At 37.5% G+C, this 131137-nt stretch overlaps 5 protein-coding genes and 1 long non-coding RNA gene across 17 annotated transcripts in view; 3 read left to right on the forward strand and 3 right to left on the reverse strand.

Annotated features, from left to right (window-relative positions):
• Positions 1-7231: 7231 nt before the first annotated feature.
• Positions 7232-29504, reverse strand: LOC113110003 (ubiquitin carboxyl-terminal hydrolase 25-like). 6 transcript variants are annotated; one of them, XM_026273972.1, is made up of 26 exons: positions 29252-29504; positions 27015-27092; positions 26708-26852; positions 25560-25683; positions 25253-25415; positions 24065-24151; positions 23101-23238; positions 22239-22312; positions 21867-21940; positions 20791-20942; positions 20014-20141; positions 19455-19550; positions 19077-19241; positions 18697-18935; positions 18522-18592; positions 18212-18440; positions 17589-17810; positions 17369-17511; positions 15618-15791; positions 15052-15147; positions 13174-13352; positions 11851-11929; positions 11409-11488; positions 10998-11121; positions 9915-10110; positions 7232-8449 (listed from the first exon to the last, which is right to left on the reverse strand). In XM_026273972.1, exons 1-26 carry the CDS (start codon positions 29291-29293, stop codon positions 8271-8273), a joined length of 3477 nt encoding a protein of 1158 aa, XP_026129757.1. In that variant the 5' UTR covers positions 29294-29504; the 3' UTR covers positions 7232-8270. The 6 variants fall into 6 exon arrangements, with proteins under 6 accessions (XP_026129757.1, XP_026129756.1, XP_026129755.1 ...); XM_026273971.1 differs by having other exon boundaries at positions 17369-17508; positions 22239-22315; XM_026273970.1 differs by having other exon boundaries at positions 22239-22315.
• A 5355-nt stretch (positions 29505-34859) lies between these two features.
• On the reverse strand, positions 34860-63989 carry LOC113110006 (nuclear receptor-interacting protein 1-like). 3 transcript variants are annotated; one of them, XM_026273978.1, is made up of 3 exons: positions 41122-45279; positions 40827-41036; positions 34860-40162 (listed from the first exon to the last, which is right to left on the reverse strand). In XM_026273978.1, exon 3 carries the CDS (start codon positions 39786-39788, stop codon positions 36639-36641), a length of 3150 nt encoding a protein of 1049 aa, XP_026129763.1. In that variant the 5' UTR covers positions 39789-40162; positions 40827-41036; positions 41122-45279; the 3' UTR covers positions 34860-36638. The 3 variants fall into 3 exon arrangements, with proteins under 3 accessions (XP_026129763.1, XP_026129761.1, XP_026129762.1); XM_026273976.1 differs by lacking the exons at positions 40827-41036; positions 41122-45279 and adding an exon at positions 63763-63989; XM_026273977.1 differs by having other exon boundaries at positions 40827-45279.
• A 28889-nt stretch (positions 63990-92878) lies between these two features.
• LOC113110472 (uncharacterized) lies at positions 92879-94497 on the forward strand. Its single transcript, XR_003293153.1, has 3 exons — positions 92879-93013; positions 93985-94122; positions 94431-94497. It is a non-coding gene; the product is annotated as an uncharacterized LOC113110472 (long non-coding RNA).
• A 397-nt stretch (positions 94498-94894) lies between these two features.
• On the forward strand, positions 94895-105089 carry LOC113110008 (SAM domain-containing protein SAMSN-1-like). Of its 2 annotated transcripts, XM_026273979.1 has the most exons (13): positions 94895-95003; positions 95445-95525; positions 95840-95934; positions 96120-96182; positions 97213-97336; positions 97429-97823; positions 98920-98994; positions 99087-99212; positions 100385-100505; positions 100704-100855; positions 100934-101140; positions 101279-101429; positions 103388-105089. In XM_026273979.1, the coding sequence occupies exons 1-13, from the start codon at positions 94910-94912 to the stop codon at positions 103567-103569; spliced, it is 1866 nt and encodes a 621-aa protein (XP_026129764.1). In that variant the 5' UTR covers positions 94895-94909; the 3' UTR covers positions 103570-105089. The 2 variants fall into 2 exon arrangements, with proteins under 2 accessions (XP_026129764.1, XP_026129765.1); XM_026273980.1 differs by lacking the exons at positions 94895-95003; positions 95445-95525; positions 95840-95934; ... (1 more) ...; positions 97213-97336; positions 97429-97823 and adding an exon at positions 98496-98689.
• A 462-nt stretch (positions 105090-105551) lies between these two features.
• On the reverse strand, positions 105552-125311 carry LOC113110009 (glycerophosphodiester phosphodiesterase domain-containing protein 5-like). Of its 4 annotated transcripts, none has more exons than XM_026273982.1 (17): positions 124944-125311; positions 117219-117383; positions 113508-113611; positions 112445-112538; positions 112075-112134; positions 111901-112014; positions 111715-111808; positions 111050-111195; positions 110734-110816; positions 109957-110107; positions 109656-109877; positions 108828-108985; positions 108351-108498; positions 107690-107772; positions 107364-107378; positions 106991-107103; positions 105552-106554 (listed from the first exon to the last, which is right to left on the reverse strand). In XM_026273982.1, exons 2-17 carry the CDS (start codon positions 117333-117335, stop codon positions 106439-106441), a joined length of 1818 nt encoding a protein of 605 aa, XP_026129767.1. In that variant the 5' UTR covers positions 117336-117383; positions 124944-125311; the 3' UTR covers positions 105552-106438. The 4 variants fall into 4 exon arrangements, with proteins under 4 accessions (XP_026129767.1, XP_026129768.1, XP_026129769.1 ...); XM_026273983.1 differs by having other exon boundaries at positions 111901-111999; positions 124944-125310; XM_026273984.1 differs by lacking the exon at positions 107364-107378 and having other exon boundaries at positions 124944-125310.
• A 5232-nt stretch (positions 125312-130543) lies between these two features.
• LOC113110010 (serpin H1-like) overlaps positions 130544-131137 on the forward strand; it is a 4809-nt gene continuing 4215 nt past the window's right edge. The window contains exon 1 of the mRNA XM_026273987.1: positions 130544-130698. The gene's annotated coding sequence lies outside the window, so the exon portion shown is untranslated. The remainder of the gene's footprint in view (positions 130699-131137) is intronic.

Raw genomic sequence — 131137 nt, forward strand, 5'->3', positions numbered from 1 at the left:
CATTATGAAGTAAGATGGGCTGCCATTTCAGGTTTACCATGTAAATAACAGAACTAGTAAAAATATAACAGTGTAGGAAATGTGTTCAGTGGTTTTTTGCCACCTTCTCCGGAGGCTGTTAAACCCCAGATATCAGCTGCTGTGCTGGCTGGGTCACTTGAGGAGAGGCGAGTGGAGAATGTGGAGAATTCATATCATGTTTAATGAGGCTGTGGGTATTTTCAATCACATCACCATTTCAACTGCCTGCAGCTAAAAAAAAAAAAAAAAAAAATCGGATTAATTCTTATATAGCAAAAAAATAAAACTGATATTTGAACTAATTTTAAACATTTGGAGAAACCTAAAAGAGCGATATAAATAAAGTTGTTTTTTTTAATACCAAATATCATATTCTAAATATTCTAAATTACTTTAAACTTTTACCTACACATGGTCAGCTTGGAGACAATTACATTTCTTATGGATGCAAATAAAGGTCTGAATCAACACAATCTGAAGCCAACAAACAAATCAGACTCCTTAAACCACAGCATTGTTTTTAAATACAAAACCATATGTACCAGAATTAACATAAAACATATAAACTATATTAAAGAACCAACTCTGAGAAGTATCTTGTATATATTTTCAAGTAACATTTGTCTAAATTACAATACTAGATACATTCATTTTATACCATCTGTAGAATATTAAGAGCCAGATTTACTTTCAGCTTAATTTGTTGGAGGAATAAAAACATGGCTTATTCATACAGCAGTCTCCAGGGCAGCACGAACTGACACAAGTACAGCTGTGGTCACTGACATGTTATCCAAACACTTCAAAGTGTTTAAAATAATAATACAAATAATAAAATACCCAAAGCCAAATGTGATACTACACAAGTGAGAGAGAAAAAAAAACTTGTTCATTCAACTAATCCAACCAGAACTAACATTCTGATTGAACTTGAACGCAAATAACTTTCTTTCACCAGATTTTGTTTAAACATTTTAAATTGTGACAGAGAATAACTCCTTTATCCTTTGTCAAACACCTTCATACCAGTTTCTACACTAAAATGACATTCAGTCAAACCATAAGTTTTGTCAAGATCCCATGACAAATTTGATTGATTTTAATTGAAGAGCTTAAGCAAGATTCAAGCAAAGATTTATTTACAAACTAGGCCATTTGGTAGTGGTCAACCAATGACAAATGCTGAATATTTAAAGAGCAGTGTGTCTGATATAACAATATTTACTCTAGGAAGTACTTAAATAAATTGCATATCATTCACAAATAAGATGAAAATTTTGAAACCAGCTCAAGGGGAAACTACCACTTCTGTTAAGCTGTCAAACAGGATTGGATATCAGTGATGACAATATTCTCAAAATGGACAAATATACCTAAAAGTGTGTCTCTAAATTCACTATAGTGTCATTTGGTAAGGATAGACTGCCATTTGAAAAAGAGAGGGATACAGAGAAAGAAAGAGAGATTGACGGCACGTCATTGGTAAGTGAAACTCTGGAACCTGTCCAGGGTTGAAATGACCTAAGAGCTATTCATCCATCTCATGGCATATTTCCGGTAATCAGAGAATTATGGTGATTGAAAATGATTGGTCAGGGTCAGCACTAATGCACAATAAAACCAAATGCAGAGCTGGGAAACATGGGGACCGATCAAAAGGCCCCAACCGTGCAATCCCGTAACCTGGACAAAGATAGTGAAGAGAGATGGGCATCCATCAGCAATGCCGCTCCGACTCCTGAGGCAGAATCACTCATTTGGAAAGCCAATCGGCCTCAGAAAAAAAGCTTTACGATGAGTCTAATTCATTATTGTATGATGTCACAAGGCTGCTCACCTGTGATTGGTCGCAGAAAAGGACCATTTGTCGAAATGGGCCACTGGGGGGATGTGATTGGCTGTCAGCTCCTGGTAACAGTGCGGCCCGTGCTGAGACAGAGCCCAGCTCGTCTCTTATTCGTCGATGGTTGGGAATCTTGTTCAGGCAGCTGCGTTTCCATGGAAGAGGCACCTTGAGAGGGTCCCAAAACCACCCCATGCCCCACTAACTCTCTCAACCTGCCTGCCCCCATCTCGACCCATCTCGCTATAACCGCGCACCCCGCTGAGCTGCAGTGTTTGTGATAAAATCATGGTCTCTGACACCCAGACGCCAGCAACGTGGAGAGAGCATCATTAAACACGAAGGAACGGATGGCTGGCAATTCCACCTCATTTCGCTGTCTCTCTCTTACTCGTTCATGATTTTATTATTTATTTATTTTTGTCTGGAGGTGGCGTGATTTCCCCCCCCCGAGCTTTAGCACACTAAAGAGGCGACCGTTGATTGATATTCAGTTCAAGAAGGAGAAAAAAAAATCTCTCGAACAAAAAATATCCCCATTGAATAGCTTTGAACAGAATGTCCTCTCTTGCTGGGTTCTCAGAGAACAGCCTCTGGCTGCCTCAAGGGACCGAGGATATTTTAGCAGCCGGTTACGCTCTGTATCCAGTCCTGATCCTGATTTTGTCACACAAGATCATTCCAGACAGTCTGAAATAAAATAATACTGTAACAGAACATATACGGTAAATCAAACAGTGTGCTGTGCCCAACCGGCCAATCACACGGGACTCAACGCAGCAAAAAAGACAATAGAGCGGCCATATTTGTTCAGTTCTCATTTTAACTGCTGATTCAGAGTCAGATCATTCAGCAAATCTTAAGGATTCTACCTAAGCAGAATTTTTCATGAAAAAACACCAGATTTGCAGAAATGCTGCAAAATAAGACAATTGGGGTTTGTGTTGCACCTATTGCACTTCTCAAAAAACAGCATGCTGAGAAAGACTGAGTTGATTAAATTTAAATTAAAGATGAAAACCAAGATCAATTGTTTAATCATTAATAAACAGAAGACAGGAATGATTCCAAATACTGGAACCGAGTTAGAACTTCCAGTTCCATTCTCTCAAATTCAGTGAAATTTTTAATTGATTTTTTATTAAATGCATGCAAAAAGGTCTTTGGTTGACACAAGCTTAAGATATCGTCACACTTTATGACATAAAATAAATCAATAATACCCCACTAACAAAAGGCTTAATTTTGGCTACAGAGGCTGTCACAAAAATTAAACTTCATCACACCAAACAGAAAAAGTATTCTACTTAGTAGTTCACATTTAAAGCTTTGTTGTGTTCACACTCATGCTTTTACAAAGTATTCCAACTCAAACTTTCCAACTTCTGGACATTCCGCCTTATATCTCAGTGTGATCAAAAAAACAAACAAACAAAACAAAATAAACCTAAATAAAGTTAAATGCAGATCAGGTTGGTCCGCAATGAGATTAAATATTACTTTAATCTTGTAATAGATTGTAATAGATCTAACCAGAGCTGCAGCACAGAGGAAGATTTTCAGTGAATAAAGACTTGATGTTAATCTGTTCATCATACAAAGCTATAACATGACTTTAGAAAAAAATTGTGTGAAAGACATGTACACCATAAACGAAATTAGTATAGAAATGAACATGCATGTCAGGTACAGTTAACTATAACTAAATCGTATCTCAGAATAAGTCCATTAAAAATATATTTTGGTTTAATAAATTGAAATGAAGCTAAAATTATCTAAAATATAAATATTAAATGAAAAACTTAAACTTAAAATCTCACACTGTAAAAAGTGAGTGTAATTTTAACTGTAAAATATTAATAAATTAACATTAATTTCCTGTACCATAGACAGGGAAAAACTGTAATAGATCTAACCAGACATTTTATGTGATTTTACAGGAAATGCTGTTAATTTTACACTTTATACAAGTAAAAAAAGAACAAATCAATGTATAATTTACAGTCAGAAAAATCTAAACTGACATTCCCAGAAATTACCGCATGTCACTCCATATTTGAAAATATTTTGTCTAAATATCATGTTTCTCTTTTTTCGTTTTTGTTATCAGTATAAAATGAAAATGTTAAAATAGTGTAAAAATTGGCATTGTTGCCTTGGTTGAAGAACTAAAATTACTAAACTAAACAAAAACGTTAAAGCTATATAGAAACATTAAACCAAAATCTAAAGAAAGCTTTAAAAGCACATAACAAAATTACTGAAACTAAATATAACATCATGACAGTGTGTAAACAATGGCAGCTTTCATTTTGAGCAAACCTTTAACATTTAAACAAAGTTATTCAAGCTTATAGTAATTTCTATTCAAATAGGTATATAAAAGAACATCCCATGCAGGGTTGGGAATTAAAAATCAATTCCAATTCCAGAATTGGTTACTCAAGGTCAGGGATCGGATAATTGTAGTAAAATTAAAATTTCAATTCCACCAATCAATTCCTGTGTGCGCATTTTTTTTTCTTTTTAGGTGGCGAAAAGGAGCTGTTTAAAATGTATTTGCCTATGATTCATTCAAAAATACTGATTCATCCAGTAATGAAATGCAAGTAGGCTAAATCTTAAATGACTCATTGAATCATTCCATTCATAAATTCCATGAGATTTTGTTTTGTTGTTTTTTTCTCCATTGTGAGAGAACTACAACCTCCATTAGTGCAGCTCTAGATTTTTCACATAAACAGCTGTTAATCAAGTACAGTTTTTATGGTTGGTATTCAGCACCAATTAAACATTTAGCAAGAAGAGACAAAGAATAAAAATTTTTTTTAACCACACTGGAGTTGAAACTGGGAACTGATAAGCAGAATTAGAATTAATAAAATTCAAACAATGCCCAACCGTACATGCCATTTAGTAAAATAATGACAAATGGCCTAACATTATTAAAAGAAGCAGTGATTTAAACAGACTCCTGCATTTTGCGATGTATTTGCTAATGTCTCTGTGGACGCACAGCAGATGAAGAGGGCAGCTGAGCCTTCGATTTTTGACTCGCACGGCCAACCGCGACCCCCGGGCCTGACGTGTCAGGTGTCACTGGGCGTCTAGACAGTCAGACAATGAAATATCTCCATGGAAACGAGCAGGCTGTTATCAGTGGAGTGTGACAGTCAACAGTTAGGACAGGTCATGTTTTACAGATACACCGCCTGACCTTTTGAAGACAAACTAATAAAAAGAGCCCCTGAAGGCATCAGAAAGCAATGATTCATTGAAGTGAAGAAGAAAGACGAGGACAAAAACTCAATTACAAGGTACGCAACAGATCCGGTTGTCTGGACATGGTTAGATAATGAGACAGAAGCAGATAAATCCCTTCACAGATTATGATGGTCCCAGTAAAGCAGCTCTGCATGAAATTCATATTGAGGAGTAATCCAAGGCTGAATGCACATATTCAGGATAAGGAGGGAACAAATGTGATAATTGAAGGTTTAAATATTGCACCCATATTGGTCGACCAGTACAGATGCCCTGGGTTAATATATTCCTAAAAAGGCAAGAAGCAAAACTGCAAGACTTACAAAGTGGGAAAACATAAATTCATGAATTATTGTATGGTTGTCATTCAGAAAAAAAAAGAATCTTATTAAGAAACATTACTACATTATATAATGCTTCAGATTATCTTATTTATTGTACATTCATATAGTCATGTCTTATTAAACTTAATCTTTAAAAGTTTACGTCTTCCTCTTCTAAATGTGAGGAAGATTTCTCTGTTTGTTTGTTTTTTTTATATACAAATTTATATAAAATTAAACTATTAAATTCTATCAAATTCTGTTACCAGTTACAAAAAGGAAAATTCTAAAATATTTAAATAGGTTAACCTTACTTTAATAAATAAACATTTGGCCCGAGCTAACCAGCCTCCTCTGAGTGTCATATAAATTTTTTCCAGATTCTTCAAGTGTCATCAGCATCCAAACTTGAGATGATAACATTATTTGTGATATATTTTTATTTTCTGTGAATGTTATGATTGAGGTCGGTATTTCAGCTGTCAGTTAGGATGTTTAGTTTGAGCTGAAGTAAACAAACAAAAGTCACTCACCTTCTGAAAAATCTTTATGGAGCCTACGAGTCAGGGTAGAAATGTCCCTCAGTTGGCCTAAATATTATCCAGAGAAGATAAATCACCACTTTTTGTTTCAAAAAAATTAACAAATGTCGCTAAAATTCGATAAGGTAACACTGCTGCGAACTTGAGAATTCAGCGTCGTCAAAGAACTCTGCGCGCGGATTATTACACTGCTTCGTGCCAAATTGACGTCATGAACAACGTCTATCACTTAAATCTTTACGAAGCTCACAGTTTTTAATGTATATTTTTTTATTGTGATTGATTGTAGTTTTTACCTGAATAAAGCATGGTAAAATACTAACTACAAAAAAAGAAGAAGAAAAAATAATTTAACAATCTCAACACATTTAATCTTACCTTTGGTTAATGCACACGCACAGTAATGAGGTTTTTAGGCTAGATCTAGGTAATAGATTAATGTATGCAGTTAATCCGCACATTAGAATAAATTGTATTACTGCCTTCAGTCATTACTCTCGGTTTAGAAAACAAGTCTTTGGTTAATCTCGTGATAAAGTGACTGCTCTGGATCTCGCCATCAATGACCTTATTTCCCTCTAAAGTGGGTCATTGGGTGCACGGCTCTGTCAGAAATCTAATACAATAAAACTGTTCCTAGAAAGCCTATGCCTGCTTGCAGTTTTTAAAGATGGCTTCTACGAATTGCTCAAACGTATTGCACCATGATAACCAGAAGACCTACGTAAGGAAAAACGGCATCAAACAGGAATTTACAACAGTGTAATAACAGAATAAAAAAATATATAAAAAAAATTTAACAGACTGGGCGTGGCCACGGTCATACACCCCCTCCCACAGGTCCCTCAGTTGTGGAGCATAGCATTAAATCAGAGAGAATCATGCATTTAGAGTGGGTTTTGGTTTGTTTATTTGTGTCAGCTTTGTTTAATAGCCTTTAAAGTAATATATGTGCTGAACAAGCTGCTTTGATCAAAAAAAAAAAAAAAAAAAAAAAAATTCACACTTTTTGACAAAAACAAGGGTGTATGTACAATGTTAACGCGGAGTACGTCCATTCAGGAATTTTCCACCAGTGTGAATGCTAAACTTTTAGTTCTTGTTGATGCTTGGCATCAAATCCCCCTTGAAGCTAACAATTCAACAATGCAAGTTTACGCTGCACACTGTACTATGAATACACAACGATGGACTGTGAAGGACAGATTCAGTATAGTACTGTGTTTTTATCAGTTTTCTTTGGGAAAGTAGTAGTGTATGTGCCTTTTTACTCAATACTTGGCATTTTCTGTATCTACGAAACTTCTTTTGGAAAAACATACTCAGGAAGAGTCTCAAAAGGATTCAGATGCAGTCAAATCTATCCGAGTCCATGGGGAAAACATACTCTGTTCTCTTTGAGATACCCAAAGAAGCACAGCACAGTTTCATTCAATGCGAAGTTCAATAAAGATTAGGAACATTTAAAAAAATATGTATCTGGCCTAAAAGAGCCATAAATAAAACTTTATTCTCTCAATGTATTAACAAGCCACAGTATGTCCCATGGCTGCCAACCACAGCACTTAAAACTTGTGTTAAAGTCCCAGTCGTCAGGTCTGCAGACCAATCCAAGAGCCTCCAGATTTTTGACTCACCGTCCTTAGAAAAAACTAAACAAAACAATGCAGTAACACTGTAACTGAGGGTGGCGCAGCAGGTTGACCTGCTTCTTATGTGAAAGGGTAAATGAGGGAAAATAAAACTAAAATAAACCTAAATATTGAAATGAATCCTCAACCTTGTTTCACAAAGCTAAAGCTGCATGCGCCAATGTATAAAGCACTATCATGATACCATTCTTTGCTTTGAAGGGATAGTTCACTTGAAAATGAAAATTCAGCCTAATTTCTATACCCTTAAGTAGTTTAGAGCCCATATAACTTTCTTCTTTCCATCCACAGCTGTCTCTGGTCCCAGCAGCTTGAACATTCTGCTAGACATCTCCCTTTCATATGGGTTTGGAACAACATGAGGTAAACAAATGATGACTAGACTTTTATCTTTGCGTGAACTATCCGTCTAATGCTTCTTCTTAGTCTCTGCTCAGTTTCACACCATTCTTGCTGTTGCAATAGCTTTAAAATATAACAGAATCCTCAAAATAATATTAATAATACCGATAAGGATAAGGTAAAATCTCTAGCAGCAAAAGAGAAAGGAAAGGTTGGTAGGTTTGGGAAAGCCCTGCTTTAAGGAAGGCATGTGTTAGTTGAGGGGAGATGAAGTCTGCGCAGCTCATCTGCCATCTGCGGGGGTTCGACTCAGGGTGAGTGATGTCATGACCCGGCCGTAACGCTCGCACAGCTCCAGCGTGGAGTATGAAGGTAGTTTGGGATGGTCATGAAAGCTTTTGATCTCGGTTGAGCAGTCGAGCAGCTTGGGCAGGAAGTCGGTCAGTTTCTCCTGGAGATTAGCTGGAGAAGAAAAAGACAAGTTTGAGATGGAACAATTATCTATTAACTGGAAAGTGGTTGACAGAGAAGATGGGAGTCAAATGCTAGAGTAGTGCAGCATCCGGAAAGTTCAGTGAATACACTGTAGTCTCTGAGAAAATGACAAAGAAAATAGTTCCAAATAATGCCACATCAGAACAGATGCACCAGAGAACAGTATTTCATTCCCAAATAAATCTGTAAAGGATTTGTTTGAGTGATTCAATGATTTATTCATAAAGATAGTGGCTGCATCCGAAATGACATACTCTCTCAGTAGGTAGTTCTTCTTTTGAATAAGTAATTTCTTTAAAACAAAGTGCTATATAGTATGAATGCACTACATTCTTCATGTTGTCAAGGTCATGTGACCTACTAGAGTCAGTTGCTGCTACACTGTTATTCACAAAATCCTCTCCCATGTCCTCATGGGATAGTAAAGTGTGCACTGAATGTGCACTATTGAATCTCGGTGGAAGTGGTAAGTAATCAGGGTAGGTGGGTTGCCTGCTCTTCTATGAATACTGTGAATTCTGACTTCTCTTTCATATTCAGTTTTTTTGCCTACTATATAATAATGAAGTTTGCGATTTCAGATGCAGCCAGTTACTTGCTTGAGCTACATTCACGTCATGTCGTAATTATCATTATGACATACCAGCTTGTAAAAAGCGTACACGTCCTCATAGAACTCGTAATTACAACTTGAGTACTGGGAATTTTCTAAGAGCTACAACTTGTACCACCTGACCACGTCAGACTCATTAGGCATATGTTTAGGCATTGATAGTGCCACAGTTATGAGTCCTAGGGTGAACATCTTCAAGCAGAACATCATGTTGTCATCTTGAAATTATAGTAATTTTGACATGGCGTAAATTTGTTTCTTAATGAATCTGCTGTTTTGAATGAATAGTTTGAATTAACTATTCAATGGCTTATTAATACTTGCCACCACCTACTGTCAATTTTAGTTAAACATTTACATAATTTTTTTTAATCATTCCATTTAAAAAATACAAATAAAAAATAATAAAAGAAAGTAAAACAGTTTTTAAAACAATCTTATGGTATTATTTATGCCAAGTGCAGTGTAAATGCATTCATCCCACCTTTGAGGTGTATTTAAGTCTGTGCAAATAAATCTAAACGCCACTTCAGATGCATTTTCTGTGTCAAATATGGTTTAATTTGACTGGTAACAGCCCTATAGTCTCTTATAACTCTAATTGTGTTTACTGATTAAATATAAGAATTTGACATGCCGTAACATGACACATACATATAAGGTTAGATGTGAAACTCACATTGAAAACTATCATCCAGAAAACTTTCAGAATTTTTATTTTTGTACAAAGCTTTAATACTGAATTTGATTTCAAAATTGAGAACTGAGCTGACAGTGACCCTGTGAATAAAAAAAGACTCTAAGACCCCTAAGACTTACGCTCCATTTCCTGGCCCAGGTATGAGCACCATCGGTTCCTCATGTCTTCGACAGCCACCATGTCTTTCTCCTCCATCTCATCCACCAGCAGCAGTGGAATACAGGCCACCACCAGCTCGTTCATGATGCTCAGACCAGTGTTCACTTTAGTCTCCTCGCCTGTTTCAAAGAGGGCAGCCGCGTGTTCATTCACCTTCTGCGAAACACACACACACACACAAAAAAAAAAAGCGTCCACAAAAATCAATACATAGAAACATCCTCCACATCCAAGAACGTTTTTATTGACGCAAAAAGTGATGTTCTTTGCTACGCAATTAAACACTCTCAAACTTTGAATGCGGCAGGTAAACTCTCTAACCCCTTTCGCCACTCAACTGGAACAAGCAACTAGCTAGAATGCGAAAAAGAGAAAAACATCGCAGCACATTAGCTATGTCAATGTTAGCAGTATTTTCAATTAAAGTGAGCAGAGGGTAAACAGCACAGCTTGAGATGAAGTCAAGTCCTCTGCAGTGCTGGCAAAAGGTGAAACAAGGACAACGACGTGCTTCCCTCTAATGTGTTTATGCACTGAGTCCAGTACGCTTCCTACTCCAGGACTGATGATGATTATATTAGAAGCACAATGGCCGTGTGGGGGTCACCGGGTACATAGATGGGGAGAACGGCAGTGGATTGCAAAGTCAAAGCAAATGTTTATTACAATTGATTTACTACAGCAACAAATAGAAGTTTCAACTTTCAGCTTTTAAATCTAAGTGAATCCAAATGCCACAAAGAATGAAAAACGCTCTACCCCCAAGTGGAACTTTGACAGGAAATGAAAAAGGCATTTCGGACTTGACAGATAAAATGTTTATTCAAATTGTATTTGCAAAACCACATATATGCAAACTATCGCCCCTAATGCACTCTGTACTGAAATGCTAACCAGATTTGTTCCAGTCATTAGTGTTAGAAACAATGTTAACAGGAAAGTGTGTGCATTGGCACAAAAAAAATACTGATCTGAGAGCTGTTAGGAGCACAGTTTGAGCTGGTCGTAGATCCCTGTTAAGAGGAGGTGGTCGATTCACTTACTAGCAGGCATTCTCTGCGGTAATGTGCGATCATCTCCTCATCGTGGCCTCTGTATGGCCCTTTTGCCAGGAGCTCTTTGTTGTATTGATAGGCGTAGATCAGGTACATCAATGAATCCACGTAACTGGAATAAAATAAATGTAAAGAACATATTAATATGGATTTTATATTTGCAATCCTAATAAAGCATAAAGAAAGTAGTAAAACGCTACAAGATAATGTTTCTTGACTGTGGAAACATTTAGTTTTTAGTTCTGCTTTGAGTTGATAAAGCAGAATATGCTGCCATCTAGTGGTGATATTACAGAAAAGGATTCTGGTAAGGGCCGTTTCCCCCATTTCACCTGTTTCGATTGACAATGTCCATCTAAAATTAAAAGAAAATTCAAGAATTAAAGATAAGAGCTTCACCTTTTCTTTAAGAATAATTCCAGGCCGATCAACAGGAACACTGTTGTGTCACGGAATTTCCTGTAATCCTGATGCCACATCTGTGAAGTACCATAAGATTATTTTTTTAAATGACGAAGTACAATTAAACAATTACAACACTGCGTGATTATAGTATACATTTTAAACAAAATATGTATTTACATGTATATATTTATATTAATACAGTATAGATTACATATAAATGTTAACTTATTTTTATTATAAAACATAACTTATTTTTCTTAAATAAATACATGCATGTGTGTGAATGCATTTGTATAACAAAATAACATGTATTGTCCACACACTGATATAACCTATAACATAGGAAATATTTATTGGACTCTAGAAGTGAAGGCCCGCCAGGGGCTAGCCTCCCTGCTTCACCGGGTAAGTGAGGAAACGATTATACTTCACTAACCTCGTATTCCTCCATGTTCACCTCGTCAGGCTTAATGAGCTCCAGTTTAGCACGTGCCACCTTCATGATGCTCTTACACCTGCAGGGAAGAACAGGGCTGCCACATTAGAGCTCAGGCGTGACTCATGAGATGCTCTCAGGAATGAGCTGCATCCTCTGGCTATGAATCATACTTTATTACCCAAAACAAAATGGAAAGAGAGCATGTCATCTGGGGCCGCGCGCACATCAATCTAATTAACTCGCTCAAAATAGAGGAGAAAGAAATCAATTTGCTTATGAATATGGATCACGTTCTTCACCGGAGCGTGCAGTCTGCTCTGGAGGCACTCGAGGCTGTGTAGCGAGACAAAAGCTTTTCGGGTACGCAGACAGGAAGCTGTTCGGTAACACAATGATCAGAAATAGCAGTGACTGCTGTGACGAGCTGATAATCACTGTCTGTGTCAGTCTGGGAGGCTCGAGACAAAACTGGCCTTAGGAAGAGGGTTCACTTCAATCAGTTATCAGTGAAGTGGTCCTCTCAAGCTACAGCATTGTGTGTGGCTAATGCTTGTCTTTTATATTAGTAAACTTGAGGCTCAACTAACTGTATAATAGAATCGCCATTCATAAGTGAAGTTAAAGTTCATTTCAGAGCCAAATGTGTAAGAAAGCTTGTTAAAAATACAGTGGCCCCAAGTATTTGGATCCTTAAAAAAAGAAGAAGATATTTTTACCAAAAATATTAATTAATAATAAATAATTTAAAATAAATAATTATAATAAACAAAAAAAAAATCAAAGTTCCCACAGCTTTCAACCACTGAATTTCATAATTTCTGGAGATGTTTTACTCTATTTTTTAAATACATTTTATAAAGACTGAAGAGCAATGGAGTGGAGCAGAATTAAATCCATGATTTATCTTTCCGTCTGATTGATGGCCGTCAGCGGTTGGGTAGAAGACCCATCATTCCATGCTCCTCCTCAGCGTCATCAAACCATGCGATTGTTATTGTTTTGGTAGTGCTAATGTCCTACAACCTGTACCTTTAATGATAATGTATTCATTTCCATTAATTTTACAGGGCTAGAAATCTATGAAGGGAATACTTTAAAAGGAATGCATCGGAGCATAATATTATATAATGACATTCATACAAGTGTCTTCAAATAATTAAAAATTATTATAAAACTTTTTTTAGTTTGGTGCTGTGTGTATGGAATCATTATGATCTGATGTAGAATCAAGTAAAAACTCAATGGAATGAAATTAATTAATTTAATATTAATAGAATAAATAAAAAGCAGTCATTTTATTAAGACTCTTATGACTCCTACCTCTCATCAAAGCCAAGGTTTCTGTCGGCAAACTGCATGAGCAGAGTTCTCTCCACAATCTTTTTGGGCGCCTGGTTGTGAATGAAGTAAACAATGACATGCAGCAATCGGTAGTCCCTCTCGGGGGGCGTGTCCTCTTGAGCAAACCTCAGTAAACGAGTGTACTCTACTTTCATGGCCTGTTAGAGACAGAGAGAAGTCGAGAGACAATGGGAAAGAATTAAAAAGAGTCAGAGATATGCAGAGATGGATGTGTTAATTTAGAAATGCACATGAACAAGAAAATAATTGTATCTTTCCATCTACACAAGATGTAGTATAATGATTGATTTGGTGCATGTGGTTTTAATGTATGTGACTCAAAACATCTTTAGCTGTAGAAATAACATACTGCGTGCAAAGTGAAAATACACAGCTGGAAAACAAGTGAAAGCACAAATCAGAGGCCTATTGAGAGAAGTTTAGAAATTATTTGTTTACAGGGGCAATGTACATTAAAGGTGGGGTATGTATTTTTTCATAAAAGGTTTAGAGTCAGACAGAGTTCCAAAACTTGTAGCCAATCAGCTGTAAGGGGCGTGTCTACTCATGATGCGGAGGAGCAAGTGCTCAGTGCACAGAACAGACATTAGCCTAATGAGCCTAATGACGACAGAAAGATAGAGATGGCAGATAAAAAAACAAAAGAGGGAAATGTCTGCGGAACTAAAGAAGGCTTACGATAAGGCAAGAAGTACGACCTGTGTATATCAGATCAGCTTTCCAGCGCTGTAGAGAACACAAGGAGCAGAAAGGACTGCGATCGGACACCGAGGTTGCTTTGTTTCTTCTTGATAGGGGAGTAACATTGGTTTTGCTTTGTTTCACTGAACTAATATATGCTGGCTTTTGCTTGAATATGTTCGTGTGTTATAATCGTTGCCTGGGTTGTGTACGTATGTGTGGGGCGGAGCTATCAAAATAGGGGTAAAGCTATCAAAATTGGTGCGAAACACTTTTGGGGTAGGGGCGTGTTTGTTTTGGTGGTTTGAAATATCATTGGCTACCAGAAATCACTTACCCCACCTTTAATTAATATGACTGTAAAGTGCCACAATTAGCCAAATTAGCCTATTTTTCAGTCTGTAGACCCTTGATAAAATCTAAAAGTCACTCTCTGACCAATAGACAACAAACAATTCTCACTTACTGTCTTAAATCGAGTCATCTTTAAAGTATTTATTAGCACTCAACTTCGTTTGCTATGTTGTGTAAAGTACACAATACTGAATAGCCAAAGATATCCAAACCAATGCTAGATTAAAACAACCTTTTATAACACAGCAGCAATTACATTCAGCTGACAGCAGATGGAGACAAAGTAAACCAATACTAAAAAACTACTGCGGTACCTCAAGATCTTAATTTTTGAACGGTTTCAATACCTGAACTGAACAGCAACGTGGGAATTATATATAGAAAACATTACATCAATTATTTAATTTAATTACCTACACATACAAATTATTTTACAAATTAATATCAAGTTTTTTTTTTTCCACTATAAGCAGAACTAAATGCCTATCACCTACAATAAATAAGAATAACTGACACTGAATTTTATATTGACGGCAGTAATTTCATTTAATCACTATTAATACCAAAGAAATGAAGGCTGATACTGATCCAATCTTAGGTGTGAGCAAAACCAGCACATAGTAGATAATGAAAAATTATAATAAATAAAGAACCCTATCAGCATAACAGAATGCAGAGGGTTTTTCCATAGCCTGCAGTGTAAAAAGTGAGCTCACAGAGATAATGAGATGCTCAGAGAGGGGGTGTGGTCAACTAACTAATGAGATGCACAGGGGGTGTGGCATGCAGCAGGTCATGTACCTTGAAGAACGCTGCTTCAGGCCCACACTTGTCATAAACACTCCTGGATTTGCCAATGGCCATTATGATACCCTGCATGTTTGGGGTCATCATCGCCTGCCCAAGGAGGGAAGGATATTACTACACCAGCCACGCCTCCAAAACTCTCATTGGCCAGTCTGCATGCCAATCACACCACAGCTCAGCCACCAGCGAACGAACTCAAGCCAAACCATTGAAGATGATTAAACATTCATAACAGGATTGTCATGCAGCTTAATGTGTGTTCTGCTAAGTAAGGAACACCATAGTGAGCTGTGTAGATGGTAAATTAATGTGAAAATAAATAACACAATGATCTGAAGCCTGCGCTACATGCTTCATAAAGGAAAAGAAAAAAAAGACAGGTAGGTTTTCTCTTTTTTAACGTTTTACCGGGGGCAATGTTAGTAGTTTGGGAGTCCACTGGGAGTAACTTGCATATAATGTTAATCTGAAATGGGTTTGGCATGTAAGAGCAGGTTGTGAAAAGGATGCTGGGAGTTTTAGGGCTGCACGCTCATGACCAGTCTTTTTTTGGACTCTACCTCATCATCATAACCTCCCTCCTTCGACTGAATGACGAAGGTTCCTACATTAGGAATGGCCACCTCCACCACCCGCTGAGGTGCGGGCGGAGAGGAGGCGGAGTCGTCCTGCTCAGGGTCAAGGGGAGGACAGGGGTCAGAGGTCACCTCGCTGTCGGGATGTGATGACTGAGACTAAGAGAGACAGAAAGAGAGAGAGAGAAAAAAACCTCTCCGAAAGAGAAAGTGGGCCAAAAGTACTGAGAGAGAGCATCTAATCCAGTTCTTATACATTTTCTTTTTTATTTAATATTTTTACCACCATTATAAATCTCACTGAGACACAAGCTGTCCTGTTTTTTTAATAAACGAGATTTGGAACCTTAGAGCTAAAGTGTGTTAAGTGTTATCTGCCACTAACATCACCGATTTCAATTGGGATAATGTTTCTGATTGGCTGAACAACCAAATAACTCCGCCCCAAACCTTTTTGCTTTTTCAGGGAAATCAAACTATTGCTACTTTCATTTGAACTTTTCTGAAATAAGACAAGCTCGATGACTGAAAACAAATGCAACCTCCGAGACAGCTTATGAATGACTTCGACATAGATGTATTTTCATAGTTTCTCCTATCCCAGTTTAATATGTAATATATATTAATTATAGATTATGAACTTCAAATGAATTGCCGAAAACAAGACATAAAATTACTGTTTTCTCTACCTAAAACTTAATGTTTCACCTAAAGAAAACAATTACAAATATTTTAATTATAATATTATAAAACATTTTGGTAAATTACAACTTAACTGTCAAACCCAACACATACAAGTTACTGTACAACATATTATTTTGCTTTCTTAAACAGAACTCAATCTGTTTCACCAAATAACACTATTAAATATATTTAATTAAAATGTTAATGAACATGTTATTATAATTACTGATTAATTCCAAATTAGTTGCAGAACTCTACAAATACAAATTGTTTTACAATTACGATTTTGTTTTCTCTTCTTAAACATTCCAAATCCAAACCAATAAATCTCTTTACCAATTAAATGTCACCTACAAGAATATAAATGTTTACATTTAATTATTGATGAATTACAAATTAATTGCTGAAAACAACACATAAATTAAATGAAAAATAAAACTTTAAAAACTAAATGTATATGACCTACAAAAATATAATTACAAATGATTAACATTGAATTATACATACTGACACTTCATCAGTATCAGCACTGAAATATCTTAATCGTCACCAAAACCCACAGAACCTCATCAGCTAAAGCTACATGAACTTCTCTATCTAGTACATAAAGAGTAATATAATGAAGTAAGAACCTTAATTGCATAATAAGAAAATGACTGCATACTTATTTTTTTTAAATTGCACATTATTCTAATGGATGAAGCAAAGCACAAATGCAACACAACATGGATAAAGAGATTTTTTCATTCTATTTTTGATATTTGAGTGATTAGAACCAAATACCCAAAGTCCAGTGTGTTTATAAGACAGATGGAAAAAAAAATGAACATGAGATGAAAACTAGCACAAATTTCACATCCTACAAAAGAAATACACACAATTTAAACCTACTGGCATTTCTTCTAATTTGTGGGCCACAAATACATTTAGCCATCCAACTACAACTTCAGAACAGCAGAACCTTCTAAACGCATTATTTAAGTAGTGTTTTGGTCTCCAGAACCGTCTGAAGGACTCCGACATTGTACATCATGTGTTAATGCATGTCTTACTGTGTTGAGCAGGGCTTCTGGACTCTTCTCATCATGCTCAGCTGCGGCTTTGCTGATGGCCCTCTCCGTGTCCTCCTGCAGGTGTTTGGAGTCTCCGGTGGGCGACTGCTGCTCCATGTACTCTGGGTCATGCTGAGGGGCTGCTGAGGGAGCAGAGATTGAGTTCAGGACAGTTGTTTCAGATGGTATGGCCACCGATTAAGACATGTGAAAGGCTCACCTGTGTTGTCTGGAGGGCAGGGTTCAGTGCTCATGGGCTGGGCAGCCACACTGGCGGCGGCCAGAGCCAGTTTCTCCTGTTGGAGTTTACGAGCTTGTAGAGCATCCCACTCCTCCATCTCCCTCTCAAAGAGCTTGTTATCTGCCTCTACATACTCCTTCAGATCAGGAGGGAGCTTGTCCAAGCCGCTGAGCATCTGCCCTGTCTCTTTATCAAACTCCTCTGAGATATACAGAAGCATGGAGTCAGCATCCCAAATATGATTTTAACAGACCAATTCCTACAACTAAAAAAACGCTTTCATTTTAACACTTAAAAAATAATGCTTCTTTGAAAACACCCTCATTGGGACAATTTGTACCCAAAATACAAATAAATAGACTATTGAAGACTTGGAGTGTCATTAAAAATAAGGAAAAAATTTATCAATAAAAAAAATATATATATATATTTAGCAATTTGAAAAGTTATTTACATTTTTATTTTTAAAATGATCACCAGTTCCAATTGATCCTTGAATAGAAAGTTGAAGCCTTTAGATTTCACTACTCAGCTCATTAGCTGTGCTGATAATTCATAAGACACTACTTAATGAGTTAATTTGCATATGCAGATTAGATTACCTTCAATGAGGAAGGGTTTTTTATCATCAATGTACATGAGGCAATATGCGCTTGCATTGCGATATCCACCAAACGAGTCTCGCACCAGCTCCTCCCAGGATGACTTTGTCACCGAAATATCATTGTATTTCATCCATCGCTGTTGATGTGGGTCGAAGATGTACGCCCAGTAGTGACCTGCGTTAGCCTGACCCTCGTGGACCAAAACAGCATGCAGCCGGTACGGCGCCTGAAACGCATCATCATGAACAAGATGAACTTGTTTTGGGAATATTTCTGAAACAATCTGAAAAATCGAAAAGCTTCTCACCTGCATCATGGACTTGTCAGAATACATAAGCTCAATGGTTCTGTGGATTCTAGATATACTGGCCTGCAGATCTGACACACACCAGAAAGAAACATGTAAATGTACGAAGCCCAAAGCAACAGGAAAGAGAAATAGGGCTGTATAAGTTTATGTTTGCATGCATGCGTGTTTGTACCCCTGGTGTCATTCTCCACCTCGCTCCTCCAGCGGTGCAGACAGCCCTCCAGCACCCGCAGCTCCTCCTCTGAGATGTGTCGGGGGGCTGGGTGCATGGGTAGATCTGGCGGCACACGAGACTGAGTGAACGGTTTATGGATCGAAACTCTTTGCTGTTGTTGTTGTTGCTGCTGTTGGGCCTGTGGACCAGAGCCGGAGCACTCGGGTGGAACAGATGCATCTGGCTGCTCTCCTGTGCTGTAGTCCATGCACAAAAACACTTAATATCTCATAAATGCATTGCATTAGCAAAAAAAAAAAAAAAAAAAACAAAAAAAAAAAAAAAAAGAGCTATTCTAAATAAATGTTCAGTTTTGAAACGAGTGGAAAAAAACTTGCCTTGCTGGAGGTGGCAGCTGTGCAGTCGTGGCACCAGGTGGTGCTGTTGTTTCAATGTCCTCCACAGGCGATGTACACACAGGCTTGCTGGACGCAAACTCCATGGCATACTGGAGAACATCGGCCAGAGGAAACCGCTTGGGCCCTGAGCCATAGCTCAGATACCTGTCACAGAGAGAATTTAGGAAAAATGGATCACAAATGTGCAAAAGGTTTAGTTTTCTATGAACTGACAGCAGAAAAATATTAAACATTTAGTCAGCCTGTATCATGTTACTCATGAAAAATACAGTCACAACTTAGCATGTGACTTTCATATTTTCTTAATCCAGCAAGTTATCTCTAGATCAGGGCAGAGGCTAAATAGAGTTAACAAACCTCTCCAGTCGCTGTTGAAGAACGGTCAGGTGCTCCTTTAGTCTTCTGATCTCCTCTCGTTTTATCCGTGTGATGTCTCTGTTCTTGTCCATGTACCTGGAATCAATTGCAGATATAAGTATTTTGCATTGGGTATACAGAATCCTTAAGGAATCAAGAAACAAGTTGAAACAAACCAAAACAAAAAACGTTCAAGTCCACTTTACAGCAAAGGTACAAGCAAATACTTTTTACTCTGTTCACAGAAAATGAGATGGAGCTCTTAATTCTGGACTCTCTAAGTGCACCAGACTACCAGAAAAATAAAATAATGCAAGAAAGAAAAGGCCAATCAAAATACAACATGCTAATTAAATGGAAGAAAAAAAAAACAATTATGCAAATATTACAATGACACCACTGATGTTGGTTGGATTACCACTGGGAAATGATTCAAGACAATGTGAGATTTTACAAAATATTCAAAATCACAGACAACAATAATAAAAAAAAAAACATTTACATATCAAAAAACTATAAACTGTAGTATAAAATTATTAAAAAAAGAGATAGCACTAACCTGTCCATGTACAGCATGGAAGGAAACTCTAGCTTGTTGTGAATCTTCTCAGGTCGGCCTAAGGTTTGATTAAACTCGAACCTTGACAGTTCAAAGGTCAAAACTGGCGGGAGTTCTGTGAACCAGTGCTGGACGAAGAAAAACACACACACACGTCAAACATTTGTATATAAGAACACTACATTTAAATGTCTTTTCTGCCCATATATGACATCAATGAACGTGAGAAAATGACTTTCAAGTATTTAAATAATTTTTACTAATTTTATTTAAAAAAAAAAAATCTCACTCCCATTTTCTCTGAATATAGTATTTTCTTGCCATTTCTTAAAACTATTGACTTTCCAGAAATCTGTTTAGCAGTATTTTAACTCCAGCATGCTCCAAGAAAAGCTCATCCATGTGACCCATCCCAGCTCCGCCTAACATGCTGACAGCTGAAATGAACACCGGTGACCTGATCACATTCTGAGCCCTGAGAGAGACACAGTGTGCTGGGCTTCCATTAACATCCCAGCCCATTGATGCCCAGAATAATGTACACCAGAGAATCTCCTTCTTTCTTTGCACTCAGCTGAAGTAATTAGCAGGAAGCAGCTGCAAAGGGATCTGCCCAGGGCAGCACTGATGACTGAAAAGCCATTATGTAACATCTTGGTCAGAGGTCACATGTTTTCTTTTTCTTCACCTCAGAGATTGATTGGGCAGCAGACAGAAGGGATATATTTAAAAAAGGAAGGGATAGAAAAAAAAGAGACAACCGCGGAATCTACAAACCTCTTGGCCTGATTTGGCGGAGTTCTCGGCAGAATGCAAAGACTCAATCTCTCCCTCTATCATGGCTGCCTCTAAACACTCGTGCAGATCTTTGAAGCCGTTCACCTGGAGAGGGTACTGCCCAAACATCTCCGTGTTCTCAAATTTCTTTCCTGTAAAAACACATAAGATCACATCATAGTCTTTAAATATGCTCTGCAACGTGCTCTGCATAATGATAATCTTACGAGTGCAATCTCTTTATTTAGCGGCCACCATGGATACAGCACTGTGAAAGTGTCATACCCAAGAAAAAAATAGCCAAACAAACATGCCAGTTTGTTTTGGTTTTGGCAAGAAATGCTTTATGCAGTACACAAACGTAAATGAGAGAGAACTAAATGCTCCCTTCATGCACACTTTACTTGAATTACACTACATTTGTTATTATTTGGGTACATTATTCAAAGCTGCAATTTTCAGCAGCAATTACTCCAGTCTTCATTGTCACATGATCTCTCAGAAACCATACAGATATGCTTATTTGGTGCTTAAAACATTTCTTAATATGGTCATCAGTGCTGCAGTTGTGCAGATTGATATTTTTGTGGACAGACTGGACACCATGATTTTTATTTATTTAGAAACAGAAATATTTTGTAACATTACAAATGTCACTGCTTGATCATTTTAATGCATCTATGCTGACTACAATTACTACTAACTGACCCTACACTTACTTAATGTATGAATGTTATTGTGTTTATTGTCTACTTTTGCATTTTGTAAAGAAATTTTGTGAGGTTTTACTAGATTTACAGGAATATTTTGATAAATGTAATACTCAAGTGAACAAGACAAGTACACATGCAAGAAATCTTAAGATTCTAACATCTTGCCAATGTAAAATATTCACCGACTAAACTGTCTGTATGTAACCAGCTATGATCAGTGCTGCCATGTTTAATAAGCCCAACGTCACTCACACATCAACAACCATTACTTCGTTTTAGAACTTGGGTTCTCCACATAACATTAACGCAAGGTCACTTATAATTAGCTAGGAGAGAAGACTCATACAGCTGATGAATATTCACCTTCCAGGACACCCACAGCCAGGAAACGTCCATAAAAAAGGTCAACCATCGGGTTCTTCGGCTTCTCTCCCTCTCTGTGTAGAACAAGAGCAAACATGGAGTCACATGGTGCTGGAAATGTTCTGAACTAGAGGAGTCGGTGTCCTTTGGCTGCAGGAGTCACATGAGGACTGTCTTCAGTGGGTATTTAACGGTGCTAATTGAAGTCAAACAGGTTAATGTAGCACATTAATCATCATTAATGTCTGTTCCAGCTGAATTTGTGGTGCAGTCGTACATCATTCTGACTGATATGACACAGGAACACAGAGATATAGTGGAAAGCTTGTGAAAGGGTGATCAGATATTCTGTTGAGATGTATATGGACTTACCTGTCCTCCTCTGCCTTTATCTGAAACGCGTCTTCTAGCCAGTCCAAGAGTTTATGGGTGAACTCACTCACATCCTGCTGTACAAACAAAAACACCAATCCAAATCCTGAATGAATGTATTCTTGTTTCAACTGGATTCAATTGGTCCTAGAAATTTTATTTTTTTTGCCCTCGTCTTTGCTCTCACTAAGTGCAAATGTGGCACTAAAATGTGATGTACCATATTAATCAAAAGTGTATAAAACAGACCCATGGCACAATTATTGAGAGCTCAATAAGTGTAATGATTTTTGCAGCATTTTTGTTTTTCCCTAAAGCCCACTTATGAGTCTACTTTTTAAATTGCATCAAAAGTGTCATTATTTCATTTTACATCAAAATGTTACCCATTCAGTGATCTTTGGAATGAAACACTGTTTTTGTTCTATTGTAAGCCCTCTAAGACTTTAAGGTGTACTGTACATTTAAAGCTGCATGTAGATTTTTGACTATTTTTAACACATTTGTTTATCTGAAAAACAATACTTCAGTCAGTTATTCTCCTTTGAAAATGTGCGCTCCAGGCCAGAATGTCGGTCTCTGTTTTGGTTTGTGAAACTCGCCCACTGCCAGTTTACCCAATTGTATTTCGGTACACTGGGTTGCCAGTTGGTGGGAAACACAGTGTATTTCATTTCAGTCATGGAAGATGGCAAACAAAAGGTGTGAGAGTGTCAATCCGGCGACATGTGTGTGCATCAAGTTTGAGGAAAAGGGACCGGCCGAAAAGAACCCTCTCCAATATTTTGAATTTGGACTGCAATACCTAGTTCACCAGCACCTTTAAGACTATATACTGTATGTAAATGTATATAAAACTTACCTGCTGCGATTCACTGGACTTAAAGGCATCCTTGAGGATCTCCACGGCCCTGGACGGGTCCACATACTTTCTCTTGGAACCCACCAACAAAGAGAAAAGGCACCTCAGCTCCTGCATGAAAGGAAGGTTCCTGTGCTCCTATGGAAAAGCAAATGGAGAACAAATTAAAACCTTCATAACACATGAAGTGTTCCTGCAGCTAAAACAATAGAGCATAGCACAAGCAACATCAAGGTCATGGGTTTGATTCCCAAGGAATACATAACTGACATAAAATGCCAGCCAAATGTATAAAAATGTAATATTTATCACTGGTTTTGGGGAGTTGTATGTTAACTTAACATTGATATAGGATATGATAGCAAAAAGTTGAGTAGCACTGGATGATTAAGAATTGATGAGTTAGGTCTGTCAGCTCTCAAGGAAGGATATCGATGCCTTACAAAAATTTTAAAGTCATACAGGAGACAGAAACCTACACCAGATCACATCATCCTGATTTTCTTCTTCAAAGGACACTTTTAATTCATAAGCTGTTTAAAGTCTATAAAATTAGAGCTTCTCCACCGACCCAGCAGATGAAAAGAAGGAGCAATAAAGAGAGAGAAAAGGATGAATCCAGGGCTCTGTGGTCTTCTATCAGTAGCTGAGGTTAAGCTCAGATTAGCGGCCATGTCTGCTGACCCTCGGGGCCCTAGAGGAACATACTGAGGAAAGAAATCACACGGACAGCAGCTAACCTGCTGCGCCAAACACAGAAGCTGATCTGACACTTAACAGCTAGCATACAGAGACCTTGAAAAAGCACTTCCTCTGCTTCAGGCGAAAATCAGGGCCTGCAACAGTACGATAATGTCACAGCATGTAACTGAGACTTTCCAACCAGGTCAAGCAAGGTCACAGTTACAGGAGAGAAGTGGAAGCTCTTATGGCATGCGAGCTGGCTATCGGACAGAAATCTCACCTTTTGATTGCGGGGCAAGTCTTGCACCCGTGCAGGGGGGGAATAATGCAACACCAGCCTCTGGAACTCCAGCAGGTTAAAAAGAGACTGAAATACATAGGTAAAAAGATAATCATCAGTATTTGAGAACAGTCTGCAACAGAAAACCATGTCAACATAACCTTGTGATGATATGTTGGTTTGACTAAATAAAAAGACCGCATGTGTTTCCCACAAACACATTTTTCTCAAGCTTAGTTGAAGTGTCACTGCAGTTTCGTTGTGTGAATAACTGATGGATTGTTTTTGGTGACAGATTAACACATTTAGTGTCTCCTCATCCAGATCTATAAATCCATAGAGCTGTGAGCGCCAGAGCGGCTGGGCTTCTTACATGAGCGGGGGCTTCTTCGGGCGTCAGGTTACACACAGGAGGTAAACAGCATGTGACAGCACTCAACGATCATTACTCAGCTATCAACATGGTTCATGTTCTGACACCGTATAACAGACACAAACAATCAGGCCTTAGCAGGACTTGCAGTTGTTTTAAAAAGCAGATATACAAACACAAAAGATTGTGTTATATTAATGTGCTAAGATGCTTGTTAATAGTAAATAACATACAATTCGGCTAATAAGCAATACTGTATACACAGTTTAAACGTTTGAGGTCAGTAAGATTCTTTTGTTTTTTAGAAGTCTTTTTTTATTTGATGAACAGGAAGTTCAAGTTGAAACTGATTTATTTTTTTGTAAATGTAATGTCATAAATGTCTTAATAGTCACTTTTGATCAATTAAATGTATCCTTGCTAAATCAAAGTTTGAATTGTATTTATTTATTTTAACTGACCCCAAACATATGAGTGTTGTTTATTATATAGTTTCTACCCCAGTGCTCTAAACTTGACCCAGTACCATCTAGATGCACATATATAATTTTATCTTCTCCTAATTAAATATACTGATGCAATTAACAGCACTGATACAGCAATATCTCTGCACTGATAACTGCAATACAAGGCCACTCGACTTGATACAGACTGAAACACATGTGGGACTACCATAATCAAATTGTCTGGATTATTATGCAAGCAATAAGACACAATTAGAATTAATTCATTAAGCTGTCATTTGTTGTTTTTCAGGTCATTAAATAAGCAAATGTGTTTCTAACTTTAAAGCAATCACAGTGGCTGACACTGACCTGTATAACTGCACTGAACCAGCACGTGTTCCCCACGTTCTTCAGTCCTACGGGACAGTTCTCCTGCCTCTTCCTGTCGTGAGGGTTGGGTGAATCGCTCCATACTTCTGTGTGCGTGCGCTTCAGGCTCGCCTTGTTTTCAGCAATGCTGGCCTCCAAGACTCTGAAGCACAAAGACACCAAACTTTACTCCTGTCTGGTTATTCCACATATAAAGCAGTAATGAACATATTTTTTTTTTGCTAAAATCTACAATAATACAAAATGTTCAGCAGGCTATAAGGTAAAAGCACAATTAAAACCCCACCTGCTGATAGCCTGCTCTTCATCAGTGATGCCCGTCTCCCTGAAGGCCCTGTTCGACTCCTCCAGACTGAGAGCGATGGCCCTCTGAAGGTCATCTTTATCATCTCCAGTGAGATCTATTACATCTGAAGCAATCACAGGAACATTGAAAGTGAACAAAAATGATAACTAGGAAAAGATGAATGTGTGTTTTTATATTTATCTACTTATCTAATTTGCATACAAATATATGATATTAAAATATACAAATATTTTAAATTATAGTATATAATAAGATTTAATAATGGTTAAACTTAATGTTGAATTTAAAAACACATGCAAAAGCATCCACACAGATTTTTTTCTGTTTATTACAGTGAAGTTGCATTGAAACAATCTTTTTTGTATTAAGTGCTATAGGCCTACAAATAAATTTGATTTGAAAAATAGTTTGCTCCACATATAATTCACTCAGAAGGATTTCAAAAATATTAAAATAAGGGTGATCACTGGATTTTGAACACTTTAATCGAGAACATCGAAAATTTTAAACATCACTCAAATAATCGGCTGGTCAAGAGGTTCTAACACACTAGTAATAATGATGGAGAAAATCCTGAATATGGTTTAAGTGCATGTCGAGAGCTCAGATAAAAACATGATGCAGTATGCCAAACTAACATTCCCTCTGTCAGCATTTTCTCAGCAGCAGGACTAGAGATTATTTCATCATCATTTGAAGCAAGCTGGGAGGAGTGGCAAACTGGCTTTTTAAAGGTCTGACTCTCTGAGAAGATGTGCTTGTATTTATAAGAGGGCTGCCAGAACTCCCACTGTTATGGGTTACATTGATGTCTCATTTCAGTATCTCTTTCCTTTCAGCAGGGTGTGTGGAATACATATTAATTCTCTGTTTCGACCCAGCAGTGCTAATTCACTCCTGCAGTTTTTAAGTGAATTAATCATTCCTAAAATCCCACTATTTAAGTACAGGCACAGATTGAAATCTATAGCAGATAAATATTTTTTGCTGTCAGGAACAGAGCATTTACAGCTGGTTCTTCACTCAACTTTCATTTGCGTCATGGCATTTGATTGCACTGCATCACAGAGCAGTGCAACCTTCCCCTGGATTCTGGCCAATCATTGTTCTGAGATTTAAATACGTACTTGTGTCAGCTTGGCTGCCCACACTGATGTATCTATCATTGTTGATTTGAGCCGTCTGGTAATAGGTGGCTTCATCTTGCTGCGGGACCTTGGCATTCTTCTCAGTGAGAAAGGCCACCGCCTCAGCTAGGTCACCGTTACTGGCCTGGACACAAATACAGATGTTCAAACACATGTCATTACATGCACTATAAATCTACTAGTCTTTGAGCAAATAATATCAAATTTGTATCTACCAAATCTGTTGAAAATAAAGGATATGAGCGATACCATACTAGCTACTGAGTTTATGAAACCGATATTTTACCTGCAGTGCCTGCTGTAACAGCTGAACATCTGTAGTTCCAGTAACTTCCCTCAGCTGGTTCAGTAATGTCTGCTGGTGCTGTAAGAAAAACACAGGAGAAACTCAAATTGAATCTTTGCAATGACGGTTCATCCCATCTATACTGCTCCATATTGAAGGATATTTTATACATACTAATTTACTTTTTTACATTCAGTAATTTAATGCTTACTTAAAGTTAATCATCAATAACACAAAAAAATGTGTGACTAGTTATTAATAAACTAATAATAAATCTCTTAAGGAAAATATACATTTTCACACTGTACAGTAAAATGTTGTGATGTTAAAATGTAATTTTTATTGCTTTTTACTTATTTATTTAGCAGTGAAATAAATAAATATGATATCCATGAGCACAACTGATTATTCTCAAAACTACCCACTCTTAAAAGAAAATAAAAAAAAGAAGCAAACCGTATTAGTCATATATTACATGTTTTTTTCCTGTCTAAGTGGGTGTTTTTGGCAGAATGTTTCCAAATGGATCAAATATTAAAAGTTCGGCTCTGCAAGGGCAGAATCCAACTGGTTGCTGTCACCAACACCACTCAGGAGCGCTCAGAACAACATCTCACACCTCTGGCTGGGAGTACTGGCCCTTTATCTCAGTCCTGGCTGCGTTCAGGAACAGCATGAGTCAAACACAGACTGTGCTAGGCAAAAGAGGGAGGAACGGCACTCCTCCCTAGACCGGAATACAATATGACTGATGTTTCTACTCATCTAACCATTACTTTGGGCTCTACCGAATAATATTTTACAAACTATCTTCTGTTTGCCTCATGAGTCTGAGTTAGTGACATCATTACATCAACTAATAGCTGGCGGCTAACAGATGCTGCACTGACCTTTTAATGCACTGCATGCTTTACGTTCAAGATATGACATGAAATGTTGTATGTGCGGAGCATGCACTTTCCAAGGTGGCACACCCCTCCCTGAGATGGGCTATGTAACATGCATTACACAACAGTAAGATGATAGAGCAACACAAGCTTGTAGCCAAATCAGGGGTGCTGAAACTTACAGCCTGTTGTTCACTTTCAGTTTATATGAAACACATAGTTTTATATTCCCCCACCACCTGCTGTAACTCATTCAGTTTCATGAAGATCACTTCTTCAGTTACTGCATAATACTCTGATAAATGATCTGCCTACTTAACTAAATAGATCATAATACTATTAAAAACCAAAACAACCTCAGTGAGCACTTAAGGTGTATTATGTTAAAGAACTACTACAAAAAAACAGACGTGTTTACAAACAGATTTGACTTTAATCTACAAAAACAATAAAACAAACTAACAAGAAAAGCCGTTTTTTAAGTAAATAAACTAATAAAACAAAAATAAGATACATCAAGAGTCTATTTACAAACATATGATATTTAAATGTAATCTTTAAGGATTAAATTTAAATCGAATTAAAACAAGAAAGCCCTTATGCTTACAAACAAATGAAACAACCATACAAATCAGAAGAATAATGTTTATGAACTGATGAAACTGAAGAAGAAATAAACTAATTACACATCTACTCAACAGTCTGTTTACAAACAGACGAAACTGAAATCAACATAGCACAAACCAACAAGATAAGATGTAAAGTTTTAAAACCGATTCGATAAACAGACAACACGAATATATGGCTCAAATCAACAAGAAACGCCTAATGTTTACAAACAAAAGGGCAAAAGTGTGAATTTGTTTCATGAAGCAGCAGTGTAGGTGTCAGAACATAAACAAACCCGCAATACCAAACACAAACTCAACACGATGTATCCTAACACTTCTGGACAGTCACACATAGACGTTGCGGGGTATTTATTGAGAGTTTTGATGGGGAAGTAACGTTATAGTAGCTTTAGCACTGTTAGCACACACGCGCCTGATTATGGTTTAGTTTAGCGGGGTTGCGCTGTTCTATGGAAAGTTGTTTCTTTTTTTAATTGTTTAAGTGATTTAAAACTCATACGTGTGTACGTATAAATAGTCCAGCAAATACAAACAAACACAGAAACGTGAAGCGCGGCTAATGTGAAGCTAACACTAGGCCTCAGCAATCAAAATGAACCACTGGAACTTTCAACGCGGCCATAAACCTCCTTATTACACAAACGAACAGAGCCGAGACTAACCGAACTGGGCCGAACCGGACCGAACCGGGTTTGTGTGTTAGGACAGGGAGCGTTACCTTCTGAGAGTGCTGCTGCAGGACATTCTGCTCCACGGTCATGGCCGGTTCAGTTCTAGACGAAATGGACTCAGGTTCGAGGGTAAAAACGGAGCATACAGGAATTAGAGGAGTGTAATATGGAAGAATTTAAAAAAGAAAAAACCCTGTAGTCATCCCCGCTGCAACGGCTCCATGACGAAGTCGAAGAGTACAAACACATCTGACATCACTGACATCCATTAGCTGGGTCTGAATCACACGCGCCCGCGCCTACGTCACAGCAATGGAGTAAACACACCCATACACGCACACATCGAAACGAGTATAAACAAAACCAAACACTATATACATAAAGCAATAACACATGCAATCAGTAAAAATGTGACTAATAAAAAACGACGTTATTTCCCAAAAATAAAATACGATGGTCTGTACAAGGAAATATATACTGCCACACTGTGTGGGGTTAGTTGTCACAATGGAAACCATACAATTATTGGTTGTTTTGTAAAACGATTTTGAAATACAAAATAATTCACAAAACTGTTTAAACAGTTAATATATAAAACAAACAAACAAAAACACTGCATTTGGCCAGCAAACATTAAGCTATAAAAAATGTTAGTGAATTGTAATGCTTTTTAAACATTAACCACATGTGACAATTTGCTCCAGGTAAACACTGCTTCATAAAAACAGACCAAAGTCAGCTGACTGTGAGTTCTGTAACAGTCATGAAACGAAACTGAAAGTTCTCACACAGGAGAAACTGTGTTTCTGTTTAGGGAAAATGTAAGTATGGCCCTTCACTGACTATTTAAGCAATTAATTAAATAAGGTCGAATAGAACATCTAAAACTCCTTTAAATTCAAATTAAATGTTTTAATGATAATTGTTTGTGATGTGTTTAATATTTTTTTTAATACTGTTGCTCACAAAAGGAGAAAAGTGTAACACGTTATATACAATACATTCTACCAATTTTATTTATTAGTATTTATAATTTTTTAAGGTGAAAATATGGCCCTTCATAAACTGAATATTAAAGCAATTAGTTAAATAGTAAAATTAGTTTGATGCATCTTAATATTAATTTATATTGGACAGTTTATGAATATATAGCCATGCATTCATCAGTTTTTCTTCTGCAATCACAAAAAGAGAGAGTGTAATATATATATAGGTCCTTTTTTATAAATATTAAATATCCATGTGATTATTAATAAAGTGTTGAAATGAGATATAGACTCCGTATAGATAGAAATAGATAGATTCCGTGTCCTGCCAGCAGGTGGCGTTAATGTAACATGTTTTCAGTCAATGTAAGGTTGCATAAGCTTTGACGCAGCCAGGCAACAGAGTAAAGGCCAAGAGCACTCAAGAAGTCATTAATGGGAGGCTGGGATGTTTGTGCTTTTTAGACCTTGTTTGATAAAAGCTATGCACTTATCTTTAAGAGCGAGAGAAGCACAAAGCACTGAATCTGTCACATAAATGAGAACAAGACCTTAACAGAAGTTTCTGCATCACCAGTGTTTTACTTCAAGTGTCATTTTGTAGCCCTGTCCCAGATCCTGTAGAAACTGTTCCTGTTCCTTTTTTTTTTTTTTTTATGAATTCCTTTGTATATGGAGTTTGGTCTCTCATGATCCTTAAAGTGTGGGATATTTCACAGCATGTATATACAGTAATAATCTGAAGAATATCAAAACTGTTTACTGTACTGTAATTAGGCACAGCTCTCTGGTTACAAAAGATTTTTATTTACAGGTCAGAAGTCACAAAAAAATTATCATTATGCAAGTATGTGAGCAATGTGAGTTCATGTTAAAGCTGTAATCTGTACATTTAAATTAAAAATAGCATTCATAGTAACTTGGCTTGATACTTACAAAGAATTCACAGTGAAGATTTCATGTTTTTAATCAAACTAAATCAGATAAATCTCACCTTCACCTCTGTTTCAACTCTGAGCTCTCTTAACATTTATATGGAGCCTAATTCAAGGATTTGCAGGTCAGTCTGGAGAATTTCCTCAAAGTTGAAAGTGGAAAAGAATCTTTGGGAATATTCTGTAGATATGCGTTGGTTATGGCAGTCACTCGCTGACCTTTGCACTCAGAACCAATAGTTCTAATCTCAGTCTGGCCTCAGTGAGATTGTTTGACACTAAGCACCCTTTCACATTTAAAAGTGATTTGTAGAAATGTTTGGACTGAAAGTCCATGACCCATGAAGTTGAATTTTAGTTGGTCATACATAGAATATCTGTAAAAAATAAAAATAAATAAATAAAATTCTTAAAAATCTGGAAACATACATAAATTTATTACAAAAGGGAATCTAGAATGTTATATTATTATATATTTACATTGTATATTTTCATAAGTTTTTAAATTGTGCTTTGTTAAAATTATACAAAGTGGGGTTATATAATAATATATAATAAAAAAAGAATATTTTTCAGAATGTTGCAATTTTATTTCTATTTAAATATATAAAAATTAAAATAAAAGCTTTCTTCAATATCTGCAGTCACAATAAGAGAAAATGTAATATATAAAATATATTCTATATATCTTTACTAATTATTTTATTCAAGTTTTAATTGTTATAATTCAAATGAAAAACATAATATTTGCATTTTATTAATATTATACAAAGTAGGGTCAAAAAAAATGAGACCACTATACTGTATAATAATATATAAAACAAATTTACATAAAATAATATTTAATAAATCATACTTCCTTTTTTTTAATTTCAGTTTTAATTAGTATAATTTGAATATACTGTATAAGAACCACTTTCACCTTAATAATTAATTTCCAATCTGCTCTCAGACGTAATCATTGTTCTATTTATTAAAGTAAATTGTAAGATCTTCATTGAAAAGATAACTTAAAATCGTTTGACTGAGTTTGCATATTCAAGGTTTTCTCATATCATGAACAACGTCTTACTTTATCAGAGGTCACAAGACCACATCTGTTCCAGCACTGAACTAGAAGTACCAGTCCATTTATTGTGCCATTAAGCCATGAAATGTTAACTCCAACATAAGTTAAGTGTGAATCAATTTTAAGCTCTTTTATGCTCCGTGGCACGAGGTCAACACACCACCAGTTGCCCGCGATCAACAACAGGGCTCAGTGAGCGCTCTTAATGAAAGAAGAAGTTCTTCTGCCAGCTGTCACATTTCTGGTGGCCTTTGAAGAGGGGGCTGCTGGGAAATGGGAGGGAGGGAGGAAGGGGGTCACAGCTGCAGGGCAACTGCAGATCAACCACAGTGAGTGAGCTGAAGATGTCAGCGAGAGAGACAAAGGTCACAACCCGTGAGGCTCTGGCACAGACTTCAAGAAGCTCACCTTCACCAGCATCCAGCACAGGGGAGAGAGTGAAACAATGGAAACACACAACACTGATTAAAGAAAGTGTGTTAGAGGGATTTGACCACAGTTAATGGCTGTTTGTGTCCATACGGAAAAATGCCTTCAGATTGAAAAAAAAAAAAAAAAAAAAAAAACAACCTTAGATGGAGAAAAACTGCTACAATGCACAGCCTCTAGTGGCTTATTGCTCATATAAAAGAAAGTTGATTTCATTTACAAAGGCTTTTCACAATGTACCTTGTTTCAAGCAGCTTCTTGTAAAAAGAAAAGAAAAAGAACATAATCGCAACAAACACGGGTTGTGCTGCACTCAGAAATCAAGTGAAAATGATTTTTATATTAAAATTAATATCTTACATTTGAACTGATACAGAATTATAAGGAAGCAGAATTAAAATCAATTGAATTTAAACGGCCCCACATTCAAGTAACTAACTATAAAAGCAAAGTTTGTTGAGACAAAATTGGCTTTGGAAATTTAGCTTGTTTTCAATTTTTGTGGGGTTGTTAATAAGCCTTGAATTTGAATTTCAAAGGATTTTAGATTTTACAGACAAAGAAAATATAGATGGATATATAGAAGGCTAGTGAACTACTAAACGATAGATTGATACTGAACAACTGAATGAATGAACAGATAGATAGATAGACAGACAGAAAGATAGATAGACAGATAGATAGATAGATAGATAGATAGATAGATAGATAGATAGATAGATAGATAAAGCTTTGTCCCTTAAGTGTAAAATTAACGTTACACAATTATTTCCTTGTCAAAGACCAATTTTGTGAGGAAGGCATGAGAATCGGTGCAGCAGATGTAATTAAGCACCTGTGAATGAGTGTTTTCTCAACCAGCAGCTGTGGATTGCGATGGATTTGGGTTAAACATTGACCCACGAGGCCGTGCTTCAATGCAGGAAATCCACACAGCGGTTCCAAACCTCCATCTCAACCTGCTGAACCTTGCTGACCCGAGTACTTTGTCTTCCTGGAGGACCAAACCATTTCCTTTGTGTAGTGGGCTGGAGTTAAATTGTAAGTAGATTTCTGGGCCGCCTCCAAACTCCCCGTCCACCGGCACAGTCCAGGATATCAGAGGATGTGAGACAGACAAACGGCCGTTTGTGGGCTCTTAACGCTGACCTCGACTCGAGACGTGACTTGTGCCTTTGCCCTCTCCTCTGTTTTGAAGCCAGAAGGAAACCGGGGGTTACTGGCAGTTCAAGCATGATAAGCATCTCTGGATGGAGAAGTTCACATGGAGGAAAGGTTACGTGAAGTTGAAGAAAAGAAACCTCATTAGAGGATTAAGGAAGGGGAAAGAAGGCAGACAAAAGCCTCTCCTTCAAAAAGAGCCTGGAAGTGGAAACATGCAGTGAAATGTAAAATCACTTTACAGCAGACCCTTAATAAGTCTGACATTTTCATCACACTTAAAAATGGTAACAAAATATCAAAAGTTCCCTTTTCGGAGTCAATTTTGCATATATTATTCATTTCTATTGTTTTATATGGTGTAATTTAAAACCTAACAAAGTAACCCTGTGAAATATTTTTCATAGAATTTGTGCTTGTGTAATTTTTCTTTAAAATAAATGCCTCTAGGCTTAATATATAGTTGATTTGTTTTTCTTACAAATGCATGTATAGGACAATAGGCAAATGTAATAATCCTTATGCATGCAATGCCCCAATTTTGGCTTGAAATGTTTATTCTGACGTTTGTTTTAAGTGGCCGAAAGGAAGTGCAAAATTGGGATCAATGCATTTCTCTCACAATGGTTGGACAAGGCACTTTATAAAATAGAAGCCAACTACCTGTTTTCCCATAACTACGAAACAATGTTTTCCAAATCCTCCTTACCATCTCTTTCCTGCTATTGTTGAGAACTGGCAGTCATGCAAATACCAGTTTGGAAAGCCTTTTTATATATTGCACTCACTTGATTGTCACGATGAATGCTGGTGGTTCAAAAGTTAAGTGTTGGTTAACCTGATTCTCACACTTAGTTGCCTGGAGATACTCTGTGTACATCTGAGCAGTAAAAAAACAACAACCTCATAATAGAAAGCTTGTTTTTGATTGGTTCACTCATATTCATCTGTAAAACCAACAACTGTCAAGGGTTAAAATTTGACCTCTGGCCTCATTGTAAGGTTCTTTATTAAAAATTGCTGTAACCTTGCATATGTAAATATAGGCAAAAGATGACAAACTTTCATTCAGGTCTGTGCATTTCAATTTTTTATTACGCTATCAGTGCAAATAAACACCAAAGACAGAACATAAGAAAACCAAAAGGCTCCAGTAATCACAGGATTATATGAAAACAAGGTTTTTTTTAGTTATTCACAATGCAGAGCCACAACATTGCAGATTGTCTCTAAATTAAACAAAGCAATGTTGTTTTTAGTTTTTTTCTTTCTTTCTTTCTTTTTTTTTTTAACCGGGAACAAACAAAACCATTCAGGAAAAAATATGCACATATTTCCGCAGGTTTAAACAGTCAAGGACTGCATTTACAGACAATTATGGTTTAAGTACCCATCTCTCCATGATAAAAACATCTATTTTAAGACTTGACATTTCCCCATAACAGAGGGACTCCCCATGCGTGTGCATGCTACAGGCAGCAAAGAGCCTCGGACAGAGCAGTAGATGTGAACAAAGATTATCGTTAGCACAACATAGACATGCAGAAAAGTGTCATCCTCCAGTACCCATATTTACATTATTACAGTTTTCTTATGTACAACGCAAGACGTTAAAAACTATTTTTTCTTTCTCTTGAACAATACAAAATAGTTATCTTGAAAGCAATATTTACATAAATGTATCTAATCATTGTCAAAACATATGAATCATACAGAAAATGTGGAATAAAATCTGTAATTGTTTTTTTTTTGTTGTTGTTGTTGGATAATGTTTAAGACTCAAGTGATGGTCCTGTAAAAAAAAAAAAAAAAAAAAAAAAAGATGCAAATAAAGTGGACATAAAAAATAAAAAGAATCAGACTGAATTCAAATCCCTTCTCACAGTAGAGTGTCTGATTTAAACAGTATCCATAAATATCATATTTACCCCTCATGGCTTTGGTGGACAAACTGTATCATCTCTTTCAATATTCAAATTCTTGTCAACACCGTAAATGTGTGAATGCTACATATAGGATTTTTAGATAAGATACAAAACAACATATTATACGAAATTGTAAAAAGATACATTTCACTGGCTAAAAATATGACACTCAGGTTTTTTTTTTTTTTTACGTCATGCCATTATCACCACATAACAGCTATAGTTTCATTCCTGATGAAAAATAAAGCATTCTAAATCTAACTAAGCTACGATTATAGAACATTCCAGTAAATGTTGTTGCCTTGTTATAACGTGAAAACCCTCTTGACCTCAGCTAGCTTTACAAGAAAGATACCTGATAGATTGCACTGACATTCCTTTAAATTCTGCTGTATGAAAATATACTTTATAACTGGACTTTTCAATGCACAAATCTAATATTGTGCTCAGACAGTACAATTTTCTTTGCCCTCAATAAAACGAAAAAAGGGTCCTGATTTGGCTGTAGATAAATATAGTGTGAAATTAGCAGTAACATTTCTGGATTCATCAATAATACACATAATAGGATGTTCTTCAGTTGTGGAAAAAGGAAAAGCTTTTTGTGGTGGACATTTTACATTGTGCTGGACAAAGCAGTTAGCTTAGCATATACTAAAGAAAAAAAACCCATTCCAATATGTGTATACAAAATAATTATATCATGGAGAATCACCTTCAATAAAAAAAAATAACACATCAAACAAATGGACAATACGCCAAAGTTTTAAACTGAATTACCATGTTCCATGGTTACATTTATTCAGGTTCTGTTTTTAAATGAAGATAAAAAAAACAGATATTATAGTCAAATGACCATACGCACAGTTCTTCAGCTTCTCTCAATCTTTGATAGTTCATGTCTACCAATTTTCCATAGTCTCTTCTCTCTAGCTCGGAGTCTGTCTGTGGACAGGAGAGTTTATTCTGTGCTCATAGTCAATACACGACTCTACTTTGTCACCCATGACACAGTGGGCCGGCTCCACCTGATCCCGGATCTCAGGTCTGAGCTGACCGTTTCCCCGCTGAAGCATGTAGTAAAGAATCGGATTAGACCTGGTTAAAGGGGGCGAGTCTGTACTGGATCTCCCCTCCCTGCTAAAAATTTCTCCAGGAGACCCCTCAGGTTCTTTTTTAACAGGTTTAGGACTGGCTTTAGGAGATCCCTTAGCCCAAACTAGCGACCCCCCAGTGGTATCAACAGGTGCAGGTGCTGTTTTGGAATTTGTACTGCTAGAACAGGGGTACCACGGTAAGTACGATGACTCCTGAGGGAAACAAGACTGGGTTAAGTTCCCATTGGCTGTACAGTTTGCCTGAGGGATGAAGGGACTTGGGGTCCCTCTGGGTTGGGATAGCTCTTTCAGACAGTTTTCTGACAGGAGGAGTTGCTTAAGAACATTGAAGCCTTGGCTTTCTCTGGAGAGAGGGGTTTTGCTCCTAGGAATCCCTAGTAACTCTTCTTCTTTTGGTTTTGCCAGACCTCTAACATTAAATTCAGGTTTTCCAGACACCAGATTGTCACTAGTGGTATTTCGAGATGGCTGACAGAGTTCATTACTTAGGTGCTCTGCTAGCTCAATGCACAGTTTTCTCTTCTTGGGAACGGGGCTATGAAAATCCACTGGTTCCTCTTTTACAGAGTTCCCGAGGAGCCTGGTATGTGGGTTTGAATGGTAGGTAGCATTCTGCTGTTTCAAAAGATGGCTGAGAAGTCCAAATTTAGCAGCTGTTTCTGTAGGAAATAGCTCAGATTTGATTGTACCCTGTGCTTCAGCAATAGGTGAGCGTTGTGATGATCGTCTCTGATTGTGCACCCCATCATCAGAGCTATCTGATGAGAGATTATCCTCTACTAGCTCAGTTTTGATCTTAAGTTGTGGAGAAGGTCCGTTTGAGCTGTCACAGTTGACAGAGCCCCTGTGAGGTTTCTCCAGTCCCCCTGAGGTTACTTCCAAGACTCTGTGCCCACTGGTTCTTTCCTTCTGGGAAGTTGTTCCCAAGAGAAGCTGCAGTACAGTGCGTTTCTCAAGAAGGTTTTCTATCTGTGTTGAGGCAGAGGGTGATTGCTCACATTTAGGAGCTGGGAGAGCAGAAGGGGAACCTCCATCTAGCATGGAGGCTCTGTTCCGCTTGTGTGGAAAGACAAGTTGATCCAAAAGTGCCTGAGGCTTGTCAAGCTCAAGTTCTGGGCTTTGCCTTCTGCTTGTCGGCTTGTGAAGGGGAGAGGGTGACAAGTTGTTTTTACCACTCTGGGCCAGATTTTGTAGTAGCTTGCTGGCACTGAAAGGAGGCTCCAGTGTCTTTTCACTTACGTGAGCTTTAGACTTACACAGATCTAAGGGACTGGACTGGGCATGGGGTGAGGGTAAGGAGTATGAAGGGGAGATCGAGCTGAAGGTAGCTGTTTGCCGGTTCAGAGGACTCTGCGTTCTGCTGTCCTCAGTTGTGCCAATCCTTTTACGTGGGCCTGCAGTCGAGCTGCTGATTATTGTGTCAGATCGCAAACTAGGATTATCTGAACTTTTGTTTACCTTCTCGTTATTTTTGCGGTCCAGCAGTAACTGCATTAGAGTGACCTTATCATGGGATTTCACGTCTGGGCTGGTATCCAGATCTGTGGCCTCATGGACCTTTGGCACAGAAGGTTCCGGCTTCCACTTGTTTATGAGAGACTCTGTGAGCTTATCCACAGAGGGGGTTAAGGAAGAGCAGGCTTTGGATTTTTGGCTAGGTGCTCTGCTTTTCATGGAAAGGTCGATGGGGGAACAGCTGGAGAGGCTCTCAGCATCACTGCTGTCTTTGGTCAGGCTGTTATCCTGGCTGGAGTATTCGCTGTCAGAATGCAGGGAGGAGGCCCCACTCGGGAGGATGCCATAGTCATCCTCCAGGTGTCCATTCCTGGTGAGCTGCTGCTGGGAGTTGTGATTGTTCAGAAGTAGAAGCAACAGGCTGCTGCAGTTTTGTGGTGGTCGACCATGTCTCTCTTTGGGGGGTCTCATGGAGGGTGAGGAAAGGGAAGGGATATTTTTGCTGGAGTTTACAGCTGGTGGGCGGAGTGTTCCGTTTTGAACATTTAAGGAGCTTAGCATGTCTGGGGCAGTTGTTGGCTGCCCCATGCTGGGAGGCCTTTTATCCTGCGTTTGTTGAGTAGCCATGGCTGCTAGCCTCTCGCTGGCTGATCTACTGGTTAATTGTGCTTTTATGGCCTGCTCTCTGGAGTACTGCTGTAGATGAGCCTCACTGGACAGCAACAAGGCCAGCTGACTGCAGGCGACACTGGGCTTGGGTGAAGGGGCTGGACTGGACCTAGTGCGTACCATGCTGACAACAGCCTTGAGTCGCTCAGTGCAGGACATGGATTCAGAGCTTGTGGGCTGTGCAGAGCTTTGAGAAGAATGAGGAGAATCTGAGCTTCGGTTCTGGTTGCTCTGCCGACAGTAAGGCACTGTGTTATGGTTCTGTTGCTTGCTTTTCCTCATGAGGCTTTTTAGGCGGCCTGATGCCGTGCCGTAACTCTGGTAGGTTTCCTTATCAGCAGAAGCACTTACACTACTGTCCCCGTCGAGCAGTTTGTGGCTTTGAGAAATGTGCTGTGACAAGGCGACACTCTGCAGCCGAGAGCTGAAGGACTGCAGCAGAGAAGCCAGCAAGGTGCTCTCCCCCTGCTCCGAGCCATCCAGGCCTCCTTTGTAGTGCTCCTTTCTCTGTCCGTTCACTTCTGCTACAGTGCCTGTTCGTTTCTGGCTGTCATCTTCACTCCATGCTCCTGAGCGAAGCAGCCTGGCTTTTTTAAGGTGCTGTGAGGCTGCACTAGGTGGGCTACTCTTGTCTTGTGAGGTGGGGCCATGGTTAGGGAGCTGAAACACCCTAGTCACTCTGTTGACATTCTCTTCATTGTTTTGGACAGGTTCTGACCTCTGTGTAACAGTGGCAGCAGGTCCAGTGGTGACCGGATGCATTAGCAAACCTTCCAGATATGTTAAAGCAGCAGAATCCTGGTGAGTTTCAGGGCCAGACTCCACCCCATGAGTCATGTTCAATAGTAGGATGCCCTGATGTGATGTTTTACAAGTAATGAAAATGTGTTAGTAAGATCTGTGCCATAAATGATGAGAGCAGAGAACTCCAACCGTGCTTTGAAATTTGGTCCTTTTCAGTCAAAGAGTTTTACATACAGGACCAGTGGGTATTTGTAATTTCAAGCCCGAAAACCCACCTGGCATCGCTGCGCATTCTATGAGTAAATCTGAACTGCTTTGAAATATGCTGTAAGCACAACCAGAGGAATGAGGAGGTTTACTTGTCCTGATGAACCAGAAGCTCTATATTTGGGAGATCCTCTGGGAGGAACCAAAAGCTCAGTGTTGCCTGTTTGCTCTTCTGATCTCAGACGTGGCCACACGGGAACCTACAGAACAAGAAAAGAAAACACTACATGAGTGACAGGTGTCAACATCCCAGCATCAACAAAATAACCACTGTAACTTTCTTTGAAGTCTCTGTCAAAACCAATCATCACAGAAGAACTAATTAAATTCGAACAAAATAAGAAAACTTCAGAGTGAACATAAACTTGTGTTTGACAATAGGAACTTAACTTTATAGGAACATTCTTGCAGCAACTGTCAGTCAAACTGCTCTGCCTCCCAACTTTTTCTTCAGAACCTTTCAGGACCTCTCTTTGTTTGTTCTCATGTGTAAAGAAGGTATTTTTATGTCCATTATTTGCTGAGCATTTAAGAGTTATCAGGTGAACCTCTTAAGGTTTTTTTTTTTAAACAGACAAAAGTTTCCTTAAAAGATAGATATTTGCTTAAACTTTGGTAGTAAGATGGACAACTTCTTGCCTGCTCTGCTTAAAGATGTCCACTTATATCACAAAAGTCACTCACAAAAGTCACTCACAAAATTAATCTGCAACATTTAAAAAGACTCCTTCACATGTGTGCAAATACCATATTACATTATGACAGAAAAATGTTGAAACTATTGTTAAATTCAGTCAAATAAGTTTTTCTTCTTTCTTAGAAACGACAGTCTCCCTGGCATAACTGGATTAAAGAAGTGAATACCCATTCAAAAACGGCTGTCAGCAGCCCTTCACGCTCAGGCCAGTAGTGGCTCAGCAGGGTTGGCAGGTGTAGAGGGGCACACATGGCACACCTGTCAGACCTCTCCTCCACAGAGTCATGGCATCAGATAACATGACAGCACCGCTGGCTGCTCGCTCGACAGGTCTGAACCCTGTCAGAACTGCTTCCATAAACACTCCTGACTTCGCACTGTCAGGGCCACCACCACAAAGGTTAATTAATACAGGATTCCAGCTCCCCTTAAGCAGTGCTCCGCTGCCAGAGAGCTTCTTACCCTCCATGTCCTGCCCCTTCAGCATCGGTTAAACATGTTACAGCGGTTTGCAGAGGAGTTAAGCTCGACCTTGAGCTGGGGATGCGGTTACAGCAATTCACCAGCATGCTCACGCCTGGAATATCCTGAATTTGCCGTAGCAACTTGAGATCCTCAAGTTGACGTGACAGGAAAACCCTGCAAGAATCAGCACAAGGTCACAAGCATTTAAATTTGATGCAAACTGCATTAAGTTGCAAAGGTCGGGTGCAACAGGTTACGACTGCAAGGACAGAAAATAGGAAAACTAATTCAATAACTAATTCAGTCTCAGTTACAGGATCAGCTTGGGCCACTGACCTAAATTTAACAACAAAGAGGACAACCTGCTAGAACGGGGCCATCGGACGTCTCGCGCTAATCTTAATGTGGCAGATTAAGATTAATTTCCCGCCAAAGGAGGTGCTGCTACCCTACAAATAAAAGTTCAAACTTGGGACAGGTGGATAAAGAAGATAAACAAGACAGGCTGAAAAACTGGACCATAAGAACAATGAAGTAAACACATCATTCAAGACAAATCAATACTGGGCTACAATCGGAACATGCTAGATTAGATCTCGCCAATGAAAACTAAAGGAAACCGTTAAGGGATCGTAAAGCCAAAAATTTTAATTCTGTTATCATTTACTCACCCTCATGTCACTTTAAACCTATATAACTTTCTTTCTTCTGAGTTTCAATCAAAGATTCCAGCAAATAAAGACTTGTATTTCACAAGACCTTATTTTGAGAGGAAGCAGGTATACATGTGACAGGAAATACAGATCTAAGGTGCGATCTCAAAGCATACCCTCCATTCGCCTTTCCCACACATGACCCTTTTGCACAAGAAATACAAAATATGTTTTCTCTCTCCCTCGCTCTCTTTTCCCCTCCGTCTCTCTCCCTCCAGCGGTCTGCAAGTGATTATCCATTATCTCTGACAATGTCAAACATTCACACCCAACAGCATTTTAAGTGATTTCACTAGCCAGTAGTGAAGGGAACAGCGGCAGACAGGAAGCTTTATCATGGCAGGGCGTCTTTCTTTGCTCTCCCAGACACCATGAGCAGGAAGGTCAAACCATCATCAGTGGCTGAAAGGCAATTTCCCTCGAGGAGCTGGACCCAAAAAAATGGCCTTAACTGTGAACGCTGGACTTCTTGACGCAAATGTCAGGGATTTGATGTCCAAAGCCAATCTGGCGATCCCAGCATATGGGGTAGGATATTAATTGGAATTCAACACGTCCCACAAAGTACCCTATCAGAAAAAAAGGTTAACGAATGATCCCCATTATAAGGAACCATAATCCATTTGCACCATTTAAAATGCATGATTAAAAATAGGGTGAGCCGCAGGAACAGTGCTGCGAGTCAAGGTCAAGTATGTCTGAGTGTCAGTGCACGCAACAGCTGGAGACCATGCAAAGCTCTCCGTGTTAATAAAAAGTGACAACCCAGTCCTTGCTGTGCGTATCGCTAATATTTGACACCAGATTCGCTTCCCCGGCGTTAAAGGCAAGCCAAGGTTAAATAAATTGTAAAGGAAAGGGAGCTGTGTGAATCGCTTTCCATCATGTTATTGTAGGCAGCTGGTGTTCACTCAGATACGACGGACAGAGTTTGTAAATCCAATATGGCTTGAAAAAAAATGTAATAAGGGGAGCGACGTGCTACCTCAACAAACACGACTGAAACGTCCACGTCAGTGAACTTTTGCTCTTTTGAAGTAGAACGTAGAGCAAATAAACAGCCCCATGGAGCTCTGCAAACGGAGTCTGCTATAAATAAATGAAATAAAAAAAAAACGGCTAAGAAACAAAACACAAATGCCCTTTGACGGTGATCTTATTTAAAGAAACATGACCAGTTAGTAAACACTACAAATTAAACTTGTTGTTTCTTTAGAATTTTTAAATCAGTTGTAAAAATGGAGGGGGGGGGGGCAGAAGTAAAAGAAACACAAAGACATCAAAAACAGACTTTGACGGAGCAGTTTACAAAAAGGGGTTGTAAATGTTTCAAAATAAAATATAAATTAATATGGTACATTAATACAATCAAAGGAATAAAATTCAAGTCGAAATTTTACATTGAATTACTTGGTTCCATTAAGTTCATACAATATAATCACACAAGGTCAGCATTTCCTACAGCTCATTAAATTCTGTTGCTCGGCTCACAAGGAACTCCAGTATTTTCATATTTATAAACTTCAGCATACAGCTAGAAATTACATTCAAAACAGAGCTTTTATTAATTTTCTTAATCGATTAAGTGCACTTAACCAATGAAAAGACAAAGCACCTGGGTTCCTCCTCTTGGCACATCATTCCAGCTGGCATAAATGTTGGCAGAACTTGCCAACGAAATGCCACCCGAGTACAATAACAGCATCTCATTCACTCTCCACTCTTATCACTGGGGCTGTAGAGCACACACACTCCTGCTACTCGCAGAAAACACTTTGACTCCACTTGCCAACTCCTCCATATCTACTCACCCGCTGTCTCCTTAATCACAACACAGGCAGTTCCAAATCGATCTTCCCCTGCTCCTCGCTGCTCCTATTACTACTACACCACAGATCCTGCTACACCTCTAAGCTTTGAATTGAATTGGCCATTCCCACAAGAAGATACACTGGAATTTGAATTGCAAATGCTAGGAAGTGGAATTTACAGAATTGCAATTCAAAGAAATGTTACAGCTAATGGCATGAAATGAAGGAAATAAAGGGTTCTTAAATTTTTTATTTTTTCATGATTTTTGTTTTAATTTATTCTATTCAAATTCAAACGTTGGTTCTAGTTTAAATTCGGATTTCATTTCTACTTCAAGTTGGAATACCATTTTGAATGGCATGTGGTGCATTCAGATTCATTCTTCAGCACTTTACAGGTGTTTAGCACAGATATGAATTCCCATGCTACTGCAGTATTACTCCAAAGGTCACCTAGACGGATGATTCAATTTAAAGCACACACAAACGCACAAACGATCCATTTCCCCTCCAAGAAAACACCTTAACAACTGCTAGAATCCGCCTCTTCTAGAAAGCCCTCAGGACTATAGCAGCAATCTTCACACTCTCTAGAACTACGTAAGACAACAGTGTCCCAACTATAAGCTTTGTTTAATTATGGCTAATGAGAGCGGCCCTCCGTTACGGAGGCGACGGGAGCACAGACAAAGCAGGCGTCTTCGCTGCAGATCTCAGGAGGCTCAGACAGGTGAAGTGTGGTAATCAATTTGCTCTACCGGCAGGACTCCTCAGCAGAATACTAATGAATCCCTCTCTCTCCAAACACACACGCACACACACAAATAATCCGCTCTCACGCATTCACTCAAACAAACATTTCAACTTTTTCCTTGGCTGGAGGGAATGAGAAAACAGCTGGGCTGATCACTGCTGCCCTCAAGGCTGTGTGGATACAGATTACACGGTCGTTCCACTCGACACTTTCAAAACAGCTACGGGGGAAACAAGGTGAAAGTCAAACCTGAAGTACAACCCCAGCTGCATGGCCGGGTTTGAACACAAACACACACACACACACACACACACACACACACACACACACGTGGACACATTTACAGCCAGGAATATACAAAACAGAAACCAAACACGCACCTGCAGCCACCACACACAGGTACAGATGCGCCCGAGGTAAACACCAAAGAAACACATGAGCAGTCACCCATATAAACACTCAAGGGGAAAGGTATGTCAGAGGAGAAAAACTATTTATCATAATTTGGGGGTGGAGAAGAATCTTTAAACCCCACCTCCCATACTCGCTCTCTATCTGCACACAAAAAAAATATATAAATAAAAGTTAAAAAATGATTTGTCATCAACACAAATTCAAATCCAGCTCATAGAATTTCCCTAATCCCATTCCCGCCATCACAGCCTGTCCTCTTTCCACAATCGAAACAATGAAAGTGATGAAATAAATAAAAAAAAAATAAATAAATAAAAATACATGCTGGTATAAATAAAGGCCCTTTGGAATACAATTATCATTCAATCCTGATGGACACATTTTTTTAATGTACACTTCCATTTAAAAGTAAACTTTTATTCAGCAAGGACACATTACATGATTCTTCTGAACTTTCAAATAATCTAGGAAAAACTCTATTCCACAAAATATATTATATAAGAATAACGATTTTCATCGTTAATAATAATACAAAATATTTCCATGCAAATAAGCATATTAGAATGATTTCTAAAGGATCTTGTGACACTTAAGACTGTTGAAAATTCAGCTTTGCTGTCACAGGAATAAATTGCAGTTTAAAATATATTTTAACAGAAAAAAAGTGCTTCAAATTTGTAATATTTCATACTGTATTTTTTATCAAATAAATGCAGTCTTAGTGAGCATAAGACACTTCTTTCAAAAACATTAAAAAGTATTTTATTTTAACAATTTTATACTAATCTGCTTTTACACTTTATCGATCTTTAATTTGCATTAATTTAATGGTTAATGTAAAATCATCAGGAAACAACGGGAAGATGCGGATGGGATCAGAAAATGCCCCAAGATTCAAACGTGGTTCACATGCGAACCAGAACTACTATCCAGCATGTCAAAGCATCCACTAACTGCTAGGCCACGGCTCTTTTATTGATATGACAATGAAACGGTGTAAGAAAATGACTGGCAGAAGAAGAAACAAGACGTGAAATGTTGACTTGATGTGTTGAGTGGAACTCAAAATCACATCACCACATAAGCCGTGGGGCTCAATGTTTGAGAGTATGTAACTAACAGCATGGCCATGGCTAGCCACTGTGCTGTTAGACCCCTCTGCTCTGTGGTCAACAGGGCAGCAGGACAGTAAACCCAAAAGCACATTTTACATCAGCAGGAATAATTCACTTTTTACACATCCAGTATCATTAATCGCCTCTAACAAGAGGACACAACCTTACCTTGGCAGTTTCACACACAGCTGGAGAGTAGAAAAAGAAGCACACAGGAACACACAGGAAGCTGCCATCCTCTCCGAACTGATGTGTGAAGACAGCCAGGAGCTATAAAACTAGAGTGCAAACCTCAAAACAAATGAAGAGAAAAAACAGGCTGCCGCAGCACTGCTGATGTCTGCGCCCTTGACACACTGACACTGTCATGTGACACTCTGTCATCCACCACCTGGCAGAGCCCCACCCTCTCACTTCATCCTTCTGGTAACCCAACAGCATTGAACTATATCGCACCGCCCCCCCACACCAACGGAAGGTAGAGAGGGTCACCATGTCCTCATCTGTAATCTTCTGCCATTCTTCAGCAGGCCTGCTGGAGTCGGAGGCACCTGCCACAAGGGGAGAATGCCCAATTAGGCAGCTGTCATGCAAGGCTGAGGCTCCAGACTCATCCCTGTCGAACTGGAGAGCAGCTGTGGGTGCCAATTACAGCGAAACATTAACCGCTTCGGTTCCAGGAAACAGCAAGAGCCTGGGCAACACACGAGGATCAATAATTCCAGGTTTCTAGCCACTGGGCACTGGAACCTGATTACCGGCATGCCCCATTCATCCAGCACCAGAAACCATCTTCTCCAACATCTCCAAAAATACACATGATGAACAGTTGATCCAATAATATATCAATATATAGAAGGGTCTAAAACAGTATTTTGCATAATTTAATACAAATTATTAGTAAAAATTATTGGAAAACAAGTAAACACAATTTTTATGTTAAAAAATCATATTATACACACATATACATATATATATACACACACATATATATATACATATATATATATACACACACACACACACATACATATATATATGTATGTGTGTATAATATGATTTTTTAACATAAAAATTGTGTTTACTTGTTTGCCAGTAATTTGTACTAATAATTTGTTGTACAATATTTTTACAAATTATATATATATATAATCTTCTCAATTAAGGAACAAGCAGATCATCTAAATAAGGAATAACTCTGCTTTTCTTAGTGTGGCCAAAGCCATACCAGGAAAAAAAATTGACATGAAACATGCAACTGAACCAAAGTTTCACTTCCACACATGCTGCAGTTTCAATCCCAATTATGATGCTGTTAAGCACTGTGATGTATTGAATCATGACTTTTGTATCATATATATATATATATATATATATATATATATATATATATATATATATATATATATATATATATATATATATATATATATATATATATATATATATATTAGGGGTGTAACGATACGCGTATTCGTATTGAACCGTTCGGTACGACGCTTTCGGTTCGGTACGCGGTACGCGTTATGTATAGGCCTACCGAACGGTTCGTTGGAGTAATTAATTATATTTGAAAAAAAAAAAAGAGAGAGAAAGAAATATAATGATATGCGTTCAACAAGGTAGCCCAATAACCCAAACAACGTAACAGGCAACGCCCCTGACACTCCCGAAGAAGAAAAAAACACCATCTTATATGTTTATGTTAGGCTACTCAGCAGGCGCTCGCTCACTCAGTACGCGCTGAAGGCTCGTTGCAAAATAGCCAATGCGTTTAACAGACTAGAAATGAGAAGATCCTCCAATAACCAACAGGTCTGGTGTTTGGGTGCACTTTGGATTCCCTTTAAGCTATAATGGTGATGGCAAGAGAGTGGTGGATAAAAAAACAACGGTATGTCGCATCTGCAACATGACAGGGTACACCAGCGGGATTACAAAAAAAAAAAAAAAAAAAACCAGCGGGAATATCTGGGATATATGCGTCAGTACTATCTGGGAAAAGACGAAAAAAAGGAGAAACATGCACGCAGCAAACTATCCCTGCAGCATTTAGACACTATAGCTTACAGGGAATCCAACCCAAACACCAGACCTGTTGGTTATTTTAGGATCTTATATTTCTGGTCTGTTAAATGCATTAGACATTTTGCAACGAGCCTTCAGCGCGTGCTGAGTGAGCGAGCGCCTTAGGGGCCGTTCACATATCGTGCCTAAAAACGCATGGAAAACGCTAAGCGCGTCTTTCTCCTGAGGCGTCTGTCTTTGCTAAGCAACAATGACGTGCTCTCTCCATGAGACGCGGAAATTTCAACGAAGGATAAATGGATTTGCAGCTCAAAAAAATCGCTTGCAGTAGCTCTGCTACTGAATTTATTTCAAAATTGCAATCCATATACAACTTTGATCAGCTGTTCCTTCATCTTGGCTGAGCTCTCAACGTTGTTACGGGAAAGGATGAAGCTGATTGGTTGGTTCTGGTCACATGACCCGCGGTGCGCTTGCGGCATTCTGAAAAGTTGAGATGTTTTTACAATTTGCTGTATCTAAAACGTATCGAACCGAACCGAACCGTGACATCAGTGTATCGTATCGAACCGAACCGTGAATTTTGTGAACCGTTACACCCCTAATATATATATATATTTTATATAGAAAGACTGGAGGGCCAAATCCTCTTTTCACTTCCTCTTTTCTGCCAAGAGCATCAGTAGTCTAACATTTCCATGTTTAAATCAGATCTTCACAGGCCTGCGGCCTCCATAATCTCCCTACTGTTAATTAAATGACGAGGGAGCGTAGGAGCGCCGAGAGGAGAGAGGGACAAAGCTGCTGGGTCTCCTGCCACAGCAAGACTCGTTAATATTAAAGATTTATGCTCTTCCCCCGCCATCGCTACAGACCTTCCTGTGCTATGCGTGTCTGTTTGGGTATGTGTGTTTTTAGGACAATGCATTGCAAAGACGATCACTTTGGTCTCAGCGGTGTGTCATGGTGCATGGAAATTGTTGACAAATTTCTTGTGACTGTATAATTTATCATCTCAAAACACTTCTGTTTTGAGTAAGACGGAAACTAATCTGCAACAGCGAAATTAAATGAGCTTGACGCCAGCCGGTGGAAGATTTACGATGGAGTGAATCTGGAATTGTGACAGTGGTTATTGATCATTTAGTCTCCATGGTTTCTCCCTTTAATCGAAAAGTTGCAAAACGGTGATAACGGACGCCTGAGGGACAGATTAGATTGGCACAGATACCTCAAGCACATGACCGCTGCTTTTCTTTTTCGAAGTCACCATCAGGTCAGCCAGTTTCACTCTAAAATGAAGAGGTTAACACGCAAAGAAAAACTATACTTTGACTTACTCAAAACATATGACTTTCTTTCTTCTGTGGAACACCAAACGAGAAATTGGAAATAATATACTGATCAAAAAGCATCATATATGCAGCTCATACTTTAAAACAATACTTTAAATACTCTCTCAACATTATATACTTTTTTTTTACTAAATAATTGTAGAATTTAGTAAAAGTATGCACATATAAATACAGAAAAACAAAGTCATGAACTAATCCTTTAAATGCTCTCTCAACGCTAGAAAGATGCTTCCAGTCCGAACTACTCAAACAAACAGCCGTGTGACGTGAAACAGGGGAATTTTACACTAAGCTTATGTGTGACCACAGGGCACTAGGGCAGTGAGACTGCAGACTTAATGGAGGTTTAACCGTTAATCGCCAGAGATAAAGACGGATGCACGAGTTAAAAGCACAAGAGGAAGCGGTTAGCATGCCCGTTTGGATGGCTAAGTTCCATTAAAACCTCTCTCCCTCCATTTCAGCCCCTTTTTCAAACCGCACACACCCTCTTTCCTGACTGCACCGGAATATGTGGCACTACAGAGTCGTTTCAAGGCATCTGAGGATAATCAAAGACAGCCCTTGACTGGCGCCTAAATGCAGCCACAATATCCGTGGTCACAGGAAGACATTGAGGGGTTAATCAGGGTGGGGTGGGGGTAAATGAAGGATTTTACAGTGCCCCCAATCTCCCCCCTCTTCCTGTTTTTGCAGAGAGTCACAGGGTGAGCGCATGTGACCTTGAGATGCATCGCTGGCACAGTCAGGGCTGCCTTGCCTGCAGGCGTCCTTGAACTGGATCTGCAAGACAAAAACCTTCACACTGGCAGATAGACATCTCAAATCCCCCCCCCCCACCCCAAATGTCTCTCTCTCTCTCTCTTTTCAATCTGCGTGCCTGTTATCTCCTCCCCAGCGGGTGAGTCTTATCTGAATGCTAGATCTTTAACCTTAACACTGAACTCAGACAGAGGCGGAATTTCAAAATGTCTCACTGGTGTATTTTTAACCTTCATTCACAGATTGTTTGTCTCTGTTTCAGGGAATAAGATGACTCTCCACGGCATCTGAGACACTAGCCAGGCCAGACTTTTTTTTTGTTTTTTTAGCAGAAGAACTGCAGCCCCCCAACAAACTCTTGAGATAACATCCATCTCAGCAAATAGCAGGACGAGCTGGTTTTGGTTTTCATCATCTTGAGTTTTTGCATGAGTGTCTTTCTAAGAAAAAAATGTGTCCAAGTATGTTGTTATCCCCAAACGGCTTCTTACAGGAAGATTCTGGAATCATTACAGGTTAAGCTCATTTGACAGCATTTTTGGCATAACGCTGATTACCACAGAATAATTTTGACTCGTCCCTTGTTTTATTTGAAGAAGCAAGGTTACAGTGAGGCACTTACAATGAAAGTGCATGGGCCTAATGCCTGAAGGATCGCAAAGCAGACTTCTAATGTTATTAAAGCACTTATATAAACGTGTCTATTTAAATTATGCATTATTGGAGGTGTAAAGTTCTTATCACTTTTATGGTCGTTTTAGGATAAATGTTATGGCAAGTGTTGGTGTTATAACCAACATAAATGAATGTTAACATTCATATTGCCCATGTACACCATGTTAATACTGTGTTTGACCCCCTTTCGCCTTCAGAACTGCCTTAATTCTACGTGGCATTGATTCAACAAGGTGCTGAAAGCATTCTTTAGAAATGTTGGCCCATATTGATAGGATAACATCTTGCAGTTGATGGAGATTTGTGGGATGCACATCCAGGGCATGAAGCTCCCGTTCCACCACATCCCAAAGATCCAAAGATGCTCTATTGGGTTGAGATCTGGTGACTGTGGGGACCATTTTAGTACAGTGAACTCATTGTCATGTTCAAGAAACCAATTTGAAATGATTCGAGCTTTGTGACATGGTGCATTATCCTGCTGGAAGTAGCCATCAGAGGATGGGTACATAGCGGTCATAAAGGGTTGGACATGGTCAGAAACAATGCTTAGGTAGGCCGTGGCATTTAAACAATGCCCAATTGACACTAAGGGGCCAAGAAAGCATCCCCCACACCATTACACCACCTCCACCAGCCTGAACAGTGGTAACAAGGCATGATGGATCCATGTTCTCATTCTGTTTACGCCAAATTCTGACTCTACCATCTGAATGTCTCAACAGAAATCAGGCAACATTTTTCCAGTCCTCAACTGTCCAATTTTGCTTGTGCAAATGGTAGCCTCTTTTTCCTATTTGTAGTGGAGATGAGTGGTACCAGGTGGGGTCTTCTGCTGTTGTAGCCCATCCTCCTCAAGGCTGTGTGTGTTGTGGCTTCACAAATGCTTTGCTGCATACCTCGGTTGTAACGAGTGGTTATTTCAGTCAAAGTTGCTCTTCTATCAGCTTGAATCAGTCGGCCCATTCTCCTCTGACCTCTAGCATCAACAAGGCATTTTCGCCCACAGGACTGCCACATACTGGATGTTTTTCCCTTTTCACAACATTCTCTGTAAACCCTAGAAATGGTTGTGTGTGAAAATCCCAGTAACTGAGCAAATTGTGAAATACTCAGACCACCCCGTCTGGAACCAACAACCATGCCACGCTCAAAATTGCTTAAATCACCTTTCTTTCCCATTCTGACATTCAGTTTGGAGTTCAGGAGATTGTCTTGACCAGGACCACACCACTCAATGCATTGAAGCAACTGCCATGTTATTGGTTGATTAGATAATTGCATTAATGAGAAATTGAACCGTGTTCCTAATAATCCTTTAGGTGAGTGTATTTTGGCTATATTATTAAAACCGTGAGTATTTTAATCTTTATACATTGACCCCTTTCACTTTCTTTGTAAGTGTATCACTATAACTTACATTTTTTGCCTCTTTTATTTAAGGAAAGGATTATATTTTTATTCTTAAAACTATTTAAATAGATTCTATTATCTTAAATAAAATATAAATATTAGATTAAAACAGAAATATTGAAACTGAAATAAAATAAGCTTACTGTTAAAGACGAAGCAGTATTATTATTAAAACTGAGATTTAGTTTTGGACTAATATGCATCTCCAGTGCCTTTCTGAAGAATAGAAATGACACAAAAAGAAAAGTTACACACTGCAAGTATTACAGGAGAGCATGAAGCGCCTTTTATCATCATGCAAATGCAGTGTCCTTGGATGCACAAGGTTCATCACTTTAAACAAATATTTGGTCTGTCCTCTGTACATTGACACCGAGGTGGGGGAAGAGGGGAAAAATGTCATGTTTAAACACTAACCCTGCCTCGCAGCTAACAGGAACACAACACACGCACATGCATCCTGCCTGCCCAGGAACGTGCGGATCGTGTCCTTTGCGGGAGACTTTGCAGTGCCGCGCCGACTGACCTTTCCTGACTGTAACGTTATCGCATGTCATATGTGATCCTGCTGGAAACCATCTGCCATGGACTCCTCTGGCAGCACGCAGGAGTCTGAGACGTCACTGCTCTCCTCACCTTCGCTGGAATTCATCAGATTACTGCGGGAACACCCACCTGGCCCTGCTTGGGACACGATCCCTGCGCAACACGATATGCTCAATTAGACCAAAGGTCATTCGCGCCAATGCATCAGTCCATGGGTTCTTAGATCACACTCAAACTAGGGAAGTGAGCAGGGAAGCAGTAAGTCTAAAGAGATGTTACAGTGATTATGTCATGGTTTAACAGTAGACATGACGAGAAGTGGACTAACATGATAATACACAGTATAGGAGTAGATCATGAAACAAAATTTGTATATCAAAAATGTGTATAACAAAATATACGTATTTTAAAAACTGTCTTTAAGACAATTTACAAACTAATGGTAAAATGGTAAGAATTCTGAGTTGTATATCTTTTAAAACAGTAATGAAACAACTTTGAAGATAAAAAATACTAATAAATAAACACTTTATTCAAATACTTACAGTACTTTTACAAAAAGTACTTGTTCTATGCTGCATTTTTTTTATCCAAGTAATGGAGCTCATTAAGTTCAATTATACAACTGATTCAATTATTATTCAACTGATTAATATAAATATAATGATTAATGATTATAATCGTGATTGACAAACAGATAATATCATGAAAAAAATATATAAAATGTTATATTGAAAGGCATTTTGGTACAATAACAAGGACAATTCTACCACTTGAAAAAAAAGAAAAAAAAGAGAAAAAAAAAGAAAAATAAAAGAAACGTTTGAAACATTTAGTTTGAACACTCAGAAATTGCTAGTAAATTCCACAAATATTTTTTTTAAGTAGAAAGACTGAAAAACTTATTCTAATGTTTTATTTATGACAAATTTTTTTTTTTTTTTACAGTATAATTCAGTATAATAACTCCATTAACAAGAACACTCCAATCATTAACATCATTGCTTTAATATTGAATATAATAATTTTATGTTGTACAAATTCTTAAAACTGACAGGAAATAATATACATGTAAAGCAAAAGTGGCAAAAACATTATCATGAATTGAAACTGGTTCAGTCATTTTAATTATATATGTTGCACAGCTAATAAGACCTGTCTTCAGCTAGATATTAGATATTTATGATGAAATTATGTTTAATCATAAAGTCAATTAAATTTAACATTATAATTGCACCATACTTTGGAAGCCATGATGATAATCTGTGATAAAACAGATCATCCGTTTACATTTCAAGTTTTCAAAACATTACACTGTCAAACAATAAAACCAGTCATATAAAAAATAAAGCAGCTCATATCAAAATCTTTTTTGTTGTTGGTTGTTTTTTGTTTAACATTTCTCACAAAGTAGAAGGACCAGAGTCATTTCAGTAGTGTGTCATCACTCAGAGCTAATATTGAGGTTGTTATGATTGCCACGTTTTACAGTTGCACCCCTCACTTCCAGCGCAGGCTGACCTGTTTTCCATTACTCACAGCATTTATGATAAGATCCACAACTCAAAATCTCAAGTACTCAAACTCTGGGTAGGGTCAAAGTCTCCCTGTGCCTGTTAGATGCAAATAGCTCGCCTAAATCAAATATTGAACTGTGCAATATAAACGGTCATTATTCAAAAAGAAACGCTTTTTGGTGTCCAAAGTCCTGTCTCTTGCTCCGTGTCTTTCTTTCAGTAGGCTGATGGATCCGTTGACCTTTTATGTTCTACAAAAACAACAATCAGTCATAAAAGGCCACGCCCACTGGGATCTGTGTCTAAGAGCGTAATAATGATGCAGTGATTCTCCCATGAATCCTGGCTTTCACCAGTGTGGCGATACTGATGTCATCTTAATTACCCTGAACCATGAAAAAAGAAAAAACCTTGACTCGAGCTGTGCGTGTCACCTCGTAAATTCAGCGACTTTGAGGAAACGCTTAAGGAGACCAGTGAGAGAATCAGTTCATGACCTGAGATCCGTCTCAAAGAGGCACTTTATTAAGTGTACATGAATCTGGACTGCAGCTTTTTTTATAGCTTTTTAAACATTTTTTATCAGATTTAAAAGGTTTACAATTTTTTTTTAGAGATTTGTAGAATAAAAATTATATTCTTTAAATTACATTTTTAAAAAATAAATGTACATTTGAATAATAATAAATAATAAACAATAAACATCTAATATTAACTGACATAATAAAACAAATAAATATATTACACGTCAAAATGAAAATAAAAATCATCTGAACGATGACTGAAATGATATAGTATAGTAACAAAAAATTGAATAAAAATAAGTATATATAAATAAAATGATAAATCTCTATAAAGAGATACTCCTTTAGAGGAGTGATGGCTGTATTTAGCTGCAATGTACAGAATGCATAGCCATTGTTTCTGAACTGTAACGATACCATATTGTATTTTGTCCCAGTGGAGGCAATGGGTGTGAAGGTCCTGAGAGACCTGAGGCCTTCATGGACAGTTTTGGGCTTATAATATGTGCTTCATTTGCAGCTTCTCTATACTGTTTGACAAGCCGTTCTCAAGACACAGCTCCTGCCGTTGACCCACTTCTGTGTGGCTGCGTCTGGTGACAGCCCCTGCACCCCTTCTGACTGACTGCAGCACCGCAACCCTCGGCCTCCCTGAACTGTGAGAAAAATAGGTCACCATGGCCCACTTTTCTTTCTTTTTTTTCCCTCTCAAAGAGAGTGTATGAAGACTGCTGCAGAGTCTGATCAGGCAGCTCAGAAAACACTAACACAGGAGAGAGAGAGAGAGAGTCTACAGTAGGTTCATTAACCCCAGTATCTAGAGAGCACATGCTCCTCGCATCAGTGACGTAACAGGGTCTTATCAGATGACAGGAACACTCCCAACACATGCCTTCATTAAACAGTGTGTGAATCACACACATCACGTACACAATTTATGATTCAGGACATTTAGAAAATGACCTCATCAGTGAAAACAAGACACCGACATGCCAACAACTCAAAAGCTGAAGGACCCAAGTTTACCTAGGTACCAGCCAAGGCATTTTAACAAAGACCAAAACTCAGGTTTCAAATTTCACTCAACTGACAAATAATCAATATTACTTATAAATAAATAAATATTATTCTTTCAATTATGAATCAATTATGTAATTAGCCTATATAACAAATCGTTATAAGAATAAAAAGAAATAAAAATAAAAATATTACAAATAAAATAAATTTTTAAATACATAAAATAATACGATTACAAAAATCTTTATTTTTTTAATTATTATAATTTTTTATTCTTAGTCATATCTCATAAAAGGAACTTTGAGTTGTGTTGTGCTGACTGTGTGAATGTCTTATGGATCATTATTGTAAGGTGAGAACATGTTGCAAACAACACAAACACATACATATAAATATATATCGATCAGGCTCACAATGACAACAAGTCAAGCTTGAATTTGTTTGTCTCTGACAAAAAACAAATGGTTTTGCCATGTTTAAACTTAAACACCCTGGACACATCTCAGCAAATGCTGTAATCATATTTAATATGTGCAAAATTGCTGAAAATTGCTCAAAATGTTTATTCTCATTAAAAATTATAAAAAAAATAAATAAAATCACCTTTAATATTGGCCTTCCTGATATTTAACACTACAAACAACCACCTAAAAAGACAAATGCTGCCAATAAGATTGACTTTAGAATGTGAATAAACACTTTAGAATGGGTAAGCAATCAATGAGCTAAAATTAAAATCTACAAAATTGCATTACATCAACACATTCACGTAAAGAAATCTAAAGGGCAACAACAAGCAGCCTAGTCAAACTGATCATTGACCTTTATTAAACCTGTTTAAGTGTATTTAGGGCAAGCCATACCTTAATATAACTGAAAAGGGCAGCCCTGGACAAAGAGACAGGTGGCTTAAAGAAAAGATCTGCTCTATGTGAGCCGCCTGGCCTTTGCTACTGAATCAGCCATGTAAATGTACTTACACAAGCAGAGCGACAGCACATGTAAACATCTACCACAGGTCAGTGGCCACAGGTGAACCAGTTTCTACATGGCCCTCATCCAGTCTCAGGACAGACACACAAGCGTTCAGCATTAGCTCACTCAAATACTCAACTCTGGCTTCACCAAAAGGTCCACTGGAGCAGAACTGATTTTGTTATAACTGTGAAAAATACCAACTCCACCACAGCGGCTTTGTGAAAAAGGCAAACTCTGCAGATCCCAGTGCGCTGGGAGTACATGAACCTTATACCAGCTATAGCAGCAAAAATGCTGATAGAGTCGGGAAGTTCAGTTCATTTCTGGGAATCTTTCAGGCAATTTCAAAAAATTAGCAAAAATACAAAAGAAAAAGAAATAAGCAAAAATGAAAAACCCCAAAATGAATTTTATTTGTTTATGATATACTCATAAAATATTTATTAGAAAATAGACTATTAGATTTTAAAATATTATCATATTTATTATAATATTGATGCATTTATTAAATTTTGATGTTTAAAATAAATACATAATAAATACAACAAATAATAAATATAAAAATAAATATATAACTTTTTGTATCATTCTTTGTAACTGTGATTAATTAGTTAAAATGATGATTCCTTATAAACATATTGAATAATTAACAAATGTATTATTATTATTGGTAATAATATTGTAATAATAATAATAATAATAACTATTATTTTTAACAACAACAACAACAATATTATTAAAGTGATTCCTTTTATGAGATATGACTAATAAAGTGATTATTAAAGAGTCTTACTTAGTGCCAATTAAAAAAAATAAAAATAATACATCACAGTTAAAAACCATTTCAGAGCCAAATAGCATACATAAATATCAACATTGAATATTTCTATCCATATTTAGCTTATGTAGCAAGTTGCGAAAACAACTGAATTAGATCTAATATTTCTTTCCACCAGAACAGACCAGACTGCAGGCAAAGTCTTTGTCCACCACAATTTGTCATTTTGGTGTTATGCAAAATCAATCACTGAATCAATATTCATCATGCACAGCGGTGAAGCTGTTAACTTATAATATGAATGAAAAAACCTCTTACCCACACCTCTAGTCAATTGTGGCACGTAAGCTCTTCACATGGTGTCACATGACCGAATCCTGCTTTAGAGTGTTACTTAAAAGCTTTCAGGTCAACTCAGTCAGGTCAAGGTCAGAGAGACGCGTTAATGCCAGGAAAGCAGGCACCCTCTCCATAAGCCCCAAGCGGTCCGCTAGGACACAAGGACATCTGTCCAAGGGCATCTCCCAAACTATAGAAAGACACGAGCTCAAACTCAACTAATCAACGGCCCGCAGCTGATTGGGATGCGGAGAGCGTGAACGTGAACGCACGGGAATTGCATTTCACATGGAGAAGGTCTTAGTTCAACACAAAAAAATCCAACACTTTCCACTCGTGTCTACTTCTTGTGGCAGGAGTGCATACAAACAGCAGTCCATAATAATATATCCCAGCATGCCTCACTGTGTGAAGCATTAGAGTGCTTTGAGAGCACGGGCATGCGGTGAGAATCTTTCAACGCTTTCGACGCTGGCTGTGCATAAGGGACAGATAGCTACACCCCACATCCAGTGGCTGCTGAGGTGTCCCTTGTTGCCTGGCAACAGCTCAGCTCATTTTAACCCCTTTAAGTAAGTCTTAAGTGATTCAGCAGTCTGAGGCCAGTGATGGGTGGGCTGCTCCGAAAGTGACAGGACTTTATTAGTTTCGGGGGGTTTTAACGTGCCGCTTTGTGCAAAAAAATAATAAAAAATAGGCGGTGTAAATCTGCTCCACTGTGATTGACTCCTGACCTCTGCATGAAATGAGACTTAGCAGAAACAGTCCGCTTGACAAAGGCCCCCATGACATCCACAGAAGCAGGAAGCTATTAGATCAAAGCTGCAAAAAAATACAAAGACCCGGTTTACATCTGGTATTAACATCCATCTCACGTGATTCCATCACAAGGGGTTGCCGCTTATACCGGTCACTACTCGTGATCAGATTTGGTAGAGGAAAGTCAGCATGTGATTTAAAGGGACAGTTCCACAAAAAAAAAAAAAGACAATTCTGCCATCATTTATTTAAACCTGGGTCACTCCTAATCTGCATGATTTAACGCCCTCATATACTTCAAACTGATGTGACGTCATTTCGAACAAAATCAGGAAAAAAAAGAAGTTCATTTTGAGTTTGTTTCAGCAGTTCGAAACAGCTGACCAGAGTGTACTTTCTTGGGGAGTTCGTTTTGGCTCCAAAACACCTATGAGCTTCCACTGGTCCGTGAAAATTACACAATCGTTGGGTGGGTTCAGGAACTCTGCCTTCTTTGACATGAGATTTCATTTCTCATTTCACAGAGTTCAGAAAGGAGAACAACATCTAGAACAGCAACAACACCAAGTTATTAGCAATTTGAACACTGGAGTGTCGAATAGCTGAGCTGGTACAAATATATCCGCACCTGTACTATCACTTGCGGAGAGACTTTTACGATTCTGACAATTAAAATCCTAAAAAGAAATTGCAACGAAGCACGAGTTATAAAAAGCAAACATCCGATGCAAGTGTTCCAAAGCCATGACAGCTACTGCTGCCGTTTTTTCTGTAGGTGAATTTAAAAGGTATGCAATAAATGAAATGCCAAAAGAACATTAATCTTTGTTTTTAAATAAATTCATAACACCACATAAAATATAAAAAGGTGCAACAGTTTACCCAGTTTAATAAAATAAATGAACAATATTTTTTTCACATCATGCTAAAGTTTTCAGACCAAAAAAAAATAAAAATCTACATTTTATCATCACATCATTGAATCATTGTATCGTTGAGGTTTTTAGGGCACACGCTCGGGCGGCACGACACATAATAATCTACACCCCGCCTCCAGCAGGGCAGGGGTGTCGTAATGTTTGAATACAGTATACCAATGCTCAGCCTTTTCAAACCTCTTTTTGCCCCCAAACGAAGAACAAAAATGATCTTCATTTAAAGTATATCGGAGCCTTTACTTTCTTCTGCAGGAGAAAAAAAGAAGGTATTTGTGATTGCTAACTGTTCATGCACATAAAATAAAAGTCAATGGGGACCATACCTCAAGCAGCAGTCTTCATAACCCACACATCCATCTTTCATTCATGAATTCTGAAAACTCCTCTTTAGTTAATTACTTAGGCCTGTATGATCTGAAAGCTTTCAGATGATAGAAATAATGAAGCCGGGATCATTCATGTCGCCTGCTCTGCGAATGTCGTACTGATGCACTGATTGCAGATCGTTTTGAGAGTGTTCATCTCTTCAGCATTACTGCAGGGTTTGTGTCCTTCTCAGAACTTTGAAGGTTTCTGAAAGGACAGGCCACTAATATGGTTAGGACAGCTTGGCACGCTGCGGACTTGGACTGCAAAATCTGCATGTATTCATCTCTCAGCTCAGAGAGAGACAAACGACTAAGCCTTACAACTTTAGAATCACTGGCATTTCACTTAGCGCAGCATATAGCCTGCTTAAAATAAGACACCATTAGTAACGTCCCCCAGGAGCAGTAAAATCTTCCTGAACCCAATTGCCAGGATTCCTTGACCTCCAGGTCCATCTCGCCTCAGGACATAGTGGCCAATACAGAAATACAGCTGGCAGTTAAAGGGCAGCCGGGTCATTCTATTAAATTAACTATATCATGTATATCACGTTGATATTGTGTTTCTTGGGATCAGCATTTGTCAGTTTTGGAGGCTTTACAAGTGACTTACATGCTTTTCATTCACCATTCTTTGCAAATCATTCATGATTAGCTGCTAAATGGTAACAAGGCCAGATTAACATCTAGTTACAGCCAGTTCTAGATGGTATCTGCCAATGTTAAAGAGTACTGCATAAATTTACTGGCCCTTAATCTAACCATGCCAAAATTTGTATACAAAATGCATAAGAGGGAATCAAATTTATAATTTGAATTAGGGGTGTGCGATATAACGATTTTTGATCGTGGACGATAAAAATGTCTCCACGATCTGATTTTGAAGAAATATTATAGTATCAGCTGCAGTTCTGGTGCCTCCATCGTGTTAACTCCTTGGTAAAGTTACTCTCACATAATTTGCTTGTGCTTTTAAATGTTTCATGCACTGGCCTGACCTGCACTTTCACTGAGCACCACATACACCCGAAGCCTAACATAACCCTAAATATGCAAATTATTTTTATGCCAGCAGGAGGCGCTGTTAGAGAGGGAGCGATAGAGTCTCCGGTAACGGCTGAGCACTAAGCAGCGCTGAGCTCACAAACACGGATTTACCAGGCATTAGGCCTGCTTGCAAGATGGAATGAAAATGACTTCTGAAATTTCATTTCTGTCATTATTTAGTCACTGTCATGTTGTCCCAAACCTGTATTAATTTCTTTCTTGTGTTGAACACAAAGAAGATATTTTGAAGAGTGTGGGTAACCAAACAGTTGCTGGTCACAATTTGATAGTAGCAAAAAATACTGTGGAAGTCACTTTGGACCAGCAACTGTTTGGTTTCCCATGTTCCTCAAAATAGCATTTATGTTCAGAAGAAGAAAGAAACTTATTCAGGTTTAAAACCAAGTGAGTAAATGTTGGTATAAAAATAAAGCACTATGACAGAATTGACAGACAGCGGACAGAATTTTTATTTATGGGTGAACTATTCCTTTAACGTTAATAAAACGACAAAACACAAAAGAGAAAAATAACTCACTGCTCTTGACTGAAGAAATTTAATACAGTTGCTTTAGGAATCAGTTTATATAGTGTTTTATTTTTATATTTGTTCATGCAACTTCTTGAATGCTCCTGCCAAATACACATATGGTACTTGCAAATAAAACACTGTTTTATTTGTATATTATGTGTAGTTGTAACATGTATCTTTGTAATTCTTTTATCTTTATTATTAAAAAATAAGAACAAAGATTTTTATCTTTGCCCTCTTTGGCCTAAATATCTGCCATTCTTTTTTTTTTGTTACCTTGAAAGGTTTAGTCTTTATAATAGGGAAATTAGTTTGGCTGTAAATAACAACAAATCGTGAAATGATATTTTTTCCATATTGCCCAAACCTAATTTGAATTGTTCAAAAATGTAATGGTTGGTCAACTGGTTGCTGTGTTTAGGTCACTAATGTGTGGTGATGCTCAATTTATCGGAGTTGCATCTCCCAGCAAACCTCCACCGCAAATTCAGCAAACTATAAATCGTTTACAGTAAATCAATCAGCAAAAATCAATCCATCTCTATAAATGAAAGCCCTGCCTCTGTCCCAAGGCTGAGTAGAGAAGAATCTGTGCCTTGTATTTCATACTGTCTCAGCGTTTCAATTCCCTGAGCCAGACAACCACCTCCATCCCTTCTTTTGATGTACAAAACCTCTCGTATAAACAGTACCGCTTCCTGTTGATCTCCAGGCCACCTATTATCACTGATATACCCAGTATAAAACAAGATTCATTGCACAAGGAACAAACACGCAACCACTGTGTCCCTGAGCTGTCAACTGACCTGTTAATGAGTGTAAAGCGCCCGTGGCTTCTATGGATTTATGACACGTTACACCATGAAGTTTGTGTTGCACAAGCTAAAACCATGTGTTTGAGTACTACTGTATAAAAAAAAGCCACTTTAGGATAAAAGTTAAACACAATAAGAAAGGTCTAAGCCAGAAGGAGGTGAACAGACATCACAATAGGAAACTTTTTTTTAATATGACGATGACCCAGCACGGTTTTAACCACTCTCAGTTCACTGTATTGACATCCCCTCTGAGAAATTAGGTCGCCATGTGTTCATTTTCATTTATCTAGCAGTGATAGCATCATTTCAAGTCAGTATCAATCTTAAAGAAGCCAGATAACAGGTCACATAGTGCTGTCAGCCTGACTCTTTCCCATCTTGTTGCTATGTCAGGAGAGTATTTGGAGACATTTTGCACCTGTATTGTTGATCTAACAAACTGAAAAAATGCCTGATATGATATGAGACATATGATATAAAAGTAAAAGATTTTCGATAAGAAAACTGATTAAATAACTTGTCTCTCAATTAGCTTCTTCAAAATACATGCAGATTTATGCTCTTCCCACAGACCAAGACAAACACTTTTCAGTAACTGGTCTTTTCCTTTACCAAACAAAGCCACCTGAACCAACACTGAACCCTAACTATGATCTCTGACTACCTCTAAACTGCAACCTTTGACCTCGTCTACCCCATTTTTATTGACTGAAGCCACAGGAAACCTATAGGGCAATATATATAAAAAAATTTATAAATACATGAAAACTATAAACAATGAAAAGTCCAAAATGTATGTCTGGTAAAAGGTAAGATCTTGTCCTGAAGAGATTAACAAAAAGTAGTATTGACTTTATGACTACTAATGACAGCTCTTAATGACAGCTCTTTTATAAAAAAATAAAAAAATAAAAAAATAAATAAATAAATATATATATATATATATAGATCATAAATACAGGAAAGTGTCAAGATCAACACAATAAATCACATGCAAGACTTCTCACACTCCATTACATAATATTAAATTCTAAAATATTATAAAAGATATGGCCTGGAAACACAGAGCTATAAATGACCAGTTCTCGTGTATGAATGATAAAGCAGCAGATAAGTGAAAGGGTAACATCGCACTGACTGTAACAGAGAAACAAAATGGAAACTAAATGACAGCAGCGACCATTGCGATTCACACAGCGTGCGTTCTTGCGTCTTTGGTCTCACGTTTTCAAATGCGGTGTCAAGTTAAAAACAGTTCAACTTTTAACCAAGGCGCCCTGTTTATAAACCAAACAACGCGTCCCGTGTAAACGGAGTCCCACGTTCCATTTTTTCTCTCAGTACCTCCTAGGACCACAATAAACAGCAAACACCACAGTCATATGCAGCGGAGTCTTTCCAGCTGCTGGGCGGGCATCGAGTGGTCTCGACACGTACCTGATTCCGCTAACCGAGCTTGAGCGTTTCCTGCGCGCAGACGTGAGCCGCGAGCCGCGTCAAATAGAAGTAGAGTCCAAAAACTTGTCGGCCTCCATCACCGACTGTCGGGTCTGAGTCTGAACTGTGTATTCTCGGAATCCCCGAGAACTCCGCAATGTTCACACTCCTCCTCCTCCACACACTCTCTCTCTCTCTTTCTATCCCTCCCTGGCTGAGTGAGTGAGCGCAGCTTAAAGCTACAGGAGACGCTTTGTGTACGTGCGGGCGCGCGCACAGCCAGACGCGCTACCTCACCTCTCACCATTAATAATCTGAGTAATCTAAGGAAAACAAAAACTTTGCGGCTACATATATATTGCATTGTATAAGCAAAAATGTATAAATATTTATATTGTAACTTATCTGACAGAACAAAACAGAAAAGCCATTTATCATAGAACAAAGACGTATAATTTTAACATACGGGTAATTTCCATCTTTCCAAAAATCAGTACAGTATAACAAGAAGTTGACACAGTATGTTGTTTTGACGGTTTAGATTTGAATATTGAATATTTTTTGTCCACCAACAGAATTGTTGTTGTTGTTGTTTTTTGAGCACTGTTTTTTTTTTATTTTTTTTATTTTTTTTTAGCATTTCAGTATGAATCCATGTTTTTCAAGTGTGATTCATCTACAAGTTCCTGGATCGTGGAGACACACTGGATCAGCAATTTCAGTGCTATCTCACCAAGTTGACCTTTGAACTTAGGGGACCTTTCATCTTTGAACTATGACCTCAAATGTCACATGAATGGAGATACAATATCCGCCCTTCTTTCCTTCACCATCTCGAGCTGGTGACCTGTGCTCCAAAGCTTTTCACAGAACCATGGTTCACGGAACGCCAACCTTTGACCTCAGAACAGAGACACATGTGTGCTTAAGTGTGTTTTTTTCTGTTCATTGGCCTCCATCGTCAACATATTCTTTATGGACTATGTCATCTGCAATTCAGCCTGTTGATAATCATCTTTACAGCATCACAGGCATTTTACAGATTTGGGAGATTCTGGGAACATGTACTGGCAGGTTTTGCATTCAGTGTAAACATATATTTACAATCAATCTTTTCATCTTTTATTTACATGATTATAAAACCTGTTCAAACATGTAAACCACGGAAAGAAAAGTCACAAATGAGATTGCTTTAGCTCAATTATTTTTTGCTGACAGCAAAGAGAAGGAATGGAGTTTAAATTTAGCTTAAATTGTCCTTAGAAGAAAATAAATCAATAACCTTAAAATGTTGCCACTAGAATTTCAGAAGAGATCCTCAAAACACAAAAATATTAAGCAGCACAACTGTTTTCAATATTTATAATGATAAGAAATATTTCTGAACACCAAATCAGCATATTATAATGATTTCTGATGTCTCATGTGACACTTAAGACTTGAGTACTGATGCTCAAAATTCACAAAAATAAAGTTTTTTTAATTTCTTCCATTTTTTCTTCCATTTTTTAATTATTCCAAACTGCCTTCTCAAAACCTTTCAAAATCAAATTATTTCTAGATTCAACTGATTGTCACAAACAAGTTTGGCAGACTGAAGTATAATCCAGTTTTCCCATACAAAATTCAACTCTGCCAGGATTATTCTCTGGTTCTACAGGTCCAGCAGGTCACCCAGGGCATTTGGACTCAAGACGCCTGACTGTCTCAAGGGGAAGACACCGCTGTGTCAGAGGACATTAACCTTTGACCTCTGGCCCCATCCATGCATTAACCTCTGTGTATCTGGTGGCCAAAGAAGAAGAGAGATCAACACGAGCAAAAGATATGACATGAAATGAGACGACATAGGAAAACAAGCATGCTGGCAGCAAGAGCTCACTGGTAAAATGAAAATCAATACATCTTAAGCTCTACAAACCTCAGAAGCATGACACACTACAGGTGCGACTAATGAAACAGTGCCATTCAAACTTCTGAAACTTCAAATGACCTTTTTGTTTAGACACATAAGACGGCAGTCAACGTAAACATACACTCAGGAGTGCATTAAGGTTGGAAGGTGTTTGCAATAACCATTTGAATGTCACCAGATACAAACTTACTCTCTTAGATTTGTACAAAACAGTTTGTTCTAACCAAATTAGGTAGAAGAATGGCAAAAAGTCAAAAAGTTAAGTAAACAAGAATCAAGTTTCTCTCAAGGGAGAGAAAGATTCTGACTTAAAAAACACAGAAACTTGAATTTGTTGTTAATATGTTAAACTTCTTGAGTAACATGATTTACTCAATATATGGTTATTTGTTGAATTATTTCGCTGGATTACAGTGTTGCACTTTGAAACTTGCCTCCCCTTTTCTTCACATCATTAACATTCTTTACTTCAGGTTCATAAATGCAAAGATGAATTAAATGCAAAGATGAATGGAAAGCATGTTAAATTGCCCATCTATATATATATATATATTAATTATACATGCAAAAGCATAGATAAAAAACATAACACAATCTGGCAATCTAGTTAAAAAAACAAATCCGAAAACATAAAAAAAAAACACACAACATGGTCCAGGATACAAAGGGCAAAATATATAAAAAATTTATAAATAAAAAATCGATTTATATTGTTACATGCAAAAGCAAAAAAAAAAAAACCCACAACACAAACTGGGATACAAATGCAATAAATGAATAAATAAATAAATAACATGAATATCCAACACATACAAAAAAATAAATAATAATAATTCTAATAATAATAAACACAACATGAATCAGGCTTTATTAAAACCATTCCTTTAAGCGGAGAGTAAATGACACAGGTGATCACCACAGCATCCAAAGTCATGACCTAGATAAAGATGTATTCATAAATAATCAGACAGGCGTGAAGGCATGAGATTTAATATTCTGTTTTTGCAGGGCTCCAAATGTACGTCTAAAAATAGCCCTCACAGGATTATATCTTTAACAGGAAGCTTTCGGAGCGCTCAGTGTCTGATCATCGCAGGTATTAAAGCGAGCGTTACACTCACAGAGGTTCAAAGTCCGTCTGAGCACCCGTTAGCCCCTTGATATCTCCATGATATGTGTCAGAAAGAGGCGGGAGGTGATTTCATCCAATTTTAAAATCCTTTTTTGGCTCCCTTAGGCTCAAAGACACACAAAGTCTCAGAATCCAAAGGTGCGAGATGAGACGAGGGTCTCTAGTGCATTCACGTCATGAAAATGGTTTCCGAACCGACGTTCCCTGCGTTAATCAAAAGTGATGAGTGATTTGAGCTTGTCGTTTCATGAATAAATAAGTTTAAAAGCTCCCGAGTGGCTGACGGGGAAAAGAGTATTTACTCTAGATGTCCCTCTTTACATCTCCAGCATTTAACCTACATTCGCAGGCTCTCAAACACTTTGGCTGTCACTTCTGTGCCTCAACTCAAATTTGAAATCTAGGTTGCCGCTGGTGTGCATACGTGTGAGTAAGTGAGGCGAAATCTAGCAGAAGGACAAGTCCTGGCCTGTCACAGAGAGGTGGTTCACGGTCTATCCTTCCTTGCGCTTTCAGAGCATGTCTTCTTGACCTACTTTGTGGTCTTTGGTTAATCCCTGGATACAAGAGAGGGAGCGAGTGGTCTGGGAGGGGCTGCTTTGCTTTTCTTCTGCTCATTTGACTATCAGATGGAAAGGACAGAGCCCCTTGTAAAAACATTTCCACGCAGCCTTGGGATTTGAATGTGCCATCACAGCACTCTCTTCCGCTGTTATTCTTTCCCTCTCTGAACTTTTTCTTACTGCGATCCCGAAGATCTTTTTCTCAGAGGAGGCATCGGTGTTGTTACTGACACCAAGGCATGGTTCTCATCAGGTGACAAACACACTCTGACATCTTTCTTGTCATGTCGCGTCTGGCCTTGTTTCTAACTTAACACGCCATTCTCTGGAGAAGCTACGTTTTTTTTGTAGGGCAAGCTTTACAAGAAGCACGCTTTTCCTTTTGGACTTTGTTGCACATCAGAATCCTTCCAGATTGAGATAGACACATTGTAAAGGACAGTGTATCGGCTTTCTAAGTGACACAGTTGGGTGAGATTTTATTACTGAGCGTTAAAAGGATCGAGTTATTGAACCTCTCTTGTCGTATTGGTCCGTGTCGGATTGCTGATGTTGTGGTTGATAGGGGATCGTGTTTGTGTTTAGGACACGTGTTACAGACCTCAGCTTGACTGTGGAAAATGGAAGGAAGTCTACTTTTGAAGGAATAGTTCAAAATTTAACCTCTGTCAATATTTACTCACCCTCAAGAGGTTTCATACAACTTATTTGCCTGAAGCCGTTTGATATCTTTGACTGAACTTGGCCTGCAAGCCAATATATGACGGCTTTCACTGCATCACATAAAATGTCAATTACATGATCACACATTATTGGTTCTCATGACCAGACATAATTTTTGAAGCTTTTCTATTAAATTCAGTTGAAAATGCGCCAGTATTACATTTGTTATGTTAATGGACAATAACATACAATTTTATAAACTTTAATATCAGCTCATAAACAATATGGTATTGAAAAAATGTGCATACCCATCTATTTGTGTTCCACAGGCAAAATAACAGCATTCAGGTTTGGAACGACATTCTAAACCAAACTGAGGGAAATATGTCAACCCATGTCTAGAATGATAAGTACCCCCAAAGGTCACGTCCTAATGAAGTTCTGGAAGGTCAAAATCAGCCTGTGACTTTAAAACAGCCCAATCTGCATTGTTTGCATGAGGCCCACCTGTGGGGGAAACTCAGCTGTCAGCGAGAACCCCCCCGACCCACCCAGTGAGCCGATCAGAGGACAAAGAGACAACTCCGCAAGGTTACACTGCCTCTCTCTCGCTCTAGACCGGCCGCTCAGGGGGGAGGAGGGGGTGGGGGGCGGCCATAGCCCCCCCGGGCACATTTCCTCTGTTCCCACGGGGGCATTGACATTCAATTGCCCCTGTTTGCTCATTATCAGAGCAGCATGGAACAGTCTGAGGCCGTTTTAACAGGCCGTATGTAGTAGAGATAAAACTCCCTGTTCAAGGGGGAGACTGCAGTCCACAACAACCATCTCTCTCACTCTCTCTCTCTCTCTCTGTGTTTTTCACATATGCTTACTTTGTCTTTCTCTCTCCTACGTCTATATTGAAAACAAGCAACATGATCCAACAAAATCAGAATGTGCATTCAGACTTCTGGGTATTTACAGGAAATATGAACCAAAAAAGTATATAAAAACATAAACAAAAATGATTTAAAATCTATTCAGGAACACTTTGCTGCAATAAAGCGCTTTGTCACATATATCAACCTGTTAGTGTGCGCTCCCGGACAGAACACAAGCAGTGACGTCTGATTTACAGAAAAACTCTCTTACAAAACAAATCTTTTTAACCAGTCAAAACGATTTGCGTGACTCCTGATCTCACTTGTGCAGTGATTTAAAGCAGACTCGCTCAGTAAGTGAATCATCTCACTCAAATGAGTCATTTGGGTAATTGATTCACTGATGATTCATCATCGAGAGTCATTACTCAAATGACTCCTTCACTGAACCACGGGTCATTTTTCAGCTAGGTCCACAACCACAAACCATTACTGTGAGGTATAAGTTAATGACACGAGGGTGTTTAGACTGTTTATCTGTAGTAATAATAATACTAGTAATAATAATAAAGTATTTCAAAGTTTTTCATAATCTTTAAAAAATGTTTACAGTTCTATTAGCGAATCATTTAAAAGGAAAGTTCACCCAAAAATGAAAATTCTGTCTCTCCCTCATGTCAATCTGAACTTTAGTTCATCTTCGGAACACAAATGAAGATATTGTTGATGAAATCCAAGAACGGATTTCATGTTGGAAATGAGTAATTAATGACAGAATTTTCATTTTTGGGTGATATATTTTCCTTTGATGTATGTGGTCCAATTAAGAGTAAATTGACAGCAAGAACTTTGATTTGCGTAACATGTGATTCAAGTTTATTTTAGCACTTTTCACAGTGCATAGAGTTTCAAAGCAACCTTTCAAAAATGCTTGTTTTAGTGTCGGAATAAGGAAGTATTATTATCAGTAGCTATTATATGGCAGTAATATACAACTATAAGATAATATGTTATGTGTTTAGTAAAGTCATGTTTCAGTTAAACAAGCAATTTTAGGCAGCAATTATTTATTTTGAGTATAAGGATCATATCTAGAGGACAGCATATAAGTATAGCATCATACTGACATGTTGGAACCATAATCATGCAGTTTATACGTAGCTTGCACTAAATGCAAATCAAAATAGAAGTGGAGCTCATGTGATTCACCCTATGTCACAGTAATTTAATAGGTGCAGTCTAGTTGTGTAGTGTCACACCACTTACTTGCAGTGAAGATACAGTGATACTAGTGCACTTGGACAGCACTGCAGTCCCAGATGTATTTCTGGTCCCTCTGAGACACTCACAGGCAGTTGGGCTGATTCACTCCGGGGAAATCTCAGCATACGGCACTGCAGATCAATGACTGCTGACTGCACTGCTACACAAGTACCATTTCCATGACTCTGTGATATCAATGACATATTGCTTTCAGTGTGAGTGTCCTCAAATGCACATAAATTAAGAACTCCAGATTAGTACAATGGAAATATGAATGTTCTAGGCTAGTATTATAGAATAAATATGAGCGGACAGATACAAATAGAGTTTAAATGAGACACATCAACCTTGCGCTTTAGTCAATAGCAGCTGTGACCCTTCATAGTGTGAAAGCGATGCCCTTTGGACCACTCGTTGGCCCACTGTTATCTATGTCTGGCAAACAAATTTAACCTCTACTGTGAAGACCATGTGCAGTTTTTTTAAAAACTCGTCTGCTTACAAGACATCTGGTCGTATACAAATATTTTGCTGTTTAAAAAGCAATTGTAGCTCCTCTATAATTTATGCTGCTAACAGATCAAATGTTGATGTAAGGATGACCTCTACGCGGCCGTCTGTGATTAAACAGTTTCCAACTGCTGAAAGCAAATTATGGAGAGCAGAGAGATAAAATATTCAGTATGACCTTCAGATGGCCTCCTCTGAATAATCTACAGGTCACTAACTTTGTCCTTCACGCTGTGAAATTCTCCCCCACCCCTCACTCACGTACTCCTCTCTCACTCTCTCACTCCGTGAAGAAATTTTGCATTCTGTTTGCTTCCGCAATTCAAATTCATAATTCCATGTATGAATACAGTTTTTATTGTAAAGTAAGACCTCTTGAAAGTTCAGTATTGATTTAGATTACATTTAACTGAAAAATGAATTATAAAAATAAAAAAATAGAATATAAGTTAATTTATATGAATAAGCTAATTAAACTAAATTCCACTAGGAAAAAGAAGACCTTAAATGTTCTGCATGGATTTAAATCCTTTTGTGAATCATTTAAATCCATCTGAATGAACCGATTCACTATAATGAATCAGATTTTTTTCAAACCTATGTATATATGAAAAAGAAGACCAGTTGAGATGAGCTGACTATTTAAAATGAATCGGACATTGTAATCCAAACTCTGATATAACTCCAGATCAAACTCTATTGGTCAACTAAATCATGCAGTTAGTTTTCAAGGATTCAGTTCAGAATTCAGAAGAATCATGGATGGATCCGGTCACAACACATAATGCTAATGAAATTAAATCTTTATCTATTAAATCTTGGAGTTTGCACTTAGGGTTTGGTGGGGCGGTTCTTATTCTACATATTTGAGACAGAGCTGTTTTGAACCAATTCAAACTGTTTTGAAATGATTCCCTAGAACGGAATTACCTTTAAAGCGCTTTGTTAATAGAACCATTAGAGATGCACTGATTCAGTAAAATCAGTGGGATATTTTCCAGCACTACATATGAGACAGAAACATTTAGATAAGCACTTTTTCTGGTATCATGACACTTGTGCTTTTACACATCCTCCCAGACATCACAACTCGATCCACAGTCATTACTGCAGACAGACCTGCGTCCAGGAGAAATATCCTGCAGCGTGCTGCCAGGTGTGTGCAGCTTTTGATGCATGTAACAGCTACAACCCCTCTGCATCTGCTGGAAAATACTGATGTTTCAGCAGCTTTGAGACATCAGTTATGCAGTGTATGATTACAGAGTGGCACAAGGCCAGCGGAAACACTGAGGCCATCCTGACGCAGACGGGAATTACATGGTGACATTTAAGTCCATCCAATAAACACCTGTGAGGAACTGTATCATGAATTAGTCATTATCTTTGACTAAGTCATATGGATGCATTTGCTTTGGCGTACCTAGTCCAAGGGTAAGTAAACATATTTAATCTTTACTGAGTCTCATTGCCATATGGAAGCCAGCGCCTGTTTTATCTAATCTTCAGACAAACCCCACCTGCTGGGGTTGGCCACAGTGATTCAATCTTAGTAATACACTACACCTTAGTTATATCAAAACAAGGATGCATTAAGACCCACACAAACCACAACTCTTGGTTAAAAGAGTACAAAGACATTTTTATTTCTCACGACTTGTGTAAAGAAATAAGCACTGGAAACAGACTGCCAGCTTGTAGAATAACAGTAAAATTAAGAAAAGAAACGCATGAAATATAACAACAACAAACTACCACAAGAGATTTGCAACTAGCATATATTAGCGTATAGCATATATAATAACCCATAGCAGATATATACAGGTGGAGCTGGGGAAGGTGGAGGGTTTTAGAGAAACTCTCAGAGCGTGCTGCAAAATGTTCAACTGGATGCTAACCAGCCATTTAAATGTAAAACAGCTAATTTATTGATTGCATATGCAACATAAACCAATCAGCTTGTGCCAAATCATTTAAAGCTGTGAATATCATCAGCCTGTGCCATCTAGAGTTTCATGAAAGAACTAGGCATTTACATTTAGGTGACCCTACTGATTTAAATAAAAAAACAAATACAGAAGTTTTTTTTTTTTTTTTTTTACCACTCAGTTATAACAATTGGCTAGCAATGATAACAAATTATTAACACTAGCAGATGTGTTTTCTGTCCAGTAGTGTGAATTGCTGGCACATTTTTGTAGTATCAGGTGCTATTCGGTAACATTATAATGCATATAGCATGTGTGGAGCCTATATTGTGTATGTTATGGTACTGAGAGAAGATTAAAAAGTTGTCAGAAGTTATGGCTGGCTGTCGTGTCGTCCATCCTGTGAAAGATTAATGTTGTACTTACTAAACAACAGAACAACTTCCATCTCATTGGCTACTGCCGTTGATGTTTCCATTCTTAACGTTACCTTTAAAGCATGACGTTTGCCTCTCTTACCTCATGCATATGGGAATCGTGTGATCTGGAGAGGCTCGCAGCTGTAGACTGATAACTTCAATGATCATAATTTGTTAGCACAGACATCAGTGCCAAGCCTTGCATCATCTGTGCCAAATTTGTGAAGTTAGTGTACACATCATAAACACCCTGCATTATCAAATGCCACTAAGTGTTTCACATCAAAGCCATGTTTGAATAATTCATGAGGTGCTCATGTCTGAGAGGGCAAAGAAATCAAGCATACGTCCTGTGTCGCAAACGTGATCGAAACTAGATCAGTGCTATGAGTCCAGCTGCAGAGGAGTTACAGATTTGTTGTGCGTTCAGCGCAAAGCGAATAACCTTTGTGAATTATTTAGTTTATTGACCTCCGAAAGGTCGTTTCCTGCTGGCAGAGAGAGCACCAGCTGGTTCGCAGGTGACACGTTCAAGGTCGCACGTTCCCCCCGGATCGTAACACATTTGTCAGTTGCCGGGAATGAGGGTGGCAAATCGTTCACTTGATTAGCACGACCAATAAGGCCTGCCAAAGATAATAAAGCACACAGTGGCTTAAGGAGATGTGTCAAATACCCCCACTGTCTCGCTCTTTCACGCGCCCACATTCGCTCTATTCTTGTTTTATTGTTCTGAGATGAAGGTTAAAATGTCTGCTGAACAAACAGAACGGGCCAGACCCCGGGCACAGGAGGCTGGCTGTGCTGGATCCAGGCAGTTCTCGGGCCTGACTCCATTTGGGAGTGTCAGAAGACTGACCGCGGGGCGCCACCGGCACTCTGTGCCTCTCAGAGGGGTGAAAGTGAGGCTAATTCCTGACCAAGCTGTCACACATAATCATCGAGGAAAGCTATGAGCCTTATTAGCACCAGTGTTTTGGCAGTATGAGGTGCGGCGATGAGAGAAAAAGACTGGATGAATAATAGATGCATAAGGAAGAGAGATAGAGATAGAGTGCAGTGGGTTTTGTGATCTGGATATGAGCTCTGTATGACTGAGGTGTCATGGGAATGGTTCAGGCAAAAGGGAACATTCTGCCAGTATTTATTCAACTTCACGTCACTCCAAATCCATACGAATTTCCTACTGTATTTAAAGCCTTGAAATATAATGCATGAAATGTATTGTTGATGAGCTTCACCAGTTTCATGGTACTGAAAACAGAATTGTATTATTATTATTATTATTAAATTTAATTAAAATAACTTTGGGGGAAAAAAATTCAGAGTATTTCTTCCTGTTTTCTAGAACACATATCATTATTAAATCAAGACACTTGAGAAGCAAAATTACATAAGATATTATGTCTTATTTTTAGAAAAAATTAGAAGAATTAAGTATATATTAGTTAGAATCAAGCTTATATATTTTTGAGCACAATCTCATTTATTTTTATACATTTCAAAAAATGCTAGACTTAATATCTTATGCCATTCACCTGTTGTGTTCCGCCGAAGAAATAAAGTCATAGTTTTGGAACAAGATGCAGGGGGGTAAATGGTGACTGAATTTTCATTTTTCAATGTACTGTCCCTTTAAAAAAAACACACACTTCATTATTGACGGCATTATATTAAACACACTGATAATGGAAGATCGTTGCAGTGCCTGAGTCTGCAAAATCACCTCAGTCCTCTGCATGCAGAGGTCACAGCAAGGTCACATTTATCAGGCAGTGTGACGATAGGGATCACACACATATGCATTGAACCATTTGTGCCATTAACCCCAAGCCTTCCTCAGAGACAAAAGAAACAAGGTTTGAAAAAGAACTAAATGGACCAGGATCTGAGACAGAGAAAAATACATTACTGTGATGACATCTTTTGAAACTTACTATTGATTTTATTTGCACCAAAGAAGTTTCCTGAAGCCAACAACAATGCAAACATCTAGACAATTTTTTTACTTCACAGACACAACCATTCTCATCTCAGCCACATAAAGTGGCACACAGAATCCTGATGGATCTGTTCAGGGGAAAACGATCCTGTCTCATCGAGGGGCTTGCGTTAAAGGTCACTCAGCTGGAGTACGCCTCTCACAGTGAGCTGAACTCTCTGACTGCATTTGATTCATGAGCTCACGACATACTCATGTTTCATTCGATTTAGAGGCAAGATGCCTACAGAAAATCTCATTTCAATAATTTACATTTTATAGAGTTTTCGATCCGGATGTCATGTTGTCTTGAAACGCTATAAAATGTCTCACATGACATGATTCATCAGTGCGCAAGAAAGTTTTCTTTATCAAAATGTAGTCTGAAACGTTTTCTTTCCTTTTTTTTTTGCTGTGAAGGCTGTGCATGCTAGAAAAATATTAACCAACATACCATGATATATTGTTATTTACCAAATCGAAACTCGCAAGTCCTTAATAATTACATTTCAATATTTTACTTTTAATTAAATAAATGCAGCCTTGGTGAGACCTTCGAAAACATGAACAATAAACCCCAAGCTTTTGAACGGTATGATGTTCAACTGCAGGAATAAAATGGTTGCAAACAGCAATTTTAATGTTTGTTGGTCATATTGTTCTTTCAACCTTCATTTCCTGGAACAAGGAAACACAAAGAGCAGCAAACAGTGAATATAATGACTGTTCTCGGTGCAGACGGCAGCAGTAATGGAAGCTGTTGACCTCTTTATTACTCTGAACTTCTGCAGGTTGCTCTGCTTCGACATCTCTTCCAGACAACTCTGTTTCAGAGCTCATTTGCAACAAGACAGCCCATTGTAATAGCAAAGAAAACTGTATTGATTTTGCCACTAACAGCGCGGTGGCTCCCATTGATCAGGACTAAACACTTATTATTCAGAGTTCCCAGAATGCTCGGCTGGCTGACACAAGCTGCAGGTCTCACTTATGGGCTCTGAATGGGGCTTGTGTCCTCATTTTACCAGTGGATGTAGTTCTCAAATTTTGCAGAAAAAGAAAGCAAGTCAAAAGAACAGTTAACCCTAAGATTGAAAACGTGGTCATCATTTAATCAACCTCAACCAGTTCTTTCTTCTGTTGAAAGGAGTTTTCTAAAGCCTTTTAATAACTCAGAACCCTAATAAATACATAAATAAATATATTATTAACTTTATGAACAGCCCCTTTAGTGTTCTGCAGGAAAGAAAGTGATATTTGTTTTGACATGAGCGACATGAGGCTCATATATACGTACGTAACGATAAGTAACAATTTATTAGATAGATTTAGATTGAAAATTAACTAAATTGGGGAACTGTGAATTAAAATGTATTAATTCAAAAAGTCCCTCTGCTGGTTTGTTTATGTGTCTGCTGGTCTATGTAATGTAACCCTCTCTGCATGGTGTCTTTCTGAGGGGTTAAACTGTCAAACATCAGGCCTCTGTCGGTCAGATGATTCTTCCTGCATGCTGTGAGCTTGTGAGAAACTGAATCAATGCGCCAGAGTAAAATCACTCAGTGGAAGACATGAGACAGCCGCGGGCCCCCGCGCTTACCTGAGTTCCATTTCATGCATCAGCTGTCTTAACACAAACACAGTGAACTTACACACACTCACACTCATGCACACTTCTTATGTCTCAACAACACTGTTCTGTACAGCTGCGACCTGTTCTGGCCCTGAGGGAATCTCCCAGTGCACACAAGAACAGCAGTATCCACACACACACACACATACACAGATCCTCATATGCAAAGCATTTTCTTACTAGTAAACTCTTGAGTCTGACTGTCTCTGGCTCTGACCGCCCAATGTCAGCTGTGTAGGGACTACACAGGAAGCTGTGCAGACAACTGCAATAAAACTGTCCAAATAATGAAAGCCAGACCCGAATTAACCCCTCACATTAACTCTGCCTATGCTGGATACACAAAACCTCCCCTCACCCCCGCCTTGAGATCAAACTGGATGCTTTTATGGCCACCCTGAGGAAATTTTTATTGTTCAGAGTTTGCCATTTCATAACTCAGGAGAAAGTGACCTCAGTTATTTGAGTGTCAAGTGTCAGCTTCTCCAGAAGTTATTAAGAGAATAAAAATAGTCTCAAATTAGACACTTGCTCAAATACAATAAGAGCTTTAAAAGGAATGTACGGATTGCTCCACTCAAATTTCATTCAAATTTTCTGTAATATCATAATTAGGAAATCAGTACATAGTTTCAGGATTGAGGCATTTTTTGATTATTAGGGTTAGACTCAAGCAAAAGTCTTTGTTTGTTCCCATTTAATCTGACAACTGTCTAGGAAAAAAAATTAAAAATAAATAATTAAATAAACCGATAAACGTTATTCCTTGGAAAAAAAATAAACAAATAAAAAACACTTGCCCGTATACCCATACCATTTCATTCAGTCAGATAACAAATACACTGTATTAAGTAAATAAATAATTTTTTTAACTTACAGTGTATGCAAAATTTTAAGTTTAGTCAACTAACTAAAATATCAAAGTTGTCAGTTAATACATTATAACATTTGAAGTTGACAAAATAATTAGCCAGCATTGTATCAACAAATTCAAATATCCCAATTATTTTTCCTACACAGCAATTATATTAAACAGAGAACAAAATTGAGACTTTAAATCTCTTGCTTATCAGATTTTTTCTTCTGCGAAAAACAAATTCCCATTATGTCACCTCAACAATGTCCCAAAAGTGACAAAGTACAAAAGCCTGCAATCAAAAACCTGATCAGAATCGTCTGAGAGCAAATTCTATCCGCAATCATTTCATAGCACACTCTGAGCAACATGTTTTCTTCTAGTACAACCGACTCAGTTTCTGAACAGAGTCACTTTGAAACATTAAAATACTCTCTAATGATTTATGGAAAGTGGAGCCTTGACTCATTTAAACTGCCCACTGAATTTACCTGAAAATGATCTACTGAGAGCAGACATGTAAAATAAAGTTAACGAGACAAACTATTTGTTTCCATAAACCATTGCAAAGCCTGCGTCCTTGACTCAACAACATCTCTGTAGTATCTATCTATGTATCTATCTATCTGTCCGTCCGTCCATCCATCGATCCATCCATCCATCTATCCATCTATTATTCTGTAGCATTAATGCATTGTTTACAGATTCTCACAGATGTAGCTGGTGCATGCTTTCTCTCCTGTGTAAATGAGAACAAACCCCTGTGTGCCAGGCCACAGCTGTGTGTGTATGTGTGTTTATGTGTTTTGGGGTCACAGCGGGGGATAATAGCCTGCCATGGTTGACTATTTGTTAAACAATTGTAAAATGCAAATGGATGTATTCTCTAGGCACTGTACCAACAAAAGACCCACACGAGAGGTCATCCACGCTGTCAGGGCAAGAGCAGCAGACTCTGCTTTTAAGAAAGCCATGCTATTGTAGCCAGTCAGCTGTTAGAAACATCACCTGTTCGGATTACTCAAACAGCTTTATGAGCCCACTAAGGAACATCAGGGTAGTCTTACAAACAAGCATAGCTACTACACTTTGGAATTATTTCACCACATATAATTAGCTTAACACAAAATGATAAGTTTAAACAGTTTACACATTAATGAAAATGTTTTCACCTTCAGGCCATCCGAGATGGAACCTCTGCAGTGAATGGGTGCCGTCAGAATGAGAGACCAAACAGCTGATAAAAACATCACAATAATCCACACGATTCAGTGCATCAGTTAACTTGCTGTGAAGTGAAAATCTGTGTGTTTGTATGAAACAAGTCCATCCTTATGACATTTAAACTTTATTCAACCCCCGGAGCCGAGTGAGGTACGTTTTATAACAGATGTGCGCACTTTATTTCACCTCTTCTGAACATACACCTAGGATGCTTCGAGCATAAGTAAAACATGGACGAATTTTCATTCTCGGGTGAACTAACCCTTTACAGTAAAAACATTTGGATTTGTTTCTTACAAAAAAGCAGCATTTCAGTTTATAAGACGTTAACTGACTGGTTGGAGTGGTGTGGATTACTTGTGGATCATTGTGATGTTTTGACTCTGAATGTGACGGCACCCATTCACTGCAGATAATCTATTGGTAAGCAAGTGATGCAATGCTAAATTTCTCCAAATTTCTTCCAATGACGAAACAAACTCATCTACATCTCAGATGGCCTGGGGTGAGTACATTTCCAGTCTTTTTTTTATTTTTGGATGAACCATTCCTTTAACAGAACGCTGATTTTTCTATACAGTGAAAGTGAATGAAGGGCTGTATTCCATCTTGTCAGGGGGAACTGTCCAAAGCTCTTATTGCACACAAGCAACATTTTACGGTAGAATACATATTTATTCTTCGAGTATCAGTCTTTTCAAAGACAACTCTTCCGTGTTCGGCAGTGAATATGACACCGTGCGCAAAGATTACAAGGTGGCCTGGTTTCCTTTCTCCGGAATTTGGCAGGAGATGATTGCGTGCGGCACAGGGTCACCCTGATCCCTGACAACCTTCTCCTTCTTCTTCATCTTCGTCCTCTCGTCCCCCCCTCCTCTTCCTCAGCTCTGTTTGTTTTTGTTCTCTTATCTCTCTCCGGCTCTGCTGTCCCCTGAAGCTGTCTAAGCCATCGCTTTGTCCTTGTGCTGCCAAAAAGAAAGCTGAAGGATTGGCTGGCACTGGCTGAGTTTGCAAAACTCCTACGCTGGAAAGTAGGACAGCAACGAGTAGTGTATGATAATGTCTGATAATCAAAAGAAGCTTCCAACTCTACACATGATGGCCACAATTCAGCTGTGACTAAATATAAACTCATTATTCTGTCCAAAGATTCCTGTTTGAGCATTCTGGATATGCTAAAACAAAGATTTCTATGATTATACGGTCTATATAATTATTATAATATACAAGATTTAATATGGAATGAATTGTTGTAATGTAAATGATCATTGTACAATACACACACACACACACACACACACACACATATATGTAATTTCATTATATTAAATAAAGAAATCAATTTGCGGTATCTAAAATAAAGATACATATTAAATGATAAACCTTAAACAAAAACAAAAAAACCTTAACTAAAACTGGTATAAAAATCATTAAATCTATATAGAAAAACTTGAAACTAAATTACTGAAAATAACAAAAAAGTTTAAATTACTAAAATGTATAATTCTAAAATTATAAATCTAAAAATATATTTATCTAAAAGAAAATCTACAGCAATAAAAGCTAATTCAAAATACTTAAAATAATATAACTTAAAGACTTAAAAAGAAAGCTATTATTATTACTTAGGCTCCATGTATTAATTAAAATATATTAAGTATGAATAATAGTAATTAACTGTTAAACAGTAAAATAATCTCGAAAGATTCCATCTATATAGAAATATTGTAAACAAAATTTGAATTAAAATGACAAAAAAATAAAAAACTTTAAATTCTAAATCAATAAATCTAAATACTGGAAAATAGATGACTTAAATGTATTATTTCAAATATATTAAGTTCAACTTTTAAACTGTATAATGCAAGCAAAATATTGAATCAAAAGAATTACTGAATAAATTGATTAATTTAAAAATAAAATAATTTGACATTGTTCACACAACTTGTTCTCAACTTTATGGAGACTCAGAATCACATTGCAGGTGAAGGTATATTTAGCAGCCAAAGACAAGACAGCATCCATAAAGTAAAAAGGTGCACTGCCATTGTGTTCAGGTCAGAAAGCAGTCCTTCTGCCCTGTTCACATGCTTCATCAGACATCATACAAATAACAGCCTTGAGAAACAATGACCATCCGCTCACCTCCCACGGAAAGGTGATAAAGAGAGACACAGAAACCTGCCCGTCCTCAGGAGGGCTGTAAAAATTGATGTGCCCTTTTGGCTTTGCTGGCGCTGACCTCCACATCAGACACGGAGTGATGGCTGCAGTTTTCCACCACGTCCGATCGGCTGGTTTTCAACAGTTCTCAAGGATTCCACAGAGGGCATTTAACTTGGACGTTGCCCAGAAGCTCATAGCCGAGCTTGTTATGTCTGAAGGGTATGTCATGATTTTTAACAAGCGATAGATTTCCGACAGCGTAAAGCACAATTAACTCTTGAAGGGAACAAAAAAAGAGCCATTTTGGGAAATCAACACCACCTAAAACTGTCCTTTTCCTGATCGAGGCAATGAGAGCCTTTATCTATCACATGCCTGGAAATAATTACCTTTTTTTTTCGCAGCTATTCCATTGCTAGCTGATAATAACAGTGGTCCCTGGTGCATTCTTATTAGGGTGTGTTGACCTTGAGAAAGCACGCACACTGTTGACATCTTAGCTATATGCTTCTACAATCCTTCTCGCTTCGTCTGCTTGCACCAACTGAAGTGGAAAAACCAGTGAAGGTTCAGGAAGTATGGGTCAAAACTAGACTTTTATGAAGTGTTGGAGGGACAAGAAGTCTCCTGATACCTGCCACAACCCCCTCAACCTCCAGCATTTACTCCCCACAGCCGTCAAGTAAAACATGTTGCTTATCGAGCTTTCTTCTTGGTCTCGGACATCAGAATTAATGTCTTTTGAATTCCAATTCAGTTTCTGCAATGCGATGCTATTCAAATTTGAATTTAAAGAAGTAAATAAGAATAGAGGTTTAGTGTTTCTTTATTATAATGGAAAAATTATTAATATTCCAGTATGAATTATTCTTACAAATGTTTTCATACAACATATATGCTACCATTCGAATGCAAGATTTGCTTTTATTCAGCAAGGATGCATTAAATGTATTAAAAGTCGCAACCAAATGCTATTCTTTTGAAATGTTTCTTCGTCAAACAATCCTGAAAAAAAAATGCAAAAATATGAACAGTTTTGGTGAACATAATTGGTGAAAAAAACAAAAAAACAAGTTATCCATCTTAACCATGCATCTGCACAAGTTGAATTGTAAAATGTAAAATCAAATGTAAGACCTACTCTCTTTCCACTGGAACAAATATGTAAAAAACAAACATTCCCTAGAGGCTACAAAAGATGGAATAAAAATGCTTCCAAAGCTCATTCTCATATTGATCTAATGTAAGCAGTACATTCTCGTTTGTTGAGAGTGAGGAGTTTCTTGCAAGCGTCTCAGTACTTCATAGTCACACTGCGGAGGTGTGAATGAGTCTTCTGTCCCCCTTGAGGTTTGAGAAATCAACAATACCGAGATGAGGAACAAACACAAGTAAAACTAATAACTTGAGATTCGACGCAGAATTCCCACATCGCCACTTGCTAAGACACTTTTCCGCCTGCTTTCCAGATTCTAGAGAAGAATGGGTCCGTGTTGACCAGAAAACAGGTTTAACAGTCAATCCCATTAAAGTATACATGAAGACAATTGCAGCCGACCGTTGAGAAATCACAAGTACCAGCACAATAACGCACACACTGGGAATTAAGACTGCGGAACAACTAGCAGTCTTCTGCTGAGGGTCTGGATATTCACCTCCCCTCTGAGTGACAGGCATTCATTTCTGCCTGGCTTCACAGATGACTTTACAGTTCCTCTGGAACTGACCAAGACTGTTTAGATGTTACCGCATCTAAAAATGTTGTTCTTATTACTTTTTGTCACAACAGCTACCCAGCTGAGACTTCTTAGTTTCATCACAATATTAACTGAGTCTCTGATTGCTTGGAAGGTGGAAGATTTTTTGCACTGTGATATTATTTAAGCACATTTCCCTGTGATGTTTCATTAACAATGTAAAATATATACCGTGCAAAAGTCTTAGGCAACTAGTATTTTCACCAACAAAAAATGGTTTAAGTCAGTTATTTCTGTTTTGCAGCAGTGTGTCAGTAGTAAATATCAGTTTATATCTCCAAACATTATTTTTGCCATTAAATGTAATAATCAACTGAGATTTTTGTTTGCACAAGGAGTCTGACGGAAGCCAGTACAGTCTGTCTGGAATAACATGAAGAAACAGAACAAACTGAGACCAACTCAATCCAGAAGAACTGCTGCAATGTCTCCAAAATGCTTCAGGACACCTGCAAAGCTACAGTACTGTGCAAAGTTTTAGGCACTTGTCTAAAAATGCTGGAAAGTGAGGTTGCCTCAAAACTAATGCCATAGATAGATTTTATTAATTAACTTCTATTAACTTAACTAAATTAAATCAACATTTGGTGTGATCACACTATGTGTTAAAAAAGCTTTTGTCCTACAGTAGGTGCACTTGCGCATTGTTTTTCAGGTTGCTTTGCAGGTTTCTTGAAGTGTCTTGGAGACGTTGCCACATATGAATTACTCACCATCATGTCAATCCAAACCTGTAAGACATTTGCTCACCATCAGAACACAAATTAAGATATTTTTGATGAAATCTAAGAGCTTTCTGACCTTCCATAGACAGCAAGTTAGTTATCCTGCTCCTTGACATATCAGCGTGACCTGCTACACATTTACATGACCTTACAAAACGTCCCAATAACGGTTCAGATTAATTATGCTTTTTAGCAGGTACTCTCCCATCATGCATTTTAACCTGAAGTGTTTACGTAACTCTGCATAGCTTTCACATCCATAGGGGCGACAACAGGGTTCTTTTTCCTTTCCTTTAATCTTTTCATCTTTAAACTTGAGAAAGACATATGTAGTCTCTAGTTTAACATTAGAGTAAGTATAATCATTTCTAGATTGTTGGATTCTGCTATAAATGTTCATCTTTTAATGATTAAAGTTTGCTATTATACAATTTGGACATCATTCTCTAATTTTTGATTCATGCAATATATAGTAAATATAAAAACACAAATATATACATATTTAATTAACAAATACAAAAAAAATTGTGTGTGTATATATATATATATATATATATATATATATATATTTATTTATATGTGTATTATTATTTATATGTATTCACATGCTTGGCACAATGTGAAATCTCACCTATGATCTATTAATGATGTTAAAATAAGAGACATATTAAACCTGTGTTAAGTCTTTAAAATACACACCCAGAGAGCTGCCTGAGGCCTCACACAGACACTCTCTTGTAAAAAGGAAAACAACATGCTAAAATAGACCAATTAAAGGAGAACAAGCATTGCAAGTGCTTTGTCATCATTAAACGGGAACAGTTTTATGGTACCTGCTTGCACCCTCTGGAATTAGCTTTACTGTCACCGGCCTGCTGGGAATGAAAGGGCAGCTCACAGCTCAGGGTCACCGAAGGTCACGGGTCAGCGGCAGGGCAGCGGGAAACCTGTGGACATGCACAGACACGCAAACGCAGCTTCAACCCACCTTGACTTATTAGTGTACCACAAAACCTACAAAAACACACCAAAACAGGCTACAGCTCCAAACGAAATGGAGTGTGAAATGCTGATCATAAACTGGCAGTCATTTTGTCTTTGTCTTGATTGAAGGGGTGAATGCAGGCCCGAGGCCAGATGCTGTTGACTGACATTTGAGTGTAGAATGACGTTTGTGTCCCGCCCTGTGGCAGAGTCACCACAACTGTCGTCACACTCGCATGCCGTCCCGAGACACACGGCACTCCATGAGAATCAGGTCTGAGGCCTACAAGAGATTAATGGAGCTTCAGAAGCATACATTCAATGATTTAACCCCACAGAGGCAGAGGGGTCAGTTCACAGCAGATCAGCTCTCTGTGGGCTTTTGGCACTACTGTGAAAAAATGATTCACATAAAGGTGAAGGACACCTCCCCCACATAAACACACCTCTTCAACAGTTTGGAATAATCTCTGATTTGAGAGCAGGATAAGAGGTGAGTAACAACTAGAATGGCCCTAAAAGACATTTGACCATTTACTAGAAAAAACATTTGATCAGACAAAAATAGCAAGTAGAATTATCTTGTCGGTTTTCCCAAATAAGTCATTTTAAATGTTTATATATCTGCTAGAGGTGTTAAATGGTTTATATACTAATATAGACAGCCTCAAAGCCTAAAAAAAAAGAAAAAATCTTTGGAAATCATTGGGGCCTAAAAAATGTTTCACAGCCAAATACCATAGAGGAAATGAAATAAGTGCTTTAAAACCCAGATACCAGATTATCTGGAGCATAATGTAACCATATACCATATATAACACATAAGCCAAATATATACTGCAAATAGTTCTTGATAACAAGAGCGTATAGCATCTAAAGTTAAAAAAGTCTGGGGTTTTGATATTAGGTCAAATCTCTACCAAAAAAAAGATTTTTTGGGGGGTCTTAATTTCATAGGTATAATTTTTTTATCCTGAGAGAGAAAATAATACTTTTATTCAACAGTTGAATTACACTGAAGAATGGTAACAGTAAAAACATTTATAATGTAATGAAGGATTTCTATTTCAAATCTATTAAATCTATTAAATCTTTCTATTAAACAAGAAAAAAAAACATGACCTTTACACACACACACACACACAAAGAAAAAGTCATAAAGGAAAACTTTTTGCACAACTTTTTTCAACATTGCCACCAAATCAGCATATTAGAATTATTTTTGAAGGACCAAGTGACACTGAAAAGAGGAGTAATGACTATTAAAAATGTATCTTTCCCATCACAGGAATAATTAACATTTTAAAATATATTCAAAAAGCAAAATTATATTAAACTGTAATATTTCACAATATTACTGGATTTTTGGTCAAATAAAATAAAGCCTTGGTGAACATAAGGGAGTTAAATCTTACAGACCCCAAACTTTTAAACAGTAGTGTATGTGATGCTTTTATGAAATAAATAATAGTTCAAAAACGTTTCTGTCCATTTTATGTCAGAAAGCCACATGCAGAAAGGTTCAAAGTTATTATTCAGTGTACCACCTATAGCTTTAGATAAATCTATCTGCTGACCCCTTAGCATGAAGTCCAATCTTAATGGGATTAATTTGTCTCTGCCGATAAAAGCGAATCTTGACTTTGACGGCAACATTTTAAAGCAGTCCATCTTTGAAGAACTTAAAATTCAAGATAAAATCAGTGATGACGGTAGCAATATTCTGGCTGGTGTGCTGCGAGACTAATAACAGGCCGAGCTAATAAAGGCCACAGAGGTCAACGTGCTCTCATACCTTAGCGGGATGAGAGGGGGTGAGAGGTCGCCCGGCGCAGGGGCAAACTGTTTCACTTTTTGACTAAAGGGCGTCAAACATTCAGTGGGTCAGAAAGGAGGGCGAGAGGTCGTGACCTCTGGGTTCAGATTCCGAACACACCGGGGTTCAAAGGTCAGCGCAGGCATGCGAGGTGCCCGGGGGAGCGATGTCCTCTCCTCACCTCACTCACCTCTTGAAGGGTTATCAGGACAGGAGCCTCAATACACTGAGTCTAAATCTTCCCCTCCAACAGAAAATAACTTTGTGTGATGCCCTTGAGGTGACAGGTGATGTTGTTCCTCAAAAATATTGGTGATGGATTGATGTTTTTTCTTTCTCTCCCGCAGTCCGGCTCACGAACCACAGCTCGAATCATTCCTGCCCATGAATCTTTTTGACACCAGCGCAGATCAAACTGCGGTCTGTGTGTCCTTCTGAAACCATTTCTGCTCCATCAGGATCCAGCTAGACTGTGTAATCCTTCATCACAGAGACTAAACACTGCCAAGGCTCCTCGGAGACATACATTACGTGTGACGGGGTAAAAGAACAGCGTTAAAGAATATAGACTGAGTTAAATCATGAAGCTTAAATCATGAATCATCAGCAAGTTGTAAAAACAACTTTTGTAAAGTTCAAAATGTCTGGTTTTTGAAATTTTCTTAAAAAAGTTTTTCTTGGTTATGCGAATGTTAAGGAAACATTCAGTTTCTTCAGTTTGCAAGCATTATGGAAACATAACTTTTAAATGTTCACCAAACATTCTGAAACAAGTAATAACATTAACACGCAAATGTAAAAAAAAAAAGGTTTCAGAAAAGAAAAGAAAAAAAAATCTATGACCAATTAATGAATTGTTACAAATTTTTAAATGCATATTTTAAATGCATGACCAATAAACAATGTTTTGAGAATATTATTAAAACCAGATAACTTTAAGAAAACCTTGCCAACATTTCTGACAAGATTCCCTGCTAGCTGAGATTCCCTTAACCTTCACAAAATGCTTTTTAAACATAAAAAAATATATATATAAAAATGTATGTTACTTCCAGAAGCGATGTTTTATTTTGATAGCTGGTGATGGCTGGGAAATAGGATGCTAAATGTGAAGTGAGATTCATGTATGTTTTTAGTTGATCTTTAATTTCTAAAATATAGTGAACACCTTTTCATCATCCGAGAGAGAGAATCTGACGCAAACAGACTTCTTCTCGGTTCAGATCTGAGTCAAGGCTGGGGCTAATGCAAAAAGCAAAGGCCAGACTGAACAATTTACGAATTCTGAACAAGGACAGACAAAATCAATGTCGCGGCGGCTCTGCACATCATCTGTGGCTGTGGGACCACACGCCTGCACATATATCAAACTCCAGAGATCACCTGTCTCACTCTCTCCCACTCCTGATTTTTACTGGCAGAGAGAGAGATTTGACCACCTTTCCTTATTTACCATTCATATTTCATTTTCATGTTTAACAAATAATGGACAACAACTATTTAATAAACCAGCACCAATATATTAACCCATGAAAATTTGATCGAAAGCAGTCATTACAAAAACCAGAACATTAACATGCTACACATATGTGGCTCACATTTCAGAACTTTGATATAAGTGGATCTGGTTTAGATTATAGTCGGAGCTACAGCTCCCTCACGTGGGAAAGAGTTTAAAAGACAAGGCAGAGTGTGCTTCCTCACACTTGACTGAAAATAATGTTTTGATGTATAAGCCATAAAAAGTTGAATACTCATATCTGAAATTATATATTAAGTATATATATTAAGGCTTATTTTAAGGGAATTTAGTTATGTTGATCTTGTAATATAGCCCTATTATTTTCTAGAGACATGTTTTTTTTTTTTTTTTTTTAACAAGCAGTTAATTCAAGTTTATTGTATTCTGAAATCTGGTCTTGTACATTGAAACACAAAATTGAATGCAATGAGTGAACACAAGAAAACAATTACCAAAATCGCAAGTAAAATCATGATATCAATTTAAAGAGTAAAAATGTAAATATTTTTTGTTCGTAATATTACACAAGAGACACACACACACACACACACACACACACACACACCTACACAACCAGAGTATTCTTAGAACATTCACAATTCTACAGTTGTTGTTGTTTTTTAAATTGAGATTATGCAAATGCAAATGATCTGTGACATCACAGCCAGGATTCTAAGCAGAAGCTATAAATAGAGCAGGTGTACCCAAGAGCCTCATAGCAGCATTTGAGACAGATCAAACAGTTTATGGTTTACCAGTAGATTACCAGACCAGTAGATAAGTTCAGATAAGATTGGACATCTGCACCGATTCTAAATATTCGACGGATTTCCTCAGCTCAAGCTGTTCCAGTTTGAACCTAATTGCAGTTCGTCAGATTGAGATGAGACGGGGTGCTGAAAGAAAAGGGGAGAATTTCAGCAGTCCAGAGATCAGAGAACGGAAAAGGATCAAATTAGTCCTCTGCTCTAAATCTGATTATTCAATGGGTTCCCTCAGCTCAGGCTGTTGTTCTCCAGCATCACCTGGAGACACGTCCAGGTTTCTCCTAAGTGCAGGTCATCAGATTGAGATGAGACGGGGTGTTAAAAGAATGAGGGAGAAATCCGGCAGATCAAAAAGCATAGAAAGGAAAAGGAGAAGATTAGACCACCAGTCTGATTCTGTGACTGATTCCCTCATCTATGCGTTTTCTCACATGCATATTATTGCTCCACCAGCAGCAAGCCTGGATGATCACAAATGTAAGGTTACAGTGTAAGATGGACAGTGAGCAGTGAATGGAAAAGGGAAAAAAAATTATCCTCCAGCATTACATGGAGACGCACAATAAAAAAAAGACTGTAAATACAGATTTGTAGTTGAATAATCAAATATAAATGGTGCATAAACAAAATGGTGCATAGTCTTCATCATATATTTTTTTTTTAAATAAACTACTAAAAGTTATTCAGTCAAAAGCAGTGATGTGTGTTTTTTGACTAACTTGATGCAGACAGCAGCAGTTTTACTAGGCTGCTGTCAGTTTACAGACAGTGCTGGAGCTTGAGTTTTATACATGGGGTGGCAAAGGCTAATTCAGGGGGTCAACAGACCACGGCATAAAATTGCTTGAATAAATCCTACAATTCCTGATTATTTCACATTCCCCCCTCATTAGCTATACATTCCTACTGTAACTTCTGGAAAATTGGAACTTATTTCTCTTATTTCTAATAAATCAGTAGTTGGAGCAAGAGATCTAACATGAACTTACACAAGTGAATTTTGTAAATGTTGTTTAGGAAACATAACACTTCAGCTTACTTCAAGCAGGGCTGCCAACTTTTGAGTTCGTCCTGGAGTGAGAATTATTCAGGAATAATTAAAAAGCTTTCAATTAAGTGCATGCTATTTTTAATCAATAGTCAAACACTAAACTTTAGTGAACCCAGTTGTTATCTCTATGCTGGTAGGTAGATGAACTACTTTTGTAAATGCTGCACAGGATGGAGTCCTGAGTTTGGTTTAAAATAAACACTAATAAGTAAAAATAATATTTCTGGTATTATGTTTTGTCTATTTCTATTTGTTTTGAGCGGATCCTTGTTAGCACTTATTTTGGGTTAACAATCACTGTTATTGGATATTCCTGTTGGAAATAACTTTATTATAATAATTATAATTACTATAATAATAAAAACACAATAATTTCAGGTTATTAATCATCTGATGTATAGAAAATGAGACTATTATACAGTTTTTAATACTACTTTTTTTAATGCCTTTCAATATTGATATGATTATACCAAAATAACTGTCAGGTCTAGCAAAGAAGGATCCTATCTTACAAAAATATGTTTCTTTGCATTTATTTTAGTTCTATTAGGCTTGTAGATCACCTGACTAGGGTACTTTTTACTATGCTTGGATGACTGTCGGCCACCATCGAAGAACCTGATACAATATCAATAACAAACGGAAATAAATAAATACAAAAATAGTGAAAAAAGATGCTCCAAGATGGTGGCATATTAAGGTAAGTTTTAGTAGCTCTGCTGACAAAAACAAATATTATAATTCACGTAAACTGTATTCATGGGCATAGAATGTGGGGACGTGGTAATGTATTTATGTTTAAATATTGTTTTGATTATAAAACTATTTAATACAATTTTAACGATGCATTTTCATATTAAACTATATAAAAAAATCTGATTCATTTATTAATTATTATTTAACTTGTTACCTCTTAATAACCTTGGCTTGAATAAACAAATAATATATATATTTTCTATGTGAATTTTCCCAGAAGGGGGCGCTAAAAGCTGAAAAATGCAATGACCTGTCACCAACACTGTCAGAACCATAAAGAGAAGGAATAATTACCACAAACACCTCTCCGACCTTGTTCACACTTAAGCAGGAAACTGACTTTCAGCATCAGCTGTTTTTGTTTGCACTCAGAAGAGTTATCTCACGTGCAAGCATCCAGATTGCAGATTATTGCATCTCAATAAATTATAATGTTGTGGAAAAGTTTATTTATTTATTTCAGCAATTCAACTCAAATTGTGAATTTTGTGTATTAGATAAATTCAACGCACACAGACTGAAGTAGTTTAAGTCTTTGGTTCTTTTAATTGTGATGATTTTGGCTCACATTTAAAAAAATACCCAACAAAAAAACTTTTTTTAGTGAATTGTTGGCCTTCTGGGAAGTATGTTAATTTACTGTGCATGTACTCAATACTTGGAAAGGGCTCCTTCTGCTTTAATTACTGCCTCAGTTTTGTGAGGCATAGAGGTGATCAGTTTGTGCCACTGCTGAGGTGGTCTGGAAGCCCAGGTTTCTTAGCCAGTGGCCTTCAGCTCCTCTCCATTTTTTTTTGGTCTCTTGTTTCTCATTTTCCTCTTGACATTACTTTAAGTCTGGTGTGTTTGCTGGCCAGGTCAAGCACACCAACACCATGGTCAATTAACCAACTTTTGGTGCTTTTGGCAGTGTGGGCAGGGGCCAAACCCTGCTGGAAAATAAAATCAGCATCTTCAAAAAGCTGGTCCGCAGAAGAAAGCACGAAGTTCTCCAAAATTTCTTGGTAAACGGGTGCTGTGACTTTGGTTTTCACAATGAAACACAATGGACCAGCACCAGCAGATGACATTGCTCCCCAAATCATCCCAGACTGTGGAAACTTAACACTGGACTTCAAGCAACTTGGGCTATGAGCTTCTCCACCCTTCCTCCAGACTCTAGGACCTTGGTTTCCAAATGAAAAAAAAAAAAAAAAAACTTGCTCTCATCTGAAAAAAGCGCTTTGGACCACTGGGCAACAGTCCAGTTCTTCTTCTCCTTAGCTCAGGTAAGATGCCTCTGACGTTGTCTGTGGTTCAGCAAATTCCTTGACACGTCTGTGTGTGGTGGTTCTTGATGCCTTGACCCCAGCCTCAGTCCATTCCTTGTGCAGTTCACTCAAATTCTTGAATCGAGTTTGACTGACAATCCTCATAAAGCTGCGGTTCTGTCAGTTGGTTGTGCGTCTTTTTTTTCCACATTTTTTCCTACCACTTAACTTTCTGTCAACATGCTTGGATACAGCACTCTGTGAACAGCCAGCTTCTCTGGCAATTCATGTTTGTGGCTTACCCTCCTTGTGAAGGGTGTCAATGATTGTCTTCTGGACTACTGTCAGATCAGTGTCTTCCCCATGATTGTGTAGCCTAGTGAACCAAACTGAGAGACCATTTTGAAGGCTCAGGAAACCTTTGTTTTGAGTTGGTTAGCTGATTGACATGTCACCATGTTCTAATTTGTTGAGATGAATTGGTGGGTTTTTGTTAAATGACCAAATCATCAAAATTAAATGAACCAAATACTTAAACTACTTCAGTTTGTATGCATTGAATTTATTTAATACACAAGTTTCACAATTTGAGTTGAATTACTGAAATAAACTTTCCCACAACATTCTGATTTATTGAGATGCTCCTGTACATACTTCAAGAAGCCTACAAGCTCGAAACCTTCATGATCATGAAACATTTCCATTTGAGAAGTGTTTAGGCATTCACTTTCACTATTTCAATCAACAGGACAGATCTTCTGTGACCGACTTACCTTGACTTACCTTACTTACCTTAACTTTTTCCAGGATGAGTATAAGAAAAGTACTTATGGTCCATAATCAAAAATAAACCTGCTGGACCTGACTAATGTTGTGTTGAAAACAATAAGAGCCAAATGCAAATAAAAAAAATCTTTTGAAAATGTTACGGATTCAGTTTTTTTTTTAATACTTACCTTACAATGGTAATATCTTGTTTAACACATTGATACACCACTGGTCAAAAGTATCTTATTGTAACCAAGACAGCATTTAATTTAAAGTCATAAAAGTCCAAATATAACTTTGCCAGTAATTTCTCTGTATAGGCCAAACTCACTCTGCAAAATGCACTTTTCAATACTCAAATAATGCAACTACAAACCCAACAGAAATCATGTCAAAGGGCTGTCCACCTCTGCCTCGTGTCCTGCTGTCCTCCACTGACAGCACATGGACAGCACGTTTGCTTTGATGGGAACGTTGGGGTATTTGCAGCTCATTAGCAGGCAGTGCTGGGGCACCTAAAGAGTGACGGCCCACTGCTGCTATTGGATTATGGGAGGGATTTTCAACTTGCATTAATCTGTGAGTCCACAGACAGTACAACAGCCACTCAATCCCAGCGCTCTTTGTGTGTGAGAGCTCACACACTCTCTCACATATATGCAACTCTCTGATTAAAGTGAGTGAAGCCGCAAGGACACAGACTAAGACTTGGAAAATGAACCTCTTCTGCTTTACTTTGGTAAGAGAAAGTTTCTTGCTCATTCTTTTATATGCATTGGACAGTTGGATATGGATATGTTTTTTTTATATATATCAGCTATTCTAGAGGATTCAAAGAAATGAGAGTTGGACATCTCATGATCTGAATTGATTCACGCCGGCTGACTGTATGCCATATCAGATTGAACTGATTATCTGTGTCTCTGTCGGTAGAAGAACAAGATTAGATCCTTGATTCCACTGGTGTTGGGTCAACTTGAGCTGTACTTTTACATTTGTGTAACAACAGTGGTTTAATATACTCAAGTAAGCACTTGAAACTTTTATATTACAAACTAGTTTTTCAGAAAAAGTTGCTAAAATGCTAATTTTAGCTGCAGATATCATGACATTATCTTATGCCGAGAGAAAGTGGGATTGTGATTGTATGGAAACGTTAGGTAAGGATTACCGAGAGACAGAGAGCTCCTTACAGCAGATCATGGATCGGCAGAAAGGAAAATATCCTATTCATAGATCAGGGGCACAACAGCACCTCTGAAGGTCCTGAGAGGCCACTACATTCCCCGAATCCTGATAGAATCATCCAACAACTGACCGTAGCTCCTGAACATGTATGAATAAGGTCTCTGGACAACTCTTACCTGGTTTTCATAGCTGTAAAAATCTAAGATCACACATCTATTACATGGTTATTGTATAATTGCAGAAATATTGTGCATATGATGAGTATGTTGGAGATTAATAATAGCAATAATAATATGGATAATTTTAAAATAATATAAACAATAATAAACTAAATGTATAAAACAATATACTAGTATTACAAATAATACAAACAATAATATATTATAGATATTATTAAAACTGGAATTGCTACAAATTAATCTAATATTAATAACAATAATAATTAGTGGAGTATGACTTGTTAAAAAAAAAAAAAGGCTCATATTACTTAGAATAAATATTCTTATTTTGTGTTTGGTACAGGATGGTTCTACAGACAGCCTGTACGAGGCGGCTCAGATTGGCCAGAACACTCAAGATTTATTACCCAGAAGGCTGCCCAGTCCCAACCCTGTGAAGAACATTAGTGTGTGGAGTGGATCTGAGCCCTGCATCAACATGGTGGGTTCATCCGCACGTGCCTAGAAATGCAAGGGAAATCACATGCTCTTTCATGAGACACCGAGCTGCAGTTATGTCTGATGTGACATTGACGAAAATATTAATATGGAAAAGTGCTGCCTCCTGTATAACTGCTGATTAATCTGTGAGTGACGTGCGTGGGGTACAGCAGGTCACACTCATTAGGAAATTACCTAAATCCCAGCAGGACTTTTTATCCAGATAAAATACTGCATGAGGTCATGGACATATGATGTGTCAGATATCATGATGCACTAAATATATTCTATTTATACATTTTATTCTAGAAGCTTCCAGAGACTCCCACAAGTAAGACTCAAGAAAATAAGATTTTGGAAAAGGCAAAGAGAAAGTAAGTTCTGGATCTTTTGGTCTGTAAATGATATTTCAAGACCTGTATATCATGTTAATACATTTCTCAAAATTACACTTTAGGAGAATTATAACATAAAGGTAGACTGTCAGTGTGGATTATTTGCATCAGGGCTCCCATTAGATCATGATGTGCCGTATGCTGTGTTTTATGAGAAAATGAGAGAACTGGATTAGGATTATATTAATTGAGCGTGAGGGATTTAGTTACTGTTTTAACTCACCTGTTTAAACCAATGTCAGACCTGTCCCTGCTGAAGCATCATATACTGGTAATGATTTTGCTTGCAAAATAGCTCAGTTTTGACCAAAACAAGTCATGTAACAGTTACAGAGGAAGAAGAAGAAAATGAATAACAGAAATTGAGAGAATTGACTGAGTGAATCAGTCTGAATGATTTTTTTTTTTTTTTATTATTTCTCTCACGCAGTTTCTCTTTTACTTAACAGGTCCCAATTACTATCCACATCTGAAGATGAGACTACAGGTTTGTCAGTTTGTTTTGAGTGAATACCCAGAATTCCTTGCTGCTTTCCCTCACAGTTCATTAAAAATGTAAACCACTTGCCTAATACTACAATATTAATAACACTGCTAGTCATAAAACAAAGTGTCATAGAGTGTAAAGGTCTGTCAAATTCATAATCCTGGGGTCAGTTATTCCATCCAGGACTTCATCTGTCTGGAACCGTAGCATTAAGCATTATGCGTTTTTTTTTATGTGTGTGCCTTGTTTCAGGATTAAGGACTAAACTTTATTGTATTTGACCCACTGAATTCCAGCAAAGCTCTTCTGCCTTGTATTTTTGAGCACTGTTACCCTAATGCCAGTCCTGCTGACCTACTTGGCGGCGGTGCCTCTCGATAACACTGTTTCATTTGCCTTCCATGTTTTGCTTTTAAAATAACCCGTTATTATCTCTGATAGATCATACAGAGTCTGATGCCCACTGGCCGTCCACAAGGAAAAAAGACGGCTTGGTACACAGCAAGAACCATTCGAACACAGGTAACAGGTCTAGAGAAGCTGCAGTGAGTGTGTTTTGTTAGTTTGAGGAAGTGTGGTGGGCTCGAGAGAGTCAGAGAGAGCTGTGTGTGTCAAACGGTCTTAGTGGATTAGATCAGTGACGACACAAAGCAATTCCAAAAGCCCATGTGAAACAGAGGATTTGATGTGGGCTCAGACTGATTCACTGAGAGTCAGATAAAAAGTGTTCAGGGTCACTCTCTCTTCCCCAGACTTCCCAATTTCCAATTTGAATCTGAAGTGTGAATTTTCATAAATCCAGGGCTTGAGCTGAATTGTGCTGTATTTTAATCTAGAGACGGTCAAAGATCACCACCGGTCAAAACACAGTGGAGAAGAGAAAGATGAGCGGATGAATTCAGAGAAGACTTTTAAAAATCCTTCAGTCCAGGTAACACATAGCAGCAATACAGAAAAAAAATACTGTGCAATATTACTTTAATGAGAAAAACAAATCAAACCCTGCCATCCATAAAATGTTTCTCTTGATAATACAGGATACATTTCTCAATGATTAAATTCTCCATTAATCTAATGTGATTCAGTCATCTGTGTATTATTGCACTTAATTCACAGGGTGTGAATTATGAAGCCTGGAATCCCAACAGAGAAAACTCTGAATGCAGACAGCAAGACTTGGTGAGTTTCTTCAATGACGACTTCCTCAACTTTTCAATGGTTATTGCAATTTATTGTGGACAAATGTCTGTTATGATTTTGTGTTGAATACCGCCCTTCACTTTCAGCTGAGTCCAGATTTTTAACATTGCCCATACTAATTTTGAGGGGAAAATATGAAAAATGATGCATAATGGATTAACCTTTTTTTGCAGAAAATTAAATCAAATTAATAAAATAATAGAAATGCACAAGTATTTATGGGTAATAGAAGTCGAATAACGTTACATTAAAAAAGTAACTTTACATTACAATTTCTTTTTTACATAAGTTTTATATTTTAGAAAAAAAGTGACTGATATAAAAATGGAATATTATTTTGTTTAAATATATATATATATATATATATATACATATATATATATATATATATATATATATATATATATACCAAAAACTAACATTAATCATTTAAAAATAAATATTACTTGGATAATATTACAACTTCATAATTTTGTTTAAAATAAAAAAATTTAATAAAACAAAAAAATTTAAATGTTATCATTTTAAATTTATCAGTTGTAAAATTCTGTGCTATTTTAAATAAGTTACAAAAAACCTTAAAAATAAATTAATAATTAAAAATTTTGGCATAACATTATACTGTACAGAATTAGAATTTTGAGATTATCTAAAGATAACTTTTTGTGACAATGAATTATTATTTGTAAAGATTACATTTGGGTAATCTAAATAAAAAAATAGAGAAATTAAGCATATACTATTAAACGGTCAATACAAAGATAAAACAAGTGTCTCAGGCTTTACACGGATATTGAGGTCAGATTATGAGGAACTCAAATGACATGTCAGTGTAAGAATGCACATCTGTGAAAGGCTTCTAATAAGGGCAGAGCCTGAGGGCAGAGCTTTAGTATTACCCAGAATCCCCAGCAGTTTGTAGAATCTTGTGTGTGCTGATCTTGAGGCAGATTGAGACATCTCTGATCTCCTTCATGTGCTGTAATTCCCCAATGCCTCTTCATTTCAGGCCAGAAGGTCAGAGAGTGAAGATGAGGCGCAAGGTACGCTGAAGAAGATCCAGAAACTAGTGGGAGGGAAAAAGGGAGGTCAAAGTGCCACAGAGGAGTCAAGAAAGAACACAGAACCCGGTGGTGAGAACCTAAATAACCATTTCCTCGCGTGAACAGAATAAAACAAAAAAGCTGCATCATCCATATTAGTTCCTTTTTTCATAATTTGACAGAATCCAATGGAAAGGGCCACAGTCCTGTTATAACGTGCATCAATCTGACCAAAAAAGCTGAGAAGAAGCACACAAGAGCATCCACACAGCAATCCCAGCAGCCCCTGCAGGATAAAGACATTGATAGAGCAGAAACAGAGGCTTCTTGGAGTCCAGGACTCTTTCAGGAGTACTGGAGCCCCATGGCGTATTCTCCAGCGTGGGACACGTCCACACACACCTGCCACAGGTCAACAGCCGAACAGGTCATGTACAACTTCAACTTCACCCTCCCCAGAGACACGGACTGGGAGAAATACGAAGAGCTCTTCCACCGACTGGACCCCTACAAACGAGAGCAGCAAGACAGGTGGATCACCCACTCCGTCACGGACCTGGACGCTCCGGACCCTCTGGTGAGACGCTGATCAGAGCTGCACTTCCTGTTGAAAGTACACACAAGATTAACAGCATCACATGCTGGAGAACAGACAGCATCCAATGTTTCATGTGCTGGTGATATGGAGATTTCTAAAAAATACTAAATATGGGAGAAGAGAGCTTTTTAAATCAAGGTGTAGTCTTTTTTTAAATATATTTTAAATGGTAATGTTCTCCTTGAGCCACAAGATAACAAAACAGGCCTATTTGTGGTGCGTACTTGTTAAAAACAAAAAAGTAAAAAGTAAATGAGAAAATAAACAATACACCTTGGTTTTATATCACAAAAATAATTTTTGAACATGTAACATTAAAATGTTATCAGATATACAGCGTGTAATGTTTCTATTTTGGGGTCTTTGAAACATAAGGACACAATGAATTTATCAAAAGGAACAGTTAGCATAAGAGGCTTCTTTCAAAAATATAAAAAATCTCACTGACCCCTTTTTTAAATTAACTGATGATAAAAAAAATGCTCAATTAATTATATGACTTATTTCTACAGATCATATAAATTACACCAGGATAACCTTAGCTCCAGGTGTTGCTCCAAAAGATTGTCACGGTGATAAGGACGCATTATTTTGTCTTGAAGAGACACTTTAAAGCCACTGATTAGAGATGTCAGAGTAGACGCTCACATCCTGTGTGCGGTTGAGGAAGTGTGTTTAGACACGACTGCATGTGTGAGCTGCTTCAGGCCAGTGCGGGTGACTTCAATAAGAGCTGAGCAGCTTTGTGTCAGGAGAAATTAAGAGAAAAACATTTTGAGATTGTCGGCAGAATGCTTCAAAGGAAACCATCTAACGTCTCCGACAAATCGAGGAACAAACCCAAGGTAAAAGAAAACACCTTGTCCATCTGTTGTGGTGAAATGATACATTACTCAAGTATTGAGTGCGCTCAGCTAACAGTTACTCTTATGAAACATGAAAATCTGTCACCTTTAGTGACCATCAGTGATCTCTTCTGTGACCGCGAGATTATGATGTGAAAATCGAGATGCAATCAAGACTGTTTACAGCTGCAGACCACTTTAACCTATTTTATCTCTTCATTTTGATTCAGCGTTCCACCAGTTTTGGGATTTTCGACAGACAGCAGCCCACCCAGGTCAAAACAGAAGAGAATGTAGAAAATCCGGTGAGTTTGGTTTCTTTTGTTTTTTATGTAAGCATATATAAAAAGCGGCTCTCTGAAATCTCCCGTACCGAGCTCCATGTGTGTCTCTGTAGCCTGTGGAAGCTGCTGAGGTGGATCCCAGTAAATCAGGAGGTCTCGGGAAGAAGATGAAGAACATCTCATTGACCATGCGTAGAAAGATGGGCAGGAAATACACTAAAGCCCTGTCAGAGGAAATGGTGAGCGCTTGCTTGACAGTCAACATCAAAACTTACAGTACCTTAAAGTTTCTTTAGGTTTAGCAACCAATGCTCTTCTAATCAATTAACAATGTTGTACTGGCTTTTGGGTTCTTTAAAGAGATAGTTCACCCAAAAAGGAAAAGTTGGTCATCGTTTCCTCAACCTCATGTCATTCCAAGCTTACATTTCTTTCTCCTGTGGAACACAAAAGATATTTTATAGAATGTCGGTAGTTCCCATTGATTTTCATTGTATACAATAGAAGTCAGTGGGAACTGAAATGAAAGTACTCTCATCATGTTGTTCAAAACCTGTATGCATTTCTTTGTTCTGTGGACCATAAGACCAAATAGAAAATAGAAGAATGTTGGTAACCGAAATGTTTGGGTTTCATAGCACTTTTTGGCCTTATATTGGAAGTCAATGGGAGCCAAAACCATTAGGTTTCCAACATTCTTCAAAATGTAATATTTTGTGTTTTGCAAAAAAAGTCATAAAGGTTTGAAACAAAGTTATTGGGAATAAATGACAGATTTTTTTCTTGGTGGACTATCTCTTCAAAGGTTTCATTCTACAAACACAAAAAATTTTTTTTTTTATGTTTAATAGTGGGGTCTATGGTTGATTGTGTCCATAAAAGGAGTGTGTGCTATATTCCAAGAGTTATAAAATAGAATGTGTAAAAAAAAGACCAATATTCAGCCTTTTTTTTTTCTTAGATCCTTTCAAAAGTTTTCCTCAGCAAGAAGACACTATAATGCATGTGAGGTTTTTGGTCATTTAGGGGAGCTGATTCTCTAAACATCAATAAAAAAAGACAGAAAATTATTTCTACTATGTTTATCCTGAGTAAACATCTGAGGTACAGTACTAAAGCAAAAAGCCATAACCTCTCTTTAGTTTTCTCATTTATTTAAAGCTCATTTATAAAGTGGTGAATCTTTATTTTGCTGCTGTACAATAACAAGTTTCTGAGGAGCTCATGTGGGCGGATTACACGCAGGTCTCATGTCTGAGGTAAAAATGGCAGTTCAGCTCTCGCGGATTAAAGACTTTGCTCTCTCGAGCGCCCCGTGGCCTGACACGACCTGATTTGCTACCTGAAGACCTGTCACGTATATGTTTTGGTTGGGACTCTTGCCTGAGACTTTCCCTGATGTTTTTCACAGGCCGAGGATAAAGAAGCTGCGGTGTCTGAAGTCGTGGACGGCACGTTGGCCAAAGGCTGCAACCACTCCAGTAACTCCGTAGAGAGTTTGTTCAGCTTGCACAGCGGCCAGAGTTCATCTAGTAAGCTGAATTAAACTAGAAGACCATTTATTATATGGATCACGGGTCTAATCTGTGTTTTAAAGAGCAAAACAGAGCTGTCACAGAATTGAAAATGTACTGCTTACCCAATTGACATTTTGGTGCAGGTGTGCTTTTGACATTTCAGCCACGTGTTTTGAGGTTTACTGGTTGTTTTTGCATTGCCTGATGCTTTAGGTGGTGTGACCAGCGGCTCTGAGGGTTGTAATAACCGGGACAGCCTTCGTTTAGAAGAAGATGTGCCCTACACGGGCCAGTTCTGTGGAAGAGCCAAAGTTCACACCGACTTCGTTCCCAGTCCATATGACACAGAGTCTCTCAAACTCAAGGTAAAAACCAACCTGAGATGTTCAGGAATTAAAAAACTAACTCAGAGCTATTAACATGTGTGCGTTTTGGTTTGTAAGGTGGGAGATATGATTGATATCATCAGCAAACCTCCAATGGGAATCTGGACTGGGATGTTGAACGGTAAAATAGGAAGCTTTAAGTTCATCTACGTTGACGTGCTGGTGGAAGAAAGAGCGCCAGAACCGAGGATTCGTTCTCACCGGAGGAGCAGAAGACCCCGACCCAAAAATCTTCTGGAACTTCTGGAAAGACTCAATTTGGAGGTCCTTGAAATGTCTAATTAAATACTAAAGCTGATGATTAAGCTTATTATACCCACAGATTCACATCCTCAAAAACAGGATGTAAGGTATTATCTGATGTAGTTGAGCTACTTTAACAGACAAAAAATGTTTCCACAGGAGCACATTTCATCTTTGATGTTGAATGGGTATCAGACGGTGGAAGATCTTCGGGATTTGAAGGAGCAGCATCTCGTAGAGCTCAATGTGACTGATCCTGAACACCGACACCGGCTGCTGTTGGCGGCAGAATACCTGCAGGACCCTGAATGTAAGTGGGTGAAGAACATCAGAAGTCATCAAAATATTAATAGATTCCAGGAAACGGCACATTGATGGTGCAATCTTGGTTTCCAAGAGCCTTTTTGCATTTTAGCTTTTATAGAAAAGATCTCACAGTTTAAGCGCTGATGTAGGATGAGCACATCAGCTCAAGTTTTAGAAGCTCGAATACAAACCTCATCAAAGCCACACGGGTGAAGCGAAAGGTTGAAAACACTACTTTTCACACGTTTTTCCTCAGATAAAAATCTACTTCCTTTCCACCCAAGTGTCTGATAACCTTAGTGACATAAAAATTGAAAACAAAACAAAGATGAGATAAAATACAAGTAAGTGTTAAAAAAACAAATACATACATTTTTTTTAAATACATTTTACATAATGTAAAATATTTTAATATTTTAGAAAATAAAAATATTCAACATTTGAACAAATGGCCATGACATAAATGGAACACAAAACAAGGATTGAATAAAGAGGACTAGTAAGATATTTTAATTATACAAATAATTTGAATAAAATTAAATGAATTAAAATGGTTGTCATAATGGGACATTTAATCAAACAAAAGATGTGATAAAAAATACATTTAAACATTTTATATACTGTATATTGATTTTAAATTAGATGTTCAAATGCGTTTAAAAGATGAAAGGGAGTTGCAAAAAAGCATGGAAAGCCAAGACCGCAATCAGTAATTAGAAAGCAATCCTGCCCTTCGTCAGTGGAAATTATTATTAGTTGGTTTAGTTTCGACTGAGGGCCTATAAAAAGGTGTGTCATGACCAACGTCTCACACAAGAAACTTTTCATGATGGTGAAAAGCAAAGAGCTCTCTCAAGACCTTCACAACTTATGTTGCAAAACATAATGATTTCCATGATCTGTAAGTGGAAAGAACATAATTTCACCATAAACCAGTCTCGACCAGGTGCTCCTCGCAAGATTTCTGACAGAGCAGTGAAAAAGACTATCAGAAGAGTTTTCTAAAAGCCAAAGACCACTTGTGGAGATCTTCAGAAAGATCTGGAGTTAGCAGGTACAATTGTTTCAAAGACCACAGCAAGAAATGCAGTCAACCGCCGTGGCCTGTATACACGCTCACCACGATTGCAGTAAGAAAAACTAAAGATCAGAGTTCATTGAAGAGCCACACAGAACCAGAAGCTGTCATGACTAACAAAGGCTTTTGTCCAAAGTAATAAATACATTTCAGTAAGCGTTTTCAATACTGTTTCCCTGAGTCATTCCATTTTATTACACAAAACTTAATTTCTGAACTTATTTGTATTTTTTTTCAGTTGCTACCAACATCTGGTGAAAATTTCATGTGAACAGCACCTTTATAAATATATTTCCAGAGAAAAATGGTGACGTGTTCAATACTTTACCAGTTGTTTGTGTGTGTATATATATATATATATATATATATATACATATATATATATATATATATATATATATATATACATATATATATATATATATATATATATATATATATATATATATATATATATATATATATATATATATATATATATATATATACACACACACACATACTCACATTTAAATGAATACTATATTGTAATATGTTTAAATTAATCATTATATAAAATCATTTTAGACTGAGTAGTTTGATGTAAAAACAAAAAAACAACACTGCTAGTGGAAAAAGTGATTGTCATTGAGGCCAGTTTTTTGCATATGAAAAACCCAACAGGAAGCGTGTTGAGCAGTGAGTTTGTGTGGGTATCCGTCTTTTAATTTCAGAAGTTTAGCCGCACCTCACAGACGGCATCAAATGCTGCAATACACAGAAAAAACATTGCGTGTGTTGCATGTTATGAAAACATACTTCCAAGTACTGCATGAATATTCATACACAATCGTCTGATGACATTATCGTGACGTCTGTGTCGGTCTTCTTATTTTCTAATACAGATAATCAAAGCCACAGAGAGAAAGATGAAGAGCCCAAATCTCCCACTGTAGAAGTCCAAGCCGAACTAAACGACTGTCCAAGAGACTCGGGCTGTTATATAGGATCTGACTGTTCAGACAACAGTAAAGAGGACACAGAGACCCAGCCGGCCCCTCTCAGCCCACCTGCAAACCAAGCATAACCACAGCCCTGCATAATGCTGTTCAACTGGCCTCGCCTGCCTCTGGTGGGTGCAAGGATTATTACCCGCCAGCCACAACCTACTGTATATTTGACTGTGTAAAGCAGCCTTTGTGTTTCAAAGCTGTTGCATTAAGGTGTCTCTGACGACACTGGCAGGGGCGTAGCACCACATTTTGGACCCTGGGTAAAAAACCATCTTGCTGGGCCCCCAAATCATACAGGTTTGGAACAACTTGAGGGAGAGTAAATGACAGAATTTTAATTTTTGGGTGAACTATTCCTTTAAAGTTTAAATGTGTACAATAACAATGTACCCATTTTGCTTATTTCTTCTCAACACTTCATTACTAAGTGTTAAAACAGGCAATTCCGCTAAAAGCTCACCTTGTCTCACGGTCACTGCTTTCACCTGGCCATGATGAGGGGCCTGCTGCTGCAGGGTCTGAAACTGAAATATATGGCTTCAAATGGTTGCTAAAATATCCTTTGTCGTCACAATACACCTTTTTTAAAGTGTAGGCTAAGTACAAGTTAATTGCTGATTATTTGTCTGTTTAAAATAAATGCAGACTATAGAATCATAGGGCACACTAACCGCCAAACTAGACATTCAGCCTTTCAATTACGTTTTTAAATAAGTCATTTTCAATCATTAAGATGGGCATTAAACTGAGAACAATCTTGTACTTAATGTAAGAACGTGCGCGAGCTAATTTGCATAACAATGTGGTAAAATTGGCGCTAACGATCTGTGTTTTCGCGGGTGTTAGATTTTGTAAACTTCTGACTCTGGGGAGAACTCCTCCAAGAGTAGATATTTATGTTAAAACAACGTCAATGCTCGATGATGCATTCGGAGCTCACCTTTCTTTTTAAAAAACTGAGTAAGCAACTGCTTGCCCTCATTTGCCTTTCTCTCTTTAATCTTCTTTTCGTTTTGAGCCCCTGATTGTCCTTTCTTAAGGAAAGACATGACTGCCCCTGTCTTCGTAGTTCATATCACGGCTAACTCAGCTCCTGTCTCATCTCATTAACTGATTCACCGCAGTTCTGTTGAAGAAGCACCTGAACAGCGGGTCGTACCATTTACATTGATGCGAGAGGGGTGGTGGGGCCCTGCACAGCATGAAAATGACTTTTTTTTTTTTTATACCAAACCAGTGCCTAACTACAAGTTTAGGTTTGCACAGGAACTTTTTTATTTGTACAAAAATGCTATACAAATGTTAGTGCATGTATATGTATGTATAGCAAACTGACTTCTAAACCTCCACCCCTCCTGCCTCGGTACCCTTTACCCCCCACAGTCCGACGCCCCTGGACACTGGATTATCACATCATGGACACTGATAGATATTAAAGATGACATGTAAATATACTGTAAATATGTTGAAAGTGGTGAAGCTTTGCTCTTGTAAACCGTATAAACTTTGCCTTGCAGATACTAGACGAAACAACAAACTGTTGAGATTACAAATGCATTATTTTCATGCAATAAAAAGATATCTTTGTATCATACTAATTTCATTTATTATATATATCAGTGGCTTCCATAAACTAAAAGTGATGAGCTCGGTAACACTCAGTTATAACGTGCTGCCATCTAGTGAGAGCTCTTACTAACTACAGCCATAAACAATAAGCAAACTCCAACTTTCAAGTGAATGATGCACATGTGACTCAAAAGTGTTGAAAAACGTTTGGCAAAATCTAATCTCACAACTTTTGCTCGGTCTTAAAAATAACAGGTAACACTTCCTAACAACAATTATCAAATTATATATATAGAAATTAAAATTTAATTTAATTTTACATTTAATATATGTAGAATATTTACAAATATAACTGGTTCATTAGTCCCACTAAAAATCTAGTTCCTTTCCAGTGTCTGAGAACTTAAAATTGATATAAAAAAATAGAAAACAAAATTTGGATAAAATATTTAATAATAATAATAAAAAGAATAGAAAATAGAAATCATAACATTTCTGTATGTCTTTAATGACAAGTTTGATCAATTTAAAGCATCCTTGCTGAATAAAGTATTAAAATCTTATTTACCCCAGGGAGCGATTTACACCAATTTGTTCTGCTTGTGAATAAATATAGCCAATGTTTTACCCAATAAAATACAATCGAATCCTGTGATGTTTTGAATTAGTCCTATCTACGACAGCACAGGATGAACTGAGCTAGTTTGTGCACAAACCTGCCTCATTTTACCTGACTTCACTTGATATACTGTTTCATTTCCAGTAATAATTACCTTCAAAAACCCATTTGAACAGCTCATGAAAAACACTTGACGCAATGCAGAGATTTCATTACAAAATAAATCACTTAAAAAGACATCGATACAGCAAGGTAGAAGAAAACTGATCTTAAGCTAATGCAATGAGATATGGATCACCAGCAAGCAAATCATATGTTACAAAAATAAAATAAATAAAAAATAAATAATCATATCAGCCTATAGTCAAGCTTTACAAGGGCTAGTTTGAGGCTCAAAAACCATCTCTGAACCTTTGATTTCTGCATGCTTTAACATGAAATTCATACATCTTCAGTCTGTTTTTCACAAACATTAATAATAGGACACTTTTATTACCTGCTTTCATCAGACTGGACTCTAAACTTTACAGTGCACAATAAGTCAGCTCCATTTTAAATACGCTCGATACAGAAAAAATACATCGGTACATAAGGCATCAAAGCAGAACACTGAATCAGCTGAATACAGTCCCAGAGTGTCCGTGAACCAACGCAAACCATTCAAAATAATCCACTGGAGATGAAAAAGCAACTCAGTTTTAAGGAATTATTTTGAGCTTGAGATGTTCGGTCCATAAAATGGACTCAAGTCGTCACTAAAGTTTGCTCGCATGAAGTGCGGGCATCATGATGTCATCGCGTGCATAAACGTCCAGACCGTTTCCTGTGTACATGGACAGCTCGTCTGTGCTCCCGATACCGTTGTTGATCTCTGAAACGGGCACAAAACTCATCAGCCAGAGATTCACAGGGCAGAATTCTCCTCTAGGAGTCAATCTGGGGTCTGCATTTAAATGAAGAAACATTGACAGAGCCCACAACACTTGTGATGACATGCAAGTAATAAGACAGGCCACTAGCTCAAAATGTGAATCATTTTGGTTGGCTTCAATCATATAAAGTTTAACTGGAGTGCCAATAACTCCAGTAAACACCAAGATATTACTAATATTAATATGATATATATACACACACACACACACACACACACACACACACACACACACACACACATGCAAAAATCATATGCAGATATTAATACAGATATTGATGGTTTATTATGATCACCACCAGGGGGCGATGTACCACAGCCACAGAGGTCACAGAGAGTTATATGTCCTGTGGCTTTATCTTCACATGAGTCTCACCTGAGAAGATAAGCTTTTCCTTCATGAAGTTGACGTCACGACTCGGCCGACGTACTACAGCGCTGAGCATGATCTGCTCAGGGTTGTAGCTGCGCATGCCACTCATCTTCCACCTGAGAAAAAAAAAAATACAACACGCCGTCACCAAAACATACTTCTGAGGGTCTGAAAGTGTCAAAAAGTTCTGGTCACTAAGCTTAAGATCTTGAGATGTTTGTACAGAAAGTGAAAGAGAACGCTTAAAAGGGTTAAAAAGCACTGAAGAAAAGAGCGGCACTGAAGTTAAAATACAAATATGACAAACACACACACAAAAAATGAACAAATAAAGATCAAAACAGAATTCTGTCCCTAAAATACTCATCCTTATTACCTGATCAGGTGATAGCTGAGCAATTTCAGCGAGCAGCGGAGGACAGGCACATGCAAAGAGCAGAGGATAGAGAGATAATGGAGGGAAAGTTGAGATTGCCAAGAAGAAAAGAGCAGAGCCATCAGTTCAAAAGCACCCGGCCACCCAGCAGAGATATAGCAAGCATGCTAACTACAAAACAACCTAACATTAATGCCAAGGCCTGCTCCGAAAATCAAATAGGCTTTCATGCAAATGTGTGCAATTAAAGCCATTGCCTACAGCAAACAAGCTTCCAGTATTAATAAGTATTTAGAAACACGACATGCTAAAAGAGATTCACTTACTTCTGAAATATGAAGATGCCAATGACAATCGCCACAGAGATTAAATCTGAAGTGATCCATATCAGGCCATATTCATCCGCACTCTACAAAACGTTAAAGCAGCATCCAGCCATTAGATATCAATGTAAATACATTTAAAAAGCAAATGAGGGGAAAACTATACAGGCAGAATCCCAATCAAATAAAACTGCAATATATAAAAAATTATATATGCGACAGATAGATAGATAGATAGATAGATAGATAGATAGATAGATAGTAGTATTCCAAAGTTAATTTTGTCCACAAACTCTTAAACTACAGACATTTTTCTGATGCAAATGTATGCAACCATTTGTATGCAACATTATCTCTCAATACTGATCTTGCATCATATATAAAGCATGCCAATTTAAAATCTACAGTATTCTGTGGAAGGGATGTTAAAATGTGTCAAACAGGGCCAAGATTTACTGCAACCTCCTTGAAAGCTGACAGCATAATCAAATTAACCATTAAATGAGCATCCGGCCAATGAGTGGGACTTCATGAATGACAAGCGTTCCAAATCTGTGGAAACTGGCCTGCTTTTAAGTGCGCACTTGAGCATGGCCAGCAGAGTATGTACTTTGTGCGTAATAGCAGTGTGTGAACTGGGATTCAGCCAGAGAGAGATCAGTACCATGATCCAGATGGGATTAGGCACTTTCTTCAGGATGTGCGGAGCATCAGAAGAGACAGACTGAACCCCGCTGCACCACATGAGCGAATACAGCCACGGCTCGTTCACCGGATACACGTTCACACTCACATTACTGCCAGAAAACTGCCTGCTCACAACACACGCACGCACAGAGAAGTTTGCTTGGTGATGCCTACTTTCATATAAATAAAACAATAAAATATATGTATGAATGAATGTATAAATTTAAACTTCACACATTAAAACATATATTATATATTCTAAATGCATTCTAATATATCATAGTAATTAAAATAACAATAAAAATGAGTTCTCAAAACATTACACAGACCGATAAATTATCGAAGTACATCTATTAAAATGGATAAAATATTTAAATTTGATATTTTTACCTCTTCATATTTCATAGCAGATGTCTGCTGATGTTCTGAATGGTGTGTGTGTGTGTGTGTGTACCTGATATCCTGAGCTCTGGCCTGGCTGTAGTGCAGGGTCAGAGTACTGATCCCTCTTTCTTTCAGCTCAGCCACAGGAAGTTTCTCATCTGACGTCTGCTGAAGGAGAGGAACCGCTGCACGCACCTTCTTCCTGTACCAGTCTGGAGTCCACATCACCTACACACACGCACAGTAGCTAATTAAGCACTTTTCATATTTTTCTGAATATTAATACCATTTCCTAATGTTATACACTTAAGAATATTGTACTCAATATTTTTAATTTAGAATGAATAATACATTAGACGAGACTTCTAATTTCTTCAAGTCCTATAAATATAAATGCATACATTTTTAAATGCATCTTTTAGATGAATTCTGAATTTATTGGTTATCTCATAAACACGGTTAGAAAGACCTTTTGTAATATTATACATTTATAAGGAATATTTTATCAATATTTAAGATGGAGTTAGAAGATTTAGATGGAATAATAGGACATATTTCAGCAAAATATATCAGATTAAATACACACGTTTTAAAATATTAAATATATTTTAAATATTTAGAATTTTTGGCACATTAAATAGTTGATAAAGGTCTTAAAACCTTAAGAATATTTTTCTCAATATTTTAGATTTAGTCTGAATAAGACATTAAACCACAATTCATCAAATTATATAAAAAAAAATATATATAAAAAATATATTATAAACGTAAAATATTTTTAGATGTATTCTGAATTTCTTAGAATTTAAAAGAGCAGCTCATTAATGTTTTTTTTTTTTTTTTAACTTTTAGAAGCTTATCAAGAATATGTCAAGAATATGAATATTCGTGCTCTCACCTGTTCTGGTAGGATGCTGGATCTCTGAATGACCTTCAGTGCATCACTGACCCAGAGCTGATGTCGAGGGTGTTGAGGTGGAGGTCGCCGCAGGCTGAAGATCACCGAGCGGTTTGTTCTAGCAGCCAGACGTAGCAGCTCTGCGAGGCTACACACCGTCTGATTGGCCGTGCGCTTTCGATCTTTTTCAGACATGTACTGCACCGTCCAGTACGGGTCATCCTGAGGGACAAACAACCTCAAAATCTTTATTTACTCTGAAGATAGACCAAAGAAATAAGAAAGGAATCAAATGTAATACCCTGAGGAACCAAAGTCCAGCATTGAGACTGCGAATCTCTGTCCAGTTAAAGAATGAGGCGTCGTGGTCCTGACGGCCTGGAAACAGTTTGTCCACATTGGTGGTCCTGCGTAGTGTGCGGTCCCTCATCAAAAAGGGCACTCCATCCAGACTAAAAAAACAAAAAAAAAAACACACAAAAAGAAACAGACAAGCATCCAATCACTTTAGAGTCAGGTTACTGCGAGCCATTGAGAGCTGCTGCCATTCTTTACTCATATTCAAAAATATACAATAAAATAAAATAAAAATACAAAATAAAATATAAAATATAAAATAAATTACAATTAATTCAAACAGGTATAATAATAAATAAATAAATAAATAAAATAGATAAATACAATAAATAAAAATTATAATATCATATAATAATGTAATAAAATAATTAAAATACACAAATATGATTTATTCAAAAAGATATAAGATATAAACTTAAAGGCAGTTTACTACTAATTCAAAAATAAAATAAAATAAAATGAATAAATGATTAATTTAATCATTTCGTTTTGAAATACAAAAACACATACAAAAAATTATGATTACATTATGATAAAAAAAACTGATTTGGATTCATTCAAAATGATAAAATAAACAAACAAATTCCTATTAATTCAAAAAAGGTATGATAAAAATAAAATAACCAGATAAATACCATAAATTTAAAATAAATAAATTATAAAACAAAACAGATTATGATTCATTCAGTTATGAGAGGTATGTTTCATAAAGTCATAATACCTGATGGTAACATCGGCTTCCAGGGCAGTGACCTTCTGTTGTAGTGCTTTACTGAAGGACATAATGGTGTGTTCTGGAGCGAGCTGAGAAAGAGAGAGAGAGAGAAATTTTACTATCTTAGCACTACTTTGAGGAAGTCAAACAAACAGGTTTGAGCTTCACTGTAAAATCAACTGAATGTTTAGACACAGTGTAAGTGAGGCTATCTCCAGCAGGGACACACAATCCCTCCAGCACTCTCTAACTGTTGCTAAACTTCAGAGAGAAACCTGGATGCTAAACACCCGGCCTGAAAAAACACAATTATGAAACTCACCATTGGAGCTCCACGACGGCCGATGACGGCAGGACGAGGACCGAGCTTGGAGCGGTCCATGATGCAGGGAGAAGAGATGAAGAGAGGAACCAGATACAGAACCAGGAGGACGCTCACATAAATCACCAGCGTCACAACTTGAAGCCCTGGATAAACACACAAACATATGCAAAAGAAGAAAAAAACGGTTTAAAAGGATTGGACCAATAATCTTTTTCTGCACATCTAGGCTACATTTACAGTATTTGTTCAAAAATAAAGTCAAAACACTAATCTTGTGAAACATTATTACTATTTAAGAGAACCCTTTTCTATTTTAATATAGTTTAGGATGTAATTATTTCTCTGATGCAAAGCTGAATTTCTTCAGTTTCATGTAATCCTTTGCCGCTCAAGAAACATTTCTTATTATTATCAGTGTTGATAACAGTTGTGCACTTTTTTTTTATTAATACAAAGTTCAAAAGAACAGCATTCATCACTTCAGATAAACTGAATACATTCTCACTGAATAAAAGTATTACCTTCTTTATAAAAAAAACAAACAAGCTAAACTTATTGAAGGGTAGTGCGCATATATTATACATTTACATGTTATCAAAGTGTAGGGGCCGTCCTAGCTTTGACCCAGTCTGCCTTTTCCCCTCACATGATGCTCAACTCACTTGATCTTTCCACGCGCAGCACCTGACCGGCGATGAACCACCCTAATGCTGTAACCGCAGCTAAAGCTCCAATGTGTAGGAACGGCCCTGTGAACTACAACAGCAAAAACATACAATTAACTGAATGACTTGTCAAGAAAGATCTCACGACACTGGATGGTAAAATGCTGATGAGGTTGCTTCAACCTGCAGAGAAATGATGACAATGTCCCATTCGTCCTGCCAGAAGTCATCAATGGACACAACTCCTGTTATGGTGGTGAGCAGAATGGCCAGAACGACAATCTGTGGGAAATAAAACTTGTTTTAAAGAACGTCAGTCTAGTTCTAGGCTTGAACAGATTTACAAACTCGCCTCACCTTATGGATCCAGTACAAATTAAGCTGCTGTCCCAGTGCAATGTGACAAAGTGCAAGAATCTGAAAAATAAAATAAAAAATACAACAGCAAATGATAAAAAAAAAGAAAAAAAAAAAATACATAAAAAGAGATAAAAAAAAGTCAAATTTTTTTTTTAAATTTTGTATATAACAATAAAAAAATATTTATAAAAAAATTTTAACATATGTGTGCGCACACAATTATTAAGGCTGCAATGGTGATGTTCTGAACCAACAAGCAGTCCATCATGGCTTCAAAATGTGAATGCGACAATTATTAGGCCATAAAAAGTTTAAAGGCACTGCTAACTTTCTCTACGCCACATGTGCATGTGTAAAGAGCGCTCACCATTAAAAATGCAGTGTAAGTCAATCCTGTGAGTGTTGTGGTGAGAATGGGGACTGTGCCATCCTTCCAAACGGCGGAACGATTATATAACAACCTGCCAGAAAAATAAAACCATCAACTTCTCTCACCCCAGCAGGGATTCAAAACAAACAAACAAAAACATGCATCATGCTTTTCATACACAAGGCTTTAAAACACTTTAAAGGGACCGTTTTAATAACAGCTGGCGCCAGCGCAAACCGTCTTTTGGCATTAAAATAGTACTATCAAGATTTAATAAAGACGATTAGTGATGAATTAGCACTGAAAAGATGTGGAGACAGTTATTTTTGCACAAGAAAGTTTATGAGAGGAGAGTATTCAAATGAATCACGCAAAGCGATTTAGCAACTTTTGCACTCATCAAATTACTGGTATTTGCGCCATTATTTAACACAACTATTTTGCTCTTGAAATGGATGCAATTGTTGTCGCTATAGGAGGAGGCACTGCAGAGAACAGAGAAAACGTTATTTGGAATGCCAGAAGAACGCATTATCTGAACATATTCTTTGCTAAGCCATGTTATTTTTAATTTGCTTATAAATAAAAGAAAAGATGACTTGGAACCCTCAACTAGGAGTCACGCAATACCAGGTTCATCAAAACATCTTGCAACCCTACCCTTTTGGCCTCTTGTTCTTTCTTCGTTTTGTGTCTCTATTCTTTATTTGCGATTACAGTAATTTGCGCTGCGCTTGGCATTTTGTGTTGATCGATATGTAAATGAGATGTTGAGATTGCAATTGCACTCTCTCGCTAATTTGTCCTGTTTAGTTAAACTGGCCCTTAGTGTGTGAAATTAATTCAGAAAGTTATTAAGCAATCCATGTTTGAGAATATAACTAATAGTAATGCTTCCAATCAAACAAGAAAACTCCTAAAACATCCTCTAGCAATCAAATGTGCAAACATGGCTTGCTGTCTGCTTCGTGGTGAGGACACACAGCAGGGTTCAGAGTTAATGACCAGCTGATGTCACTGCTAAAACAGCAGGTTCCTCCAAACATCAGACTGAACCCACCAGTTAAACTCATTGTAGTCATTACGAGCCTCCAACCAGAAGTAGGACCAGACGAGGAGAAGAAGAAACGAACAGCAGAGGAGGAGGAACCATGAACATTCCCACTGAAAAACAAAAACAGGACGTGATGTAAACACACATGTTCTCCAGACAGACATTTATTCTCTTAGCAGACACTTTTATCCCACTGAGGAATGGTACAAATCAGGCAGATGTGTCGAACCAACACTCAGTGACAGTCCTGACAAGACTTCTTTTTTATTTATATGTTCCAAATTTGGACTTTTAATAGCTCTCTTTATATCATTCACAACATGTTCACACCACAAACCCCATGCTTTACAATCAGCACTTCAGATCAAGTGTGGCAGGGGATATAAAAGGCCACGGAGATCAAATACGGAGCTTTAAGATGCCTTAAAGTTTTAAAGAGCATGATAAAATGTGAGCTCAAGTAACTAATAAGTTTAAGAACAAAATGACAAGAATTTAATTAAATTCCTTCACCACAGAAACCACACAGCGTTCCACAGTGAATTACAGCAGCAATGGAACATTTTCAGCACAGAGGGATCTTTCAGAAAGAGAGAGAGAGAGAGAGAGAGAGACATTGCCTGGCACCAATGCATGTTTGCTGGGAGGCCAGGCAAGGTCTCTGCGGGAGATCGAGTGGGCGGAGCTTTATTGTTAAAGGGTGATGTAAAAATCAAACTTGTCTCTCACCTGATGCTGAGAGTGAACAGATTTCACTCAGTGAATGACTGTGAATGTATTCAGTTGTTTATGATTTTGAAATGTTATTCAGAAACCTGTGCATTCTACGCCATAAAAGTAATAAAAAAAAAAATACATAAATAATATTAAACTTTTTCCAGATGTACATGTTAAATGACATGAGCTCACAAGCTTGTCCAGAGAAGGAAAAGCAGCAAGCACATGAAACAATGGCAGGAGTTTAAGTACTGTATCAGTCAGATATCACTAACAGTTCATTTGGGCAAGGATGGAACTAATATTTTTTGTTGAATATGCTTTTTTTTTTCTCTCAAGAAAATTTTGTTGATTGGAATTTTCATGAACCGCAGACACTCAACAATTAAACTAAGAATATAATATGTATATGACTTTGAAAGACGTTTTTTTGTGATCATTTTGCAGTACATGAATCTGTTGGGTAACACAAGGTGCAGAGAGACATCTAAGTTGAGTTAGCAGATCAGATGGCTTGCATCCTGCTGGCACTCTCCCTTTCAGAACCCAAAAGACCTTTCGTTCCTGTGGAGGTGTGAAATAGATCTCATGATCTAATGACCACGTCCTGAGATTCGTTCAAATGCAGGGTGAATTAGAGTAACTTTTGACTTCTCACTCCATCACCTCACATTCCAGCCCAACCACAATATCCGAATGTTTTGATTTGCTAAATATATTTTAATGTATTTGAAGAAAGAGGTCTCTTATGCTCACCAAGACTGCATTTCTTTGACCAAACAAATATGGTAAAAAGGGAAATATTATGAAATATTATTACAATCTTGAATAACTGGTTTTCTATTTGAAACTCGTTATTGATCAATGTGTCTTTGTCTAATAAAATTATTAATTTCCTAAATAAAATAACAAGCATTAAAAATATACACATCAGAGCTAGTCATTCCACATCACCCAATGTCCCAGATGACCCTTATTCACCCTACACTAAACTGAAAGATGTAATTGCATTATGAATATGAAGACCAATTACTATTATTTCCAACAAAACACTACTCAACATTTGCACTGATGAAGCTTTTCACCAATTCTGAGATTTCAAAGATCACAACAACAGTCATCTGACATGCCTTGAATACAACTGCCAACAATAACAGCTTGCATATAGCTTTCTAGTGATTCCACACACCCTAACAGAGACCTGAATAATGCACTGACTCATGTTTTCTTAGTCTGTGGATTGTGGTGGAGTCACTCTACAGTGCGGGACACATTTCACTGATCTGTTCATTCATTCTGCACAGCTGATAGCTGCTAATCTCTCAATCCCATCAGCTCCTCCAGACCTGCTCCTGAGCTCATCGGGTAGGACACATTGTCACCCTGCTCTAATTATAGAGTGGGCGGGGCTAGCAGTGATGACACAAAGTTAAGCCAGCCAATGGCAGAGCTTCCGAAGAGTTTGTTCTCAATGCCGAGGTGCTACTTCAGAGAGCCCGTTCAAATGGAAAGATCAACTAATGAACGTGTGTGTGTGTGTGTGTGTGTGTGTGTGTGTGTGTGTGAGTGTGAGTGTGAGAGGTGAAAAGAAAGAACAAAACCCACAAACTAAATCACCACAAGCATTAAACTGGATAGAACATGGAAAATAATAAACATACCTGAACTGAATACTAGAATACTGCTGACTGCACAGTAAAAGTATATATGGTTTACAGTAATAATAATTATTAAAAAAATTGCTTTAACAAATATAAATATATAAAACATTTCAAACAATACAGTATGCTACATTTTTAACCTCAAGTTTCATGTTTGTTTAAATCAGTGAGTGACTTATTTCAGACATTAGTTATACAATTAAGTTGTCTTTTGATTTTTTTTTTACTGAATTTCATATAAAATAACTTAACTTTTGGCAACCCGGTGAAATAATGAGTCAAGAAAGGGTTTGTTTAAAATTGAAGTTTGTTTAAAAATAGAATATAAAATATAGATAAAAAATATCTTAAGCCCAGTCAAATAAAGGGTCAAGACAGAGTTCATAAAAAAAATTAAACCTACAGTAATATTGTCAAGTGTAAACACACTACAAATATTAAAGAATCTATGGAATGCGGAGTTTGAAAAAAAAAAAAAACACAATGTATATAAAATGAAACACACACACAATAAAAACTTAGCAACCCTTGAGAGAAACTAAGTTCAATTTTTATAATTAAATCAGCTATTGTTCTATTTATATCAGTGCTATTCTAAACTTCTGAGGATATTGCTACATTTAAGCTTGATACCCTATGAATATTAGAGGACTTTGGGTAAAGATTAGATAAGGGTTGATTTTCAATCTGACTGCGGCTCAGATCAGGTCAGAACATTTGATCGCTGGGCTGGAATGGATGCTTGGTTAAAACAACGGGCATTTCTGCTTGAATAACTTTACTAAATAATGTCAGTATCCAGTTTGGTGTCACCAGACATTGAACGGACAAGTCAAAGAGAGACAGAGAGACATGACTAAGCCTCTTGCTGTGTTGTATACAGATTGGAATTGACCTACAACACGTCCTCCAGGGAATCTGAAACTCTGGCTTGAGTTTCTCTCTGTCTGATAGAGAGGGATTCAGACAGCAGAGGAGAAAGGCTTTTTGCTTCATTACAGACAGCCAAGTTGTCCTTCGGTTCTGCCGTCTGCCTCAAATGAATACAAGATATTCATGACCAGACGCTGACAGAAATTACCAGAGAAAGCCAGAACTATCGTCAAAGTGGATCCAGAAACTATGAGCCACAGGTGTGGGAATCATTGATGACAGTAACATTAGGGTCAATGACCATAGCGTCTCAACATGATTGGTCTGTAAATATTTTTAATGTGGAGCTTAGTGACAGGTCATTGACTCAACAGATCAGTGTCAATTTTGCCTCTATCAACTTCATCCAGTCTTTATGTGGTTGGAATACAATGGCTTTTCCCACAAAGGATGATGCTGTGGTTACCTTGGTGCTGTCGTCATGGGAGCGTTGGTACCGTTTCCAGCGGCAGCCGTAGATCCCGGTCAGGCAGGACAAACACAGCTGTCTCTCATACACCTGTAACGGTTGGTGTTTCACCATAGTCAGGCCACAGCTGATCTGCAGACATCCCACTCACACACCGCAGACCTGCAGAAGCGAGACGCATCTGTGAGAAACAACATTATCCATAACAAAACACTCGGTCTTCAACTAAATTATACTGTCTGTGTTGATATTGCACTGAAAAACTGAGCGGAGGATTTAGCCATTTAGCATTTGAGTCTGGGAAACTTGCCTTAGGAAAACATACCAGAGAAAATCCCACCATGCCAGAGAATAAACATTACGTCAGTAATAATTGCAGGAATCTGTCGGTCGACAGTAATGTGACTTGACCATGCCAAGTGAAATACAATGTAAAAAATATTTTCATCACCACACCATCGTGGGTAATACAGGAAATGGCATCAAACGACAGCTGAAAACAATACAACGAAATCTAGATTAAATACAAACTATTAAATACATGTATGTGTTAAATGACAATTATTTATGTATTTAATTACTTTTCCTTTAGAAGTATCGTTGATGTTGGATAGTTCTTGCTTATTTCACCAATTTTTATATTTAGATTACCTTTACCAAAAAAGTCATAATCTAAGGCTAACTTAAAGTTAAAAGATATGACATTGTTAATGTATTTGGTCTTAGTTGAACAGATCTGCTATGCTTCTGCTGCTGAATTGCTGCTGTTGTTTGTTATTGCTGTAGTTGTAGATTATTGCTGCTGCTGCAAAGCAAGTACAGGAACTTGCTACTGCAGAAACATACATCAGTATGGTGCCGTAAGTATTTAAGACAGTACAGTACTGCCGCTGCATAAATAGCATGCTATAATAAACCAAAACAGATCTATACAGGGGGAGCTGGGGAAGGTGGAGGGTTTCAGAGTAACTCTGAATGCTAACCAGCCATAATAACCTAAAGCAGCCAGCTTACTTATTTATTTATAAAAACTGTTTTAAAATAGGAATGTCCAATAATATCCATTCATGAAAACTACTCCACTTTTAAGTCAAATGTCACGCTTTTAATTCAAAACCATAGGTACCAATTATGTAAAGGCATATCCCTCAAATGCATAATAAATAAACCCATAACAAACTCATAAGTCAGCCACTGACCCGGTATTACCACACCAGATGCTCCAATGAAAAACAACAGATTTCAATGACAGTAATTAAAGAGGGCTATCAACACCCGGCCAGCACAGATTTGATCTTTGTCCACCAGAAGCACCCACTCAGACAGATTAGCATATCATTAGCATCTTCGAAATCCCAACTCTCATACACAAACAAGCTACTACGAGTCCTCATTAGTCATTTCCTTAAAAATCCTGCTTCACATTCCATAATTGTATTCCTTGAACTCATTCAGAACAGACATTAACATATGATCCCTCACAAGCCATCCCATAACCACAGTTCTTTAAGTCACGATGGATGTGTTACAAATCGGTATGAAAATGCTAAAACGAATGCGTGAGAATATGAAAGCATCTGGGTTTTCTCTTTTCCACACTTCCTGCTGCATGATCAAGACTGGTCTGACCCCTTTAGTATCGGTGAATAGATTAGATGTAATGTCCTTTGTTGGGTTTTGTGTAGACAATGTCTACAGCGTCCCGCAGGTCTGCAACACAGCGGTTAAATCATTCACATGCATCCTGTGTTCACCTACATAAAGATAATATTGCCTCAAACAAAAGAAGTCATTATCTCCTTCAGACATGTCTTCCTGTTGAAAACGACCCTGTCTGAGTGGGTTTACACTCTGGTGTGACCGTTTGATTGAGGCAGAGCACACACACACACAGACCTGATGTCAATATCACATCTGTTGCCCTATTAGTGATGTGAAAGTTCAGACAAAGATGACAATTCTGTCATTATTAACTCACCCTGAAGATATTGATGAATGTAGGTGCACCAACAACAAGCGAATCCCACTGATTTATACAGAGACATTTATCATAATTTTTTAGTGAACTATCTCTTGAAGTGAATCTGCATGAACTTCAGATACATCCAGAGAGTACAGTTTTGTTCTCAGCTGGAAAGTAGCTGTGCTAAAGTCCATTCCCAACTTGTATTGAGAGGTTGAGGAAACTTTACACCTGGGGAGTTCAGTGTAAATATACTGATATACAGCAGAGACATTTATAACGTTACAAAATATTTCAAATAAATACTGTTCTTTTTGAAGTTTCTATTCATCAAATGTACCATTGTTTCTACAAAATGATGAAGCAACAATTTTTTTCAGCATTAGCAATGAAACATAGAAAACACTTATTTTAAATAGTAATAATAGTGATTAATAATAATGAATATATTACTATTTACAATATTGCTGTTTTTACTTATTCCTAAGCACCTTTTCTGAGCATATAAGACTTGATTTTTTTTTCTTACCAATCCAAACTGGAACTGTAATGTTTTAGATTTTTATTTTATTTTTTATAACTACTAAATTACATACCTAATGAAGCTCAAAAAACTTACCCTCTTAATGCTATTATGTCTTTCCATGACACACTGAGAAGCAGCTACGTGACTTATGGAAGAGCAGAACAGATCCTTCCACCTCAATATTAACGCACATTCTTCATAAATCCATTTAAACCGTATCTCTCAGTGTTCACAGTGGCAGACACACACTTGGGCAGAAGAGAGGTAGAGAGGTAGGCTGTGTTAGTGTGGGGCTTCATGCTCCAGCCTGTTTCCATGACACTGAGCTTTAAAGACTTACAAAAGCCTGAATTCTCTGACATCAGGAGAGAAAACTGAGCCTTATTCCTGTCAGCTCTTACTCCAGACCTCCTTGCTGTTGGACTTTCCAAACAGGTACGATTGCCAAAAACAGTAAACTACATATTGTCTGCTTAATTTCCTGCCTCACTCCAGACCGCTTGTCCGACTTGTTCAACAGCCTTGGGTCTTGAAGTGCTTTCCCCTATTCCTTTTCTTCGTGCATCTTTAAATCAGATTTATAAGCCAACTTGCTCAAAGATGAATTAACCACAAAATTACAAACTTTGATTTAAAATAAAAAGTGTTTGAAATCTGAACTGTGCATGAAGCATCGCAAAATTCATGACTGAATAAAAAAGACAATATAAGTTTACTGACTTATAGTCATTGATTGAATAATAGAATATTTTAATATCCAGTTTCAATACTGTAAAAAATGTGACAATTCAACATTTTTACATTCTTAAAATGTACTGCTTAATATTCAAATATATTGTTGTTTAATGAAAGTTATTTGAGAGCATACAGTAAGGCTTGTTTATGTCATTTGCATTGCTTCATGCTTCATGCAAGTGGGAGGAAGCTACGGAGCTGTTTTGGCGCAGTTCTTATTTCCATGGTAACAGCGAACTCTCTAATTACTGGATCCAAAAGGAATCACTCCTCAAGATTATGAGTAATGTATTTTTTTCCCAATGGAAATATTAAACAACTTGAAATGCAGAAATCAAGCTCTCACCTAAAGATAAACACAATTATTTAACAGTCTCTGAGCTCATGGACGATTTGACTTGAAAGGATTTGACATACCATGAAAATTATTTCTTTATTGAAAAAATTATTTGGATTAGTTGCACTTCACATCTAAGACTTCTGAAATACGTAAAAAAATATTCATCATCATCTACACCGCCATTAAAAACTTAGAGGATAAGATTAACTTTTTTTTTTAATGAAATGAAAGATTTCCTTCATTTTAAACTGATCAAAAGTGTAATTTCTATTTCAAATAAATGCTGTTCTTTAAAACATTCTATTAAAACAGTGTTTCGCGGTTCAGACAAAAATAAATGTTCTTTGAGCAGCAACACAGCCTATTAGATTAAGGATCAAGTGACACTGAATACTGAAGTAATGGCTGCTGAAAATTTAGCTTTGCATCACAGAAATAAATTTCATCTAAAAATATTACATTTGAAAACAGTTATTTTAAACTGTAATAATATTTCACTACATGAGTATTCTTACTGTATTTTGATCAAATAAATTCAGCCTCGGTGAACATAAGAGACTTCCTTCAAGACCCCACACTTTTGAACAACAGTGAACAAAAATGCAACACTCTCTATTCAGCTATTTGGAGGGCTAACATCTGACTGAGACATCCTTGACCTTGAAATAACACTACTTCTAGACACTTCAGCGCAGCATGTGCACATACATACTAATTGTTCATTCCTGATTTTACAGAGAATTTATGGCTAGTGTCCAGTTCAGAAGTCTTGCCAAATGAGTTGGGGACCTGGGGGTCAGTCGGGATCTCTATAGTGATCACTTCAGAACGCTAGGATTAACTGGATTTAGGAAAAAATAAATAAATAAAAATTGTGTGTGTGTGTTTGTGTATATATGTAAAAACTTTAGAAAATCATTTTAAAATATATAATAATATTAATATTTATAATGTTTCTAAGTATAGTAAAATATAATCTCTTAATTTTACTGTAAATATTATTTAAAGGGGGGTGAAATGCTCGTTTTCACTCAATATCCTGTTAATCTTGAGTACCTATAGAGTAGTACTGCATCCTTCATAACTCCAAAAAGTCTTTAGTTTTATTATATTTATAAGAGAAAGATAGTCTGTACCGATTTTTCCCGGAAAAACACAACCGGCTGGAGGCGTGGCGTGTGGGCGGAGCCGTTTATTTATGATCCAGAATCAGATCCCGAGGCTGAAACTGAACGAGAGCAGCAGCAGCAACGACTCGCTCCGAGCGGGGCTCACACCCGGGTCTCCGGCATGGGAGGGGATGCACTAACAAGGAGGCAGAGATATTTGAAGCAGTTTTACTCACCGCCTGCGGTTCCAACACACAATCATGACCCTTTTTCGTTGGTTTTGCATCATCCTTAAGAAATAAACGATACACAAATCCGTCGTCAAACTGGGCCTTATTTGTAAAACAAGCATCTTCGAAATGCAGGGAACAAACACAAACACTTACACAACTCCATTGATGCTCTGTAAAAATAAACTTTATCCACTGGTCCCTTAATGCTGTTTCTCTTTTGGTAATCTGTGCAGGGTTGTCTTGCCTTGCCAACCACAAACACACTCCTTTTGTGACATTTCGCGACGCTCTCGCTCTGATCAGTGAATCGCTCTGATCAGTGAATGTCTCTGCTCTGCTATACGGGAGCGCGCGCTCTTCCAGCAGAAGTGCCTTAGGACCCATATAAGGAAATTCCGCTCCATCTAACGTCACACAGAGCCATACTCGAAAAAAACTTTCCGAAACTTGTGACAAACCGGAAGGAGTATTTTGGGAACAAAAATACTCCTTCAAACGTACAACTTAATTTTTGAAACTTTGTCCATTTTTAGCATGGGAATCCAACTCTTTAACAGTGTAAAAAACTCAGTATGCATGAAATAGCATTTCACCCCCCCTTTAAAATAATTTGGCGCAAAAAAAAAAAAAAAAAAAAAGGAAAAGAAATTATGAATACATTGCATATCATTGCACATTACAAATCATGAAAAAAAAAAAATGAAAAGAGCAACAGGAACATTCTTCAAAATATCTCCTTTGCTTTTCACTAAAGTCATGCATGTTTGGAAAAAGTGAGTAAATTATGCCAAAATGGCAACAATGTGACAACAACACTTTGGATGCAACACTACCGTGTGTTTTCCAATTACAAACAGCTCATTTCTTCAATGTTTCTTACTCAGATTTCGGGTCCAGAAACTCTCATTAACTCCAGAATGACATTAATAATAGAATTTTAAAAAATGAACGCTGTTTCTATTCGAGGATTCATGCATGATTCAAAAGACTTAAAATAGAGAGACATTTAGTCATTGTACAGCTTCTGATTAGGCTGTGCAGAACAGATGTGACACATTGAGGAATGAGTAAAATGACTTTGGGAAGTTTCTGTGGGAAATCATCCAACAGGTTTGATGGATCTACCACAGGGAGGGAGGTTTACTTTCCCAGGGATGAAACGAGCCCTTTGTGTTCCCACTCCTCTGGTGGGCCCTCTGTGGATTTTTCTGAGATCATGTGAGCAAAGACAACCTCGTTTATCTCTCTTCATATGCTGCTTTTGTTTTGGCACCTTATCATAGGCTCTAGGAAACAACAATCTCATAGTTTGGATGTTAAACACTGGTTGTTGTGGAGAGCTCATAATGAGGGTACCTGACGGGGATGTCATAGCATGAGCGAAATATGACACGTAGACCGTACTTTTGCCTCAACATTACTGCAGACACCAGAATAAAGGTGAATTCAGGCAATAAATCTCTCAGGAGATAACGCACATTGAGAAATGGCTTATTATGAACAAGTCTACAGGCAGAGCTTTGGTCTGGAGGTGTTGAAAGACATCAACATCAAACTCCTTCCGTAGTTCCCGACTTTTGCAAAACACTTCCATTTTGCCCTGCTGTTAGTCTTTTCTCTTTCAGGCGTTTCCTGAGGAGCGGTCTGCACCACTTCCCACAACATTCAGCCCAAAACTTTTGAAGCTTACGAGAAATGCTCCGCTCTCGTGAGATTCTGGCAGCACCATAAACAACTGGCAACCCATAAGCCACTGAGAATATAAGGGGAATGAGACCCAAAATTAAAGCCCCAAATCCATCTTTCTTTAAATCAAAGGATTGCCTATATGTGAAGAAACAGATACTGATTGTGGAGACCCGGGCTAGTTGTCACAAGAACTATATCTTAGTAATTTATAGACTCAAAAAGTCTGTTTTCAGTAGTGATTATTGATTTTAACACCATCACGCTGTTAAACGGCTAATACAAAACAAACTAAATTAGAATAATTGTAGTGAACTTTGTCTGACTAAAATATCAATAATAACATTGTTTTCTATAGCTTATGGGCAACAATTTAACTTCTACACTACTAACTACATTAGCACACATACAAAGAGTTAACTATAATCGTCAAGCTAGAACTGGGAAGGGCAATTATTTTTCATAGATGTCAGGTCTAGGCACTTAGGATGTATGTCACATGGGTTTAAAAATCCGAAATGTATTCTCTTTAATTTGTTCATTTGTTTTATTCCATTTGGTTATTAATTTAGCTGATTTATTTTCTTAAAATGTCATGCTTTGCATATAATATTAAAAACATATTAACAAATAAAACATTAAACATATATTAAATAAGAAATGTATTAATGAGTAAATTACAATATTTGTTGATCATTTTCATGCTTTAAAAATGTTTTACTGCTGATATTTCGCTAACAAATTTATACCAGGTATATTCTATTGTGACAAATATAATGTGACAACATGCCCCACTTTAGAATAAAAACTGACAGCTTACCACCTCCGCTGTAATCAGATCATATATATTGAGTATTTATAACTTAAGGTGAAGAGTAATTGTTAGAAAATATCTACATAATACATTTTTCAAAATTCAAAAGCTTGAAATATAGTAGTAGCCTATATAATATTATACATTCATTTCTATCCAGATTAAAATAAGTTTTAGACAAAACTGGCATCGTTTACTTATTGGATACATATATGCATGTGTGTTAATAAAAACGACTGAAAATGACTCTAAACGTACTACATTTCTGCATGTGATAGTAAACATGCTTAAGTACAGGCTACTTATCCAGACTCACCTTCTCGTCGGCAAGGTGATCGGCGCAGGTCCTCGAGTTCGTTTTCTCCAGTATTCTCCTTTGAAACTTGCGTTGTAGTTTGTCTTTCTCTTACTTTAAATGTTAAACAGACATTCAGCACTCTCAACTTATCAAGGTAACGTATATGATATTATTGGAAACTACAAACTAAGTTCCGTTAGCGTGCAGCGTTTCAAATACAGTCTGCCTGACACGATCACCAGCGATGGTTTATATGAATTATGTCAATATAACGTATTTACACGGTGTGTTTGGAGGATTATGGTTCACCGGAGACATTCAGTGAGTAAATTCATCCGATCCGAAAGCCCGGGGGAGGAGCAGCGCGTCTTCATCTCCTCCTCTTCCTCCTCCTCCTGATCAGGCGTCATCAGCGCGCTCCCAGTAATTAACAACACACACACACTAGCCATTCGTGATTAGTGTAACCTTTAGGTTCATAAACGTGATATATATTAAGTTTAAACTTTGATTAAGTAGGCTACTAGTTTAAAATAATAATAATAACTTCCCCAATGACTCTAATCTTTTGAATTTGTTCACTGAAGTGATTTATTTGTGGACTACCTTTCGTCCCAATGTGCATACTATCCACTATCCTGTGCACATTGGGACGTATGCCTACTAGCATTTCCAGGAAGATTTGTTCACTTTTAAAGATTCTAAAAATCATTAACGAACAAATCGGGTTAGGCCTCTTTTATTTTACAAATGATCAGGGGTACTTTTTAGTTGCTTATTGTTTGTAATGATAAAAATTGTCTATCTTCTAAAAACCTGATGATGGTTGCTGTTTCTTTTGTGAAGTTTTGTGAAGCAGTGTTTAGCAAGGCCACTTCTGTCAGGGACAGCGGCTGCTTATTCAGACCGCAGGCAGAGAGCCAGAGCAGAGCATCCACTGCTGCTATTCCAGGATGCCAGTGAGAGATTAACCTCTGACCTCAGCCAAGCTTGCATCACATCCTAATCTTTAACAACCTACTGGTGGACTGAGGCTGTCTTTCAGCAAGCACTAGCCGGACGGAACAGCTGTACGAGTTACATGTGTAGTTGTTATGATTTCAGGAGGATTGTTCTGCTCATATCAGCTCTAGCCTGCTAGAATATTTGCAAATCCACTTTGAAGGGCATGGATGGACAGAAACATTAATTCAGGAACAAAGATTGCTGTCTTAAAAAAATATATAATTAATAATAAAAATAAATAAACGATGTATTAATGATAAGTATGATGGAATATTATATATATAAGCCTAATAATTTTTCATGAAAGCATTCTGTCATTTCCACAGTGCTTACTGTGTGGTTAGGACATGGATCCTCAAATCTGGCCCACGAGATCCACTTTCCTGCAGAGTTTAGCTCTAACCCTAATCAAACACAGCTGAGCATGCTAATCAGTGTGTTCAGGATCATTAGAAAATCAGAGGTGAGTTTGATCAAGGTTGGAGCTTAACTCTGTAGCGCATTGGCTCTCCAGGACAAGATGGAATCTGGAATCTGAGGGTGCAAAGAATCAAAATATTGAGAAAACCGCATTTGAAGTCCAAATTAAGGTTTAAGCAATGCATATTACTAATAAAAAATGTAGTTTTGATATATTTATAGTAGGAAATTTACAAAATATCCTCATGGAACATGATCTTTACTTAATATCCTAATGATTTTTTGGCATACAAGAAAAATCGATCATTTTGACCTGTACAATGTATTGTTGGCTATTGCTACAAATATACCCATGCGACTTAAAATATAATAGAATTGAATATATTCTAACAATTGTACTTGTTACATTTATTTATTAAAATATAAATTATAATAATTTGTTAATTCAAATGCTTTTATTATGAAATATCTTTGTAGAGAAGAAACCAGTTCCAAACCTCCACGGCAGATTTGGAGTTTTTAGACGTGTTAATCTAGCAGCATCTAGTGGACACATTCGTAGTTGCAGGAACATGCAGTCCACACACACACACACACACACACACACACACACACTGCAAAAAAGTCTGAACTGCCATTTTCACTCTTGTCCACAAGAAGACGCCCTCATATGTATCTGATGCGTTTAAACCTAGCACATTATTATTATTTTTTTCGTGGTGTGATCGCAAAATAAGCATTTTTTCGTGATGGAGTCTTCAGGAAAGAGATTAATGTGATATAGAAAATGTTTCTTTTAGCCACTTATTTACTGTAGTTTCACTATACTCACATTTCACTGCTGGTAATATATTCTATATATAATCGTGTATGCTACGAATAAAAATCTTTAATCTTGAATATAATGTTTACCATGGTCACAAAAGAGTAGCTTCCAATGACTGTTTACAAAAAAAATTAAATAGTTGTAGGAGTAGGCCTATACTGTTGTCAACATTAAAGGGATACTCCACCCCACAATAAAAATGCTGTCATTAATCACTTACTCCCATGTCGTTTCAAACCCGTAAAAGCTTCGTTTGTCTTCGGAACACAGTTTAAGATATTTGGATGGAAACCTGGAGGCTTGTGACTGTCCCATACTGCCAAGTAAGCCACACTGTCAAAGTCCAGAAAAATATGAAAGACATCTCAGAACAGTCCATCTATAAGTGGTTCAACCTTAACATTATGAAGTGATGAGAATAATTTTTGTATGCGAATAAAAGAAAAATAACGACTTTATTCAATAATTAGTCTCCTATGTTTCTCTCCACATCACCGTAGAGCCATTTTGTAGAATATGAAACTGAACGTAGGCAGCTTACGTTCTTCCGTGACTGCTGCGTCACAAGGTTGCGCTGTTTTCTTTCAAATCATTGTTGGCGCTACAGTGATGTGGAAAGAAACAGAGGAGATCAGTTGTTGAATAAAGTCGTTATTTTTGTTTTATTTGCATACAAAAAGTATTCTCATCGCTTCATAATGTTACGGTTGAACCACTGATGGCAGATGGACTATTTTGACAATGTCTTTCATACTTTTCTGGACTTTGACAGTGTAACTTACTTGGCAGTCTATGGTACAGTAAAAAGCCTCCCAGTTTTCATCCAGAATATCTTAAATTGTGTTCCGAAGATGAACGAAGCTTTTATGGGTTTGGAACAACATGGGGGTAAGCGATTAATGACAAAATGTTCATTTTGGGGTGCAGTATACCTTTAAGGTATAGTAGAAGAGTACAAGACACTGTTTTAGTTTACAGTAAAGACACACACCAGACACCACCACAGCATATCGATAATATCTGCTCTGCCTCCAAAGCACAAAGAAGAGCAGACAACAGTTCAAACACGTTCAAAGCTAAATTCCTTTGCCTTCTAAAAGTCACAGAAGAGTTAACAATAGCTGGACAGGTTTCCACCGATCTGAACCTCTGATAGGCATATATTAGTCATAGAGAAGTGTGATGTGAATTATCCCACCCAACAGACATATTGAAGTTAAAACTTAAAACCAACAGAAACTCAACTGCAATGTCAGATCAGATTTAGATTTGGTCAAAATAAAGACTGGTTTTGATTAAAATATACAATATAGGACTTGGCAGGCCGGCCGCTGGTAAAAGGTTATTTATGAATATGTGGATGTAAACAGGATGGCAGGAAGGGCATCCTGTCAATTCCCCAGTGCTCATTGTGTATATATAGACTACATATGAATTTTCAATTATTGTTACACAGACATTCAGTATTACTGTTCAAACATTTGAAGTCGGTAAGTTTTTTCTTTCTTAAGAAATTAATATTAAAACTTGTAATATTGAGCAAGGACTCATTCAACTGATAATTTATGTTGTAATTTTTTTTTTTTTATATTTCATAAATAATATAAAACCATATAATTATTTTATATATAATAGCCCATTAATCTTTAGTGTCTAATACATTTTTTTTACTTTTTTTAATTGGAAAAGAGTCCTAAAAAAATTCTGATACCTTAAACAATACTTCGTCAAAAGAGAAGATATGTAAATAAAAGTGCAGAAATGTGTTTTTTTCAGGATCTACAGTGATTAAATAACTCTCTAGCTTTCCCTTTTGTTCGCAGCAGTTAATCAGTGACTGTCAGTCTGGGTTAAACCTCAAGCTATGTGGATCTAACAACATGATGAAACACGTTAATCAGCAAATCAGAAAAGAACCGCTGACAACTGAAGCGCAGCATTCTTTCAACATTCTGATGCTGGAGGAATGTCAGTGCCATCAGCAGCATTTTCTCTGATCTTTAAGCTGGTCTGGAGATGAATACTTGCTGTTAATGGTTTAAATCTCTGAAGAGTGTCCTGTGAGATGTTAATAAGGAATGGCCCATTCAGCCTACATGCAGCTAATGAGACCTGTTTCATCACATCTTAATATCAGAAACTAAATATGCAAACAAATTAAAAAAAAAAAAAAATGTAATATACCAAACTTGAAAATATTTGATAAAATTCTTCCAAACCAAATTAGCTGAGATCTGTTATTCACATTATAACTCCATACTGCAGTCTTGCCGCATGCTAACAGTGGTCAAATTTGTCATTTTCATAAAAATAATTCCATTTATTTTGTACTCAACAAGTACAAGTTTGTAAGATTTAATCTTAAAACAAATGAAAAAAAAAACTGCTGTAAGAAAATATACTTTTATTCGTAGACTTGTATTTAGCTGAAGCAATGGTTTGAAGTTAAAAAACATCTTAATAATGGACTTTTTTAAAGATATTGTAGCTTTTCACTTCTCAAAACATTAATTTAGGGGCAGGAGTCGTGTAGATTATTGTGATGTTTTTATCCACTGTTTGAACTCTCATTCTGATGGCACCCATTCACTGCAGAGGATCCAATGCTGACCAAGTCCTGCATTGCATAAAGACATTTAATTTGCAGCACTGAGAGAAGGACACTTATGAAACATTCCTGAGATTTTTCCAAGTCTCCTGTGATTTAAAAGAACAACTTCTATGCAATAAAATGTTCCTCTGAGATTCTTCATACATTCCAGTGCTTCATGTTTGTACCACAGGATTCCTAGTGCTATAGGAAGAAAAGGAAGATACATAGCTTATTATTGCGTGAGGTGTTATGAGGACGTATAGAAACCATAAAGCATCCATTATACCCAACTAGACCGATAAAATCTCTGTTTTGTCTGCTGTCCGCTTGCAGGCCAAGACACGACACACTAAAACGTGGCACACAGAAGAGAGGGGGAGGAGAGACAGATGGGGAGGGGGTGGAAGTAGTAGAACAACGTCTAAACTTCTTATTTTTACTATTACTTTTATAATATACTTTGCATTTTCTGAACAAATTATACAAATAATGGATAAAATGTAATTTGAATAAAATTAAGGATCAAACAGCAAGTTTTAGATTAACTTCTTAATTCTTAACTTACTTACTAGGATGTTTTTAAATTTGATTCGATTTTAATCAGTAAATCCGATGTCCACATTTCACATTCATAAATCCGATGTCCAATTGTCTTTGCATGAAAAAGCACTTCAGTTTAACCATTGTGTGAGTGTGTGAGCAGGAAAGGGGTCAGTTCCTGCTGCCTTTAGGACCTCGAGGAGAGAGTCCAGGTCCCACAGTAACTGGATCTGGGGGAGGTCTCACAGAAAAACGGGAACCATTATTATACTCCTTTCCCAACTTCCAGAAGTTTCTATTCCAGTCTATAAAGTCTGCATGAAGGATTTGGTGTCGGGGAAGCTGACAGATCCGAGAGGCTGCAGAAAGTTTTTGGGAGCTCTTGAGAGGTGAGTAACAGATACCGTTACAGCTGTGAAAACAAATTTTGCATTCAGGCTTCATCAGCAGTATGAAAAATGTACAAAATGTGTGGTATTCCATAACAGAATCTTTCATTTTAAATTTTGAAATGTTAAACAAAAGCTTGTATGAGACATTGCAATTTTTTAAGTTTTACTCAAAGGGGAAAAGATGCTTATACACAGCTACTGTAAGTGGTTTAATTTACCGTGTTTGTGTGATTATTCAAAAGGTTTCTAGCATACACCACAGTTCCTAATGTTTTCCATTGCTCCTTCAGACTCTGACATGTAGGGATAATAAAAGGCCATTCTTTGAGAGGGTGCGGTGTATGGTGCCTTTGCACGGCCGAAGGCAACATTTTGGGCCATTCACTGGTAGAGGGGTGGGGAAAATCTGCACAGACTCTCTCTGAAGTCTGCTGTT

The sequence above is a fragment of the Carassius auratus genome, chromosome 10 (assembly GCF_003368295.1).
Source record: "Carassius auratus strain Wakin chromosome 10, ASM336829v1, whole genome shotgun sequence".
In the NCBI taxonomy this organism is placed as follows: domain Eukaryota; kingdom Metazoa; phylum Chordata; class Actinopteri; order Cypriniformes; family Cyprinidae; genus Carassius; species Carassius auratus.

Bases quoted from the DNA above. Each gene is read 5' to 3' on its own strand.
- LOC113110003 (XM_026273970.1), bottom strand. From the start codon at position 29,293: ATGACCGTGGAGCAGAATGTCCTGCAGCAGCACTCTCAGAAG. The intron at 18,441-18,521 runs GTGAGAAGCTTT...GATGCGTTTCAG, and splicing joins CTGACAAGTCCATGATGCAG to GCGCCGTACCGGCTGCATGC. The intron at 10,111-10,997 runs GTAAGTGAATCG...TGTGTTTCGCAG, and splicing joins ACCGCAGAGAATGCCTGCTA to AAGGTGAATGAACACGCGGC.
- LOC113110008 (XM_026273979.1), top strand. From the start codon at position 94,910: ATGATTTTTTTTTTTTTTTATTATTTCTCTCACGCAGTTTCTCTTTTA. The intron at 100,856-100,933 runs GTAAAAACCAAC...TTGGTTTGTAAG, and splicing joins CAGAGTCTCTCAAACTCAAG to GTGGGAGATATGATTGATAT. The intron at 101,141-101,278 runs GTCCTTGAAATG...ATGTTTCCACAG, and splicing joins TGGAAAGACTCAATTTGGAG to GAGCACATTTCATCTTTGAT.
- LOC113110006 (XM_026273976.1), bottom strand. From the start codon at position 39,788: ATGACTCATGGGGTGGAGTCTGGCCCTGAAACTCACCAGGATTCTGCT.
- LOC113110009 (XM_026273982.1), bottom strand. From the start codon at position 117,335: ATGGTGAAACACCAACCGTTACAGGTGTATGAGAGACAGCTGTGTTTG. The intron at 112,539-113,507 runs GTGGGTTCAGTC...TTTTTCTGGCAG, and splicing joins GACTACAATGAGTTTAACTG to GTTGTTATATAATCGTTCCG. The intron at 112,135-112,444 runs GTGAGCGCTCTT...TTTATTTTTCAG, and splicing joins CTTACACTGCATTTTTAATG to ATTCTTGCACTTTGTCACAT.